The 109,205-nt window shown below is 40.4% G+C and overlaps 1 protein-coding gene across 1 annotated transcript; it reads right to left on the reverse strand.

The window, feature by feature from the left end:
* Nucleotides 1–1,152: 1,152 nt before the first annotated feature.
* ZCCHC24 (zinc finger CCHC-type containing 24) lies at nt 1,153–108,537 on the reverse strand. Its single transcript, XM_054637395.2, has 4 exons — nt 107,979–108,537; nt 91,732–91,932; nt 16,060–16,224; nt 1,153–7,599 (listed from the first exon to the last, which is right to left on the reverse strand). Exons 1-4 carry the CDS (start codon nt 108,216–108,218, stop codon nt 7,486–7,488), a joined length of 720 nt encoding a protein of 239 aa, XP_054493370.1. The 5' UTR covers nt 108,219–108,537; the 3' UTR covers nt 1,153–7,485.
* Nucleotides 108,538–109,205: the final 668 nt, after the last annotated feature.

A 109,205-nucleotide genomic window follows, 5' to 3' on the forward strand; every position in this document is an offset into this window, starting at 1 on the left:
TCTACTCAGCATGTTTTCTTGTCTCAGTTGAGTGCTAAATCTGAGGTGTTTGTGGGTTTTTTGGGAAGCCCCAGGTCTTCTGTAAAAAGAAAGATGTATTTCAGTTCTGAGCTTGGCTTTGTGGCTTGTGTTTGCTATGGGAAAGTGCTGTAGCCAAATTTTAAGTGAAGAAGTGAAGTATGCTTTATTTTTCAAAAATAATTTTACCAACAAGTTCTGAATATGTGCTTTCCCTTTCCATGGGGCTCAGCTGGGGATGTCTTTCACCATTTGATGAAATAGTCACTGTTTTCAAGGCTTCAGAACTGTAAAATTCCTTGTCAACCTCTTCTTCCTCCATTGCCTGACAGTGCACAAATGTGGACGTGTTTTTGCTCTCTCTCATGTGGACTGAATGAGGACTCAAATCCATAAATCAGATTTGCTATGTGATAGAAATGGTGTCAATGTGGTGAAGATCTCCAAGTGGCAAATACACAGTGTGTTTTTTAGCAATGATCAGGCATAAAAAAAATGTGTGCTGGTGTGTCTAATAAATTTTTTCTGCTTGTTTTAAATGAAGGCAATCTCTTGTGTTAGAGGCAGGATACCTAAAATCCAAAGTTAATTTCTTGACACCCTTATTTTGGCTTCCAATCACTACAGTATTGTCAGTCTTGGGAGAAAAGAACTTGCCACTGAACTTTGGCTGGGAGTGTGAGAAGAGCATTGCTAATATACAAGCATTTAGTTGGACTAGTTCTTGCTAACTTCTTGTGTTTGCAAAGAATGATGAATGTTATTTTTCACTACAGCAGCTTGCTGGCACATATACTTTCCTATCCAACCAAAGGCTACAAGTGTACTTTGATTATAGAACGTTTTCCTTGAGAAGGAATAGGCTGTTAGAAACAGGACCTGGCACCATTAACCCGAGGTGTCCCTCTAGCAGTGAAGAGCTGTCACCCTGATATGACCAGGCTCCTTGCAGCAGAGGCACTCACTGCAGTGGAGAAAGTCTTCTTCCCATGGTCTGGGTCATGGCTGTGGTAGGGCAGGTTTGCTCCTCAGGCGCCAGACTGTGACTGGCCAGGCCTTAGCCAGGAACCCACTGCAGCTGGGAGTAAATTGTCAAAGGAAGGAATGTTCAAGAAAACCATGCCACACTCTTGCTGGTTTTTTTGCAATACTTTAATACAGCATTAAAATGCTAGAATACTAGAGGAAAGCTGTATACTATCCAGCAAATAAGGCACATGTCGGAATGCCATTTTATGGACAATCCACAACAGAGGTGTTACAGTCTCGGTAGCAACACAGTCACCAGATGAGCAAGCTGTCATCTTGATTGCTGAAACAGAACTGGTACCTCTGAGGCCTTTGTCCATAGGTTTTGTTTGTTTTAGCTGTACAAGTTTATTAACAGTTACAGAAAAAGAAATTACACAATTTGCCAACTGAATCTCACAAGGTCAGTGGGTACAGTTAAACAAATGTAATAATCATTAGGTTAATTTTTTTTAAAGCTGAAGAAATTCATAAAATAGTGTTAGTTTTAGCACTATTACACAATGCAGTGAGTGCTGTACTAAATAACCTTTTAAAGGAAACAAGAATCCAGTATAGGGCTGGGCTGACCTCCCATTTTAGCATGGTAAAATATCAAACTAAAAACTCAATCCTTCATAATATAATCAAACTACATGAAATGTAAAGTGTAAAATGCTTCGAATACGTGCACATGCATATTCTATATTGCTATCAGTTCTAATTAAAATAAACGTAAACCCCTACAATAATCTACTTCAATCCTTTTCTCTTACATCCTTTGATTGATATTATTGCTATAGATGATACTGCATAGCTGAGCTCACAGTCTGCAAAGAGTTGTGAAAGTCAAGTTAAACAGTGTCCCAACCAACTTTCTTCCCCTCTAGTTCTGGGGAAGGAAAGAGCCACCATTTGAAACCCACCACTTGTGCTTCGGAGTTCCTGAAAGCTGAGTCTCCACGGTGCTCTCAACACCGGTGTGTCTCTCACAAGGCCATAAAGTGACAGTATACTGATATTTGCTCCTCACTTGCTACATGTCTAGTGATAGCTTTTCTAGCACTCGTTCCCCAAATACACATAAATAAACCGTATAAGCATTTTCATATAAGTCTAAGCACTTGAATAATACACTGGTTACTTAATACTGATATTTTCATCCAAGGATAACAAAAACAATATGGCTTAAAGAATTGCAAGGTTTTTTGTCAGAATTATGTACCAACTTTCATATAATATTTTATGTAGACAATATTTCCTTCTTAATGTAGTTCTGTTGCATACTTTATACAGACAAAAGCATTGTAAAAAAAACGTAAATTATTTCCATAAATATTTTCTTGAGGATACATCCTTAGTTCTGCAAAATACTGCAAAATACTTAAGAAAACTCTTACCTCCGTTAGTATCCTAGTTGAGAGGAAGGCCCTTCTGAAAGCTTCCCAATTGTAAAAACTTTGCCCAAAAAACAAACAATACTTTTTAAAAAGGCCCTCAAATATATACAAAAAGTTACTGCAAAGAGTTTCCAGATAACAATTCAGTATTATAAGAAATATTTGTAACCATTCAAAAATTTTAACATCTAAAAAGGTTTCCAAAATACACACATAGTATTAAAAAAAAAATTGAAAGAAACTCTATGTCAAGTATAACTCAAGATAAATACACATCTGCAAGTAAAACTGTAAAATACTTCATACAGGGGTAAACATTTATATCAATCATCTATAGCTAGTAACTGCACACGATTGTCCCTTTGAAATTCATCCTAGAAACACAATCCATCATCCCTATATCTAAGATCTCAAACAGCCCTCTGAGCACTTGAGCGATATAGCAACCTCAATGGACAGCACTGGTTTTGCAGATAAGAAAGAGATATGGGTGGAAGCCCACTTGGGAGTGGAGTGATATCTGAAAGAATGGTTTTTCTATGGGGATAGTTCAATCACATTTTAAAGTATGTTGGCAAAGGCAAGTGGAAAATATATGTCTATCTACTTAACTTGAAAAACACGTGTTGATGATTTATTGCTTACTGTTCAGTGGAAAACTCTTAGGATCCAGAATAGGACAAAAAAAAAATCTTCTGTGTGACTGCAGGACAAAGACCACTAGTCTATGGAGTCTGACATTTCCAAAAGCTCTAAACTTTTAATGTTTTAAGTAGGTTTCGGGTTTTTTTAAAAAATGCTAGAGTGTCACAGGTATACAATCCATGTATAATCTAAATTTCTTGTTATATAAAAAGGTAAAATGTAGATAATACTTTTAGGTATAAGGCTTCTCTCAGACATATGTAACTTCACATTTTTAGTTTAAAAACTAAGTCCCATATAATGGGGAACTTCAAAATACACCTCTTTTCAGAAAGAATATATACTCTTGTGTATTTATCTGAAATTAAATAGCAACTTTGAGACAAAAATGTCTCAAACATTGCTTGTGTGGCATCATTTTACATCTGTTGTAGCAGCAGTAGGAACTGGCTAAAATGGGGCCATCCTTTAAATGACTAGGATATTTCTTCATCACCTTTAAATGAAGTATTTGTAATAACTTCATTGTAGCCTCATTAGGTTAAAGCAGCTAAAAACCCATGACACACATTTCAAATTCCTCAAACATTTTTCCGGAGGTGTGCCAATGCCAAATTTGATATGAAATGTTTATGACCAACTCATTAAAGAAATTGCAGGGTGTTTATTTGTTTGATTGGTTTTTGTTGCTGGTTTTAAAGAAATAAATGGAAGTTTAAAAAAAAATCTAAAAAAAGGTGAAAATTTTAAAAAAATAGAATAGGACAATGTATTGGTGGGCTGTCAACAGCAAGCATCTGAGGTTGAAAATCCAGTTTGCCAAATAAATGCAGAGAGCCAAACTGCTCTCAGGTATGCCTCTAAAGAATACTCAGTTTAGGGAGGCCTGTATTGATTAAAAACTCTTTTTGCTGATGCTTGCTTCACTCTTGCTAATACTGTCTACTAATGCCTTCAATAATTGCTAGCTGATGCTCTCAGTGCAGAGAGAGAACATCCGAAAGCAGTCACTAAAATTTAAAAGATAAATCAATTCCTCATTTTTCCCATCAAAACTCTGCACCTTTACCCTTTGTTTTCTAATTTGAAGAGAGCTGGTTACATGTATAGGTGAATTCCCTTTGTGTGGGGAGGGAGGGAGTAGAAGTAATCTATATTTTGTAATCAATCATCCTTTCTTTCCTTCGAAATAAAAATTCAGAAATGTCCCTTCTCTGCCACTAACTAAAACCCAATGGTCCTAAGCTGTTACACACAATTATGTGATGTGTTTTCCAGCCGCTCCCACTGCACAGGCTCAGTGCGGAGCGAACGCTCGGGCCCCGGGCTGCAGTGCCAGCAGCCGGGCCATGCAGGCAGGGACGGGGGTCCGAGCTCGGCGCTCCTGCCCTGCCCGGGCCGGCCCGGGGGAGCGGGGTCCGGCCTGCGCAGGGAGGAGGTTCCCGCTGCCCCGGCACCGCCGGATTGCTGCCTCGCCTTGGGCAGTAAAACCACGGCAGTGTCACTCCGTGCTTTCCCACACCTTGCGTTCTTCGTCTGCTTCCCCCCAGCGCCAGGGCAGGGGGAGATCCGCTCTCCTCTTTGTTACAGATAGGCTAAGTATCACTTAAATACTCTATATGTCTCCTGCCTAGGAACACATCAATAATATAAATACTGAACTCTCATAAGTATGCTCTCAAGAATTGTTATGCTGCACCTATAGACGTTGTGTTAAAGTAGATCATGTGTATTTTTAGTATAATCTAAAAATCCATAAGCTAAAGGCGTTGCCTTGCCGTGTTGAATATGGATAAACAATTCTTAATAGGGCACTGTCATGAAAATACCAATGCTTATAATGGCATCTTTTAGTCAGGTTTTTGTCAGAACCTGCTGGTGTGTGATCTAGTGATACAGCTATATCAAGAGTTGTGGTATTTTACTGGTTTTAGTGGTTATCATAACAGGGAGATAATTTCAGTACTGAACAAAATGTTTGATAGCAACATCCTAGTTTCAGGGAGAAAATAAAATAACGTTTTCTCTTCTTTTCATCTAAGAGGGTTTTTCTACAAGTTGTTTAGCTAGATGTGAACCATCTAGGTGATTTTTTTTGTTCCTGTACTATTAAGTGCTCAAGAGGAAAAAATAGATCTGGTCTAAAATGCTCCTCTTTCAAAATTACTCATGCTTGAAACAAACTATTGAGATTAATCCTAGAGGTCAAGCTTAGAAAATCCACCCCTAGATTTGCTTGTGTATTTTCTTACTTGTATAGACAGATTAGTATCTTTGTTGAGAGAATTTGTCTCTAAGTTAATTTGTGAATCTGTGCAAAAGAATGTGTTTGCATTTGAAAATGCTAAAACTGCATATCTTCACTAAGGCAACTGAATTGTTTATTAGTGTTACTTTCAATAATATTATTTTCAGCTATTTTAGTTGGAGTTGCTAACTGGGCAATAGTAGTTTCCAAGTGATTAATTTAGTTAATTCTATTTTAGCATTACACAGCACTTTTCATCCAGTGATGCCAAAACACTTAAGAGATATTAAGTAAACCTCACAACTCTCCTGTGAGGTAGGTATGCTAAAGTATTATTACCCCCTTTTTGCAGTTGGGGAAACTGAGGTCCAGAAGGATCTTGTGACTTGCCCAAAATCAGGGAGCTATGGGAGAGCTGTGGTCAGAAGCTGGGAGTCAGGATGCTTATCCATTGCTGTGAGGAGCAGGCTGGGTCTCTCAGGCTGCCCATAAATAATAGAGTTTTCAAGACATGTACCTGCCACTCCCACCAAACAAGCAGATGCAATTTTGCCCTGCTTATAGCAAAGCAGGGAAATGGCAAGAGCTGGACCCTGCAGCAGATTTGTCAGGAGCTACATGTTCTCTAGGTGAATACTCATAATAAGTTCTCTACTTTCTTTATAGAAGCTTGTCTTGACATACTGGTAACATCCTGCTATCACTTGGCATAAACCCCCCACTTTCTTTGCATTACAGAGCTAGTCCTCAGAACACATTTATTTCACATCAAGTTATTTAGGATTTAAAGTATTTTCTCTAAGTATCATTCACACAAATCAATCTCCCTAAAGGAAACTTCATAAAAATGTAAATTGCTGATGTAACCCCCCCCCAACCTCTAACATTATTCCTCTAATTTTTTTAGTGAATACTACAAATTAATTGCTTGTTGTGTCCTTTTGCCAATGTACTCTCATGTAGACGTACAATCAGGATACTGTCTCGAGGTACTTTCAGTTTGCCAATCCCTGACAAGATGTTCTTTGCAGCAGGCTGTCCCTGTGCAAAGTTCTACCTGAAATGGGACAATGAAATATAATTCCTAAATTTCTCCCCAGGTATGTAGGTCTTCAGGAAGACATAAAGAAAGAGGGTTATATAGAGTGTTCTCCATGCCTTAAAACACCCCTATGGCTAACGTGTTTCATATCATAACAAATTTCTATAGTAGAAAACAGGACATAAAAATATTTCCAGAAAGTGGCTTTTAAACTACTATAAATAGTAAGTTTGGCTAATCTTTTAGTTAAGGATATTGGGGTCAGTTTTAAGTATTCTTATCCCCTTATTCATAGTAAATTTAATGTGCTTATAGCCTAATGAACATGTCATGCACATAGAAGGGGCCATGTCAGTGGGATTATATGACAAGAGAAGGATCTGGTAGTTGCATAAGCAAGCCAATTTTGTCTCCTACAAAAACCTCTTGGAATCTTATGGCATTCCCTTCCTACCCAACCCACACCCCTCAAACAATTATTCACCTTTTTTTTCATGTCCTGCAAAAATTATTTTGCCTAAGCCCTGCCCAAGAGATGGTAACAAATAGAAAAAAGTCCAAGAAATCAGCAGCACAAACCTCTTAAGACTTTCTAAAACTGGGAAAGCAGTAATTCTCCTTTTATGCTGTGGCTTGTTTTATCTTCCTTTGTCTTGTCATATAATAAGAACAGTGTTCATGTTGTGGGTGAGTGCTTACAATTAGTGGCCCCACAGTTACTGAACCTCTGCAAAAGCCATACATGTAACAAATATTCCTTGTGAACATTATTCCTTGCCTTTTGAAAAGTACTTCATTTCACCTGGCTGTGATATAGGGTCTGTGTAAACAATCAGCAGAACCTGTAACTGCAGTTCTGTTGTGAACATCATCAGTAACACCTTATGTGTGTACATATATAAATTTACATATATATGTATACAAATCATAGTCCTGTAAATACCTATTGCATGCATGCACATGCACAGGAGAAATGTTACATTCTATTAATGGTAAGGCATATTATTAGATAGGCAATATTGGCAATTATTTTAGCTTTTATCTTGATCTGATGTGCTGCTGTTGATGGCATGCTGCCAGAGAATCTCAGGATGATGGGGATGGGAAGAGGCCACGTTGAAGGTTTATTGCACACGGCGGCAGTAGTAGCCCAAGACTTTGCACTTCTCACACAGATGCTGAGGGTGTTCTTTGCTCTGGTCTGACACATCCAGGCCGTCTGGCTTTTCCAGAGGTCTCTGCAGTGGTGGGAAGGAAATCAGGTTAGATCCAAGGTTTTGTCCTTGGTACTCTTTATTCAGCATGTGAAATCTACTGCTATGCCCTAACTGAGCTTTCTACTGGTAATTAAGAAGGTACCATGTTCCTTTCCTGAAGGTATGGAGTGATTTTTTCAGCCATTCAGCTCTACATTGGTTCAGAGTGACCTCACAATTTAATGTCGTTCTTCAAAAAGGTGCTGTTAACTTTGTTGCAGACAAATTACAAAAATACTGAATTGAGGACTTCATTTCTAAAAAGCAGTAACAAAAGAGTTTATTTGCTTAGCTCCAGTAACTTAGATGTCCCAAAGGCACTAACACCTAAAGCCTGGGAATCCCATAACCCAGCAATGCAGAGCAAGGATTATCAATGTTAGGACTAGCTGCTACATGAAGAAAACAGTCATACTATGCACAGATATTACATAGCTAAATGGTGCTTTCCCAATAGGTAGTCCCATGGTTTTGATGCTGAAAGTTTTGAAGCAGAGCAGCTGCAAAGCTTTTAATAAAATTTAAAAAAAATTCCGAACTTATACAAAAACAAACCAAAATCCAACATCATGACACAATCCTTTGCACTGAATCTGAGTAATAAATGATGTACTTTAAATAATATTCATGAAATCAGCATGTTGGAGGAAATTAGGCTGATTCATTGTTATTAGGTATTTGGGCTTTCACTTTTCATGGCATGTAAAAGGCCTCACAGTCATTCTGGAAATAAAATACCCATGTTAAATATTGTGACGAAGTCAAAGGCTTGGGAAGTCTAATAGGTAGGGAAGTGATAGAGATGGGAGGTAGAAGTTAATAAAGTGCACCATTTGCTTGGAAAACACTCCCAAATTCCCTAACCCATAATTGATCTGTTTTCATGAAATGTATCTGAAAGGCTGTTTCATTGCACTGTGCCATGAAGGCAGCAGTTCTTCATGGGACTGTGGTAGACACAGCATGTGGTGTGAAATCTGAAAACTAGCCACAAGCTTCTCACTGTTTTTACAGGGATATTAGACCCTTACTTATATCTTCAAAGTGTGATTCTTGGAGCAGTGGATGGGTAAATAAAAATTACACCATCTTGGCCATTTATGTCTTAACACCTTTCTTAATCTTAAAGACTTTTCTTTATCTGTAAGGTCTTAAAGTACACCTGATCATCAAAGATTTCATTTTTAAGTTCTTTGTCAAGCCACCTACCTGAAACTGTGGACAGGAACAGAGATATTTAAAGCTCTTTTTTTGGCTACGTAATACTGCAAGAACTGCTCATAAATCAGGGAGTAGAAGGGTTTCTCTCTCTGAATAGCTAAAATGACACAAAACATATTCTATCGTCTTGAACAAGGCATGTCAGTGAGTTCTTGCTTGCTTGTACTGGATTTTAGGTGCAACACTCTTATTGTGTTGCACAGCTAGGCAAAACAATATATAGGAGTGATTCAGTAGTGATTGTCAATGATTTGTTTCTGATTCGGTGTTTTGAACTATGAGATTGTCCTGCTCCGCGTAGGTCTTTGAGTCTAACTTCATGTACATTTCAGCTGCAAAGTGGATTTCCTGTGTCAGATGAGGAAGGTAGATGCACTCTTCATCTCTGAATGCCCTGCAACCCTACTGAGCTTTAAATGTTTCATGTCACTATGTTGAGATTTCAGATCAGAACCAGCAAGTCTGTTTCTAGGCTTGCAGTCCAAGCAGTGGTCCAGATACTACTTATTCCACAAGACTGGCCAGTTGAATAAGTGTGTTTGGTCAGAAAACTGCCTACCTCATCTACCACTTATTCCACCAATATCTGCCACAAATATTCTTCAAGAATTTGCATTACATCAATATACAAAGATGAAGCACAGGTTCTGGACTCTCAGGAGTTAATTTACACTCTTCAACAGCGAATGAGAGTTTTGAAATGCTACACTTGAAACAGGCTATTTGACTCAGCTCTGATTGCTTCTACATGCTAGCTGTGCTCTGATTAAAGAGAAAAATACAGCAGTTATCATGTTTATTGATATAAGCCAGATTTTTTTTTTAATATGCAAGGCCTTGGGAATCATTTTTCCTGGAAATAGTGCAAAGGACATTGGGAATGCCTTGAAGCGCCAAGAGTTTTTGGATGGTTTTCAGAAACAATAGCTCTCCGTAGTTTGCTTTCCCCCAGCGTTGATTGAGCTCAGCTTTTTGGCCTGCAAAGCATTTTGATTTCAGAACTGTTATTGTTACCAGTATGTTACGACACAGGCTGGGGAGAGAGGGGTTACAAATGCAGGAAAGCAGGTTGCCAAGGGCCAGCTGGAAGGCACGAAGCCATGCAGAGCCCAGACTGCATTTCTGGTGAGGTGGTGGAGGGCTGAGGCTTTGAAATTGGTAGTGTACTTGTGTGGTTTGTGTCTCAAAACCATTTAAACCCAACTTCTGCATGAAATGAAATCCCAGCTTATCTCCATTTGCCATTTGCTCTTCATGGGTTTCTTGTAAAGGCAGAAAAGAACCCTTTAATCACCCTGAGAGCAAGTGCTCTTGTCCTGCTGCTGTCTGTTACTAATTGAGGAGAACCTAAAAATAATAACCTTATACTCTTGGAACCTTTCTTACACCATGCTAAAAGTGTAGGATATTAGTCACAGAGCTGTGTGTCCATTGGGGCTGGGCTAATCCCCAGCTCTGGTGTGGTGGGAGCAGAGGGGAAGGAGAGGGCGCTGGCACAGCAGTGTGCAGCAGGGCCTGGCTGTTGCACACTGTCAGCTCTGGGGCTGCCTGAGTTCTGCAGGAGACACCAGTAACTGAGGAGGCTGCAAGAGCCTGCACTGCTGCTGAGGGCTCAGCCATGTACTTGGACAGGGTGTGGAGAAGGGGACAGGCTGTTCGGCTGAAAAATTAACTCTTTTCCTTAGAAGGCAGTGAAATGGGACTTGTAGAACAACAGTAAATCCTGCTATGTTCCTCAGGGGAGAGGTATCCTTTTTTCCATTAAATGGAGAGTTTAACTGTAAAAGTTAAGTTTTGTTGTTTTTTTGGCTTTTTTTATGCAAGCATCCACAGTTGTATTCTTCTGGACTTCACTTTTGTGCATCTTTGTTTAATTTTCTCCTGGTAGTTGCAGGGTGGAAATAATCTTGTGCAGCTCCACCAGGAAAGCATTTGGTGGTGGTGAATAAAAATATTGCCACAGGGGAATGAAGCTGACAGAAATTCAAATTTATATATCAATTCCTGACCTGCAAATTAACTTTTGACTATGAGTTATTGCTGTTGCAGTCTAGATATACTGCATGACCTGTGCATTCCCCAACAGTGAGCTGAAATCCCAAAGCTCTCAAACAAAAAAGAAGTGTTAGCTGTTAAAGAAAGCATCACTAGGACATCTTGAGGGAAATGGCTTCCACTAAGGTGTAGAATGGAATAATGTGCCTGCTTCTGTTTTTATTTTCTGCTGTGGAATGGAACAATTTAATTGCACCACTGATGGATAGAGGATCACATCAGAATTCAAATGAGAGAAAACACTTAAAAATTATTTTCTGGACTCATTTACATCCAATCTTAATGCAGCAAATGAGATGATTAGATGTCATATTGGGAGTGTGAATAGAAAGATTCTGCAGCTATTGCTGGCAGGATAATTGTTAGGTTAACAGTCTTAAGGAGCCATGCTTCCCTCAAGAAACACATGCTATCGTGAATTTGTAAATTTTTAGACCAATAAAAAAAAATTGGGCACTGGGGAAGAAAAGATTAAATGCAATGTCCATTCTTGAGCAGCAGGCCCTCTGCTTTTCTATCTGCCTGGGGGAAGAGGGACATGACCAAGGCCCTGGGCTGTCGCCGTGAATCCAAGAGACAGTGATAAGAAGGCAGCAGATCAGAGGCAGGATGCTTAAGGAGAGCAAGCAGGCTCTGTCAGCAGCATGCCTCTGGGACAGGCCAGCTAGGAATGGATGATAACAGCATGAGGGAAATGGTGAAAATCTCTTTTTTAAGAGTTCAGAAAAGCAGCAGTCTGAGGTGAAGTGTATTCCCGTAGCTGGAGTACACAAGTGTGGGCATGCTGGGGAGGGTTTATTAAATCTAAAGAGTCAAAAGATCATACTTGTAGGCTTCAAACTGTTGAAAAGTTTATTGGGCTTGAGTGATTATACCCACCCCTCCCCATACTGAGGGAAGCAAGGTGGCTGTGGTTGCACTCAGATATGGGAATTATGATGAGACCACTGAATTGCCCATGAAAGTAATAACTTGAGCATCATGAGGTATGTATTTACATACCAAATTATTTCCAGTCCAACAGTAAATTCCTGACAGCTGGAAGAAAATAGTGTCCAAGAGGACAAGTCAGTCACCAGATGGCTGGTTCTGCACCAGTGCAACAGCTGTCATCACAAACACCACTGGCCTTAGCCACAAAGTCGGAGAAGAAGCCTTGATAAGAGGCCAGCCAGGAAATAACCACGGGCGCAGATGTTGCTGCTATAGTAGGCAGGGGAAGAAAATGAGAATTCAGAGCTTGGCATCTGGGCTGTTACACTGCCAAGAATGCTGGTGAATGACTATAAGGACTGCCTCTGTTGCTGAAGCAGGGTAAGAAGGAGCATGAACAACCACAAAATCCAAATTCCTTGGAAGAACAGGAGAGGTTTAAGTCTTGTCTGAGATTCCTGTTTATGTTTAGAGTAGCTAAAGTAACTACCTGGGAAACAACTTTTGAAATTGCCATAGAGCAAATTTGTGTGGGTAGTTCTTTAGCTTCCAGTAAGGCTTGAGCTCAATGGGCCTATGGTTTTTGCCCCATGTTCTGTGCATTCCTGTAAGCATTCCCATGGGAAGGTTTGTCACTCGAGGGAGTGGTGAAAATGCAGAAGGGGGAACACAGTGGAATAATTTAGCAAAGCTTGCTTGAGGAGCCGTTTTGCAGCTCAGGTGTGACAATCACCTGATTCCCTACCTGGTGCATGAGTTGGGGAATGAATGGCAGCAGCCCTCCTGTCAGGCCCTTGTGTTACTTCTTGGAATACATGCTCCACCATCTCTTTTAAATACAGAGATTTAGAGCTGTATTTATAGAGCATTCTAAAGTATATACACAGCTGTAAAAGTGCTGAGAAGATTTTTCCTGCCCTAGAGATCAAAAACTCATTCTCACAGCTAGGCCATGTGGACTAAGAGCATAGAGCTGAATTGAGCCATTCCTTGTGGGGAACTGGCCCAGGATAGTTTCCTGGAGTGAATGAGCCTCCAGGAACAATGAGCAGGTGGCAGGAAAGTGTGGCTGCTCTCCTCTCCAGGGACTCACTACTAATGAAAAGTATGCATAGGAAATCAAGATTTGAGCATAGCTGCACAAGCCATTCACAGAGCCAACATATGTGCTTGAATGGCTACCCCAGAGCTATCCAGAGTGGAGATTATTTTCTTCAGTACTCTGATATTATTGCCAGTTACATGGGAGTACTTCAGCACCCCAAACCATTCTTTGTGAGACATGGACAAACCTTACCGTACCGGGAAGTCCATGGATTTGGGGAAGTGGCTGGGGAAGATGAAATACAGCTATGGAGATGAGGATGGGAGAAAAGGGCAAGCCTGGCAATTGAGAAGAAACTCCTAATCCACTACAATGAATATTGAGCAATCCTGAAATAAGATTTTCAAATTTTTGTCCTAAATTGGGCACATGCATCCTACTTTCCTATAGTGACAGTGATGCAGCAAGGCTTGGTGGCCTGTGATTGGATTTCAGCTATTTAATAGGCTCTGAAAGGTTTGATCTGTTTGGTGACAAACTGGGACAATGCAGAGATAGTCACCTGGTGTGGGCTTTCCTGATGAATATACTGAATGGAAACTTTCTGTCATATGCCCTCACCAGGGAACTGTGGTCCTTGACTGTTTTAGATATAGGCTGAGATGTTTATAGTTTTTATAGTTTTGGAAGTTCTTGTAACTTGACAAAAGGTTACTGCATGTTGAGGGAGCAGCAGTCATTTTCATCTGCTAATAAAATGACCATTACTTTTTAAAATTATGTTCCAAGATTTATATTTTTTTTTGTTAGGTTACAAAAATGTTTACAAAATGGTAGGGCAAAGAGTAAGAATAGGAGATGATGAATTCCAGCACATTGCTGAAGAGAAATATTGACAAGATTGCTTGAAAGGAGAAATAATTTATATCAATAGAAGTAAATACTGTCTGATCTTGAAAGGAGGTCAGACTGCTACAGTTCATCTGTTTTTTGTTAAACTGAAGAAAAAACTCAATTTATTGATTATTTGTACTATGATCAATCACATCACATATTGTGGACATTGCTGTTTTGTAGCATCTGTCTGCTGTTTTCTTTAACTGCACCACTTTATTTTTTCAAATGGAGTTAAAATGACACGAGAGAATCATGGTGTGTAGGGGGAGGCAAGATATTTTCTCAGGTGGATTATTTAAGTTGGAAAACCTGTTCAGTGGAAGAGTCAGATGAGAATGCAAATACTCTGATCCGATATAATAAACACAGATGGCACACATAATTAACTGAGAACATCCACCGAGAGGGAAGTGAGGGCTTAAAAACCTCTAGAAATGTATAAGAAATCAAACATGAATGAGGCCTCTGCCATGGTAGACACCAAAAAGATAATGAAAATCTAAAGAATAAATAGGAAACATATCTAGAAAATGTTAAGGTGGTGTAGCAGTGCTATTTAAAAAAACAAAGCAAACCATATTAAGTGAGCAAGACTTTTTTGTGCTTTAATTCTCAAACTAGAAATACTGAAATCTAATGAAATTGTTCACTGTGTTTTTACAAAATACAGTTTTTGGTATAAGAGTACCAGTGACTAGATATATTTTCCAAAATGGGGCAGAATAGCTCCCCACTGATAAATGTTGATAAATGTTTAGAGAGCCTGGTGTGGCACTGGATGCATGTCCAAACACCATGTATGGGATAGCAGACAGGAAGCTGTGCCAAGCAGCAGCACAGACCTCCTGCAGCCTGGCAGCTCTCTGCTGCTGCTGGCTCTGTGCATGAATTGATGCTGCTCCCTTCACTGCCTGCCTGTTGCTGTTATGGTTAATCAGAAGCAGCACAGGACCCCTCTGGAAGAATGAAAAGGACTAGAAAGGCTGACAATGGTAACACTGACAAATAGAAGCAGATGGAGGTGAGGCATTGACAAAAGTATGTAGAATCTTTCAGCTTGAGGTTCAAAGTTCACGTTTTGGTGAAGAGCACTAGTGACTGGTTACAAGTTATTTATATTGGGAAGCCTAGCTGAAATGCACTCTTGTCTTGAAAATCTCAGATAACTGCAATACCTGCTGCTGGGACAGGAACACATAGATAGACACGTGCTCTTCCACATCCATGAGTTATGGTGTGCTTAGTGAATAGCATGGAAACAGTGAGGGGGTTAACTGTGGAGAGCTGCACTGCACATGCTGGGATGGTTCCCCAGAAAAGTGCATTGTATGTGGCTTGGTGGCAAGCACAGCTTATGGAAGCATTGCAGATTGCAACCCTCCCCCAGTGTGTGTCTGACTTTAGTACTGCTGTGCAGACTGGACTCCTCCAGCCCTGCCACGAGGGGCAGCTCTGCACAGTGGACTACTTGCAAAACTTTACTACAAAAATGTACACTTCTAAGTCTATAATGCCTCTGTACAGTGTGGATGGGATACCTCTTGAATGATTTCTGGACCCTTTGAACATCAGCATAAATGATGAAAAGAATTTTGAAGAACAAGTCAAATATTGATAAACTTGTGCTATAAATGGTCTTGTGCTATCAATGGTCCTGTAATTTCTCTCACCTCAAGACCTTACTTCCATGCATGTGGTAAGTGACTCAGCCTGGATTTTGGATTTTTTAGATAAGCTGTCTAAACAGAGGTAAGGAACAAGAGGCACTGGAAGCTCTGAGATTCTTATGTTAAATTAGTGTCATTAACCAATGAGTTTTGTAGGCAAGAGTCATCTTAATATTGTTCTCCTTTATCACTACTCTTTGATAAGTAGAGATAGCCCCTTGAGAAAATCCAACAAATGAAAAAAGCAGTACCCATGCTGAAACCAGTGGAATGAAACAATAAATTGGTGTAAATATGAAGAGAATCAGAAGAACTAGAAGGCCAATTGCTATTGCTGAACTTTTTTTACTCTTAAGATTAAAAAGCTCCCCAGTCTCTTTCTATAAGAAAGGCAGGTAAAGATTTTGGGTTTGAGGTATTTGTACTGAAAGAAAGAACATTCGAATTTGGCAACTCTGATGACACCTGTCCAGATTTCCAGGACTGAGACAACTCATCTGGGAAACATTGTCTGTGGTGTGTTGTGGCCCATGTCAAGTTCTTTTTAAGTCTTACCCACGCTTTACAAAGTCAACAGCATTCCTAGCTCCAAGCCTGTTGCCATCAGGTCTGCATTTCTCCTACCTGTTTGTGAGGATAGACATTAATGTGGCACTTGATACATTCTTGTCCCATGTTAGCCCAGGAGTTTCCACTCATCCATTTTCTCTTGCATTTGGGGCACTTATATTCACCAAAGCAGCGTTTCTTGCCCTGGTATGGTGTCAGGCCTTCTCCTTTTGGACGAGCCTACAAAACAAAGGGAAGTAGCAATGAATGACTGAAAATGGGTGGGTGTGGATGTGTGTAGTAGAAAAATAAAGATTTTTTTTTTAATTAAGAAACTTTGGGCAGAAGATACTGGAGGCAGGTATGAAGGATATGTCCCTTGAATGAAGAGTTCATATCTTGAAGCCAGAGTTTAACAGTTCTGAAAGTAGTTTCTGTAAGAAGTATTCAAAAATTCAAGAAAACATAATACTTGTTAGTGACACTGAGTGTTTGGAAATATACCCTTTCACTCTTTGAGTAAATAGTTTTACTATTAGTTTCATTATGATAAAATCATCTCTATTGAGTATCTATCACTAGCAATATATATGTCATCAGGGGGAGTAGCTCATTAGTAATAAAGTACTACTTTTTTACTAGAAATTCCAGTTTAGAAATCTAGTCTATTTTCCCCTAAAAACCTGTAGTTAAGAAGACTTTTAATGGTTCTGCTTGTCACAGCCTATATGTCATCATATGGGAGTGCACAAACTGGGATTGAGTATGAAGGAAAGACATTCTGACTATTGGAAATAATAACTTTTATTAACTTTATCTGGTTTCTGGCTCTTGGTAAATGGTTTCACTATGTCTGCCTTTTGAAGGAAACAGGAAAGGATTCTCAAATGGTGTGTTGTGATGTCTGAATGTTAAATGTCCCTTAAAGAAAGCCTTTTTATCTAGGGAAGTCAGTCGAGTTGACAATGACTGTATGCAAATACCAGGTTTATTTCTTGTACATGCATTCACTCACTAAAACTGTGTATTGTGCTTAACAAAATATGTTGAGGTATGTGAAGATGAGGGTGTTGCATCCAGCTGTGCTAGGATAGCTGTAAAGATGAGGCTGTTTTCCCAGAGTCCCTAGCAGGTGTCAAAACACTGTCCATGTCACTGTGTTCAGTTTGTTGCTGCCTAGAGGGAGATACTTTGCCTGTATAGTGGCAGTGTACTATGATCACCTAGCAAAGGGTTCTTTGTCACTTACTTACATGTCAGGCCTAAGCAGCTTTTCTTTTTTAAGGCTTCCAGATAAAGTTTACAAAAGTGAAATGAGCCATCATGCTGGGAAGGCATTTGTTTTTGTTTGGGGAGTCTGTACGATTTCTCAGTGTGTAGGTCCAAATTGCTTTCTATGAGAAAACACGTGTTGCACAAGCAGGTGGTTGGCAGAAGACCTGAACTTGGCAGGAGCTCTGGGACTCAGGCTCCAGTGGCTGATGGAGATGATGAGCACTGTTACCTCCTGGGTCGCGTGTGGGAGCAAGAAGGGAAAGGAACATTGAGTGCACTCTCCCCTGCATGCTGTGGGTGGAAGAGCAGGGGACACCAAACCTACTCCAGCCTTTTTTTCTTCCTGTAGTGTCAATAAACAACATTCTCTGGTTGTTATGTTTATTCCTCAGCATAGCAATATTCTTTAGAAGACTGGATCAGTAGCAACTTCCATTACAAACGGGCAAACTTGTATAGTAATTTGCTTCTGACAAGCCACTGTAAATATTCTGTCTGACAACAAAGATAAAGCTGACCAGGGCACACATATGTACAGCAGTATAGCACAGAAGAAAAAATAGTGCATTGATATAGTGATAAACATTCAGACTTCCATAACTAAGTGAGTGCTGGCAGGCACTTAGAGTGTAGCTCTCCAACCCATGGTGTCCCTTGATAAGAATGAGAGATTGCAACTGAATGTAGTGCAGGAAAATGTCAATTTATGGAGACATCCTTATTCTGGATACTTAATTTGGTTCTGCCTCTGAGAAGCTCATAGCACAACTCAGTATAGGAAGCCACATGCTCTCTTCATTTAGAAATTCTTATGGAACTGAACAGAAACCCTGTGTCTAAAGAGCTCCTGTGTTTAAGACCTGCCCTCTCCTCCTGAGGCGTAACAAATTGTTCTATTTGCAGTTTCTCTTGGGGGGGGAGGTGTTATTGAATGGAAGGCACATTATTTTTGATTCTCTGATTAAGTCACCCTCTATGTAAACTCCTCCGGCAGCCAGACTTGAAAATGCAGCTCAGTGCCCCTACCAAGCAGTGGTCCCTTCAGAAAATGTGCAGTTCACAGGGTTCATTATTTCCAAAAGAAATAGCACTGACTTTGGAGACAGAGTGCATCTTGGAAGTCTTGTAAATGTTTACAAAGAGTATTTGAACATAACACTCCCACAGCAATATGTTATGTCAGTCATGAAGAGCGTTTAAACATCAGACTCCCACAGCAATATGCTGTGCCAGCCACAATTCCCAGATGGGAAACTTTCAGAGACGGCCACTTGGGCGGGCCAATGACTGTGGGTTTGTCCAGGTCACATTCGTGACTTCAGAGACACCAGTGCCCTGAAACTCTGCCCTCACAAACGCACAGGGAGCACTGAAGATACTGATCTGTGGAGTCCTCTGTGTGTACAGCTAGGCATCAGAAATGGAGGCTTTCCAGATTAAAAGCTACTTCTAAAATCTGGCTTCTCCAACTTTCTTGGTAAATCGGAAGCAGAACCAGGAAAAGAATGTAGGAGGCCTGACTCTGTTGGTTATTTCCTGTTATAGTTGTTAGACTAAACTTTTGATTTGTTTTTATTTTGACTTTTTGACTGTCACAGCTCCCTCCTCAGTCAGTGACTCTAATTAGTTTGTTGGCAAAGTTACAACACTCTCTGTAGGTGCTTTGCCATTGTGCTTTATGGATGTTTACATGTTGCCCTAATAGATATTATTTTCCTTCCCATATCTTCAGTTTCCCAAGCTGTGCCCCACAGGGAATTTAGGCTTACAAACAAGCAAGCTCATTTTCTCTAGTGGGAAACATCATTAGGAATCACTGACAGCAGTGAAGGCAACCCTCCAAATCCCTCCACCCTGCAGAACCAGGCAAAACAGGTATTTGACAGTATTTGGTAGAAGGCAAAATCTGAGTGAGGTACACTAATGGCCTGGGAGATCTGAGGCTGGGTATTCTGGTTTGTTTGTTGTTGGGGTTTTTTTGTAGCTGTTGGGTTGGGATTTTTTTGTTGTTGTTTTTTTTTTTTTTTAATTTAAACTGTCTGGCTCCAGCAGGAGCACAGCTGAATTGCATAAACATTTCCAAGAAACAGCCTGCTCCTTGGCACAGAAGCAGCCAGCCCTGCCCACAGGGTGCTCGAGCACCCGGTCACTCTGCAACTGAGGTATCTCAGTGCCCATTCAGCTGGAGGGCAAGAACTATTTTTACCAGAGGTTTTTCCTTAATTAAATGCCAAAAGAGAGCAAGAGGACACATTTTGTCATTTGGTATTAACCTAAAAATCCTTACTTTCCAGAATGTGGGATTTACCTTGTTTAAACCATTAGCCTCCTATTCTCTCTCCACTGCAGCTCCATTTGAATGGTGGTTAATAATAAGCTTTGGTTGGTGTTTAGGTCCTGCAATTCCTGTACTGAGCATTCTCTTCTTACTCTGTTTGCAGATAGGGATTTATTTATTTATGTGCAAAGTTAATCTGGCAAAGTTATGCTCCTGTTCATAATGGTACAATATTTTGTTGTTACCATATTAAAATACACTGTCCCATTGCCTGTAGGCCCAGGTAAGTCTTTGCCCTGGCTTTTGTCCTTGGCTGCAAAAACTTTGTGTTTCTGCATTTGGATGTTTCAAGGATTTACTGCATCCTAGACAGATGGGCCTTTGGAGAGGATCAAAAGCAAACAGATTTTGCTACGAGGTCCAGAAACTAGCCATTGCCCGAAGTATGTCTCAATGTCAAGATCTAGGTATTAGGGAGTTGTGTGATGTTTTGACTTTGGACAAGCACTGACACAACTGCCATCACCTTTGCAGGTGTATCTAGTCAGTGTGTGTGTTTGCCTTGGCTGGAAATAACCAGTGTACAAAGCCAGTGAATTTTGTGTGGCACAGTAACAAAAATTACCTCAATATTCCATCCCTCACTGACACCCAGCTGTCTCTATTTTTCATCTTCTTTCTTTCTCGAGCCAAAACCACAAATTGGCCATCATAAGATTTTAAAAGTGTTTAAGTTGAGCTTTTCTGCTGGTAACTGGCCAGTCCAGCTCTCTGTCAACCTATCAGAGAGTGCATCTCATGAGGGATCTGCCAAATCACTTGGCAATGACGTACATAATAAAGGACTCTCTGCTTTCCCTAAACAATTCCCTCAAAGTATGAGTTTGCAGAGTCAGCAAAAACAAAACATGCCCCCCTCCCCCAACATGCCCTGCTTAAAACTAGATTCATTATAAACAACATGATGCTGAGTTTTCTCAAAGCAAAATGCAGAGACACAATTTAATGCTTTTCTTCCCCTCATCTCTCCCCAAGTTTGTTTTACACAGCTGAAAGGGCTCTGTACAGCACAGGAAAAGACGAAATCAGCCTAACATTGGTAGGTGGATCCCCTTCATAGGAGAACTCTGAGGGTCTTCTTGTAAGCATGCTTTATCAAATAAAGAGAAAAGGGTAACAGCAAGCAACAGCTTGATGCACTGACTGGCTCCCGAGTGGTTTGTGGGAGTGGGAGGGTCAGAGCTGTATTTTGAAATGTGAACGCTCCAACACTCGCAACTGAAAGTCAGCACAATTGGGAGATGGCATTAAAAATGCCCTATTACTCTTATTGTGTACTGCTGTATGTGCCTATCATAGCTTTTAATAAAGAGATGATAATGCATCCACAAGAGGTTCAATTAGAAAATGAAAAGTATAAGGACTGATTCAGTGTACTGGGTGTTGTGGCATTCTAGTCCTGAGGCTGCAGCAAGTTGCAGAGTGTTGGGAAATTCACAGAAGTGCTCTCACCTGTCTCAGCTCTGTGCATACTGTGTAAAGAATGAGGACACACTTTCACACTTATGCTGAAATGGCACATAAAAGGGAATCTTTGGATTGGTCAACTTTTTTTTTTTTCCCCTTTTTCCTGCCTCACTTTTGTGCTCATCTAAATCTTGAGTGTCAACAGAATACAGAGGCAGATAGGCAATGTGTTTAGGAATGACACTGCTGATGTCTGACACCAAAGACTTCTGAGGTATTGATTTAAACCAAGAGGCACTACATCTTTAATTTGTATGTGAAATATAGAAAGACCATCTAGGGGATACAGAAACCAAACTAATGCTTTTTTGGCTTTGTCTCTAGTTTAATTTGTGTATTAGTGATATAATGAGAAGTCTTGATACAGGTCTGTTAAGGGAAAAAATGCATAATGGTCAGAAAGGCTCTTCACTACAGCATTACTATTTAAATAGAAAATTCTACTTGTTTTGCTGAACAATAGGAATTATGGAACTTGTAGTTGTATTGGATATTTCAGATTAAAGATTTATGATAGGTAAAATTATATCTGAGCAAGACATGGCTGAAAAGTAAGGAAAGTTTAAGCTTGTTTGTGTAGCTTAAAAGAGGAGGCCAGTATGTGTTTTATTGGACTGGGATGTTCTTAGGAGACTTGTCTATGGCATGGCTTAGGGCTACTTCAGCCTCTGACAGGGAGTCTACGGTATGGTTTTCCCAGCTCTGCATCCATACAAACTGACATTTCATTGAGTTGAGTTGAAGCTCATTGGTTGTTGCTGATCTGAAACCTTTTGTCACACGTGTGCCACTGAGGTCCCAAATAATGAAGCTGTTACAGTCAGGTAAAGTGTACTTTACTCAATTTCCCAGGAGCAGAATGTTAAACAAAACATGCAAGTTTGTGCAGTGTGCAGTAAAAAACAGCATTATTTCTTTTATTTTTCTTGAAGAAATACCCTGTTTCTGCTGTTACAAACATTTTCATTCCCCAGGTCCTAATTTTTGGGAAGATGTAAAAGCATATTGATTAGGCTGTGTCAATGAAATTTTACAGGTAAATTTTTATATGACAGAAGCCTAATGTATGGCTTGAGTATGTACTTCTGGGTTACTTTGAAAAACCAGTGTTGTCAACAGTGTTGTGTATGTTAACTGTGATTTTGGTGTAGTTTCCACAAAGGTAAACCAAGAGAAAGGTTTAGCAGTTTGTTACTAATAACACACGTTTAGTTTCTGATGATGATTAAATCAATAGGCATAGTTGTCATGGACATGTTGATCAGTCTAGAAATCCAAGAATCTGGCTTGGCAAACATTCCAACAGTTAAATCAATATCTGGTTTCACAGCGTTTTCAGCGTCCTAGCCATGCTGTCAGGAGCAAAGATATGATATCATTACTATGCTAAGTTAGTTTGAAGCTGAATAGTTGCTAATTGGCAATTCTGCAATTATCTGATCTGTCAATTACCCTACAGTGAATGGTCTGAGAGGTTGATAGTATGGGTTTTCTTTGCCAGTCCTACTCATCATTCCACAGCTAATATAGATATAGGAAACATGTAAACACTCAGTACCATCCAGTCTGAGTAAACAAATCTGTTCATGAATAGCATGCTGCTTTCACAGGCCTCTGTCCAGATAAAAAAGGACACATTGATACAAGCAAACAGTAGAAGACAGAAGTATTTGGTAGAATGGTAACATGGTGATGGGACAGGTGTTGGACTTCCAGCACCTGGATTGAGTATAGAGCCTTAAGAGATTTTCTCTCTGTGTTCAAAGCTCTTCATCTGCAGTGGGGAAAGGTCCTTTTGCTGTTTCCTGCCACTTCTGCAGTTCTTGTGGCATTGAATAAATCACTTTGGGCTACCTATGGTAATGTAGCTTGTGTAGCATAATGGAACCTTGACCTTCATCTCACTTAGATAAGTGCTATTATGAAAAAAACAAGCCAATAACATTCAATTTTTTTCAGTCAGTCCTTTTCAGAGAAGAACATTTGAGTGCATGCTGTATTGCACAGAAACCTGTTGTCCCTATAGTGGAGCCTTAATAGAAGGGTAAACTCCCCTTGCATTCACAATTCTAAATAATCTCAGATATACTTCTGCATTTCCTATATGTTCACATGAATGTTCTAGGTATGCTTATATATTTAGTCTATCATGTGTCATATACAGGGCAACTGGCAGCAATCAAACATTTGATGTGTTTGGTAGATTTTCAGAGCCACAGAACCCCTCCAACCCTACCCAAATCTTCTGTTAAGGAAAGCAGCAAATAATTATCTTGGTTGACTGTATTTCCAGGATTTATTTTACCTGCACATGCTATTCTGTGTTTCTTGAATGACCATGAAAGAGCTCCCACATGGGCTATCTATGCTTGTGGCCAATCACAGCTTGAATATGCTTGTTCCTGTAGGACCTTGAAGACAATGAAATTATTTGGGCATATAAATAGCTGCCCAGTGAATCTTCTTTTGAAAGTATTGCATAACTCTGTCAAACCCAGAACCTAAAGTTTCAAGAACAGGTCCTTAGGCATGCGAAGGTAACCATTAAAATTTGAACCAAATGTTAAATTGTGCAACAAAGCAAGCAAACTGAAAAAAAATTGCTTAGGGAATTGCATAGTGAAAATTGTTTCCAAGGTAATGTTTAATGTAGTACAAAGTAAAAAAGGGGTTGGGGCTGGAAAGTGGGGATGGAATGTGCCTAAGCAAACCTGGGTCTTTACTGTGTAATTTAATAACTGTATGACTTACAGAAAATATGGATTTGCATATCAAATTAGGCATGTGGAAGAGTTAAAATTGCACTCGCCTGCTAGGATACAGTGAGGCACTTCTTTTCAGCATTTAGATCATATTCTTCCAAACAGCTTGAGATAAAAGGAAGTGGTCGAAATCTTTCCTTTCCCTTCTCTGATACAAAATTGGACATGCTGAATTAATTATGAAGAAACTAGGAATGTATTCATTTTAATGGTTTCCTGATGTTTGGACTCTTTTGTTCCTCTTCATCCGTTGCTTAGAACATACAATAGCAATACTCTCCTCCTCTCCCTCCCCCTCTGGTGGCACACTATATTTAATATGTTCATATTTATTTAGTAGTTGGAATCAGGGTTTTGGAGAAGGAAGAGTCAAACCCTTGATATAATCAAGCATTACCTCTTCCAGGCTGAGGTCAAGACTCATATTTTTGGACTTGTTTAACTGGTTCACCTCAGATGCCTTCATGTGGATTTCACAATTCTCCTAGGGCTAATGTGGCACAGCTGGGGCACTGATCTAGTGAGAAACTGACAGGTCTAAGGATTGTGATCTGTCCTTTACAAAGCAGTGGAGTAGTTCTGATAGACCCCTTGACTCCCCATAGGTCCTGAGATGGTTCAGAACAGGTGGGAAGGCAGATAGATGTCATTGAAGGCAATCATATTCCAAATCTAAGTGAGTTGCAGGTACTTTTGGAGACAAATTCAACAAGTGGGATGCTGCTTTCTGCTTCATTGCTGTTCTGAGATGTGTTTATGCCAAGTTTCTGCCTGAAGAAAAAATGTGGCTTAAATTATGTTGATGAAATAAAGCTACAGATCTCCAGTTGATTCTGTGGTGGTATTTCTTTCCTTATTAAGTGTCCAGGTAAAGAAGCTGCATGGGAGGACTAGGGTCCAGATATGGACATAGAAATGTCCAGGCTAGACTGGGTACACCCCTATTTGGTCAAAGCATATTTTCAAGAGCATTTGGATCAGAGAATTTTCCATTTCATGGGGTGACCATAAAGCTTATGTTGTTTTTTTGGTGTGCTACAGCTAAGAATTTGAGCCTTTTCTCTCTTCTAACTATATGCAAAATAATAGTGTTGTCCTTACTATTTGAACTATTTGAAAGACACACTGGAAATTTAATTGCAGACATGGCAATTTCCAAAACATTGAGTATTTGCTCTTCATGAATTACTGTACCTTAATCTTATACTGGCTGCAGCTTGATATAACTTTGGTGTCAATTTACAGAGGGGAGTAGAGGAAACACCTGTATTGAAGAGCTCTGTAGATGATGAGAGGACAGAGGTTTCTCTGCTGCTGGAGTGGCACTGTAAAATCCTGCTGTATGACAAACCATAGCTTTTGGTGCCTTTATCCTTTTGTAAATCTAGACCTGTTGTTGCTTTCCTCCAAGCCAAATATCTGCTGTGCTACACCTGCTGAAAGTACTTGGGGGAGGGACTTTAATGTACCAGTGATCTTAAGAAGAAATGTCAACTTGGGAATCTGCTACTATCACTTGTTCTTGAGAAACACAGTGTGTTGATGTCCTGGGATGTCAGGGGAGATGACTGTTTCATGTTAAGGTACTTCTTCATTGGAGGTGTAGTTTTTTTAGGACTTGGGTGACATTAACAATGATATTACAATGAATAAGAATTTTATTCCCATTAGTATCTTTGATGTTCATATATGTTAAAATAACATTAATTTATTCTTGGTTTTTAAATGAAACTGCATCATCCCCAAATATTGTTATTCCCATACTCACAGTTTATAGCCCACAAATTTAAACCCATACAACAGATACTTTAATATTATTACTTAAGTAATTTTATTACTTAATGAAAAAAAAATTAAGAACTATATCTAGTTTGTATGCAGTTTCCTGCATAGTAATTTTCCTCAGCTGACAGTGACCAAAGGATGAGTGCCTTGTACTCTACAGGCTGGGCAAAGGGTGTGCAGGGGAAAGCACTGCACTGGGAGGTGGGGAGGAGAAGGAGGTGGCAAAGCTCAGAACATTTTAATTGAATGCAATATGAAATGCAGCCTCAGCAACTTACCACTCAGGAAATGGCTTATTTTGCTCTAATTCTTTTATGTTGTTTGTTGCCCCCTCTGGACTGCCACACTTTTTTTTGTTTTGTTCCATTCATATGTGTATGAATTATTATAATGCTGGATTTCTTTTAGCCTGATTATAAATGCTTTTGCTCATGTAAAGGTTTTATCTCTTCAAAACAACTCTTGGAAAGTAAAGGAAATATTGTTAAGATGATAAGGCAAGTTTCAGAGGAAAGGACATTTCTAGGAGAACTCAGCCTTCTTCCTTCCTTCTGTTCTGAAAGGGACAGGATCTCTTTCAGTTACCCACTAAATCCTTAAGGCTTCAAGACCTGGTTCATGGCATATCCCACACACTGCATGAGAATAGGTACAACTAGAGTAAGAAAATTCCAGCAGGACAGTGCAGGAATGTGATCTTGTGGTTAAGGCACAGGACTGGGCCTCTGCAAGCCCAGGGTTTCATTCCTGGCTTGACTACAGGCTCTTTCTCTTGGTTTGTGCCCAAGTTACTTGATCTCTCCATGTTTGAATTTTCATCTGACATATGGGCAGTGCTAGTGTACCTCTTATTCTGAGAATTTAATCAGTCCTTGTTACTACAAAAGTGAGCAGTATGCATGACTCTTGTTATACAATTCTTAGGCAGGAGTTTTGAACAAGGACTACTACAGGTCTGTCACTGGTAATGCTGGCCTCACCCCTTTGAGCCATTTTTTAAATAAAGTCTCTGCTTTAGGATGTTTTTGTTCAGTTTGTTTTCTCTACAATCTGACTGGTCAAAGCAGTCAAAACTGTCCTTTTCCATTATCTGCTTGTGGCATCTACACTGATACATTATTTTAAAAAAAACAAGCAACATAAGGTAAGACAAGTACCTACAGAGTTGTAAGGATTTCCTAGGAAATTGTTTATGCAAAAGATGAAGCTTGGGCCCTCTTAGAAAGCTTCTCCCCCGTTACAAATGCAGCATAAGGACCACCTGCCCCTGTAGCCTCTCCCACCCCACAGCAGCACAGTGGTGCAGGCTCCCAGGACACCAGACTCCCAGCACACAGGGCAAGCTGTGGCCTGTCCTCCTCCAAGATAAAATACCACAGCAGGAGTGTCATTGCTTCTGGCTGGAATGAGCCCTTTGCTTGAATATTAAGAAACAGGGAAAGGAAATAAAGACCAGATGAGCAACCGCCCTCCTTTTCTCCACCTCAGCCTCCTTCCCTCCACCTTCCTTCCCCCCTGCCATGCTGCCTACGAGATGACATACAAAAACACCAATTGAGTCAGCCTGCTTTAAATTACAGCATTCTTTCTGAGCCTGGAAAAAGACATGCTATGCATAGCCCAAAAATGAAACATGACTTCAGATGCTGATATGTAAACTGCATAAGCATGAAGGGGACTTTTTTCTTGTCCTAGCATTCTTTCCTCTAGAAATAGTGTGCCAGGCCATACATGACTATATTGAATCGAAGAAATTCTTAGAAACCCACCCTTTCTGCCCAGAGCAGCCATGTGTTTGTTCATCTACCTCAAAAGCCACCAAATCCCAGCTACCTGACTTGGTTCATGTCCATGACACTGCTTGAGTGCTCCTTGCTTGCTCTGGCCAGCTGTGCATGTACAGGTGCCTGGGAGGAACTCCCAGATAGCTTTCTTCTACAGTAAGCTTGTTCTCCCCATGGTGAAAGGGCAAGCTTTTAACATCTTAACTGAAGTGCATCAGAAAGTCTCAGTGTTTTAAATGTAGCCATGAGATTGCAGTGAAAGCTCATAGGCATATTCACCCATACTTTTGGATGACCCAAAGGCAACCATCCTTTGCTGTGCATTAGGTGACAATATAGTAGGAATCTGTACCTCTAATCTCTTCCATCCTTCCCTTCTCAGTGCCTCCTCTTCCTGCAGTTGTGTTTGCATTTTCCACTGGGCTTCCTGACTTTTTTTTCCACTCTGTGCAAATCTAACTTGAATCATCTAAAGAATCACTTGTCATTCCCCAAGAACAGCATTAGCAGCTGTCAGACTTCATCAACCATTCTGTAAGATTCATAGTTCATGTTTGTAGTGTTACAAGAACTTGGAAGATTTTACTGAAATTCTCATGAAAACAAGCTGAAGCAAACCAGTTCCCTCTGTAATGACTTTCTTAATCACATGCAGAAAGATGTAGTACCTTGAGGGTGAGGAAGGATGGAGTGCAACCAGTAAGTACAGAGTGAGAATACTAATAGGCATGTGAAGGGTAAGAGGACAACATTGGTAGTGTTGGGTGAAAAGCACTTCTCACATCAGGGAACAAAGAACAGGGAAAGTTGCATCTAGGAGGTGACTGTTACACAACAATAAGGAATAAAATTTATAGCCTTTTCAACTGTTCAGATTTTGCCTTCTTTTATTTAACTGACACTTTGTCTTTTCATAACTAATGATTTTGTTGTTCTATTCAGTCAAAAAATAAGCCAGAAGGATGTTTATCTGAAACTTCCGGGGAAACAAAAAGGTCATAGGTTAACTCAGGCCATGGATGTGTGAGTTTTTGAGAGAAATAAAATCTTTTCTGTGTTGAAATAGGAAACTCATATCTGACTCATCAGGCTGCCTGCCTATACCATAAGTCTGTCTTTTGAACAGTGATGTTTTAGGCCCATTGTGTATAAGATAGTCATTGCTGTTAAACATTTTGAATGAAATTTTTTTTGACCAGAATATATAAGAAAACTGAGACAAAATGGGAGCTATCTAAACAAGTGAGCTGTAAGCACCATTTTCTTTCATGCAAGTAGATGACATTTCTATTCCACATTTTTTTATTACTGCTTTGCCTGGTCCTTCTTCAAAAAGCAAAATCATCAACCATTTGCAGTCTTCACGATATGTTTGTCCAGTGGCACCAATGGCATTTCCTACATTTTAGAATTTATTGTCAAAGACACTCACAGCATTTCCTTATCATGGATACCTAAAGTCTCACTTCCTGAAAGGCAACATTTTCTTGCCTGTGTACACAGCAGTAGCTGTCACCATAGGACAAATTTCACCATAATCTCACACAGGACAGCTTGGAGCATATGATGCTGGCAGTACCCCAGACCTGTTGCTAGCAGCTGAACCAAACTAGAGAGAGGGGCCTGAGGCCAGCTGGTAGTTCAATATTCTTCAACATGGATTGGCTTATTAACATGCCTTACACAGTAAATCTTTCTACCCAAAGGAAGAATTTTTTTCAGGAAAAAACAAGCCAGCACCAGACCCTACTACCAAGTTAGGTATCTCTTTTACTAATGAATAACACAGTGCACCACAAAGAACCAAGGACAGCTGTTCAGCTACTCTACATGACTAGGAACAGTTTTTTCCTGAGGTTCTAGCTCTATTTTAGAAATTCATCACCCTGTTCAAAATATCTGATCCCACTTTTCTACTTTTATAGCAGATAGTTTCAATATCCACAGGCCAGTGAAGTGAAAAGCTCATTATTAAACAATAGAAAGGAAGAACACAAGTTCTAATTGAAATCTCATGGGACCAGAAGATCCACCAAAGGGCTGTAGGGCACAGAAGGCATGGCAAGGTTTTGTGCTGTATTCAGTTCTTCTCATGGGAACACATTTGTGACCAAGGCCATCTTCAGTGTTTCTTAAATCTAAGGCAGTCTTCTTGACACAGTGAATAGCCCACAGGAAAATATCTTTACAGTGCTGTCTCACTTTTGTTTGCTAAGAAACTATTCATTTTTAAAAAGGTATTGTGCAAGAAGCATCTGGTGTTAAATGCTTGTCATGCTGTTTGCTGCAGAAGATGATTGGAGAGGTTGGATGAAGATTTGGGGAAGGGAGATGTGCAGTTCTTTATGCCTTTTGCTACTGCCTTCCCTTTCCTATTTTGTCCTGATGCTCTTTCAACTGACAGATGTTAGTCTAAGGATAGATTCATGCCTGCTCTGCTTCCAGGGATGTAGTACAAGTGAATTTGCCTTGATCTTGAAGGGGAAAAAAAATTTAAACCATTGAGAAAACCTTATCAGGAGTCCTTGATTTAGTATTTCTTATTAAGGTACTTCTCTCTGTTATGTGGGATAATCTCACACTGGACAGCTTCAGCAGTATTACTGATTTAAGAAAAAGAAATATCAACAACAAGTGATAAACTAGAACGCAAACAAAAACAAGTCAGCAACACCTGATGTATGATAGGGTCTCTGAGTGTCATTTTTCTGAATCAAGGAGTATTGTTTAAGGGGGTGCTCTTCTAAGCTGTGGATTCAGACTCTTGTGAGGAGATTGGCACAACAGCAAAAGTCTTCTAGCCCCTTGATTTATTTTTTTCAGTCTTTCCAAGGACCAGTTAATTTTATCCGCTCTGCATTTTGGGGGGATGTGCAGTTCAGTGTGTGCCTGGTGAGAGGCTCATTATCCTCCTCAGGCTCAAAACAAACCCTCGATTTTGGAAAGGCAACAAAAGAGGTGGCTGCTCCTGGTTTCCGGCGGCCCCGGCGCAGCTGGCTCTTTGTGTGCCCGCTCGCTCGCTGGGGCATAATGAGGAGGGCTTGGGAGGAGGAAGCCGCCACAGGTGTGCCACCAGGCCGGGGACTTGGCTGGGGACAGTGGCCCGGCTGTGCGCGCACGTCTCCCCACACACAGCTCCTGTGTTCAGCCTCGGCCGCGGCCTTCAAGGGCCTCCTTGTCGCGGCACAAACAACGGCGTCGCGCAGCCTCCCTCGTGCGCTGCATCCTGGCCCGAGCTGCCCAGAATAATCCCCTTTCTCAGCCCTAATGCCACAGCAGAAATGTCATCCTTATTCTGCAGTGCTGGCATTTGTCAACTTGGTGGGTACAAAGACAGCATTCATGGAGCAGGAGACAGGCACAGGGCCCCAGGAAAAGCCCTTCGAGGGGACAGAAAATGGGCTTCTGTCAAACTTTGAACTCTACAGGAGCTGCTGTTTGTCTTCAGGTCTGGCAGAACTGGAGAAGGGGCTGGCTTGTGTTGACCATGTCTTCTGCTGGGGTTGTGGGACAAGTTCAGGTTTAGTTTTTAGGACAGCTAACTAGTAACAAATGGCCTTTCTCCTGGGGCAGCGCCATCTTTAGCAATTGTACAATTTACTCTGCTCAGCTCTGTTCACTCTTGGACAAAATTAAACCTACAAGAAATGGATTTCTCTTCACACTTTACACATAGATGCAGCTATTTTCATATCAGATTCTTTTGTCTCCTGTGCAACACTTAGAATTAAAAGGTTCTTGCCAGCCCTAGGGGACAGCTTGAGCTCTCCAAAAGGTGCCAGTGAGAAGCAGCAATACAAAGGAGCTCTTTGTATTGCTGCTCTTCCTTGGACATCCTAGTAAACCCTGAAGTATGCCGAGGGACAGTAGCCATTTCCACTGGTGACAAATACATCAACAACAAGCAACAGAAGAGATAGAGCCCTTCAGTTTGCTCAATGAGACAGTAGACTCCTCACAAACAGCATTGGTTCCTCTTGCCCTTGCTGTGGAGTTAAAGTACATGGCTCAGGATAGCATGATGTAACCAAGAATATTCCACTTTATTGGAAACAGATCCACTGGTTTTGTAAATATCATATTACCCACTATCTGAACACAAGCACTGAGCTCACTTAAAACTCTCTGTACTTGGGGCGATGAACAGAGGTTATTAACCCTGGAGTATTTTTGTTATGAAGACAGCTGCAGTGCAGGTCTTGGAAGGCTTGATTTCAGGCAATCTTAGTTTTCTATTTTGACTTGTCCTCTAATGAGACTGTTAAAACATACCTCACTGAAGAAGTTGCTGTGTTTTAGTGAAAAGTTAAACTAATTTTGTTGGCCATTAAAAATATGTCCTGAGCTATTTCCCACTTGCTCCCATTGCAGAGCACTCTAAAATTATACAGTACATCTGCTGCTATGGAAATGCACCTTTGGGGTGGAGACCACTTCCAGCCTGTGCTTTGCCTTTAGCTACCTCTCCACAGTAATAAATCTGTGTGAAAGTCGTGGGGTACACTCAGCAGGTCTTCAGGAAGAAAAGCTACCAAATAGCTTCCAATATGTGAAGTATTGGAAAAGACAATGAGGTTTGAATCAGTTTTGAGAGACTGAAACAATTTCATCATAATACATAATTACTTTAAATGTGGAGTTAATGGCAGCAGCAACAGGAAAAGGACACAGAAAGAGAAGAATAATTATTAGGCATTTAACTTCCATGGGTAAACAGAAACAAGAGTATGTGTTATGTATATTTAGCATCAGGCATACAATTCACTCAGCAAATATAGGTAATTTCCTTTATAATGGTGAATGTTACAGTTCACTTGGATATAATGTTGCTAGAGGACTCATCTGTAAAGCTCCATGCCAAATATTGAGAGCTAATGGAAATGGACAGAGAGACTAGGACAGTAGGCTAGTGCCTCAGGTGATCCCTTCATAAATGTTGGAGTAGTCAAGGCCGCTCGTAGGAGGAATTGTGTTCTAAGGCATTCCAATTACTCCTTGAAAATAAAAGGAAGAAATAGATGTCAAGCATGTCACTGTTAATCCCTTCTGATGGCTGTGGGGGGTGCTTAGGTTGTACAACAAGATGCTACAGCTGTTGGACAGGGCTGTGGGCAGCACGTTCTGTGCTGCCAGGATGCAATCAGGGAAATATGTGCAAAAAATCACTTTAGAGACTGCCCACCACCCACTTCTTTTTAAGGATGTGGTTCTGCACATGAAATTGGGATATAAACAGGAAAGGCCTCCTCATTCTTCTTCTTATCTGAATAAGCAGTATAAAAGGAATTGCTCTAAATTATCTGTGGATAAGTGCCTTATTCCTAAATCATCTCTTGGGGCTTGAGCTTAAACAGCATAAACTAAAGTCATGCTTTTACCATCAGCTAAAGGAGTATTTAAAAATCCCTTACCTTGCCTGTCCTTTATTCCCCACCATGTATAAAACAGTGGAACAGACACATGTCTGCTTAGAAATGTGTCAAGAATGGGTAAAGAGAACTCTTCAGAGTGTGTGGACAGACAATTTAAAGACTATAAAAATAATCTGTATTAAACATAATCTGTTGTGAACAGAGACAGTGAACTAAAATAGAAACATAGCAGGAGAAGCTATGAAGGAGAGGGATACAAGAATACAGCATGGAATTACACATTCACTGTAATTTGCAGTATAGCAAGGAAGTTTAGAGTTAATAACAATAAACCTTACAGACACAGATGTGCCCAGTAGTCAGAAATTCATATCTGTGCTATCTCAGCAGCTTCTCCAACAGTCAACATTGTTTTCTGCTCTTGCACTATTTTTTTTAATATTCTTAAAGCATTACATATCAAAATAGTAATCTTCTCTAGAAGGCAGATGGGACCATATTGTTTTAAAGTTAAAATGGTAGTTGAGATGTTGTTTCAATGCTCTGCTTTTTTTTTGATTTGTGAAATGGCAAAAAATTTGTGGTGTTGTATCATGTGACATTAGTAAACTTAAACACATTAATACTTCTGAGAAAAACTTTAAGAACAGCCTTCAGAATTTATTTATTTGCCATCACTGATCACACAGTGTTATTCAGTTTAGGTTAATGATCTAGTAGCTGGTTCAAAATATCAGGGTTGACGCATGTGAAATGGAATGTAGCTCATCTTTTACTATGCCTATCCTGTCCTTTTGTTGTTTTCCTCAGGCTTTATCAAATTATTCATCACAGTGCTATTTGATATTAAAGCTTAAAACATGTAGCTATTTCCTGTAAGTAGGGGTAGGTAGGGAAATACAAAAGAACTTACCTGAACTTCTTATTTTAAAAAATTGAGTCTCTAAATTGGGATTACCTCCCAATTAATTTCTCTCTGACATCTTGCAGTTTGTGGCAGTTAAATGATCTGTTATGAGTCAATCTGTCAAACCAGAGGTGTTAAAAAAAGCTCTTGATATCAAGAAACTGTAACCACACAGGGACTATCTTTCAGTCCTCTCATGAGACTGCTGTTTAATTGCTTCACTTAGAGGAAATGAAGGTCAGCTGATTTACCTCACAGGTTGGCCTGAGACTGAGCATGTTGCTCCCCATGAATATGAGAAATGTTTTAGAAATGCATGGTTTGACTTGGGAAAAGGGCAGCAGAGAATAACCAGCTTGGAGTGGTACTTGGCAAGAAGGCTGTGATGACAGTATATTTTTGAAGGCACCGTGGAACAAAGAAATGTTCCCAAAAAGGACATATGCACAACAAATTCCAGGGCAGAACAACAGCTGCAAAAATCTTTTCTGTATTTGAACTCTGTTTTTAAACTGAGCTGCTTTGTTTCACAGTGCCTCCAAACAACTGGAGCACTTCCAATGTCAGTATTCATACCTGTTAGTAGAAAAGTTGCAGCTATTTGCAGCCATCTTGGGGTGTAGATGGATCTGCATTTAACAGCACTTTTTTAACCAGGGAGGAGAGCTATTTAAAGTTATTGGTTCAGATTTTACAAGTGTGATTTCTGCAGGCTGCACTGGCAGTGGGCAGCACTGCTCTGCAGGCAGAAGGGCTCCCCAGGGCTGGCTTGGTGCAGAAGGGTAGTGTGGAGGACACAAGATTGGGGGGCTGCTGTTAGGTGTCTGTACGCATCTATCACTGGGTAACTTGCAGGTATCTGTCTGCCTAGACTGCAGGTCCTGACCTGTTCCTGGATATGCCCCCATGTCCCCTGGGGAGCACTGTTTGCTGGGTGCTGCTGTCCTGCAGGCAGCCAGGCAGAAGCACACGCTGCAGCTTCTGCTCAGGTGACCGCTGTGGGCCGTGGCAGTCTTCAAGTGATCTCATAAAAGCTGGGTGGTCTCCCCCAGCTAACACAACCATAACTTTGCAGATTTTTGCTTAGGATGTTGCTTTGGAAAACATTTTCACTGTCTGTATTCACTGGAAGCTGTTTTGGGATTCTGTTCAAGCATACATTTAACACTGCATGTGGAGAGCTATGCTGAAAATGTAAGGCAGCGCTGTTACAGCAGAGTCAGGTTTGTAAACTTGCAGAAGAAATTGCTTTCAAGCACAACTTAGCAAGAGTCTGCTGAAGTGTGTAGGGCCAGTTTAGGATTTGCATTTCCCTCTTTCAGGCAACTAATTCTAAAAGTAGATTATACTACAAGAGAAAACATGTAATGGCTCTTCTGTTAACCAGCACTATGGATGAACAAAGAACAGAAGTAGAATTGCACATGAGACTCCTGCTTGGCAGTCAGTTTTTCAAACTACAGTTCAAAACTTCTCCCTAGAAAAGCAGTGATCAAGAGTGCCTGGATTTGATCCTGCAGTGCCTGTGTTGTGCACAATAACAGCTGTTCTGTCCTGGCAGGGGGAAGGGGACAGTGTGGGTCTTCCAACAGCTGGGAGCAGGTTGTTTTAGTATTTGCACTAGTAAATAGGAAGGACAAAAGGAAAAAGTTGAATCTTGCCAGTAAAAGGGCATATAAATAATGGAGAACTTTTATTTTGTCCAAGAGATAGAGACTATTCACAAACCTGTTTGCTGCAATAAATAAATAAAAGCCTTAGAGCACTGAGTTTTGCACTTATTTGAATATGGTAATTCTTTTCAGACCATTCAGAGACTAACAGCCCCACAAGCAAAGGATATTTTCATTTCCTTAGATGGAGAGAGCCAAACAGCCCCTCAGACTGAAAACAAGGTAGAGTTTGAAGAACAGAGTAAGAACCCAAGTCATACTGATGTCCTGTGGCTGGCTTGGTATTCCTGGACTAATGGTGTACTACCATAGAAAGATTTAGAGTAGGAGGAAAGGGCCTGTGACCATGCTGACCAGTGTGAAAATGAACTTCCCTTTGCAGCATCTGTACTGTCTGCACATTTGCTTTCCCTAAGCCAAGTGCTCAGTCATGTAAACAGGTATTTGAAAAAAAAGCTCAGGTGTTAGCTGAACCAGAGTTACCAGGTGGGCACTGTCTAAACCTAGAGCCAAAATCCCAGTATGCTGTGGTACCTGACTACAGAAGCAGCAAACTGAATGCCATTTCCTCCCATATTACATACAATGTGTTCTTTGCTCCCTTCCTAGTAGAAATTTCAGTGTGCAGCAGCAGATTTTGAAAGGAGTACTCTGAAAACTTGTGTTGCAGACCTCATGTCACAAAGTAGACACCACACTTGTTGTAGATGGTTGGAAATTTGGTGAGTTAAATGGAAGTAAAAAAGTTTGTGTATTACATCTGAATGCGAATCAGCTTCTGAAATGCTGACTAGTGCTGAAGGCAGTTAGGACTTTGGTGCCCTGTTTCCCCTCAACAGAAATGGTGTGAGCAGTACAATCAGTTCTTCCAGCCTTGTCTACATGAACATCCTTCTGATGATCAGCAGCCTAAAGTCAGTTCTCTTTCTGAACCCAGGAGACTAAGTGAGATGAAATGACCATCATAGAGTCTGAATTCACTGGTAGTTGATGAACAGAATTCTCTCTTTTCATGGTTTTTTCTTTTCAGTTGTAACTTTCATGCTCTTCTGTATTATTTTCTTCTTTTCATCTTCATTTCTTTTAGGATCAGTGTTAATGTTTAAAAACTTCAACAGTGGAGGAAAAACAGGATGTGTAAAATCTCTAAGTCATTCATCCCTGTAGAAAAGCAGTGCTCTGTCATCTACAAATGAAGCTTTCTTTCCAGTTACACCTCTCCCTCCTCAGCACTCTTCTCCACCCTGACTACTTGCTCTTTTTAGTCACATTATGATAAACAGACTCATCTCTGTGGAGCTCAGTGGTTAGTAATAACTCAGCCCCATGAGGCAGAAATAAAACTTTATAGTCTGTGATCTGTCAGAAGTGGTGATATGTAGGATTGTACTGTAAGGAGTTGCAGGAAATGCGGCTTATGGACCTATTTATTAAAATCTATTGTAGAAACAGATGCACAAGCTGTAGCAATTAATGAAAAAAGTCACAGAAATCTGACTGTATACAACTTCCAAATTATTTTTAAACAAAAATTGCACTAGTAAACTGTTTTCAATTAATGATTTACCAGTTCCATTTAAAAATGAGCAGGAGATCACAACAGAGTGTAGAAACTGCAAGAGATGGAACAATATTGCACATTGGCTTGGGCTTTTGTGTCTTTCAAACCAAAAAAATGGCATAGATCATGTTTTTAGTTTTACTTCTAACAACTTTCTGGGAACCTGAAATTTGCTTTTTTATCTCTTGTACAACATCAGAATTGCATTTGCTTTTCCACACTTGACTGGAAATAAAAATGCTCTTGACCGGTGGAAAAAGAGGTTCCTTTAAGTAGAGAGCAACCACAGACAAACATTAACTCATTTTAAACATGCTACTTAATACATTGAAAGAGATTACAAGAGCTGAAATGTTCTGCATGCTGTGCTGATTCAAGGCTGGCAATAAGATATGCATCCTTTCGATTCACAGAAAGATGGAAGAAAGTATCCCACAAAGTTTGTTTTTCCAGTATAATCAGCTTAAAGACTGAAGCACTTCATCTCTCTCCCTTTCCTTTAGTGCAGGGGAAATCTTGTTCTAAACAGGACTTCTAGTTTTTAGATATATTGTAAACATATATATTTCAGTACATGTTTACTTGAACATAAGCTTAAAATGTGCACACCGTGTACTTGAGGAGGCTTGTGGGAATCCTCAGTTCCTGAGTTGCCCTTGTTCCTAAATATAAAGGAAACTTTCCATTGAAAAGGTTTTTGCCCTGTGGTGACAAGTGCTCATCAAATTCTTGGTGATACAAATAGGTGGGTACCCTCAGATAACATGGCCCACCCAGTTCATGAAACAACTTGAGGATGAGGATTTTGTGGACCAAATCATCAAAGCTGTTTAGAATCTCTCATGAACTTCGTACCACTTGTTCTGTAGGATCACAGCATGTGATTCAGCCTGTACTTCTGTTCTCTGGAAAGCTCCAGAACACAAGCTGACTCCTGAATTGCTGGAGATGCATGCTGCACTATACTTGAATGCCTTCAGCTTCCTAGGAGGTGTAGGCATCGCAGTCAGGTACACAGGACTGCACTCAAGCAGTAAAGCAGCCTCAGCAAAGAGGGGATAACTGCAGCATTTCAGAGAGATAGAAAAATGTTCCTGGAGAATTGGGACAAGTTAGATTTGGGGAGTAATACCAAAACAGCCATAAAAGGGTGACTAAATTTGATCAATCTTCAGATTGCACTAGTCCTAAAACATTTCCAAAAGCTCTGTCCTTTGGCTGCCAGTGTCAGCTCTTCCTCTCGTTCACCTTCAAGCAGCTGTTTTACATCCCCGAATTCAATTCACCCCACTGAACACAGGCTCACTACGTAGGAGTGACAGTTAGAGCAGTGAAAACCAGCTTGTGCTCTGTGTGTCACATATAGACATATGGCTGGCATTTAAATGCAACTTTTCTACCTAGTAAATGCAAACACACAAATTCTGTAAGAGACCAGAGGGAAACTGATTCTTGTGGTATGTCACAACACTGAGCTGGGAAAGGGGAACACATATTCGAAGTGCTGTTCTTGTTGAAAAAGACTGAAACCCTCCTAACACATCACTCTGGCTGTCTGGCACCTCTTCCTGGTGGAACAGCTCTATCTCATGGACAGTTATGTCAAATACTAAAGAGGTGCAGGATGAAGACAATGGATGTGTTGTTTCCTCATTACTGGAACGAGGTCATCCATCAGTGCCATTATAGTGGTTTCATTTGTGTCCTGGCTTGCAGCCGAGCTGTACTGGGACTCCTTCAGTTAGTTAAGGTAGGCTCCCTTAACTCTTGTATGACACAGATTTGCTACAGGCAGACCCTTCCTTAAAGAACTGTATCTATACCCCTGTGAATGAACTGTATCTATACTTCAGCCAGACAAGAAGCTGTCCAAGATGCTCACATAGGGAAGTCGTAAATTGATTTGAACTTTTGCCATACATTTAACCAACTCTTCCATAAATATTAAAAGATTAAGCATGTACTGTGCTGTTTAAGTTGCTACTGCATAGTCCTAACTTTGCCCTTCCCCCTACCACTTCTGCCCTTTCAGTATCACGGTAATCAATTCTGCAGACATCTGGGATCAAAAAGTACTGGCAGAAAAGGGAAAAAAAGTTTCCCTAGTATTACTACTGAGCTATAGGCTGGACCTGGGATTAAAAAAAATCACATATTAATACTATTGGCTACAAAAATGGCTAAATTCTTAGATCCTGCAGTAGAAATTCCTTCAGCAAATCCATTTAATGATTCATCTTCATCTCTTTTAAAAGAAATATAACTTGAAAGTGTATACAAAATATATATTCCACGTTATGGAAAGGGGAGGAACAAGATTCTACCAATTCCAGGCATCCGTCTTGTTAGTTTTGGGCTCAGCAGCATATCTTTAACAAGCTTGCAGGTAAGGTTTTCAAGCACTGTTTGCTTATTCAGCCTATCCAAGCTGTTTCCTAGTTTGTCTGTCTTTTAAGCTTAAAATTGTCAGCTTTCATGATTATTGTTGGTCTCTGCAGCTCACAGCAGAGATATATTATTATTCATTTTGTTTCTGTTAATTCGGTTGTGTTTTGATGTGAGGCTATTAGAGTGAAAATTTTTTATACATAAATCCATAGAGGCTGAAAAAAAATTGTAAAGGAACTCCACTGCTTGTTCTAAATGGAAATAAACTGACAGGGTCCAAAGTTTCTACAGATTTCTGTGACCTTAATGAAAATGAGGCAGTACAGTTCCACACAGCAACCTAGAAATGAGTGAGTAGTGCTCAGTGTATAAGCAGGATGTCAGGATTGACCAGTGAAGCCCTGGAAAAGCCCTCCTGTATCCAGAGGCAAGGCCAGCTTCACTAAGCAGACTTGTGGCCGAAGGCTGGACCAGGTCAGTGAGCCAGCCCTGTCCCTCTGGGATACAGATCTGCTGGAAATAGCTGCCACTGTGAGTCTGGTTATCCTGCACAGGGCTCCTGACTCCACTGGTGCCAGCTCCCTGCCCTTTACAGACTAACAGAGCTGCCTTTGCACAGCAGATAAGCAATCACCTGTTTGAGGTCAGAGGTGCTGAAGCTGAGTCCCAGCCACATCTCTGAGTGGATTTCCAGCTGTGAGGATCCAACTGCATGGCACATCCTTGTTTCTTCCTGTCTTTTAGGCATAGCATTGAACATGTACCAGAAATCAAACTGCCAGTCTAGGAGCACATGTGATTGATAATTTATACTAGAAATGTCAGCTGCTTTTCTTTAGTGTGTGCTAGGGATATTCAGCAACTTTAACGGTGACTTAAAGGTGAAGTCCTAAATCTCTTGCACAAGTCCATTGCATTCATTGAAGAAAGTTAATGAAAGTTAACCACACATATAAATTGATGCATTTAAATACAGTATAGGAGTCTTGGCTTGTGTGTAGTCAGTAACACTGCACTGTTCCCCACAATTCAAAGGTTATCTTTTGTAACAGAAGGCTGGGAATAACAAGAACCCATCAGCCTCTGCTTTGTGACACCAGCTTTAGTGCTGGAGCAAGTATGGCTAATCCAGAGCAAAGTTTATTTCCCAGCATTAGAAGGGGGTGGCCCCCTCAACAGCCTTTGGCTTTGAGATGACTTTAGCTCTTTGCAATTGCCAATACAGCACCTGCACTAGGAACAAATTTTAAAAAGTAGGTCACAACTGCACATGCAATTACTGATTGCACAAAACAGGCAGGCTATAAAAGTGTCCTGGTGTATCTGCTTTAAGTCCTGGCATGCAATGTCAGGAAACCCAGAAAACACAGGACCACCTGTGGAGTCCCCACTGCAGTATGATCCTGTTAAGTTAATACTCTCAAGCCTCTCTGCTGACTAATACAGGCAAACATTAGAGCCAGCCAGGATTTTAATAAGCAGGACACTTCTACCTAGGGTACATGCCAGCCCTAGGCTTGCTGCAGAAAGCAAGCACAAAAGTAAGCAAGAGGTTAAAAAAGAAAACGTCTGGCTTTTTCAACAGCTGGGTTCCATTGTGAAAGGGTCATGTGGTGCCAAGGAAAACAGAAAATAGGAAGGCACACAGATTTGTTAGTTTGAAGTAATTGACCACATGGTGTCCAATGGTTTGTGTTCTCATGTTCTCCAGAGTGAAGTCCCACGGGAGCTGAGGCAGGGGTTCCAGTTCCTAGCACTCTATTGTTTACCCTGATGGTTTCCAGATGCTGGAGACAAGGACAGTGAAATCTTTGGGATGCTGCCAAAGAATGAAAAAGACTAAAGAAAACACTGAGGGTATTTTTTTAAATTTTATTTTTAAAGAGACAGTACTCAGTGAAAAGACCACCTTCTTTTACAGTTCCTTGCTCTCTTAAATACACATGCCCACACTGCTTCTCTCTTTTTCTGCCCCTCTGCCGCTTCCCTCATTTTTCTTTTCTTTTTTTTTTTCTTTGTCCTTTTTTTCCATTTAAACAGCTCTGTGACTAACCAAGGGAAAGCAATGTCGGGTTTTGGATTTTTTTTTTCCCTTGCCATCCATATCTCATTTAGCTCTTCCATGGTGGATGTGCAGAAATGGTCAGAAAACCCCAGCAAAAACTTCACAGCAGGCAGATCACCAAGAGAGTGTCAGCTATGATGGGAAAGCCTCAGAAGGCTGTGAGTTCAAGTTTGCTTTGGCATAGCTGGAAGAAGCTTGCAGAATTCTACAAAGTGTTTTCAAACATCTGAACCATGGAAATCAGGGAAGGGGAGCAAGAGTGGGGGAGCAGTAAACAATTTCACCAGAAAGCAGAGAAGAGCAAGAGAATGTAAAATAAGGGAAAAAAGTCCCAAACCCCTCCTAGTAATTAATTCTTCCAGAAGGATGAGGTCCAACAGCAGTGTTTGGAGGCCTATATTTTAGTGGAGTTTGGCTGCCAGCATTCTGAGTTAGAGCGAGTTTCTACATTGCACCTACGTGTATGCATGTACTTGGGCTTAGGCAGAGACTGGGGAAATCTATAAAAGAGTCAAGAGTTCCTGTTGTTGCCATCAAAAGGTGGTATGGAGAAATCAAAAGGAGAAATACCAGGTTGTGCCTTGCCTTTCCTTTTATTGAGGGGTATCTGCTGAAGTAATTTCTTTGCTACAGTCTTCATGTCTCCTGAGAGGGGTGAATGGGTGCTTTGCAGACAAAAATCCTCCTCTAAAGTAGTCCTGGTTGAGTTTAATCTGCTACAATAAAACTTTGGCAAAATCTGCTGTTCAAGAAAAAGCAAACAACAAGTTTGATTCTAGATTTACTACAAAGTGTAAAATCTACTCATATCATAGTTCAAATTTCATCTATACTCAGAACCTTAGGTAACCTGCGGGCCAAATTTCATACCCTCTGATATGGCCTTCTTCTGCTTATTCACTGCCTTTGAAGGAGCCTCTTACCAAACCCAGTGATGCTAAAACCTGGTGTTCTAAGGAATGATAAAAGGGCACTAGTGCCTTTGCTTTTTTTCCTTCCTGTCTCCTGGACAGCCTCAAAGAGCCCTCATGTCTCTTCGCTTTGTGATTTAGTAGTCTGTGTGCATAGGAGTGATAAAAATGCACCATTCAGAGATGAGCATTGGTTTGTTTGTACTGTACATTTAAAAGATTTTTAATGCTAAATTACTCCTGTATTTTTCTTACTGTATATATTAACATTAACACAGAAGAGCTGAATTTAGACAGAACGGAAATGAAAAAGAGCTTAAGAATGACTTATCAGATGCTGTAAGCAGGACTTTCAGCATGAGCCTATACTTCAGAAAGTGGGTGCAGGGTGTGTTTGTACATTGACCTGTACATGCCCAGATGTTCTGTGTGTTGGATGGTGCTGACACGCAGCTCAAAGCACACACCTGGTAAATCCAGTCAGAAACAAAGTGAGGCACTTGATGTTTAAATTTATGTATCTGTTTGATGACATGCTAAAGATGTTATTTTGACACAAAATTGTGCTGCTTTCCAACTCCAAAACCAGATCAGACCATGCTGAATGTTAAAACAATGCAACATTTTTATCACTTTTGAAGTGATGAAGCACAGACTCAACCTTAATTTTTTGCCTCTTTAAAAAAACCTATAAAATCTAATCTGTATTTGAAAATAAAATTCCCTATGATTTTCTAATTCACCTTTTTCCTTGTTCCCAAAGAATATGTAATAAATTAGTTGAAATCCTATTTCCCTCTCCACAAACTGAAAAGAATTTCTAAGGTTATTACTACCTAGTACTTGAATCACATCCTGAATGGTGCCTGACATCAGCAGTCAGGTGGTTCTATGTCAAGATTTGGTTTTACTGTATAGCATGCCTAATACTTGAAGTCTTTGTAAATGAAGATTTAATATTAGCTATGGTAACTGTATTGCTGTCTCTGAAGTTGGGCCTTTTTCATTTTTATTGTAACTAAAGGTTACGATAAGAGTTATTTCCTTCATTGAGCACTATCATTTCATATAGGCACATGCATGCCAGAATGGTCCAGCCATGGATGTCAGAGAGACTACAAAACCAAGCTAAGTATAAAATAGTTTTACCTCAGTAAGCTCCTCCAGACCCCACCAACTTGCAACTGAGGGATCCCCTGAGCCAGTGATGGTATCTTTACCCAAACTCTGTTCTGATCTTGCTGCTCAGAAGTTTAATCCAAGAGTACTGTATCTGATAGAGCACAGCTGATTAAAGAATGAGTTAATAACCCTGTCATGAATGTGCTAAGCAAGTGGCAGTGCTGGATCATAATTCACTTCCACTGAAGAAATCACAAGAGATGAAATGTTCCATATTTCCTATTTCGAATGGAGATGATGAACAATGATACTGTCAAATGCTCTATGTTCCCCATACTTTGCTTCTAACTTGAAAGACACAGAATCAAAATTACTTACTTACTTTCAGCATATGAAAGATATGTTTTCTTTCAAACTGGTACTTTTTGGAGGCTCAAATGGTATCAAGTAGATTAGCAAGAATGTTTTTATAAAAGGCTCTGCTTTCCCTGTTCAAGTGTCTTGGTTCAAACGCGGTGCTTGTTTTGGACTTACCAAGACATGTTTTTCAGTCTAGTTCTGAAAGACAAACTCCTGCAGACCAAAGCCATTACCCCATGCTCTTCCTGTGTGCTGATCTTACAAGGGCAGAGAGAGGACTGCAGACAAGGCTGACAGTTTGCACTGTCTTCCCTGCACCTGCACTCAGCAGGGATTGCATGGTCTCTGCAGGCCAGCAGAAGAGCTTCCCCAGGGGCTGTCCAATGAGAATTTAAACCTCAACCAATTTCTGATCTTTGTACTATGATGTAAACAGATAAAATATGGGGGAAATACTTTGAGATGGAAAATATAACTATTATTGCACTACTTTTGTTCATTGCAGTATTCTTACTTTTCTTGCAAGACTCCATTTACTGCAAAAGACACAGACTTTAGAGAGTCCTGTAGAGAGCCTGCATCAATCTCTGAATATACATTGCCTCCCTGATGTTTTCTGTCAGCAGACTTGAAAAGAATAGGTGCAAAACTGAAATTAGTTCTTGGTACACATGAAAAGAATAAAATGCATTGCATGAAAGAGGGTAAAGTGGACAGAGCTTTCAAGAGCCCTTAATAGATACTGATTTTTCCTTATTTCCATAACACTAGATGTGGTGGAGATGAGCAGGGACTTGAACCTTAGCTAAACAGATATCAATATATGGGTAAATGTGCTTGGTGGCTTTATAGTGGCTATGAATCCAGCTCCTAGCAATTCCCTCCTAAAGTCTGTTAGAGATGAGCTGTATAGAGGGATTTTTACTGCAATTCCCTAGATACAGGTCCTGCAAATTTGACTGGCTTTTAGGTACTCCCTGAGGGGTATGTTACCAATTTCCTTGTACTTTCTGCTTTTCCAGGCACCTGAATGAGAGTTTCAAAAGCTTTGTAGAAATTAGTACACTTGGGGGCTGCAGGTCTGTGCCACAGCACTGTGAATATCTAACATGCTGTGTTAAAGCTTAGCAGTGAGATGGAAACCTTTCAATTCCATTGCACTTTCAACTGCTGCCAAGCTGGCACTCCAGTGTGCAAGTTTTGAATCAAGCCTGGTGTATTTTTTTTCCAGGCAGATTTTTTTCCGTACTGTAAACTGGCTGTTCTATTTCCGAGTAACACTTCATTTAGGGCAGAAAAGGTGGCTTGAAGGATCTCTAGGACAAGCCTTTGCTGACTTAAAAAGAAGAAATAATTCCTTACTAACTACATTTTCCCTGTATGTACATTTTTGATATCAGAGAGATGAACACAAATACTGGATATTTAGCTGCCTTTTTGTTACATCTGTTACTGAAATAATTGAAATGTTTTAAATAATGAATATAAGAAAGGGCACCAAGTGCTTCCTAAGGAGCAAATGCTTTAGAGAGCCTCTGGATTTGAGTGCTGAGTTTCAGCCATCAAGAGGAGTTTTGTTTTCACAAAGTATGGTTCATCAATCTGTTTTTCAGGTATCCAACACAGTAAATTAGGGGATTTTTTGTATCTTCTGTGATTTTTCAGAAAGTTAGGAGTACCGTACAGGGCAAACTCAATCCCTAGCACCAGAAGTGAAGAGAGTCTTTTGTTTTGTAATTTTTTTTCTGTAATTATTCTAGCTGATTATTTCAACATTCAAGAGCTCAAACTCTCTATTTAATGCTCCGTATTGGCATTGGAGATAGATCTATGATCAAGACAAGAAAATTTAAATGCAATATGTGGATACATGTGATTCTGTGTTTGTTAGAGAGATGGAAAAAGAGAGAGAGACCCTCAGCATTTGTCTGGGACTCAGTGTGCTAATAATGTGCTGGCTGCAAACAGCTGATTCTCTTCAAGTACGTCTGGCCTAGCAGATGTCTTGAAGTTAGGGAGCTATGACCTCAAGCACTGGCTCATGGAGAGGTTGGCTCCCAAAAAGGAGCTCCCAATGAGGCAGTCAGAGAGAGAAAATAAGGAAAAAAAAAAACTATTTTATTTGTTGCATCCGGTTAACCGGTAACAAAACAAGCAGAAAAACATACACAATTATACCCTGAGTTTCAAGAGCTTCAGCTCCAAACTTTGTTTGACCTGGTTACTCTGGGCTGGCTTTAGAAAATTAAATGCTGTCTTTCCTCCTTAGACTTGAAGACTGTTTCCTGCCTGGGATTTATGGCTAGTGGTGGACCTCAGAGCACTGCATAATGTTCAGTATCAGAGGAAGTGAAGTAGATTTAGCTGTGAACACAAACTGAAAAGGGGATTATCAGCAGATTTCTGCAGCACTTGTGTGCATTACGTGTAGCAGGCGCCAAGGAGTTTTCTCTCTTCTTCTTCTGGCTTGTTTATACTCAGTAAATTGAATATCTGGGACTGTATGCTGTGGTCAAAATGCCATCAGTTAAAATCTGAGTGGTTTTAAGCTGGTTATATTGCTCTAAAATATTCCACACTGATACTATCTTTTTCCACTACAAAATACAGACACTGGCTATTTCTGCTGCAACTGTTTAATGTTTTGGGGGTTTTGCTCTTTTGGTTTGGTTTAGGTTTTTTTCTTAGCTTTGGGATGAAAGTAGTGCTTTCTGTTATAGGCATTTTGAGTTTGCATTTTCTTGTCAAAATGTGTGAACCAATTATGGTACAGGCAAAACCTACTGCTCCTAATCCACAGGGAAATGAGATAACAGAGTACTGAAAGACCCATGGGGTCTCAAACTGGGCTTAACCAATGGCAGCACAAATTGTGCTGGAGAAGTCACTGGGAATAAGACCCTGCCAGTGGGATTAACGTAAATAGAGGAGTGCTAACATTTTTTCTTGCAATTGGTGTCTGATTTGAGAATTGAATATGAAGTGCTAAAAGACTATGGGTTTTAGAGTTTCTTTTAGTGAGAGCCTCATAACTGGTGCAGAACTTATGACAACCAGTAATAGTTTACATTTGTTGTTATTCTTGTTGTGCTTTCCTTGAAGTACTATATGGATATGACTTTGAATTCCCAATTCTCCTGTGCACACTGGAATAAGCCTGCATGCCAGTGGATGGATCCTTCCATCCCAGGCATCCTGTTTTCACTCCCCAAAAAGCCTGATTATTTTTTGAAAATCACTGAGTATCCTTCCCCAGGCCACCTTAAATCTGTATACAGCAGGTCATTTGCAATAATCACTGGGAAATTTTGGTGCCTGTACATTTTTAAGATGCTAGCTGCTGCCAGGAGGGAGAATACACAGCTGGGGCACTGCAGTTGCTTGGGCAGAACCCCACAGAGGAGTTCAAGCCTTTTAGACCCTCCAGAAAAATTGTGCCTATGGTCTTGTTGTATCTTGAGCATTTTGGTTGCCTCTTTCTTTCATTTTTGTATATTCCATAGGAGTAGGAAGCCACTATTCCTCAGGTTATATCACAAAACAAAAGCCAAACTTCTAGTAAGGAAATATTTACACAAAATGCTGAGTAGGCATAATTTTCTGGTTCCCACAGTAAGCCTCTGCCTACTGTAGTGTTTGGATATAAAGCACAAAATATGGCTGAAGGGGAACCTGTGTTATGGGGGAAAAAACTTTTCCAGATCTAGAACAGGAGCTCAAGGGGAAGAAGGTTTACTTCCAAATGCCACCTAGGTCATTCCATTGCCCTTCTTATTCCTCACACTTCCCCATGGATTACTGGATACTCTTGCCTTATAAGGAACGTGACAAGGCAAAGTGAATCATTTTAGACTCTTCTTATTATAGCAATGTGGGCCAAACAGAATAAAAAGGGTGCAAGAAAAAAATTGATCAAGTTTTATTACTGATGATGAAAAGCTCTCTTTGAACCTTAAGATGGCACATAAAATGTATACTGAAATCAGGTACATTTTTCTGGATTGTGGTCCTATTATTCCAATAACAAACTTAATTTGAAGGCACCTGAACTTGGGTTTTTCCTTAGAGAAGAAAAAAAAAAGTAGTCTTATCTCAACCCACTTTCATTCCTCTATGTGAGTAATATATGTGGGGAAAAATTCAGTGCTTGTTACTCTTCCTAACACTCAGACTATTTTAGAGCAGACAAAAAAAGAAAAGAACCATTGCTGAATGAGACTCTGTGTCTGTTGCTTAGCATGGATCTCCACTTGCTGTGGAAATACGTGTGAAAGCAAAAGAGACATCTGCACCAAAGAACCCAGTAACCCAGAAATTTCCTGTCCCATTCTTTCCTATGGAGAATGCAGGGATTTGGGAGCTCTCACAACAAACATGCATCTATATTCCCCTGTAAGACAACTGTACAGCTGGCAGGATTGCAAGGTGCCACAGAGTGCAATTTTTTTTTTTTTTTGGTCAAACTATGCTAGGGATGGATAATCCTGTCTTTTATTTATACATTAAAATACATTTAAAAAAAAAATCCATTGGGATAGCTATTAAAGTCAGATAGATGTAAACAAACATGTAGTAAATAAACATATAAATGGCTATCTCCTAGGCTTTATGATTGTTTCATTGAAACAAAGAATTCGTGACAGTTTTTGCTGTAGTGCTTTATAATGCCTGCTCACATGCACCAGAAAGACTGAGAAAAGACTGACTGGTGAGGGTGGGGTGTTGTCTTTTTCTTCTGGTGATGATATAAGGTTACATAAAACTGGAAGAAAGCAGTTGTCTTTCACCCGGGACAAAGATATTTTTCTGCTGAGTTAACTTCAGATGCAATTAAAACCAGAGCTGTGATACAGACTGGGATGAATGGTGGTAGGAGACCTATGGAATTACTGATGTAACACAGACTTTCCTGGCAGCTGTGGAAGTTAGAGACTGTATACCTATGGCTTTGCTCCCATTCCCTTTGAGAACTGGCAGACATCCCATTTTTGTCCTGCACAGCACCCTGATGCCAGCTGTGGGTTGTCCTCTAGTGCAGCCACTGCTTTGCCTTGGGAGCATTGCTCTCTGGAACTGCCTGTGCAAAAACTGACCAATTTACTTTTCTACTTTATCTTATTTCTTCAGCTGTGAAGAAGTAGCAGCAAGTACAGAAAGGCTGTACCAAGTGACATTTACCCTTTTACTGGGAGCACTGGGACATTCTTTCTGGATCCCAGCTAGAGGTGGAACCTTGTATGCAAGGTTTGCCAGAAGAACTCTTAGAATGCACTCCTCCTTTTTCTTTTCTTCCTCCTTCCCCTGCACCTCTTTCATTGTATGGCAATGGTGGAAGGAAGGAAAGTAAAAGACAGGAATAAAAATACAAGATCAAGGAAGTTGATATGATCAGACGAAGCAACTCACTATTCCCATTGTATTTTAAATAATGTTGAAAGTGTAGGTGTGCAAACACTCTATGGGCTGCATCGATGTTAACTGAATTACTCTGCTGTGACCTGCTGCCAGTCTCTGCATGAGAACACTCCATCACTAGGAACAGATCAGTAATGAGTTCTGAGAAAACAGTGTTTTAAATAGCACCTTATTAATACCTTGTGCTTATCTTCATAGTTTGGTCTTTGCTTGGCAATAGAGCTGCACATATTTTTTGTTAAAGACTACTTAGATTATCTGATGCAACTGTACCTTCTTACAGAAGTTAGTCAGTCATCTAGAGTTTTTGTGTGGAAAAAATAATAATCTTAGGTTCCAGTCTTGCAACTGGATTCATGCAGGATGACCTGTGGCACAGTTGGAAATTCACAAAAGCTTAAGGAAGATCTTTATGCAAATAAGTATCTGACTGAAAATTTAAGACCTTGTATGTTTTATCACTTACTCTAAGACCAGAGTTGTGCTCAAATGTCTTGCTATTTGAAAAGCAGCATATTAAAAATTCAGTCATTTATCCTTAATGGTATATCTATTTTTTTTTAAATTAGAATTAAGTATCGGCCTTTCCTCATGTAAATACTGAAGCAAACACATATGTTCAGAAAGACCAAAATAGGATAAAGAAATTTGCTGTATATAGGCTTGGGATCATTTGTATCAGTTCAAGTAGAAGTAAAAAGATTCCTTCTGCCGTGTCTCCAAGAAGCAAGCATGAGTCTGATAGAAACATCTGTGCCTGGAAAATGTGCTATGCTCTGGCCAAGCTGTCAGTGCAGAGTGAAATATGGGGTAAGTGAAAGTACTGCCCGGAAAAGCGAGTAGTAGTAAAGCTATACAGATGTGAGAGAGAGGCTTCTCTGCTGCTCAGTGATCCCTCCTGCCAGGGCAGGCCAGGGAAAGAGAGGAAAGGACAAGAAATGCTCAGGGCTGAGTGAAAATAAGGAGAAAAGAGAAGGAAATCAAGTGGCAAGTGAGGGACTGCAAAAAACACTGGAAAAAAAATTTGTTTTGTCAGCATTCAGGTTTTTTTCTTACATTTCTCACAACATGTTGCAAACTCACCCTGATATGTCAGCCAGCCAGCTGGCACCCTGTCCTGCAGTATGCTAGCCGACAAAATGAGGAGAGCAATGCATTTTAGGAATGGCTGAACCAAGCATGGTGTCTGCATGCAAAACTGTACAGTCACCTCCAAGAGCCCATTTAGTCTACAAGCTAAACAAATGAAACTGATGTTCCTTCAGATGTATGACTGTTTGAGTTGTCCAGCACAGATTTCCCTCTAATCTGACAATATATTTCTGACCAGTTCATTGTGAGAGGGCTAAAAGCTGCATTTGTTATTCTTGCTGCATTGGTTATTGCTTGTGTAGATAAGATCCTGCAAAGACTCTGCTACCTGTTTAGATTTGGGCTGTGAGAAGGTCAAAAGGGTGATCTGTGAAAATAAAGGCTGGTCAACCTCTCTTAACAAAATTCCCCGGTTTTTACACAGTAAGTGAATGAGCACATGGTAGAAGTGCAGAGTGGGTAAACTGGAAGTTTTCCTGGCTCTCACACAGATTAAGATATGAAACTGAATTAGAAAATAACACACTGAAAATATATGCTTTATACAATGCATAATTCCAATCTTTGGCACTCACTGAGATTGGGGACCAAACTGCATTCAAAACTAGAATCAAGGATTTATAAAGAGTGAGAATAATGAGTTAGGCATGGTAAAAACTCATCTGCAATTAATAAAAAACCAGTGTTCAGCAGGACATGTGGCAACTGCAACTCATAAAACAATGTGACAAAGATACACTTCAATATTTTACATCCATTTTTTAAAATTTCTTGAAGTATCTGTTTAGTCATTGTTCTTTACTAAGAGTGATCTCTCTTTTGAGGCTGTTTCTGTACAATAGCCTGAGAAAAGGTCCTGGGTGTCTCCAGACTTACACAGGCAGTGTTACTGTAATGTGCTAGATGATGACTCTATGGAGAGGGCTGGAAACATGAATCAAGAGTGCAGGATTCTATGGGAGCATAGTAGCAGGCAAAGATGAGCTAGAGAAGGGCTTGGTGAAAACCAAGATGCTCACAGGAAGAGGACACTGACAATTATGCTAGTGTTGGGGGAGAGACAGAAGAGGATGGAACCAGAATAAGGGAGAGATCTGAACTTCAGTGGCATTGTGCTGCAGGCGTGCTGCTATTTTAGTCAATCTCCTGGAACTGCAGGGTTATTTACTGGAAATCTAGCCTGAAAATGCATTCTTTGTGTAATGCTCTGAGTAGGAAGCCACCCCAAGGGATGTGAATTACCAAATACTGTGACATGATGGTGTAGAAGATAAACCCAAACAAACCATTACTCTCAAAGGCATATAGCTAAATATTTATTTCAGAGTCAATTGGAAAAAAAAAAGGATTTTCATCCAGCAAGAGTCCAGAGTATAACTGCAGGTCTAACTTGGCTCTGCTGTCTGCTCATGCTTTATTCCCAGACAGGACAGAATCAATCTTCATAGACTTGGGGTCTGCAGTGGGGTCAGTCCTGCCTGAGTCAGGTAACAGAAAGGGCACTTTCCACAGCACTAAAAGTGCAACACCTATTCAACACATAGTATGGAAATCATAACCCAAGTTTATTAAAAAATTATGTGGAACAGACAGGATTTGTAATTTGCACTAGATTTACACAGATTTAATAATTTAAATACCATTTAATTCTTCAACCAGTCTCAAATTAAGGTTCCCTGGAATTCATCCAGTAGTTATGTGGCAAACTTGCCTTTCATGAATTTGAGTGTTTCCACAAGTCAATCTGTTACTGACAAGCAAATTTTTGAACATTTGGATTTCTTCAGGGAAGTTTTGTGAACATTTATTCCTCTCACTGAATATTTTCATTCATGAATAACCACAAAGATGCAAATGCAGTTATTTTTTGAGCATGTGGTCCTCCTGAATGAATAAATGTCTCAGCATTTATCTTCATCTGTGAACACCTAGATAACTGATCTCTCCATTTTATTTTTTTATATGTCACAGAAATTTTGTGTGTTAGATAACAGGCTATGATAGTCTAATAGATCAATTAAAATTCTTTGCTACCAAAGGAACAGTAATGCAAACTTCTATTTGTATAACTTGCAATTTACACATGTAGAATTCTTGCTATAAAAGACTGATTTATTTTTTTTTCTTTTGGCATAGCAGTTCAAAGATGAGCAGATTTTATGAATTTAACCATGGAAGTCTGTTACCAGTTTTCTACACAAAAATTAAAAGAGATACTAGGATCAGAGTCAGTTCCTCAACACTGTCTAGGAGTTTTTGGTCACAAGCTTAATCTGTTTAACTGTCTGTCAAGGCAAGTCAGCTGTAAGTAGCAGTTAGCAAGTTTCAGTAATTTTGATTCTGAAGAAAAGCTTTAGAAAGGTATAGCTGAGAGGGTGGTGCATGGAAGAGGTTTTTTTTTCATAATTGGTGTTATGAGTTCACAGAGACCCCCAGGCTTTAGACTGGTGAATGTCATGATCCTCACTTTACAGATGAGAAACAAGTTGCAGCTTTTGCATATGTTGTCATTATTAATGCAACCCTGAGGCATGACAGTTTAGTGCAAAAAGGGTGTTTCTCCAAGTGTCCTAGGTCTGGGGACTGATTCATTTGCTGTGAAGCAATCACTTGTGTCTTCCTGTTAGGAGTGCTGCCATAGGGCCCCTGATGCTGCTGAATCATCCTGTCATGCTCATACACACTGGTAATATTTATTAAATGAAACACTATGTCAACAATCATTGCTTGGCAGTGGAGAATGCATGGCAGGAGATATCTTTAATATCAAAAGGGTTGTTACCCAGCAGGATACATCACTGCTTGAAAACAGAAGTTTATGGTTGTTGAGCTGGATGTTTACTGATTGGCTTCTAGGGAAAAAAAACGGATTACTGATAAGGGGCCAATTGGTGTGTTAACATCCCACTCTATCCTACTTCTTTCAAGTCCTGCAGTTTGTTGCAATACTATCTAGAACTACAAGGCTCTGATACAAAATCAGAAGCAACTGCAAAACTACATGTACTGTTTTGGTTACTAATAAGACTGGGGCAGTACTAGGAAATGAAGAGGTATTGGTGAACACAGAGAATAAGACACAGATATGGTGTGCCTGTAAAGCAAACGAACTGCAAGCTGAAAGCAAGACAGCTTTGTCAGAAACAGTGGGACTCGAGTGTCCAGTTTCCTAAGGCTCCTTTGAATTGTAGCAAAGAATGGAAAGTTTATTGCAATCACTCACTCTTTCTGAGACCCAGCATCCCTTGGAGACCTGTGGGGAATAAGGAGTGCTCAGGTGTCTAAAAACCAAGAGCTATGGGATTTGGATCAGGATCTGTTTTTCAGTCTTGTCTAGGGAAAAAGAAAGGGCCAGAAACCACATCACTATCAACATTATAAATGGCTGTAGGTGAAGTTTCCTCTGGAAGCTCTGCCCTGTGCCATGAACCAACATGACTTCCTGCTCAAAATTCCTTCTTTTCAAGAAGCCAAGAAGCAGAGACTGACTGGAGAGAGAGAAAAGGCTATTTTAGCTACTTTAGGGCTTGGGTTTCCATGAGGGAATTGGACTTGACTAGAAAAGAAATGCTTTGTTTGAAGGGAGAAAAAATCCCCACAACTCTCTTGGAATCTCACTCCTTGAACATGAAGCTTTTCTGTTCCTGTCATAATAAGCTTCAGTTTCTGTTTTGCAGTCCTTGAGTCACCAAGTGACCAGAGACCAAGCTCTTCCACACACGCTCACACTCTTCTGCTCTGTTTGCCTCCCACTTTGTTCTGCTGGGATAAAGAACTGCTATTTTGCTGGGAGGGAAGAATGTCATTGATTATGTGCAAGATGAATTCAGAAGTTGCTTTCCTGGAGGTGCATGCTTTAAATATAAGCATTCTATAATTATAAGTCCCAGAACTGCTTTTGTTGTTTTTTTTTTTTAGTGTGCACTTGGAATTTGTGGAGGGCATCTCTGGGTACTCTAATCCAGGCTCACTACTCAGAGCTTTGCTTAGTAAGCATTACAAATATTTAATAGCATCTTGGCATTATAAGTAAGTGCATGTGAGGAAAAAAAACCCAACCAAACTAACCAAAAGACTCAGAGGTGTCTTGCATAAATAACTAGGAGAGAGTTCAGGATGAAAAAAAAACAAACCCACAAAAAAAAAAAAAAAAAAACCAAACCAAAAATACAGAATGTTCAGGAGCTTATGAGCATCCAGGTCCATGGTTTGGATTTGCCTGTTTCATAGCTGCAAATCCAGTGTTGGGCTGGGCTCAGACACGGAGCAGTTTGCTCAGGCAGGTTCAAAGGTTCTCTGGTCTGGAGCTGGGATCCAAATTACTTCCAAGAATAACTTACGTTTACATTTTTTCCCCTTGTCCTCCAAGGCCCTAACTATTTTCCTCTTGGCTTATGGAATGTGAATGGACATCAAAGGGGATCTTCTATATTAAGACAATGTGTATCAGACCCTACATAAAAACAGAGAAGAAAAAAGTCCTTTGTATGTTTTACAATTATCTAAACTTTAGAGAAAATTCTCTGGATGTCACAGGCTGGTGCTGCTTACTGCTCCATGTAGCAATGAGAAATGAATGACTATGGTGTTATGTTTTCTCTGTCCTTATGTACCATAATTCATGGTTTCAAATGCTATTTCCTGGAGCTAGAAACCTAGCAGAATACATGGGAAAAAATCCAGAAACAACATATCAGCCATTATGAGCCATAGCTTTCTCTCAACATACCAACATTTCTTTGGTCTTTCTTCTAATTTTTAGCTTAGCCAGGCTGAGGTGATAGTGGTGAAGTGTTGTGAGACCACAGAATTATTTTTCTTAGCTGCTAAGATATGGTGGATATGTGTTAGGCAGAACATATATTCTTCCAGGCTTGTCTCCAAGGGCCTGCTCGTAGAAGTGTTTACGTGGAAACCACTACTCCCTGAGGAAAACAAAATTAGGGAGGAAAATTTCTGTCCACTTGCTAGAATTTACTATAACCTCTGGCACCAGCTTATGTTCCAGAGGGAGCTTGAGGCTTGATTTTTTTTTTTTTATGATATATTACAAGCTACAGAGAGGTGTGCATTGAAATAATAATAATCCTGGGCTAACCAGGGTTTCAGATAGCCTGCAGAAGGAGTGTTCTTGTGTTGGAATATATCCAATAGATCTGTACTTCTTTGGAGTATAACTAACTAAAAGAAGATACATAATGAAGGCAGCAAAAAAAAAAAAAAAAAAAAAAACTCCAGTGAAGATGGATTTTAGCTGAAGATGCCAGAATCCTGCTGATGTAAGTCAGAGCTATGCAGCTGCTCATAGGATGGTTGGGTTAGGTGTCTTTGCACAAGGGAGGCCTCAAAACTTAGCCATCCCAGTTAGTATTTTCCATGCTGTGGAAAGAAAGGAAGAGGGAAGAAATCTCTTTCCTTCTCTCTCTGGATGATGCGTGTGGGATGAAACAATTCTCTGTGGAACTGGTAGGAAAGCAGGCAGGAGCAGATGTTCCTGAGAAGGTCCTGGATTTTAGGAAAGAGAATGGTGAAATGTAGTTCAGGTACATCTAATGGCTCCCCATCCCAACAGAAGAAGAAATGAAAAGATTAAGCCAAGCTGTGTACTGGTAGAACAACAATGGAACAACAGCAGTGACAGCATTTCAAACAGTGAGCAGCAAGGAGCTCGACTGCAGTTACAGGAGGGTGACACACCTTCAGTTTCACTCGGGCATTTTGGGTGTCCTGTACCCATGGCACATTGTTTGCTGTCTCCCATTTTCCTCTGTGCCACAAAAAGAGAGCCCAATTCAGTTCACCTTTGTAATAAATTTACATACTTCCACATCCAAAGTGATGGGAAAAGGCTCAAAGCCTACTACAAACAAAGGACTAAAGTGAGATTCCTCTCCCAAGAGCCCAAAGACCATGCTGTGAACAGCAGATCAGCTTAGGCTGCTGATCTTCCAGGGCTCTGAAACCTGAGCCTGGGTGAGCTACAGCGAATTTACAGCCTGTGTGCTGAGCAAGGACCTGCTCTCCTGAAGCTCTTTCTTTTTCTCCTGGTTTTAATACATTTTCAGTTCTAGTTACAATTTGAGCCCTCTTTTTCTCCCTGTCAATACACACAGATTGGTTTTACTTCTTAATGCCTTGGAATGCACAGGTATCTGTAATTTTGGATAGACAGGAAAGAAAACATCCAAAAAATAAAGTCCAGATTTTGGTTGAAAGCTCAATTTCAACCAAATTACTGGTTTAGCCATTAATAATGAGATCCTTATGTTAGAAAATTTATATCAAGGTGAGAGCCATTGTTTTTCTTTTATATGAAATCATATGAATAATTTGAGTGGAGGTTCCATGCTTACAGAGAGTTTTAAAAAAATTCAGGACAGTATATTTCCTCATGACATGGTATAAAAGGTAAGGTTTTCTAACTAAAATATCAACAGGAGAGAAATCTTTAGAGGGGAAGGTATAAACTTTATCTCAACATGCAGAGCTCTGGGTTCCAAGTCTTTATCTGAGTGCTATAATCATAATGATAAAATAAAACCCAGAAAGTCCTCATTATATGAAATAAACATTGTAGAATGCTGTTTCCTGGAGCTGGCTTTAAACCAGAATCTCTTGTGTGGGTGAGACTATAAGGATTCCTTTAAACATGACTTGGACTGCAAGGCATCTGCAGAGCATTACTGCTCAGATCCCTGGACCACCACTTCTGCATATGGATAGCTTCAATGCATCTATTGACTTTTTGAGGGTTTTCTTTTCCACTGATTTAATGTTGCACCATCTTCTCTTCACCAAGGGAGTGGTTTCCTCATTTGTGATGTGGTAGCTTTTGCTAGTTTTGGAATTCCATCTTGGAAAAAAACCACATCAGCATCTACAACATGTTGTTATAATTATGTCTGAACCAAAAATCATTTGCATTATCTAGTCAGAGGGGAGTTACTACTCTGATCTGTCACTGAACTTTACAGTTTAGTCTGTAAAGGGAGTTACTACTCTGATCTGTCACTGAACTTTACAACTTGACTGGCCTGCTTTTTTATGCTGCTTTCTTATGCTAAGATCTTCTAGGAGAACTAAAAGTTACCTGACATGGGATAAATGTTGATAGAGCTGACTGTATGTAAACTGGTATTAGCAATTTATTTAAGTGCACTTTTGGTCTTGACTTGGCCCCAGAAAAATGAGGCATCAAGCTGCCCACACCACCCTGTTCAGCTGCACATTTGCAAGCAGGCTGCCTTTCCTAGGGTGTCTGTACAAGCTATGGAAAGAATTCCCTGGCTGGCAGCAGCAGAACACAGGCCAGAGGAGCTCTCAGCTGCACAGCCCATGCAAGGGCTGGCTGCTCATCACAGAGTTAAAGTTCAGAGCCACGAGGTTTCGCAACTGGGTTCACAGTGGGGACTGCTGCTGTTTACTTTAGGGGAAGATGGAGGCCTGCAAGGGAGGAGGGAGTCCCTCCCCCATGTGCTCCCAAGTGCTTGACACCCCGCTGCAGCCTGTTCCCAGTGATTTATGCAGCTGCTGCATGGGGTCTGATTTCAGGGGATGTGAGCTGCAGGAGCAGGTGGGACTCCCAGACTCCAGACCCGGGACAAAACAGAAAGAAAAATCTGTCCTCTTCCCAGGGTGGTGAGGGATCTGACAAGGAAGTACTTTGTGAGCTTAACTTTCCCCTATGACAGCAGCCCCAAGGATCCCTGAAAAGCCACCTGCCACTTCCAAGGTAATTGGAGCCTCTGTAAAAATTCAGGACAACTAATCCAAAGTATAAGAGCAAATGTTGCTGCACTGCTCAACATCAACAGACTCGAAGTGCAGTAATTTTTCTGTGTGTTAGAAGTTCTTTGTTTGGGTCTGTGTACTTGTACATCCTTTCAACTCATCAACTCTGACATGCAGCACTTGCCAAGCTAGGATTTTAAACTACCTCCCACATTAGCTGTGGCATAAAGAGGGACAGGATGCTCTTTATTTACTGCCATTCTGGGGATTCTTCTCCAGGGCTTGCTATGGATGGTTTTACAATTTAAAGTAATTTGTAATTTAAAGCCACAATACCCAGGCCAACGATAACAACAGTTTTTCTTTTGAGCTCTGTAGAAGTTCACATCCTCTGCTTTGTATTCCCCTTCTCCCTTGCCTGCACTTGATGTGTTCTGCCAGTAGGCTGACATCAGATGTAATTTTCAAAGAACAGAAACTTCTGAGATATTAATTTCAAATGCTGTTTTTCTACACTGAAGTGTGTACACAGGGAGATCATTCTGGGGCAAAAAGCTGTGTGGTTGAGGACAGGTCTGGGAAGAGCTGCCTGGATCTGAATCTAGCTTTTCTCAGTTCATGCCTTACTCCTCTGTGTGCCATTTAATAGTCTGTGGCAGGGATGATGTGCTGCCCATCTCAGGCAGGGGCTGTGATGAAGGTCAGCACAGATGGAAAGCCCTGTGCCTCAGCTTGGCTGGGGTTAGTGGGACCCTCACACACATTCTAGGCTTATAAAAAGATCTCTTGATATCAGTTCAACCTCTTTAGAAGAAATATGTCATTATTCATTTTTCAATTGGGTTATAACCTTTATGTATGATATATTCCTTTAAAGATGGAGGTTGTGACTGTTTCCCTTGGAAGATGAAAGGTTATTGGAAGGAAGTCATGACTCAGAAGAGGAGAAAGAGGCGGGGGGGGGGGGGAAGGTTTCAGACCACATTTTCAAAGTGATCTCATTAGCCCCTCTAAGTGAGCAGCTCTCCAAGTCATGGCAGTGACAGACCATAAGACACTACTACACGTCAGGCCTGCCTAGCTGTCTGCATGCTTGGATATGTTTTTCCCATGGCCTTCTTTGCACTCTTGCCAGGCCAAGAGTGTCTGTGAAAAGTTCTCGGGACAGTTGGAGTCTCCTTTAGTCCAGCTCTGAGCTCCTCTCTGCTCTGTTTGTTTAGCTGATGCAGATGCTGGAGAAAAGCTGGTGTCAAGTTACTGCATGAACCTTGTGAAAGGAGAGGGTGACACTGAGCAATCTGTGCATGAACAGAAGGTGAAGCTCCTTCAGCTGCACTTTATACTGAGGACATACAGAAAGCTGTCAGCTTTATATATTCATTTTTTCAGCTGTGTGCACAGGTACAGGTTGTTTTCTCACTCTAAACCGCTGAAAAAGAACTGAAATTCTTTTTTTCTCATGGGTGATGCATACTTGCTAACTGGTCTCTATCAGTGTTTAAGAACTGTAACAGAGCTTTGAAAACTCTGTTTTGAAAACCATGTGTACCTGTTATTCTGTTTTGTCACTCCCTGCATGCTGCTCTCTAGCAAAAGGAATATGTTTGTAGCAGAGCCTGCAAAGCTGTGCTCATCCCTGAGCTGTCTGCAGGAATCTACAGACCTCCATGCCCATATTTCTCTGTTCAAATGGGGAAAAACTGGCATATGGAGGACACAAAATCTCTGCCTCCAAAGAGCCCACATTCACATCGTATCAGCTCTTGAAAAATAAAAATCTACTCTGTTATTATCATATTATATAGCTATTTTCAAGACTGCAACCTAAAGGATGGGATCTCCACTTCCTTTTTTGTACAAGTGAACTAACTCCTGTCTCTTCTTGACAATAACTCAAAGAACCTAGTGCCAAAGCAGACCTGAAGGGGATGTGTCTGGGCTTTGTTTTCCAATATAAGAAACACCTTCTGGAAACTTAAGTTTGTGTTTGCGTGCTGTCCACATTATGACTTGTTGCCCTTTGTCATCCTCCCAAAATAAGGCAATTCCACAAAAGGTAGAAGTGCAGGCATCTCTGTGGGATAGGTGATTGGGTTGAAATAGTTCTTTGCATGCATCTGGATTTCCTAGAATGCTAATTTTCAGGTTGTGTATTTTGGGAAGGGAATATATAGCAACAGTCAATTAATAGTTATTCCAATGAACTAAGCACCTACCTTAAATTTTCAGTACTTAGTCACATCATGTGTATGTAAACAGTTTTGAGATGATATTTCTAAACAGTGTATAAGCCTGGTTGCTGAAACTGTTCTTAGCTCAGTTCCATGACCCTCAACAGCAGTTTTTGTTATTCTGGTCTGTATGGTGATTATATTTTTCCTACTAAATTTGGAGTCCTTAGCATTCAGTTTGAAGAGGATAGAAATGTCTGTTTAAAGGAGTTTCATCAAAAACAGATGAAGGAAAATAGGAAAGAGTGGTGATTATCTAAAGACTTTACATACTTGAGCCTTTGTCGTGCTATGTCTGATTCCCATTCCTGTATATACACTGGCAGAAACACCATTTGAAAATTTATAAATCTTACTGCGTGGGAATTTAAGGATAATATCTTCATTGAGCCCCCTAGAAAATGAGGGCTTGCTTTACAGCTTAATTCTGTTTTCATTTTCCTGGCAAGAAACACACAGATCTGTTTTGCCTGTTTGCCAGGAAGAAAACAAAAGTCTATAACATCACCTTTATAGAAAATCCATTACTCCTCATCTCCTTCCATGGAACATAAGCCATTTGAACTCCTCTGCTCAGTAATATAAAAATAATGCTAGATTCATCCCCAAAGCATCTTTCCCTGGATTAATTCTTACTTTTCCCTTAGTGCCCATCCACCTGCTGGCCAGAGCTGCTGCTCCCTATCTGCTCTGAACAACAAATGGTGCAGAGCCCCATGGGTTGCTGGCTGGTGTCAGCTTGGCATGGCACTGACCTGGACAGGCAGGGAGGACACTATTGATGGAGGACAAAGCTATCTGTCTTCTTATAAATTGCTTTTTAGTACACTGAAAGCTAGGATTAATAATGGTTTAATTTCCCCCCTTTCTATATTCTGCATATTGCCAGTGATCTTGTACCTTGCTGGTGATTTTTGCTATCTCTTGACATATACATGGTCTCTGCAATCATCTTCACATCTTCTCTTGAGGCCTCATCATGCTAACTCTGTATTTTAGGATTTTCTTCAAGAAAAACACAAAAAGCAGGTCTTATCTCTTGCTACCTCCATGTATTTTAGTTCTGCTGATAAACTTGTTCTCACCGTTACTTGCTTAGACCAAGATGAACAGCACCACCCATACTTTCTGCTGTAGCTGAAGCCAAAGTATAAACAGAATGAATATTTCCAAGGTTCCTAAGATTATAGGACAAACAATATGACCAATCAGGTCATTTCCAAATGAGCTATTTCCTATTTTTATTGCTTTTCAGAATTTTCCTTCCTTAACAACAGAAATCTTGCTCTTGTTAGCTAGGCCAAGCTTCAAAAAAATGCAGAGGTACAGATTAATCTAAATGTTTTTAAACCAACTCTTGTTAGTGTTAGCAGAGAAGTCCAGGCATGATGAACAGACTGTGCTCCAGTGCTAGCAGGAGGAGCACAGCAGCAGTGTTTAAAGGCAGGTGCTCATCAGCTTTAGCTGGCAACCAGCACCAGAGCTCTACTTAGAGTTTGCTTTGAAATTCAGAGATCAGGTGTGCTGAGACACAAACAGCATGAACATGAGTAATACTGATAGCAGTAAACACAAAGCATTTCAGCTGAGGACACGTGCCAAACACAGCCTCAGAAGCATAGCCCAGGGTAACAGTAATAATAGCTCAGCCTGTATAAAACAGCTCTTCGTTCAGATCCAATTCTGAATTGAAAACATTTAGGTCTGATACTTATCCATGAGCCATGCAGCTAACACAAGTCAAGAGAAAGAGCTGGTAAGGTTGCTCTTCAGTATGCTGCCAAAAGAGTATTTAATTCTGGATCACTGAGACTCACAGTCTTCCAGAAGTGGTTCTAGGAAATGTGGACTGTGGACCTTTCATCTCACCAGAAATGCACAAGCAGTTTAGTGAGCAATTAGGGGGAGAAAGGGTAGTGAGGCATACCTGGAGAATCACTGTTACAAAGGCAGCTTCCACTTTATTGCAGCATTTTTGTTTTATGCTAATTGACTTTATTTGAATAAAATCTAATGTTAGACTCAGGGATGATATCATAATCATGCCATTCAAAGACAAAATACTTCTAACCCTCATCAAGCTCCTTAAGTTCTCTTGACAACAGCAGCATAACCTTATATTTATCTAGCATCATTTAGACAGTATAGCTTTTAAATAATCCTTAACATAACATTAGGAGGTAAACTCTTTCTAAATTTTTGTGTTGAAGATGACACACTTTATTTATAGGAAGGTAATTTCTCACACTTTTTTTTTTTAGTGGTTTATCTATGACACCTGATCTGAGCCCTTGTAGCATCCAAGACTTAAGAATTTTGCTTGTTTTTTCATGTGGCTAAAACAATAGATTTGTGAGGACAAACATGATGAATAGAAGTGATTTATTTTATGTACTGAGCTTAGAGTATTTGAACATAGTATTTTACATCTTGCAACACTGTTCATTGAAGTATGACTGTATTATAACAAACACACATGCAAGAATTCTGTATGTCTGACTCAGGCTTATTTCAAAGCTTAGTGGAAGACAATGGAATTTCCATTGCCCTCAGTTAGACTTGGGCTTATTCATTACTGGTCATTTGGTGGAGTATGTGACTGTGTTTGTACACATGGTAAGAAGTGAACTCCATGGGTGCTGCTTTATAATGACAAACCAACACATTTTGGATAACAGGGATTTGGATTACATCCTTTCTGGTAAATCAACAATACTGGTCCTGATTTATGTGTTCCCTTTGAGTGGGTCTTTAGCTAAACACACAGTCTCAATCCTTCTAGGTGGCACAAGCTATTTAAGTGAAATTTTCCTTTCTTCTAAGATAGCCTGATGGTTAACTCTTTCCTGTCTAATCTCAAATTGACTATTGTATTCCTGAGCTCCAAATGGGGCTGCTGCATAGCTGACAACCTGTGCAATGCTATCAGGGTCAGCTGGGATGGTTTCTGCAGACATGGCCTGTAATAAACCCTGAGTGTCTGTCCTGTAGCAGTGTCTCCCCATATGGGCATCTCCTGATGGTCTCTTGCCCACACTGAGCCAGCAAAGCCTGCTGGTCAGCCAGACCTCTTCTGTTTGTAGCAAAAGAAAAAGGGGAAGCCTCTACATGTGCTTTCCTGTTATGCTTTTATAACTTGCCAGATGAATATTAGCAGCTGAGGAAACAGTGTCAGACGCATTACCCAGGGAGGGATCTTGTACACTACTAAAACACACCTTGAAGCAGGATTACAGCTAAAGCAGAGACAAACATGCTCCAAAATGCTGTGCCATCTTGAAACTGCAGGTTTCTCACAGACTCTGGTTTTCACTTGTAGTTTGCTCTTTACACAAATGAATGAAGAAATATCTGTACACGATGCTGAGGCTTGCAGTGTCTGCATTCAAGATCCAAGGACTTGTTTGCCGGATCATCCCTAAGAGAGGAAGCTCTCTCACACTCCCAGCTTTGATGTCACAAGTCACATCACTACATTTAGAAGACAGTCTGTTGAGCTATATGCAGGAAAGGACTATGATAGAAGAACACAAGTGGCTGCTTTGTGCTTCATGGTTTTGGGGACTCTGCAGTTTTGTGTGACAGTGCTAGGGAGCCTGTTCAGTTTGCTGACAGCAGTGCTCTCATTAGAAGTAGCTGCTCCCCAGACCTCTGCAAATTGAAAGGCCAGACTTAGCCATGCTGTTTCTTAAAAGTGACATAGCCACAGGAATGGATTTGTGACAAGATGGCAAAAGAACAAATCCCACCATAAAAGAACAACAATGAAAGGCCATAAGGGGGGAAAAAATTAATTCCAGAGTGGGCTGATGTGCTTACGCAAGACAATTTACACAATCACAGCATTGTACAAAGAAACAAAGATATGGCCTTGGGGAAGCCACTGCCATTTTGTAAGTAATAGTTAAAAAATGCTTGCACTGACTGTACCAAGAAATGCCTGTAGAGGCAGGGGCCCTAATAAGGAGCAGCAGGCAGCACCCCAGTGGGTAGACAAAAAGACATGGCTCCCTGAGCAAGGGACTGGCCCCTTGCAAACACAAAGGGCTTTATGCTGAGTTGCATGCACTGGCTGTACCTCTGAGCTGGGCAGCCTCACTCCCATCTTCATGTAAATTCTTCTGGGCTGGACATATTCTTAGAGATGCAGGAGAACAAGGGGTTTCACAGCAAGAGCTTCCATCCTCACTTTACATTATTGTTTGCGTCTCTGGTGCATTGGGAACTCAGCATGCTCAGCTGTGTTTTTAGAACAAGTTCCTCCAGCATGGCTTCTTTGTTCCTGTTCTGCTCCAGTCTGCTTGCATCTAGGCTTCCCAGGCAGGGTGGGAAAACTCCGCAAGTGTCAGTAAAAATTAGGTTTTGTTTTTGTCTTTTGAGCTAAGAATCTAGCAAACGCTAAAAAGTGCTTCGGCTATCAAGTGTTGAGGGACAAAGGTGCTTGTGCAGCTATAAATATAAATTATTGGTGACTGATTTGGAAATTTGGTAGCTGACATTTAAAACAAGTAGTACCTCCCCAAGGTCATCAAAGCACAGTGCCGAACTGGATGAGGTGGTTTTAAAATTCTGACCAAGTTTCCAACATGTTGGAGATGAGAATTTCAGATCGTGGGAATTCTAGTTTGCTGAGGTGACTTATGTTTGTGTAAGCATAGATTAAGATGTAAGCAGAAAGTTATTTTTATAAAGTAACAAGTAAAACTTAGGAAAATAATCCATAAGGAAAAAACCAAATGTATCGGGTTTTCTAAAGGAGCCTTAATGTATCGAGTACACAGCTTCATAAAACTGCAGTAAGATTTGGTGTCAAAATCCCAATCTAGATGATGTTTTGCTAGTAAATAAGTAAATGTCCTATAGATTTCAGAAGCAGAATGACACTTCTGTAGATAGATCAATTCCAAGGGAGTAAAGAATTACTGTGAGCAGTTTTAAGTGAATATTGTCAGGCTGTTATAAAGTAAGTGGTGGGAGGTGTTGCTACTTATCTTCTTCCTAGTATTAGATGTGAGACCTCAGTTTAAATGTCTAAGAAGAAAATTCCTAGCAGTAAGGTATAGCTGTAAGGTATAGCTGCCAGGAAAATTAGGAATTTGCAGACATGCCACTTTTTCAGCTGTTTGAAATCCGACTGCAGAGAAAGAACACTTGAGAATATACAGACTGAAGCGCAGCAGCATGAGCTGAGGAAATGGCAAGGCTAATTCAACAGACTGTTCCATTTTGGGCAGCGATTTTGCTTCCTCCAAGCTTCCAACACTATCCCCTTCCTCTCCATTCTGCTCAGATTTTCACTTGTAGCTAGAACTGTGTAAATATCTACTACAGCCAACTACTGTGTCATTTCATGTGTCCCTGCCTTCTGATTTCTTAATTTTCTAGTCAGAATGGACTAAGAATTGCCAAAGATGGCACAACAATCCCTTTCATGTCCTAGCTGGACAGGCTGTACAGCTGTGCTTCAGTTTCCAAGTCAGTAGGTTCAGCATCAGAGAGGAGCAAACCATGTTGGCACAGATGTGCAGGTTAGGTGGGATTTAGGTCTGTGGCAATGTAAAAGGGATCATTACTTTAACACTACCTACAGCATTTCAGATAGGTATACTCACAGATTTTTAGGTCTCTGTGCAGTTTTCCAACAGCTCTCAATTTAGCAAGTGTCTAAATTTAAGCCACCACTTTGCCACAGTGTCATCTCCAGCAAAGAATTTGCTGGCACTACATGAGGAAGAGCATTGCTCTCCTGGTGCTTTGATGTCACTATCTTTAGATTCTTCTGTACTAACAGGATAACACACTCTTTCAAATAGATTTAGCCAAAACTTGGAAAGTTTCTTTCTCCTCCACTGCGTTTTTTTAAAATAATGTGGTAGACAGATATTCCTGTATGTGTGTCTGTGAGGTTATGCCAATTTGTTATTAGCTTGCCTGATAAGATACTCCAAATTGTACCAGTGACCAGTGATTGCAAATGGTTGTTTTGTCTCAGTTTTTGTTTCAGTTGAATGTAAATCTTCTAGGATCAAAGGGCTCTATAATCAGAAAGATGTTATGAAAGAAATGTTTCCATCTCCTCCTGCCACGTGCCTTAAGGCTACAAAAGCAGCTCTCTTTCAACCCTGAAAAGAAATAGCAATAAAAAAGCAAACCATCAATTAGAATGTGGAATTGTCTTCAGTGTCAAACTCCATTGCTGAGTCACATAAAATGGGACAGCAGGAGTGGGAAAACACTGCTCTAGGGAAAGACTGTGCTAATCTAGATGACTGAGGTGTTCTCTGGCAGAATTTCTAGGGGTCTGCTGCACAGCAGACCAGCAGCAAATCCAAGAGGCTGTTGCAGCAGCTGAACCATGAAAATGTTGAAACAGATTATGTCCCCTGAAATGAATGTTTTTGGGGGATTGCAGTTGTTTATAATTCCGCAATGAGAATTTCAGGTTTGTGTATAAACAGTGGGAAAAGTGAACTAAGCAATGTAAACCAGTATTTCACTTATTTTTGAGAATTCTTTTGTAAAACTCGATGTTTACATGAAAGTTAGCACTGTCCTCCTGCCAGAAGATATTGAAAAGGGAGGAAATGAACTGTGCAGTCATTTACACCCCATGAAAAGACATTTGATAGCTTAGAAAGATTTCTTGGTTTCTCTAGTGACTTGTTTCTAATGTAAGCTTGCTGTCTTTATATTCTGGTCATGTACAGAATCAAGCAAAAGCAGCACTGGGGAAAAAATTGTAGGGCCAAATCCATTCTAATGTAGCTTCACCACAGTTGGTGGAGTTAAGCCAGGAGATAATTTGTCCCAAAGATTTTGGAGCAACAAAGTATTAAACCGAAGCTTAATAGAGCATTACAGCTGACAGGAGTAGCAAGAATTTATTTGCAATTAATTTTTACTCAGAGTCTGGTAAAATGGTAAAAGGAAAATTTTCCAAAGCTGTAATGAGCATGCACAACCTCTGCCTTTTCTGGAAAGGAAGCTGGCCTTTCCCATAGGTTTCCATAAACATATCTCCCTATAAAAATACACTGTTATCTCCTGGTTTTGATCTGCTCACTTGTCCAGTCAGGTCCATGCAACTGCTAACTTTTAAAGCTTGCCAAAGCTGTCTGTGCTCTCAAAGTAAAACAAAACATTGCACATAGAAAGAAAAAAAAAGCGTGTTGCTGATGAAGACAAGGATAGGAATGACCTACTAGGACAGATGCACACCACATCACATAATAAATACATTGTTACTGCATATGGTATGACATCACAGATGTGCCTGGACACACTTGATGATTTAGCACCTTTTGCTGTGAGATAAAGCTGTGCCAGATTATGGCAGAAAACAATCCAGGCAGCTGAAGTATGAAACGCTTTCCCAAAGACCATGAGTGAATAATTTGATAAAGTGTTCAGCTCTTTTCAATATTGCTTGTTTGGTTCTAAAGGACAACAGGTGTTCCATGATCAAAGATCTCCAATTACAAAGATGTGTAGGACAGAGAAAAAACACTCTGGGGTGGTGGGACTTGTATGGTTTTTTTTCTCTGATTTTCTTTTTTCTGTAGTACTCTATCAAGGGGCTCTGGGTATTTAGTATCATTCCTTTCCACACAATCCAAACCATTTTCTTTTCTAGAGTAAGGATACAAGAAATGTTTGGTTAAGCCCATTCAAGGCTAGTAGTTAACCTGATATTCTTCACTTTGATCTGGCGCTTTTCTAATCCTCGTTGATAAAGGCAGAATTCTCAAAGTTTCAGATAAACTTTGCCAGGTTTGGATTCCTATCAAAAATATTCTAGACCTGCTAAAGTGAATTGAATATATCTAGACTGAAGACGACTCCAATGCCCTCTAAAAGGAGTAACAACTGTATTAGCTAGAGATACTTGAGATCAAGTATAGTACTGCTAGTGTAACTAAAAATCACCTGAAATCTTAATTTCAACATCTTTTAAAGGTATTAATAATGCAAGATTTCTAAAACAGTATAAAAAGGTTTGTAAGGATACTTTTTGAGTAAAGAAAATTCATCAGTACTGAACTAGGAGGGCACTATGGAAGAGTGTCTCTGCTCTGAGGGTAGATGATGTTATGTGCCCTTTAGGCTGGGTTCATCACCATCTGTCCAGACTCAACACTCTTGTTATAGTGCAGTACCAAACTATGGAATTTCTCTCCATCCTATCACTTTCCAGTTCTGTCTATTATGAACTTGGCTCTGAATGCGTGGAAGTTCTTTTGCTCTTGCTTGGTACAATAATTTGAGATAAATACAGACTTTGAGTACACCACCAACAGCATCAATGAAAGGGACTGCTTTGGTGAATCCACCTGAAGTGAAACACAGTGATCACTTTTCTGGTCACTGCTGCCCAGATCTGATTCCAGTCCTCAATTCCTCCTTTGGCATGCTGACAGAGATAAGAACTATGCAGTGCTATTTTGTGATTGTCACAGAAACAAGCAAGGATCAACTGCTGGCTTCACCTGGGGTAATGGTTTAATCATGGCAAGTACCTTTCTTCTACTACTATGTATGCAACTAACTGAGGTGCTAAGAAAGCTGCAGTGTTGAGTTCTTACCCAGTGCAATTTGCAAACTCTAGGAAAGGCTCTAAAAAGACCTAAATGGGAATTGTCTGTTTCTTGCTTGTTCCTTTTCCTCTCCCTTTAACCAAAACTTTGCTAGAAAGAAAACTTTGTTTCACCCTTCCCTTATTCTGGATCATATGGATCAGAACAGGATCTTGTTGCACATCTTGTTTTAATCAAAATAGGCAGCGATAGCACTGGCACAGGAGCCTATTTTTATCATCTGAGAAACAGCTGTAGATGAATCAAGAAATAAATTCCAGCCTACATGAAATTTCAGTGGTCCAGAGTATGGTTATCACCTGTCCCCAGAACACAGTTCAAGAACACATGCAATGGGTCCTAATACACATACATGTCTGGGGGAAGATTGATTAGGTGAGGACAATGCTCTGAGCCACACTGAAAGGCTGAAAGGCTCAGTTCATCCACCTCCTATTCCCTCCTATTCCCCACTCTAGAAAAAAAACACAGGGCGTGTTCCTACAAATCCCCCAAATTTCAGCTTTTGGTTTTGGCAGGTGGTTGCATTGAAAAAGTGTTTGCAGATAAAGAGGGTGAGAGAGAAACCAGGCAGGCATGCAGGCACCTGTGTTTAGAGTAATGCTGCAAATGGCCATGAACAGGTTAGCTAAGAAGTTCATTGGAATAGTGCAATCTGAAAAATTGAGGGGCGGGGCAAGTGTGAATTTAATTTCTTTTCTGATTGCTGTCCATAGTCAAAATCATCTCCTTTGTAAAATGGAGGCTGCAGAGACCTTCTGTTCATTTGAGTAGAAGAAAAGCTTCTTAGCAAGAGGGCTAGAGAGATCCTTTCCTATTGACCCTTGTGTAGTCTATGATTCACTAGTTTACATGGAGGATAAATGCTCCAAAGAAGAAAAGGCTAGTACTAATAGTATCATTTGCTATTTGTGGGAAGTTGTCTGTCCAACAGACCTGGTAGAAACTCATGGATAGGGTCAGTCTCTGCCCCAATAAGTTCGTTCTTTAGATGATGACATCAACTGATGGGAAAGTGACAGAGGATTGCTTTTGGGTTGAGGGTAGGTGGAGTACATTCTGTGAGCTTTTTTAGTCTTGTCAATGACTACAGTGAATACATCAAGTCTCCACTCAAGTGAGCCGCAATGTTCTGACATTAAGGGGGGAAGTTTGGGGTAAAGTTGACAGTGGCGTTAAGGTAGTTTGAAGGCTGGCTTCAAGGACAGCACCTTCTTCTCCTTAATTCAAAGTCATCTCTTTTAAGAATGAGACTTCATTTTATGCTTTCAGTTTCTTCTAGTGATGAAGGATTAAGCTGTATGTAAGGCTGCAAGTTTACAGCAGCAAAATAAGGAGGTATGAGTTAAAAAACATTTAAACCTGAAAGTAACAGCTGGACATAGATAAAGTATGAGAACATGAATCTTTCAGGCTTTAGCTGAAGATCAAACACACTGAGAAAAGTTGTTTTTTCCCTCAGTATTTTCACATGGTTCTGCCTCCAGGCTTCAGGCAAGACCAGAAGCAAAAGTGCCAAAATATCATGAGAAAAGCTGCTCTTGCAAAATTTCTGGCCTGACCAGAAGTAGGAAAATCTCATGAAACACTGCTCTCATTTGCTTTCCAGCCCTGCTTGGCACGTCCAGGAGGCTAAACCAGGTTTCCCTTGGTTTTGAACCATATTTTAATTCTTCTTTGGTTTCTCATGTCTTTTGTAAATAGTACTCTGTAAACCTGTGGTATGTCAGCTGTGCTGACTTGACACATTGATCCCCAGACCAGTGCAGACCAGCAGTGATTAAGTGTTTTTCAACCTTGTCTAAAAATTATTTATCATTTACTACTATGTGGAGATCCTAAGTCTATTGCAATAGGAGCTAAACAAAATGACAGAAAAAATTCTTTGGCCAAAAGAGCTGACTCTAGTGGGTAAGATGGGATTTTGCCACAGTTCCTTATCCATAAAACATGGACATATAGTATTGCTAATATCACTAATACAAGTGTTTATAACTAGTCAGCATCCAACCTACATGTTTTTGAATCTTAGTCCACGTCTTAAACCACAAGACCATTCTCTCACTTCTAAGGTAGTGTGTTACACATTACAAGAAGTCTAAATGCAAACAAAAATATCTGAAAAGCATGTTGTGCAGGAAACTGGCTGGGATTCAGTGAGTTCAGCCTGACTATAACCATGTAAACTTGGATGTTCTGTTGCTGTGCCTGTAGACAGTAAGCAGAACTGAATTTAAGGTCAATATGCACAACATCTGTGCTTACTGAAAGAAAAAAAAATCTAACTCCCACATTCTGAAACTAGTAAAACTAATGATGACCTACAGAAGAAAAAGATATATTTTTAAAATACATGATTTAGAGAATACATTACTGTAAAGTTGAGTACTTTAACCACCAAACCAAGGAAAGAAAGTTTGGAGAGCTTGCTGACTCAGCAAGCTTCTGTGGAATCAAGTTCTCTAGGAATTTTTCCATTAATTTAGTGTCAGCTGCTAAAAGCCATATACTTTTGCTCACTTGAGAGAATGCTGTTTTAGTTGCTACAATGTAATTGAAGTAAGAATGTACTTCTCATTAAACAATCCACTTCCCCCATGAAATAAGCAATATGGTTGATTTCAATGAACTACAGGCACACAGTCCAGTTTCTCTTTATATTAATGAAATGAGACAAAACTCCCATGCTGTTTTCAACCTGTGTTTTACAGTTATGACATGTAGCCAACAGCAACATGCTGCACTGAAGGTCCAGGGAGACACATTTACCAAAGAGGACCTGGCTAGGCTTTCGAAAAGCATGAATTCCCTGGGCAGAATCTGTGGGGTACTGCAGTGCCTCAGGGCAAACTGGTACAGCCAAAAAATATATTTCTGACTGTGCTAGAAAGATGCCCCATGCAAAGTCCATTAGGCAGAACAAACACAGTTCTGTTTTCCATGATACCAATGGATTCTAAGGGCACATTACCGCCTTCTTGTAAAAAAGGATCTTCTTTGTGATTGAAATTCCTGAGCACAGTGCACACTGCAGCTAAACTGGGGAGGTCTGCACACAATCTCTCTGTTGTATTTCTGTCATGAGTATGTGGTACTGAGAAGACAATAACAGATGGGACAGTTCAGTCCTCACTGAACAATGCCTGGGGTTATATTTTGACTTATAATGTTTTTATAATTTTGCAGAATTGAACTGTCTAGGATTTAATACATGAAGCAGTATCAAAGAGCAGCTTCTGGACCAAAAGTGTTTAGAAGTAGTCCATTATTTGAGCCAGAGATGCTGTGATGCAGAGCTCCACACTGATACAGTACAAAGACAAAGCATTACTAGTGGATGTTGTATGCAAGATGCTGTAAGAAAGACCGCAGTCTGTTACAGAAAACCTGATAAATTTTAGGAAGGTATTTTTGTATTTTCTGTATTTATTTTGTATAAAGTAGTTGTCTCTCCCATATTAATATTAGTTAGTAAATAGTAGTTGAGAAAACTCACTTTCCAGTTTTCCCATCCCTGTGGGAGCAGGCCCCTTTGTGACTATGTAGAAGAACAATGCCTAGCAGAGTGAATCCAAGACAAGTGACCATACTATAAATGACTAATAGTGTTGCTCCACTTCTAGATAAAAGAGGACAGTGGCTGCAACTTGTTAAAAAAAAAAATAGATTCTGTTGACTGACCAATGCATTCCTCAGGGTACCACTATGTTTTTCATTTTATCTTGTGCCTGACAATTACAACTTTCCTCCAAAGAAGTAACAAGTTAAGATTTAACTTTGATTGCAAAATAACAAACCATTGCCTCCCAGAATCTCTCTTCTCTGTTGGTTAACCATCCCCAAGTGCTTTAAGCACATATTCTCTGAGCTAGCAGAGTTTTGATTGAGGAATATTTTCCATAGACCCATCATGGTTATCTGCCAGCTGTGCTGGTTTTCCTTCCAGAACTACACCATTAACTAAAACTACATGATCACTGCTGAAACAAATTACTGTTTGCTATATGTTTAATTTCTCTTTCTTGAGTAACCTTCTGCAGAGTGAAACAGTGTCAGTTGAAGGTCAGAAAATGATAAAGACATAAATACTCTCATAAATGGCTCTAGAAGGAATCACCACCATGATACAGCTCTCTCACTGAAATGATGAGCCAAAAGCATGGATGTACAGTGCTCTTATTCTTTTCTAGTCCTTAGTTCCTATCTTGACTAGTTTAAGCCAGAGCTCTGAAAATACAAAGTTGAAAGGGAAATCAATGCTGGGTTGATTTGACAGAAATTAGAACAGTGACAACAACTTAGGCTGGCATTTAGGAACCATTAGTTTGAGTGGTGATGTATATTTGTGCATGTAGGAGGTGCTCAGGATTGATTTGTAGGCCTTAGAGCAAGCCCATAAAGTGCGATTGAAGGTGTAAGAAGCAAATGGGGAGGAAGAAAAAATATTTCAGAGAAACTTCCATACCTGAATAGCAAAATGACTAGCATCACAAATTCAAGCATCATTGGGCAATCATGAAAGCCAGTTAGATAACTTTTCTCCAAAATTTTATGAATAAAAAAAGTTCAGAAAATAATATTTGAGTTTATTTCTATGTTTCTATCAGTCTGATAAAACAAAAGCTAGGTTGTTTCCACTGGAGTTTTTTTAATGTTTTGTGATTTTCATCAGAGCACAAAATATTTTTAATTTTTCATCTAATATAACTTTGAAGTGCTGTTGTTCCAAAACCTTTTCTGCAGAGGTTTTCTAGGATTTTTATCTATTACTCTTTATAGATAAACATTTAAGATGTGATATTACCTGCTTGTAATTATACAATATTTCTAATGGGCAAGGTACCATAAGTAGAATTATAATTACATCAATACAAACAATTATATAGATAGGGTCAAAGCCAAACATTCAAAATTAGAATTGCTTTTATATTTTGGAAAAATATTAGAACAGTATTGACTCTTACTCATAGTGACGACTTAGTAATCCAGTGTCACAAATTTACCATTCCCTGAATCAGCCCCATAGTTGAATTGGTTGTAATGAGTGTTTTTCAGTATCAAAAGCAGTTTAGGAGTGAGTTGAATCTGAAAATAAAAATTCATTATTCTTAATATGTGGATGCTAAAGCAAACCAGTCTTTTGTTTCACTTTGACATTACATGAAGATGTAGCCAGAAAGAAGATTATAGGTAATAAGGAATAATCAAGTCTGCAAAGTGCCTGGGATGTGATAAATAATGAAGAGATCAGCTAACTGATGCAGTGATCTCACTCACTGCAAAAGTGGCACAGCACCGTGTTTTGCCATAGGTAAATGTAAAACTCAAGGGCTACAACTTGTTACTATAAGTAGAAGTTTTTTCTCAGGAGAATGATTCAGAATCAGCTAAACTTGAGTTTCCAGTATGACACTATGAAAAAAGTAACCTTTTTCTTCATCACAGATGATCTTGTGCACTACAGCACTGGGGTTTTTTTGGGTTTTTGGTGGTTTTTTTTTTGGTTTGGTTTGGTTTGGTTTTTTGTGGTTTTTTTCATTGTTTTTAATCAAAGCTAGTCATTAAAAAGAAAAAGAAAAGCCTACTCTAATTTAGTTCTCTGAGCAATTAGGTCAGCTGTGCAAAAACAAGCAGAAAGATTACTACTTGCAAGGATCTGAGTGGGTAGTAAAATGCTGGGAACAGAGCATGGATCTGCCACAGGCCAGCTCTGCAGCACTGCCCCACAACTGAGCCAAGGGTCTTGGAGTCAGCTGAGATGAAGGTATTCAAAACTTCTATCACCAGCCTTGGATCAGAAAGAAGCAGACAGGTTTCTAGGGAGTGCCATTGGACAAAAGGAGAAATGACTGGTTTATAAGGAAATGCATGGGAAAATAAAAGGTACAGTAATTGTTCAAGGAGTTGCCTTGCCCCTCCTGATAACTCAAGATTGGCATAATCATTGTGATTTTCAGTTCTTTCCATCACATGAACGTGCCAGCTATATCAAGTCAGAGTGCCATGCCAACTGAAACTCTCAGCTAAAAGCATCTTCCAGCTTTTCCTGTTTGATACTGTGGACCAGATAATCCAATATGACAAACAGATCCATCCTAGCAGACTTGAAGAGAATCATGCTCATTTGTCTTTGAGGGCTTGCCTGCCTTGACCTTTAAAGCCTAACACACAAAACACTGCTGCAAGTTCAGGAGAGGTGGTGAGGTAAAACCCAGCAAAGATGAAGAAGAAAGAGTGAAGGTCTTGAAAATCCTGGTCCTGTAGTTATGTTTAAAGTAGAGAACTAATAGCAAACTGTCTCACTGCCACACAAAATCTGCAGTGCAAAGAATATTCTCTGTCAAAAAGTTGATGAAAATACTCAAGCTAATGCAGATATTCTGATTTAAAATGAAGTTCTGCTTTTATTTCTCTTTCTTTCCATTCTCTCTCATTAAATTGGAACAGAGAAAATGGTATTTGAGGCAGTCAAAATGTGTACTCTATATAATTGATTCTGCATGTGTTAATCCAATGCACTGAGAGATTCATTGCCCCCAGCATCTGAAATGCACTGCCTGCCTCAAGAGAAGTTTCCATGTCAACTACTTAGATGGGCAAAAGTCTCTCAATTCATTGACTTGACTGGTTTTTTTCCCCAGAGTGCATTTGAGGGACAAAAAGCTGCTTTTCATAGGCATGATTATCTGTCATGACTATACCTCTTAGTTTCTATTTTATAGGACTGGTAGGATGGTAGCTCTGAAGAAGCTACTTCCAGAAGTGGAAATTGCATGGTGCAATGCATGCAACCCTAATTCTCTCCATGACAGTGCACTGGGGCATGGAAAGTGCAACTGTTTTAAGCACAGACAGAGTTTAGGTCCAAGTGACTTCTAACATCCTACGAATCACATATTTTAGCATCCACCTTGTTACACTTTGCATCTCAGATGGCAAAAAGGTGGCCACCCCATCTTCCCTCACAGTGAAAACCTGTTCAGTGTGACTAATATTTAATTCAAAAGGCTCCTCAGATTTTGTGTTGTGTAGCTGATATGTAGCACAGGAGAGATTAAAGAAGACAGGATTAGACGCTTTTCACTGGTATCCAGTGGCAGAGAAGACATCTGGTCCAAAAGACAATGAGCACAAATTGAAATACCAGAAATTCCTTTTAAATATAAGAAGAGCTGTTTTAGGGTGAGCACTGACACGGGATGTCCAAGGGGGTTGTGGTGCCTTTATCCTTGGAAATACTGAACACCTGAGCATTGGGCAGGGGGTTGGATTAGCTGATCTCCCCAGATCCCTGCCAGCCTCAGCAGGTTTGCTGGTTTTGTGATTTAATATTCTGGAGTCATGTGGAAGGTCTCCTGTAAAGCACCTGTGTTTTGAAGAGTAACAGGGAGAATAAAAGTGGTATTTAGTATGAAAAGTGTGGGGAGGTTTGCAAACACCAGGGGGTTTTCAGCTTTAGAAGTTTAATATGGATGTGCTGAGCACCTCATTTCTTGATTTATATATGAATGCAAAAGTACATTAGACTAGATTTTGAAGGGGACTGAGTGCATGACAATTTCTTCTTTAAATATCTATGGATCTTTAGTGGATTGTTTTCAGCTGTCTTCACTTTTTGAAAAAAATTGAGCAAACATATTTCCCAGTCCCATACTTCTGGAAAACAAAAAATGCTATTTTTGCTGTAAACAACAGTATCACAGGAATTTAGTAACCACCCATAGTTAAGCAAAAAAACCTGAATATTAGAATACTATTAACCCAACTGCAGGTTAGAACTGTACCAGACTGTTCAGATCCAACTGAAACTAGACTCCTTTCCCACAAATGGATCATAAATGAAATGAAAATAGAGTATTTTGTTCTATAGGCTAGATGTTTAGTTCTACCTCTATGAAGTGACACTGCATTAGCAGAAAAGGCTCAGCTTATATGTGGTGGAACATATTTTATATGTTCCAACCAGTTCTTCCAGTTCTGTATTCTGTTGGATGTTTATCTGATCAGTGCACATAATTTTCTCCAACAGTAAATCAAGGAGTCAGGGAGGGCTTAAAAGAAAAATCAGCTGACAGATGATCTGTCTTATGGACATGTACAGTATGGTACTTTCTACAGTGTCCAAATTCAGTTATTTATCTCTACCTTAAGTAAGAAGGAATCAGGATTTTAATTTTTTTTAAGAATCAGTATGGAATAAATCAACTCCACAAGGAGGCAGAGAATATTTACTGCTAGTTATTCAACTGCTAGCTAAGTCTGACATGGAGTCCTACTAAAATGTAATCTGGCCTTTTTCAAGAACTTTAAATTGCTTTTTCACAGATCTGAATCTATACATTTAACTAGTTATGCTCACTGCACTTTGGCTGTGTTCCTTGCTGTAACATAACCACCCAAGGTATGTTAAAATATCCAGAGAAGAAACCACTGTGTCTTAACTTGCAAGATGTGCTAAGCAGATAAACAACATCTTTTCTAGAGTGATTAATAAAATGGCAGTGATGAATGACATAAGAGACACTGGAGATGAAAAGAGAAAATTATGGAAAAAGGTTGAGTTTGGAAAAGCTAGATAAGGCTTGTGTATCTGGGAACTGTGTACGAGGAATACGAGAGCTGTGCTTTCCATTCCCCATCTGTTTTGGTGTGCTAAACATCCAGTCTTCAGCCTTAATTCTCTCACACCAATGGAAGGCACCTTGGAAAGAAGTCTGAATGGGTCAAAATATTGATCTTAGATACTCTGGAAAATAAATGAGGGATTTACCTTTAGCAGCTGGATAAGGAGACTAATTGATTGGGAAAGAATCTCAAGAATGGAGGTGAGATAAAGAGAAGGTATGACATGATGCAGAATGTGGAGTCAGCAGGGTCAGACCCTCTGTATGTGCTCCAATAATTCTGCTGGAGTGAGACAACAGCCTATTTCTGAAGCCTGACCATCCAAGGTTGCTTCTGTCTATCTTCAGTTCCTACTGAAACAAGAAGGTTTTTTGCACAAACAGAGATCAGAGCTAAAGTCTTTATTTAATTTACCTTAGGGTGATGCTCTATAGTGCCCCCTGATTGTTTTTCAACAGCTGGTAGTCTTCAGGCAACAGCTGTCTTCTCACTTCTCTCACTTCCCTGGCTCTTATCTCTATAGCTTCTGCTTTTGGCCCTTATCAGACATCAAATGTATCAGGGGCTTGTAAGAGAGATGACTATGAGGCAGAAAGAAAAGATGTGATAAGAAATGTTTATGTAGAGCGATGCTTTCATAAGATATTGCTCTTCCTCATGTAAAAGAATGGCAAGGTCCAAGGGATGGCACTGAGATGGTTTGTATCCCTCATGAAAGGATCATTTGGCCTGCCCCCCTCAGGAGCAGAGACTCTGCCACTGGTCCCCACTGTGGTTTCTGTGCACATTCATCCTGTTGAATCCCTGTGCACAACTACCAGAGGAACTGGTTAAAACAACACAGGCTCTAATGCAAAGTCTGCACACTGGACCCAGCTCTTAACCATCCATCATCACAAGTTATGACCATTGTGACCACAGTTCAGATAAGAGTAGCTCATGAATAATGAACAGCTTGATAACCTGGGCCAAATCCATAGTAGTGAATGCATGCTGCTTTGAAGGGCCTGTAGTTACAGAGCATCTCCCTTTCTAGGAGGCACAGATTTCAACAGCTCTATTCAGTCAGACAGCAGAGAGCTCTGGAGCTTGTGCAGATATTAAACTACTGCTGAGCAGCATCCATGAGTAACTGTGCCATTGGACAGCTGCAAGATTTGCCTCTATCATAACAGGTTTAATCACAGTGTTCTACAGAAAAGAGTGCAAAACTGTGGCATTTAAAAATCCTAAATCTACAGATTTACATCCCAACAAGGAGGGTTTCAGGACTTTTGCATCAGAAGTAGCCTGGCCAGTGGCCTGCAGCAGAGGCAGAATGTGCCCAGGTCTGCAAGCACCACAGCCAGAGAGATCTGAGAGTGGTGTGGCCACTGAGAGGAGGCCACTGCTGTCAACCACTCTGCTTTCAGTCACAAAGGAAACTTCCTGCAGCAAAGCAGCACTTTGTGACTTGGCTTAAGTCACATGTAGCTGAAATGAGGAAAGCTTGCAATGCCATACATGTGCCTAGGGATAGGCGCCTCTCAGAGTCAAAATAAACCCTGATGCATCTTACTGTTATTGAAAGTACACAAGACACCACTTTTAATTATTTGTTATTAATGAATTATTTTATTATTCAGTAATTCTTCAGTAGTAGCACTGACTTTGGGATTTACTAGATTTGTTTAGGGCTCAGAGTAACTGATAACATAATCACTCAATTTCTTCTCACGTTTGCACCAAGAATATTGACTTGCTATCAATTTTTACCTTCAAACCATCCCCCTGCTGCCCTCTGCTCTCTGAACACACAGTGAAATCTAAAGTTTCAGACATTCTAGGAATCTTTCCTGATTCTTTTTTTTTCCATTCTCTGAGAAACCTGATCCACCAGAAGGGTGGGAGAGCTTATTGTTTTTTCGTCTGACATCTGGATTTCATTAGCAGACTCATGCGTGCTGAATCAGGAATGGGAGCTCAGAAGAAAGCAGATGAGAGTTAAAATTACGTTAATGTTGAAAAAAAATGCCCCTTCTCCAACTTTGCAAACAAACACAACATGTGAGTCACACTGTGAGCTCAGCACAAGCACTACAGCCATATTAGCTGCACCCGCTAATATTGGGTCTATTCTACCTCAAGCACCTATAGAGGAGAGCATTGTATTATTTACTTATGTATGTCAGTATGTAAAAAGACCCCAACCAAACCCTTCCAGTAGTTTCATGTTAATACCACTACTTGGTAATTTTGTAGTGTCTCCTATCTTCTATTTAAAGAAATTCAATAGAGTATGAAAAGAAATTTATCACAAACCAACCCTAAAATTACAGTTAAGACTTGCTGCTTAGGACACTTCTGTAAACAATGGCAGCAAGTGAGACCACTATTTTTAAAGCTTAACAGGAGTGTTAGCAGTGGCTGAAAAGTCAGACTGTTATTAATAAGCCTAGCTTTCACTGCAGAACAGCAGAAATAGCAATAGAAGCAGTAACTCTGTCAGTGCTGTATATGGTGCTATGCCAACAACTTCTGGATGACTGAAAGAGCTCATCATATTTGCTAAGGCTGATAGTTGCTGGCATAAAATATCCACTTAACCTGCTCTATCCTTCTTCTCCCTGCCAGTGCAAGACATCTGGCTCCCAGACCTCGAGTGCCACACTCTCTAGTCAGACAGCCCTGTTTTCCATGGGCTCTAAGAAAATGAGGAGACTCTTAAGTATTTGTGCCTGGGTCACACAGAGGAAGGGGGATTGACAAGAAGCTTTTGGTCATGTTTTAGAAGATCAGGTGAGTCTAGGATAAGGAACCTAGAAAAATTACAAGATGGTAAAATGCTGAGAGGGCAGTGTGATTCTAGATACTGGAGAAAAGCTGAAAGAAAAAAAAAGCTGCAGAAAAACATGGAGGTCAGGCTTTGACACTCCCCTGTAAGTCACCTCAAGAAAACTTCATATAGCATTGAGACAGGTCTCTATCCCCTCTTGAGGGCTTCACCTACACATTTGAAGACCACATGACATCACATAGGATACAACAGTGTACTTAAGTGAGCTAAAAATTGATAGAAATTTTGAGTCACTAGTGCAAAAATGACTAGCATGCTGTAAAACCACAGTATGGTTAGTTTCATATGTGAAACAGCACTCTATGCTGCCTCAGGAGATAGAGATACCACCTTTCCTGAGAAAGGAGATATGCAGGTAAATATGTACTTCCCATCACACACCTCAGGATAGGGATGAGGCCTTTATTTATACAAGAAATTCTTTTCAAGGAAACTGGACAATTCATGGGCTTGATTTGATTTTCCTCCTTCTCATGTTTTGTGCAAACACTTTGACCAGTGGCAAGTGCAGCACAAAAGCCACTGCAACCATTTGGGTGCTGCTTTATTCTCACATAAAGGGTGCAGATAATCTGGCCTTGAGACAGCTGACATAACAGGAGGATTTTTTTCATGAATTTTAAGAAAACTTATGAAGACAGCAGTGAGGTTTGTCTTTATATTCTAATCTATTGAATCTCCTTAGCTAGAGTTTACAGAAGTCTGTTTTAAGTAGCAAAGCTCCAACTTGCTATAGAAGAAATAGAAAATAGAGGAAATACAAAATGCAGGTCTGAAATGACTAGTATTACATTTTGTTTTTTAAAACTATTTAAATCCAAGCCACCCTTCTACTTAAATGATGACTCCTCTTTGATCTTCTAGGAAAGTTGTCTTGTTTGCCATTTATTTGGAAAAAGCCTTTCTCTTCCCCACTTTTTGCTCTTCTAAATTTTTCAACTGTGTAATCAGGAATAAGAGAAACATGACTTCTACATAAAATCATCTCAGAAGCTGTCTCTGCTCTCATGAAGCCTTCTGAGGGTCTCCTTTCCTTACACTGAGACTGACAGGGCAGTGTTTGGGAGGGCTGAGTGTGCACCTGGGCTGGGTGTTCCTGGCTGCCAGGTGGTGTGGGCAGCCTGGTTCAGGTGCAAGCATTCATTTGCCTGGGCTGTTGCAGAGTTTTAACTGTAGTTGCACACCTGCAATGTGGTTTAAAATTAGAAATTGACTTGAAAGCGGTATTTTGTATGTGAAACCTTTGAGCCTGGGAAATGTTCAGGGTTACTCTGAACTTATTTCCAAGATTATAGCTTGAGATTGTGTTGAAAACTACTTGAAATGTGTTATTTCTCTCCAAAATGAAAAAAAAAAATATTTACAGGGTTCAATAATACAAAAGATCTCAGAAGGTGCTGCTGTACTCCTATGCACATTTCTACACAGGGAATGAGTTAGAAGCGAATAGCAAGTTTCTTGTGGAAAATCAGCCAGAAATCTAAGGATAAACTAGTTATCAAATTATGTCATTTCCAAAATGTCTGCTGTTGCTGCTAAAATCCCCAAATGTTTCAGTTTACGTGTCTGTATATAGGCTTTATTGCTTTAGCTAATAATTTGGCACTGACCAGGCTCTGAAATAAAGGCTTATTCATTGTTTTCTCCAATTACTATACAAACATTTTAGGTTTCCTGCCAAATGAAGGACATTTGGAAAAAATATCTTAAAACCTTTTTCCTCTTTTTTTTGGTCTTAAAAAAAAGCTTCTACAAACCTGAGAAATGCCTCTTTAAATAACAATGTTCTATCAGAAACATGACTGATAGGTTATAGTATAAAATATAAAATGTTAAGGAATGAAGTCTACATTAAGTTTACCCCAAGCCTCATGCCTATGAAGCTGCCATTTCCTGTATCAGCACAGCAGAGTCCTGTGTTCCTGGTCCATGCAGTGCTGCCTTCTCTCCTGCTTCTATCTCTCCCTCTCTCAGGCAGTCTGAAGGATATCTACAATCCTACCAGGCACAGGTGACAATATTTACCTGAGAAACTCTGTTCACATCTCCTGGTGGACCTTTTTATAGCTATGAAAGGAGACATATCCGAATATGTAAGGCTCCTTCTACATTTATTGCTAAAAGCCAGATACAGTAGAATACCACCAGTATTTTTGCTATAGCAGGGAAATGGAATAGGGATTAACTTCCATTTAGTATCTTGATTTCTTGAGGGAAGTGATACAATGGGAGGGACAGGCAGAACTGTGTGGTCCATGCTGACAGCAGGACAATGAGAGGAGGCCCCTGGGCTGGATTTGTGCCCTCACAATCTACTGACTGTCCTGGGACAAGCAGGAAAGCAAGGAGGGGCTGAGCTGCACCCTTGGCTGCTGCCAGCAGAAACTGCTGATCTGCCTTCAGCCGCTTGCTCTTGTTCATGGCTTTTGCTGTGTGCCAGCTTCCTCCTCTGGACAGGAACTTCCAAGGAAAAGGGAGGGAGAGACACAGCAGTTGACACCCCTGACAGTCACTTTCTCCTCAAGAGCCAGAGAATTTCCCATTTCCATGACACCATCCCAGCCTCTGCTCTGACCTTGAAGGCCTTCTCTAATTGGGCATGTAGCTTATCAGAAAACACATTTTCATCTTTGAGAAACAGGAAGACAAGATTCTGTTAAAACTGGGAAAGGGAGTTGAAATTTATACATTTGGCAGATGTGAAAATTTTTGGAATTTCAAACCAGAAACACCGAGACATAATTTTTCATTTTGAGTAAATTGGGCTTTTGAAACATTGCCAAAAAAATTCTTGCAAAACAAATTCAAGCCATTGCAAAGTGAAAAGCTTCTACTTCAGGTGTTTGCTTCAACTTTTGCTTTTTCAGCTGAACAACTTGTTGAAGCATATTTTCCTGGAGAGAATTCCTTTGAAAAAAAAAAAGTTATTTGATTAATTTTTAAAATATAGATGAAATGAAGCTACCATTTTACAGAAAGTGTTTGTGCAGAGACATTTTGACAGGTGGTAAGTTTAGGGGGGCCTTTTTATGTATTTGATGTTGTAATAAATGCCTGTTTGCTTCTACTTTTATGCTTTTATTTAAAAGCATTGTGAGGAAGGATTATGGTAGATATTAGAGCTGGGAGGCAGAGATCTTGAAGAACAGTGATCATTTATTGCAGAGCATGAAAACAGAGGTAATTTTCATAAATAACCCTATAATTAAATTTCATGGGGACATTGGGAAGTCACCAAGTCTAACTCCTGCTCAAAGAAGGAGCAACACTGAGGTCAGGTCAGGTTTACTGCAACTTTGTCCAGTCAGATCTCAAACACTTCCAAGCATGAATGGAAATTCCAAAACCTATATTTCACACTAAACCAAAATACTTTTATGAAGTGAGAAAAAATGGTTCACTTAATTTTCCATTATTCACTTCTTATCAGTGCAAATGAGGAATTGATAAACGAGTGTGGTTTGACCTGGTAGCTCTCTCTTTGCCTTACCTATAAATCAGCTGGTGAGGGGCTGGAAACCAGACCTTACTTTCCTCCTCAAAAAGAATGCTGTCAGTACTAATTTCAAAGCTAATCACCTAATTATGGTTTATCAGGATTTTTACTGCAAACTAAGCAAATATTAAATTGTTAGTAAACAGAGTTCATATTTAGACCAGTGTAATAGCTATGTTCAGTCTACTTCAAATGAGTTTATAAAAGTCTCTCAGTGACTTGCACAGGATTTGGACCCAGTTTATTGTGCATGGATTTTAAATATAAATTATGCATGTTTAAGATAGTGAATTGTAATATTAGCATGCAGATATGCAGTAGCAGAAACACAAGGCTGGGAGGTGCTTTGGGATGTTCTCCTCACTTGTCCCTGGGCAGGATCACCAGTGCAAATCTTGGTTTATGTTCACCTACACTGTTCTGAAAGTTCTCCAATGATCAGGAGCAGTTTACTTCAAGGCCTTGCAGTTAGAGCAGCTTAGCTGAAGGCCACTACTGGACTCGTTAGCTTTGGCTGTGGAAAAAAAACTGTGCCCTTTATGTGAGGCTTTCCACATATTTGCAAGGTTTTAATGTGACTTTTTGTGGGAACAAACAACACTGGTTGTTCAGCCTTTCAACACAAGTCAAGTTTCAGAGACCTCAAACTGATTTTTCTCCTCTCCACTTTACCCTGAATTTCTGTGCCCAACCTGGAGCCAGAGGAGGCTTTATCAGTGCCAAAACCTTGTTCAGTTTAAATGCTGGGTATCCTTATCATTTTGCATTTAAACAGTATTCTTTTCCTGATATCCTGATATTCTTTTCCTGATAGTTGCTAGTTGGCTTGAAATTATCTAGATAGTGAATATGCAAATGAGATTCAAAGGTGAAGAAAAGCTAGTGGGAAAACCTCAATGAAATGCAATCCAATCTGTGGTGGATGATCCAACTGTCACACTGCCCATTGGTAACTGTCACCAGGACCTGGGACTCCAAGGCCACTGCGAAGACCAAGCAAGCATTATTCTCTAGGAGTATTTTCCTTTATCACCTCTGTCTGCATTGCAGACATCCCACAGGGATGAAAAAACCCATTTGAACTTGTATTAGTATATAAAGACTGAAGCACAGTAATAACAGCTTAGTCATGGGCCTGAAGGAGGAGCTTGGGTTTGGCTGGACTTCCAGACTTTTGGGAATGTAATGTCAAGTAGTGTGCTAGACAGGAAAGGAGCACAGACACAGTTTACTAGGTGTTTTCTGTTTTCTTTTTCACTACGCAACTGTTCTTACTTAGGTATGTTAGGGTTCAGTATCTTCTTTTTAAGCACACAGTTTATCAAAAAACTGGGCATAAATGCCACATACTCTAGACACAGCTTTGAAACAAGAACTTTGGGAACATGCTCTCAAAACAGGGCTCTTTGGATCCCCTCTACACATTTACAGCTGTCTGAGTCATTTTCCTCTGATAAATGGTTTGAATCCATGACATGCACAACTTATTGAGAATTTCCAAAAGAGTGCACAATGGGTATTTTTTGATCTTTCAGACACTTAAATAGCTTACATTTTCAGAGGTAAGATGGATGTGGCCAATTTATAGCCCACTATACTTTGGTTGCAAGATTTCTGCAAGTCTTTTTAATAAAAGTAGAAATTATCTGAAAAAATATATTCAGCTAATCTCAGAAATGCTAAGAAAACTTGGCACAGCTAAGTTCTAGAATATGAGAACAAAAAATAACAGCCTGCAATAAATTTTGTAGTATATTTAATATCACGGAGTTGTCAAAGTGGCTCCATGTGACAAAAAAAAAAATTAAAAAATCTAAGCCAAGTCCAAGTTATCTACAATAGTTTAATGCAGCTTCTCAATGAAAAAATAGGAATAAATTAAATCAGCATGTTGTGCAAAAAGAGTACTCCTCAGAGCCTCACATTCATCCAGTATCTTGTAATGTGGAATTTTAGTATGTGAATAAGTATTTGCAGAATGAACACCTAAAAGCTACAATTCTTTATAGAACTATGTGTAGGTGAAGAAATGTGCATAACTAAATGTGTTTAAAAGCTAGAGAATGAAGGTGCTAGACATACAGACTTTTTTTCTGGAGTGCCACACATGGTTTGAAAGCAATTACATATAGGAGAGATTTAACACCTTTTCCCTCCTTGTAACACAGGCTGACAGGTTCTGTTCTGATCTCACTAACACCACTAACTCACCAGATGTAAAATTGTTGTTTTCTTTTCTTATGTGTCCCATATTTTCATCTTTACCTCTGCAAGAAGAATACTCATTCTGGTGATTCAAATACTGCTTTGTTTGTATCAGGGATATTTCAGTAACTCGCTAGGCCAACAGAATTGGAGAGGCCTAAATAAATAGGAGAGGCCTGTACAGCACTAGATTAAATGCCACCAAGTATACTCTGATGAAAAACTATGGTGGAACCTGAAAAATGGAGCCCATACAGGGTGTCAGATTCCTCCAAGAATGGAGAGATTAACCTCTCATCCTGTAACTGAGTAATAATAATATCTCAGTTCAATAGAGAAAAGACTTTTATTTACATGCTGTCTCACAATATCCAATAACCTACTACAAAATGCAAAATGTAGCAACTGTCAAAAACATTTTCAGAGTGAATGTTAGGATTTTCTAAGGTCTGTGATCTCCTTTAATTCCAGAGCACTTTGAAATCTCACCTTTATTTTAAAGGGAAGATAAATTCCAAGAAGTTTGTGTTTGTTTTGCCTTTTTTAAAAAATTAAGATTTTAGAGCTAAAACCAGACAGATTTTTTCCAGCTTTGTAGAGATGCTAGTTTGATCCTCACTGCCATCTTAGTCAGCCTTTGGTACCTGGAGAAATCGCAGCTGTGAATTCCTTAAATGTTCTCCACCTTTGAGATCCTTGCATAACCATAAGGCACAAGTCAAATCAGATGAATGTTTGAGGCATGAGAGTTGCTCCAGTCTTGCAGCCAAAGAGCTGCCAAAGCTGCAGTGTATCTGACCACAGGGAGGGACAGCTTCAGGGCAGCGTGATCTGGCAGCCCAAGCTATGCACTAAGAAGAAAGGACTAAACTCAGCTTGACACTGATTTCTTCCACATCCTGCATGAAACCACAGAAGCAAATCTATGCAAACTCAAGCAGCCACAGCAATTACCTACTGCTCCTATTGACTTGAAGCTGTGCTCTCAAGGCACTTGAGTTTTACAGGATCTGCTTCAAAGATCCCTGTTGGCAGTGCAAAGACTCCCACTGTTGGCCCCATTAACAAGGACCATGCCACGCATTTCAGCCACAGGTTTAAACATGCAGTGCAGAAAGAGACTGAGTTTCCCACTACATATATGTCTGTACTCCTGTGAGCATGCACATGGCATTTTCCTCTGTAAGTACAGTGTAAAATTGGGAAACACGCTCTGCAACATTCCTCTGTCTCAGAAACTGGGATAAATAGTGGCAGTGAATGGGAATTTGACTGCAGAACAGTGATATTTGCCCATTTTCTTTCCCCAGCACATCACCATGAGGTAAGGGTTCCTTGCCTGTGCAGAAATTCACAGGAGTTGTCAGAGAGGTTTTTTCAATGAGCTTGGCACTGGCACAGTATTTGAATACAGTTAGGGCAGAGACACCAGTGGAACCAGTGCTTGGCAGAAAGACCAGGTAGAGCAGTTTGAAAATTCTGAATACAGAGATGCTTTGCTGGAGCTCTGAACTTGGGCTTCTGTTGCTCCTTATTAAATTAACAACTGGAATAGCATAGGCAATAAATGAGGTCCAGGTTTTGTGTGTTTACTTTCCTAAGTAGATTTTGGAAAAATGGCAAAGGTTCCTTCTCTCAGCAACATCTTAGAATGTGAACTAGGTGCTTTATTTACAAATGTCTACATAGACTGTATCTAGACATAGACACCATACCCCATTATTCTATACTTTTTGCAAATTAAACTTCTATGATAGGTCTGAGTTTAGGCTGATGACATCATGGAAGAGAATTCATGTCAATAACATTCTTAACAATTTAAAGGACCAAGATTCATTTTGTATAGGCCACACTTGGTACAAAGCAACTCACTGTTTATATTTTATAGGATTTAAAAATAAAGATATAGTGATAATGGGTTTAAAGAGACAATGTAACCTTTTTTTAAAAGATCTTCTAATAATTTCTATACCTGCTATATAAAAAAATGTCATATAGAATCATACATCTTTAATATTACTGGTCCAGAACTCATTGGATTTTTTTTTCCTGGTAGGGGAAAAAAGCCCCTATGGTCATGAGGCATAGGTACAGTACCTTCAGGTACACAAATAATTATACAAAGCTTTGACAGATATATATTTATATTTATATATCATGCAATCAACCACTTGTAAACCAGATAGAAGAAGTACTCTCATTCCTTACCTTCCTTGCTATTTAAAGATCTTGTTTATTTTTTATGGCACTGTCAATGATAATTTAAGAGCAGGGCTATATTAAGAACAGTGCTTTTAACCTTTATTCTCTAAACATTTTTCACTTCATTCAAGTCAATGAGAATTCTGTATGTGCAAGAACATCAGGGAGGTATGAGTAAGATGTTACTGTCTAAGCCACTGAAACTCACAAACTAGTTTTGTAAGAAATGTAGGTATGCTAGAAAGGTGATACTAAAGATTAGTGCTGGGTTTTTTATGGACATAATTATTGCAGCAAACAGCTTTTAGCAAATGCAGGCAAATTGGAAATGATGAATTGGAATCATAACATTGCTCTTATTTCTGGTAGTTTCCTAAACAGAAAAGAACATGTTCTATCACCATGTATGACACAAACTACATGGTAAAATAGAAGTCTGCTAAATCCCATTTCAATTTTAAAACAGATAGTTGTGGACACAATATTAGAGAAATTGCAGATACAAGAGGTACTTAAAAACTAAAGCTGGCGCTTTTTGTTTATAATTATTTAACCCCCTGTAATATGATCATCACTTAAGATATAAATCTGAATTGATACATGCATTTTCATCAACTTTTACAGCAACAGAAAAAAACCATATATTTTCAGTGGTGATAACAGGTAGAATTAAGGGAGGATATTAAGTCCTAAAGCTGTTACACAATTTCTTTGCTATGCAGAAAAAACTTCATAGAACACCCCATTTCAAAATGTGTTTCTAATTAGGCAATTTCATAAAAACAAAAGAAAAATACTGTATGATTTACTGATACACATTTTGTCCAGATCAGATTAGTTTATCTCTTCTCTCTATGCAGGTTTAAGGACTTTAAAAACACACAACTACAGCCCTTTTTGTGGTAGGGTTTGCTAAACAACTTATTTTTGACATCACTAGCAAAACTAAGCATCAAAACCTTAAGATATTAAGCAATGCATATAATGTTCAAATTAAGAAATTAATTCTTGTCAAAAGCAGTGGTAACAAATGGGGACTTTATGACAAAAGCCTGATCCTGCCATTGCTGCTCCCTTCTTGTGCACAATGTTTTCAATGTTTTGAACATAACTTGTGTACACAGGGTCATCCTCTTTAGAACTGTCCTCAAACTCAGATAACATAAGCAAAGTGTGTATGTTTCTGTGAATGCTTAACTCTGCTTTTCCTCAAGAAAGCACTTGCCTGTGGTAGAAGAAATCTTCAGTTAAAGAGAATCAATTTGATATCACCTGTCCCTTAACTAACACAAACAGCACCGTGCACACAGAGCAGAAGGCACTGACAAGCTCTGCTCTGGGATGCCACATGTACGTGTAGCCAGGCACGTGCAAGGAGATGAAAAGCACGAAAGAACAGCCTTGAGAAGGACAGGGGAATAGAGGCAAAGTATACATGCTTTGTGTGAAGAAACTGAGAAAACCAGACTTGGTTAGTTAGTCCTACAGAATGAAAGCTGAGAGAGGATGTGATTGAATGCTGAGAGAGGATATGATTGCAGTCTATTAATACATCCTGAGATAAACACCAGGGAGGGATAAGAGCTATTTCAGTGGAGGACAATGTTGGCAGGAGAACAAATGACTATAAAGTGGCCATGAGTTACACTCATCCTAGAAACTGGAAGATTTCTAGTTAGGAGAGGATTGAGGTTCTGGAGCAGCTTCCCACAGCAGCAGTAGCAAAGGCAAAATACTGAAATGCTTCCCAAGTAAAACCTGATCTGTTTTCAAAAGGGGCTATATGATATGGCTGCCTGGAACCATAGACTGCATGTGGTGAGTGAGCAGATGTTTCCCTGTCCTGGGTTCCTTTACTCATTCCTCCCAAACTCACAGGATAGTCACAGAGTATGCCAGTAGGAAGTCTTTCCACTTCCTGGTTCACAGAGAAATTGAAGACTTTGCAAATTAAGTCTGAAAAAAAATATATACAGCATGTGCAATTTAAGAGAATTAGTGTTCCTACACAATCCTAAATTGTTTGTATCTCCTGGATTTCTGTGTGCATGTCCTCAATTTTCACTAACATGTTTAATCCCTAGTGCCTCAAACTATAAAAATACCTATGAAATAAATAATGCATTACTGCTCCAACACTGACACATTCACTTGGTCTGTGTGAGCTGATTGTCAAGAGACCTGTAGCATTATTTGGTTTCTCAGACAGCATGGCAAAGCACAACCATACACCCCCAGTCCAGAGTTTCTCACTCTGCCACATATATAGGAGTTGGAGTTTCAATCCTCTTGTTAAGTAATGTATGCTATGGCATGGTTCTATCTTTACATTCTTCTCTAACATGCTAAATTAACTAGATTAAACACTAAAGAAACCAGAGTATTTTTGATCTCCTAGAAGCAAAGAAAATGTCATAGTTTTTTCATAAAGAAAATTCTTACTCAACCTAGATCAAAATAAGGAGTAGAAGTATTTTCAAGTGCCACACCCAAGACTGCAAACATACTTTAATTCCATAGCTTTCATTAGAATTAATGAAAGATATACAGAGAAAGTGATAAAGTTAGTCTATGCATAACAACAAGAGGAATACGCTCAAAGCTCATCTGATGTTAGCCTTGATTTCATGCTCTCCTTCCTCTGCTGGCAGATGTTTTTCTGCCTGTATTTGGTTTATAAATGTCTGACATCCTCAACAACAAATTAATTGTAGTTATTTTTTATGCAGATCAATTCTGCTGAAAGTCACACAATAAGAGGCTAGGAGGTTAAAGTCATAATGAAGTGGATGCTGGTAATGTCCACATCTGTGTTTTTAGTGTATTGGCAGCATTTTAATCTCCTTGGGATTTTACACAGACATAGGATGTTGTTGAAATTGTGAAAGTTTAAGCCAGCAACACAACTGCATCCAGCTGAAACCAGAAAATTAAGAAACCTGGTTCACTGTGCTTGGGAGCCTCAGGGAAAGAAAAAATGTAGATTGGCATGTGCTTTTAGTGCACACTGGTTTATACCTCTTTTTGAAGGAAATAAATATTGCCAGCTTTGCCACTACAGAGAAGTTCTAGGAGTCAAAGACCATCACATTTTGCGAAGTACAGCAAACCTCTTCCATAGGACAAAAAAGACTTTGCACCTGGAGCCTGTGTTACTGCAACACTGACTCAAAGTTTCCTCTGAATGTAACAATTTCTTCTCCTTTAGCATATGTAACTTGTTGTATTAAGTGCCGTTGCCAAACTGATAGCACAGAGTTCAGCCCGATAGAAAATTACAGAGTAGCCATTTTTAAAGTTACCAGAATCTACTTAGCTGCGTGCCTAGATTAATGTCTTCTGTAATACTTACAAGGCAAATAGTGTACTTTGTCCATCAGCATTGTGATAAAGAATAGATTAAAGGAACACATGGCTAGCTTGGCACTTTGTCAAGATACTTCTTCAGTGTTACTCACTCTAAAGTATTTCAGTCAAATTCTGCGTTGCTAAATCAAGGACTAAAGAAAATCTTGATGCATATTTTTTCAGAATATTATATATTACTTACCTGGGGGCAGTCTTTGATGTAGTGTCCCTTGTTAAAGCAGAGGTGGCACAGGTAGTTAGGAGGTGGCCTCTTGCTGGGTTTTCTGGCTTCTGAAGAAAGGGACAGGTCAGAGAAATGCTCGGTGAGGGAGCTTAACCCATCCACAATGTTGTTAAGCGAGCCATAAGGTGATGCACTCTTGTAGAGACTGCTGCTCAGAGCCTGCAAAAGAAAACAAGTCACATGCAACACAGTATTGTATTAAGGATTGTTCTGGGGGAGATTTGAATGGGGGATAGATAAAAATAGCAGGAAAAACAAAGTGATTGTTTTTTTCTTAGGAACATGGCTACACATTTGAGGGAAGCAATATACAGGCTTCACAATGGCAATGCAATGGAGCTGGTCACCCCACTGTTGAGGAAATTTTGAGCTTGCCATGGTTCTCTTAGTGCAACCTTTCCTTAAGCAATGATTGCTTTCTTGTGCTTGGCCATAATGCATTCATAGTACAGTTAGATTATGCAGGCAAAAAGCTGAAAGAACAACTCACAAAACAGAATCCTTTTGTGTCCCAAACTACTTAGGCAAAGAATACTGAAGTCAGGGAAAGGAAAGAACACCAAGAAAAATGCAAAGTAACTTCCAATTTCCAATCTGGTTAATCAGACAGTCAACACAGAGTCCCATGTTCAAATAATAACAAGCATTGAGAGCTACATCTGGTTTGGATTTTCTAAGGGGGAACCTGCTGTGGTTTAAATATTTCCTGATAAACAGTAAATACCTAGGTTTTGTACTTCACCTCAATAGGATCTTCACTCTCTCAATCTGCAAATCAAAATCAGTAGCTCCTAATTTGCCATTCAGTAGTTTTAGAACAGCAGGAAACCCATCAACACCTAAATAGGTATTCTCCCTAATGGAGATAAGAAGGATTAATTCACTTTAACCACTTAAGGACCAAAAGAAACCTTAGTGGAGTTCAAAAAGAAAATTCAAACTCTTTTAAAAATTAACATCATAATTAATCACTGTAGAAATAGGACCAACTGTTCAGTGTCCTTTCCATCCTCACATGATGGGACACATTTCACATGGTGTTTCCACCTTAGGTCTGCAATGCTGTGCTCATGTAATTCTCCTGCCATCAGAGAATTACTGCTGGCTTATGGGAAGGTGACATAAGAAGAGGTCCAATCTGTGACTGTGCTTTAATTCTACTGAATTCAAATATTTCAATGGGGTCTTTATATGTGTTTTCATGTGTTTATACATGTTATATATATTTTGAAGACATGCACTGAAATTTATTTAGAGTTTGTGAAATTAATCTGAAATTGAAATTAAATTAATTTCAGAGATCTCAAACATTCAGGGTGCCTGCACAGTGAGTGTTTTCTGGGTGACAGCTGCATACCAAAAACTAATATTAAAGCTCTAGGCACAAATACCTGGGTGAGCCCCCAACTATCCCTGAATTCCATCCCTCCACAGATGGTGTACAGAAGAATTCAGCCTAGTAATCTGCTTCACCCACTTGCACTGTAGTCAAACACAACATGCTGAACTCCACTGACTCCTCTTGCTGAAGCTGGTACACAGCAGCAGGATCAATTTAAGAGGCCCAGAGTGGAATCTAATGTCACCTGAGACTTCACATATGCCCTGGGGCTAAAACATCCTGTGTAGCATAATTCTGTGCTGTGCAAGATGATGTGGCTGAGAGGAGAATCAGCCACTTTGTTTCAGGAGTTAAAGCCACAGATTTTAAAAAGAAAAGGTATTTCAAAAATGAAAAAAAGCTTTTAGCTGCTTTAGCCATCAAGCAACCAGAGACCTCCAATGGTCACTGGAATTTAGTTCTAGGATTTATTGGATGCTATTGGAATGAGAAATTCTTGGCATCAAATTTTGAAAAGGAAGGGGAAGTGCTGTGAATGCCAAAATAATATTAATTAAGGGTCTTCAAGAAGTTCTTGTCTCCCTAGGAGCCACTTTCTCTTATATACTCTTGGAAAAATATAAAATCCTTCTTTTTAAGAGATCCTCTTGCCAAGAGATTGTTAAAGTACTTCACCTGCATTGCACCCATTAGTAGCTTTGCAAATTCCTTATTATCTGATTTTATAGAAGGGTGAAAGTATGAACACAGAATGTATGAAGTCACAAATTCTTTACCTATTGCCAAAATCCGGAATATCTTCTGGGGATGCAGAATAACTCCTGCCCATCAGGAGGTTGCTATTTTTTCCCCCAGGGCCAACTCAGTAAAAAACCAAAACATATCCATCTGCTGCCTACAGTGGGCTTTGAATTGGACACATGGCATGCAGTGATGACTGTTTTCTTTCCTACATATCTTTTACACTGAGCTATTGCCCTCATTAAAAGGGAGCAATTTGGAACCACAGCTGGGTATTTTGTACCTCACTCCTCCACCAACCCTTCCTGGCACATTTCGGGCCAATACTTGAAAACAAGGTGCAGTTTGGCACCTTGGCAGCAAACCTTCACAAACTTTTGTTTCCACCGTGGCAGCCAGGAGCTGTGCCAGAGGCTAGGATCCCATGGGACCATGGGCTGCACTGACACTAAAACATACCCCTAGCAGCCACCAAGGGTTCTGTGGCCAAAGAGTGGCACACTGCTCTAAAAGTGGCCACCTGGTTCAGCTGGCAGGGCACTTGCTCAATGCATGCCACAGCTGGACATGGCAAAACATTCAGTGCACACACAGCACTGTGAAACACTTCCCTACAATCATCCTGAGGCCCAGTGGTAAAAAAGAAGAAACAAATATAACATTCCAGAACATGACAGTAAAGGAGAAGATGGACATTGCTGATGACACTGGTACTTTAAAGAACAATGCATTCCTTTGGAAAATGCCTAGATGATCCCAAGATGCAGCCCATCCCTCTGGGTATAGTCAGGCAAAGGATTCAGCAGTTCCTGCCAATCTGACCTGGAAAATAGCCTTAAATCTGTTTGACTCCAAGTCAATGTGAAAAACACATCAATCTGGCGCTTGAAAGTTGCTATAAAGAGCACCAGCACAAATGGTGCTACATCCTGTTTCTGGCTCTGGAAATCTCCAGTTCTTCAGAAAGAGATGAGGAAATAAACCATTCCCAAAAGCCAAGTTATATAATAAGGGTGGCAATGGGAAAGTTCATCCCAGCCCCTGGAATCAAATAGTGAAAGCTTAGGGCTTGTAACAAATGTGATGAAATGGTGATTGACTCCATTTTGTCATTGTAAAAGACAAAGGGTGAATGAATATTGCTGAGATACATAAAACAGTTTTGGTTTGGTTTTTTTTTTTCTTTCTAGGGCACTCAATTGAGCAGAACAGGCAATTCAGCCCTTACTAAGTATTTGCACTGCTGCAAAGAGGATTTTTAAGAAGGGTTTTGAATAAAAACTTTGAATTAGCTTCACACCAAAAGGGGATGTCCAGGGGGTGATTAGAGTGCCAGAGAGAGTGTTGATGGCCTCAGACAGAAAACAGAGATGAAGAAACAAATGCATTCTGACTCACTCTGGTCTCAAGTGTATTAGTACTCATCTGGGAGGTGGCAGGGAGATTGCTCCCCTCATGAATTCCACCAAAAGCAATGACTTGCTCTGTGTTCACAATGCAACACTAGCAAAGCTAGTCTATTTCTTTAAATGGTAGACAATAGTACCTCTCAAATAGAGTCTCATTTTGAGCTTGAACAGGCAAAAAGGATTTGGCAGTGAAAGGGTTAGTGCTCTCAAGGCGCCTGAAAGACCACACTGCATGTCCTAATTACAAGGCTCATCAGCCCAGCTGCAATGAATTCAGGATTTCCTTATCTTGCCATACTGGGGGGATGGGGAACCTGGTGGTAAAACTTAGAAACCGCCTTGGTGGGAGGTTCGAGCTGATAACGTAAGTTTGTCTATTTGTTTGTTTTTTCCTTCCTATGAAACTTATTGATTTAATTAAATATGAACCAAACTGAAGATCTTGTATTGTATTTTCCAAAGGTAACCTCACTGCTGGGCAGATCTTTAAACTGTATCTGTTGGTGGTGTTGGGAAGCAAATTTCCCTTTGTTATTTGTTTGCTCAGTGTTTCCAGTTAAAGGGCACATAACCTGTGGGGTTGCAGTGTGGTCCTTTGTGAAAGGCAGCTATTGTCTTCTTCGGCTTCCTCACCCTGATTTCCAGTTGGGTAACATAAGTGAGTGACTCAGGAGTTCCAGTATCTAATTCACCTCTAAGATATTCCTCATTACATGAATGATTGGCTCATGCTCCTGATTCCCTTGGCTGGGTCCCTGCCTTTCAGAAACATCTTTTGGGATTGATGTGTCAAGAGGTAGAAAAAGAATCCCTGAAACTCTGGCTTTATCTCTTTAGTTTCTTTTTTAGCAATGGTATAATATTGAGAAGACAACTGTTGTGAATATGCAATGAAATATTGAAAGATAAATAAGAGGCAAGTCTTACTTTCCAAATTTCCCTTTGGTATGTATAGCTACTGCTTTACCTATAAAGGTATGTTTTTAAAAGGGACTAGAAAGCACAGAGAGCACAACAGCCTCTCAATAATGACATATATGCCTGAGCATCTACCAGACCAGCTGGTATTAATAAGCAATGGCAACTTGTTCATGTGGGAATGCTATCTTCTTATTAGGCATGGACTGGAAAAGTAGAGGTATCTCTGGAAAAAACAGTTTCTGCCCCAAGTTGTGTTTGTGGTTGCTGGACCCTTAAGGAAGTGATAAAGATGAACATATCCACATTACATAAAGCTAGAATGACTTCTGGTGGGTGATGAGGGCTGTATCTGGCCAGTGCATGTCTGATGCTCTAGAAGTTAGTGTGATTTGTGCCTATGGTTCTCGCTATAATTGTAGTAATTGCACATACTGATATCCTGTAGCACTCCAATGGTCCTACGATCTAGTCCAGTCATCAATGTTTCCACAAAATGAAATAGTCTATAATTGAAAAGCAAAGAGCAAAGAATTTTTGATGACTTATTTTTGCTGCTGACCAAATAAAGCAGTCTTAATGGACAGTTAAGTTTAAATCAACAGATGCCATGGCTATTTGAAGTTTGTAGGAAAAGAGAGTTAGATTGCCCTGTCATCAGTATGGAAAAAGCAAGGTTTTCATCCCCTGTAAATTGTAAATATTTTCCAGCCTGTATGACAGTAACCAGACTAGCCATGCTACTCATTAGCCCTGCACTGAAATATCGAAAGGTGCTAAAGTTATCAGCTTGGATTTTCACTTAGATAAGAGCTGAGTGGTCCCTGTGCTGTGTCATGGATAAAACAGTGGGATGGACAAGTCATTGCCCTCAGTTGTTACTTTCATGTTGGAGGAGAGGGAAATCTGTGCTACCCAAACAGTAATTCAGTGGCTTGTATGTGTAATATACAAAACTTAACCCAAGGGCCTATAGCTGGTTTATTTCCTAGTGCCCTAAGGCTTGGTTGTGATGTGGGCTTTACCCACAGGGCCATGCAATAGGTGTGAAAGCACAACAGTTGCACCAGAAGACAATCATGTTTGGAGAAGAGCATTTCAAATCTGACTTCTCTGTGCTTCAGCTCTTCACAAGTGGTTAAAACAGCTCCCTGGTTTTGTCCCCAAAGAAAACATCCAATGCAGAATCACAGAATAGAATCATGGAATTGTTTAGACTGGAAAAGACCTTTAAGATCATCATCAATGTTTATGGCCAACCTCAAAGCCTTCTGAAAACAGAGGGATTAAATGAAAATACTGTAATAAATTTAGTTGTATTAATTTGAGCCAGAAGAAATAGAGAAGTTTAATTACCAAGGCTGAACTGGAAAACCTCAAAAACTGCTCCTGTATGGCTTGTGTCTGCTTTAGCTCGTCTGATAAATTGGATACTTTTACAAAAAAACAGTTTAAGAGTTTGTTCAGTAACATTTTATCATTGGAAAACTGAAAGCCAAGCTCATCAGTCAGTAAAGAAAATGTTTGCCTGGAGCAAGAAAAAAACGACTCAGGTTTCTGTTTTCTTCTGAAGTCAACTTTTAAGTCAGCTGTCAAAAAAATCTGGTCTTTGGCCTGACTTTTAGTAAAATCTGAATTACTCAAGTTCTCATATAAAACCACAGATAAATGTAGATTAGCCAAGAAACCTTAATGCATTCCTGGTTAGTTAGACTAGCCAAGTATACCTTAATTCATCTTTCTTCTGCAGGGGGTTTTAGACAAATACATGTTTATGTTAAACTGCTAACACTAATGTCTACTTCTAAATATTTTCAGATAGATGGCACTAGGCCTTTCCTTCTGCAGAAACAGTAACTTAAGGAGACAGCTACAAACACAGTGTGACCTGCCAGAGGTTGTGAAGCGAGTCATTGAGGAGCAATGAATCTTTAATCCAGCATATAGATCTCTCTAATCTAGTTATTCCAAATCTGACAGCTCAGCTGGCTGTGGCTTCTCAGGCTGCAATTGCTGAGACTCTGCAGAACAGCAAGGGGGTGCAACAGCCTCCTCTGAGCAGGACTGGTGTGTCCCTTCAATCACTGCAAGGCTGGAGAGCAACACATGCCACCACCTTGCCTTGCTTTAGATCTGCTGGTCTTTAATACTTGGATCCAAAGCTTTCAATGAGTTACTCAGGTCTTAAAAAAATCCTGCTCCCTCTGTGCTGTACAGTGGTAAAGTCATGCTGACAGTTCAGGACTTGCTCAGTCACCATCAGGCTTGCTGGAGCTCAGGCAGGCCTTTTGGCTTTCTGCTAGTAGTGTGATCCTCCTTATTTCAGCATCAGGGAAGGGTTTGATGTGGATATCAGCGAGGACACTCATTTTCCACAATGTACAGGGTCCTCACAAAAGGCCTTTAAAAGCAGATATGGGAGAGGACAGAGATTTGCTCTGGTCAGAGGCATAAAGTCTTGAAGGAACTTTCTAAATCTTGCACCAAGTTCTGCAGGGTTCCTTTTCATCTGCTGAATGCCCAAAAACTGCCCACTTATGCTGAAGAGAAGCTCTAATACATGAGCATTATTTTAGGGACACCAGAGACCATTCATGTTGCAAATTGCTTTAACACATCCCCCCAGGAGCCCTGGATTCCCAGGCTGTCCCCTGCCTGCCTGAGCTGGGTCTCCCCTGGCCACCAACCTCCTTGACCTTTGGGGAGATGCCACGGGGAGGGTCCCTGGCAGGCCCCTCTGTCCCCCTGCCCAAACAAGTCCTTGTGCTTGAGACAGGGCTCTCTGGTGAGGAGCAGGTCATGAAGGCTGTATAGCATGAAGTGAGGGGAGAAACGGATGGACATGTTTTGATCCCTGCACTTTCTGTTAACATCTCTGCTTCCTGCAGGAAATCTTGTCTCAATCTGACCTGCAGTCTGAAAAACAAGAGTCGAGTTTCCTCTCATTTGGTAGGTCTTTTGACACTCCAAATGCAAGAAAAATAACACCCGGAAATAGATATGTGCCTGTTCAAGGCACACTTAGGAAAGCATTCACCTCCTGTGCAGCTCTTGCATGATGAAAGGTTTTGCTAAGAAATGTCCATTTTGGGTTAAACAGAACTCTAAGTCTGAGACAGTTTTGTTTATATCATTCACATCCAGTAATGCCTTCTTGGCACAGAAACCTCAGTGACGGCTGCCAAGGTTTAGAAGAGGCGAAGCTGAGGTCGCTGTCAGAGGTAGGAACAATACATCATCTGCCCAGAGCGGGCCCCTCACAGGGCCAGGGCCCCAGCTCCTGCACTCATGGGAAGACAAAAACTTTTATTAAATTGAATATAGTGAGGAAAATAAATTATTTCTATTACTAAATGACAGGCTGGAATTTCATTTTGTGACTCCAGCTTTTAGATAGTTTTATCTACGTTTAAAGTTACCCTCTTAATCAACTGTGATACAGCACAGCTTGAAGTGTGATCTCAGCAAGCAAACCTAAAACATCACAATCTGCTTCAGATAAATTATAAAATAGCAACTGAAAAATCTGGTTTCAAAGTAGATTTGAGGTTTTTTTCCCTTCCCATGCTGTGACTGTTAGAGGAATGAATCTATTATTCTACTAATTTCAGTTGCAATGTATGATGATTATATAAGAAAGATGATTATATAAGAACACCTCTGTATTTCAAGGATCACTGATGCCCAAACCCTCTTAAAAACTCTTGCTAGTCCTCTATTTTCAGGGTGCAATGACTGTACAATAGATACTTTGCTCTCTTTTCAACCACAAGTATCCACAGCCTTAATGACTATTTACAAAATAGTTGCCTAGCAGGCTCCCTTAGTGTGATGAAATACAGGCTGCAACTCTCCTGCAAAGATCCCTGAGATACCTGGAACTCCTAGAAGCAAGAGAAATCTGTGAGACCAAGCTGATGCCCTAAAGTGTTTGCTTGGTTAGAATTTAGCTGGATGAGATGCAAACACAGATTTCCAGCTACCCACAATCCTTCTATGTAGGGTATTGCACTTGTGTTCATTGAAAAGAGACACCAAATCCTGCCACATGCAGGGAGTAGGTGTGGGTGGCCAGTTAATACAGCAGGAATTTATCTCTGCTTTGCATATGAGCTCAAGTCCTGGATCATGAGAGCATTTGCTAATCTTCAAACTAAATTTGTCAAACACAAAATGTGTTTCTTAACAAAGAGGTTTGGAAGACCAGGCAGCAGTTCTCCAATCAGCAGCAGTTGAAAGAGCTAAGAAAAAGTGTCTCCATGAGGCTCCTTAAAACTCCTCCTATTCAAAGTATTGAATTTGTTACTAGTTCCTTACACCAAAACATATGACAGAAAGTAAGGGGCTAGGCTTGTGATATGTTAAAATTGAAAAGCCACCAAAACTCCCCACAGCTGTGCTGGCCTGGCCAGACAATGAGGGACAGGGAGAAAGGACTTGTAACCCTGCATTTATTCTGCTTTCCTCAAGTGAATCTGTCTATAATTTTAGATTCTACTTTTAGCAGGTCACAAATGGTTTGCTATGGTTCTGAGAGTAAGAACCAACCTGCAGGAAAAATGAAGTGATCCAGGCTTTTACACTTATGAAATACTGTCTGTCTGAATTATGTCAGCATTACTGTAAGATTTTAATAGCTTTGTAAAATTTAATTAGTTGCTTTGATCTATTATAATTACTCTGGAACCCACACAGAACCTAAGTAAACCATGAGGAAAAGACTTATATTCTCTCCATTTAATTTAGTAATTTCATTGTGGCTTTCTAAAAGAGGAAGAGCAATTCCAGAGTTAGCAAAATGGGCATCAGGCTGTTGGCAATTTTTCTGAGGAGGACAAACTGGGGAGAGGTATGGGTATTAATTGTAACACTTCATTAATCTGTTCAGAAAACGGAAGGTTATACCCAGTATCACTTTTTAGGTAGCATTTTATGCATGCATCTAATTTGGGTAACAGGATACAGCTGCTTTTGTTCCTATGCAAATACGTATTATCAGAATTGTATGATTTGGCTTTGTAATATCTGTGCCTGCACTTTTTGGCAAGTGCACTATGTCATTATTTTTCATACTTCTTAAAGATGAGAAGATTCTCTGATCTTAGATTTAAATTTCACTTAAATTGTGTTTCAAAGTCCTTTTATGGTGCACTTAAACTCTGATCTAGAAAGCTCTCCTTGGCGTTAATCCTCACCTAGCATCTGTCAGTAAAATGCGATCTTTTCTTCTAGTTGTCAATTACCAAGTAGTAGGACCATCTCTACAAGTTCTATCTTGTACAGAAAATCCCCCAAATGTAACCAAAAACGCCTGGGTGGGGGGGGAAGAGTGGCATTGGCTTTGGGACCAAAGCAGTTTGCTACACCTCTTGGTTATCTAATTCATTCCATGCACTTCATAAATTAATATATTGGTTCAAGTCAGACTCGGTTGTCTGATCATTTGTGCAGTTCACTGGAGAAGGATCTTCCCTTTCTCTTCTGAATAACTGAGTCTGTGTCTGCAGAGCAAAAGAGGAGTGGATGAAAAATCATTACCCAACACACAGTTACATCACCCCTTTGTTTGGATGCTTTGGCATGGAAGACACTGTAAACGCATAAAATAACTGTAAATGAAAGCTCTGTGTATAAAATATAATTGTAACAAGAATTCTACATCCTTTTGCCTCCAATTATAGGTTAGTGTGTTTTTCTTTTCTATAAACTGCCTGACAGGTTTTTTCCAAGATGTGAATGTATTTGTGAGGCAGAAAAAGCATGCCAGTGCTTCTCTCAATGATGAATTTGCATAGATACAAAGTCCCAAGTGATTTAAAAGAATTGGCAATGATTTTCAGCTAATCCAGAATAAAAAATATAACTGCAAAAAGAAATATAACTATAATAATTTAATATTTCTTGATTTTATTTTTCTTTCCAAGCTATCAAAAAGAAATCAATAGTAAAGTAGAAAGTGCATATTCTTCTTCTTGAAGACTTGATTTACTTTCAGCAATTAATATTTTAGTTCTTGCAGCTTTCCAAGTGTGGTTCTAATTGTGATGTGAAAGCAAGTAGCTGCAGATTACTATGGTGGATAATACTTTCACTGTAAATAAAGTAAAGCCCAGGTGTAAGTCATCTTTGAATTAGTTAAAGCTGGACGTAGGGCAGGTGTGCTGCAGAGCTACAGCAGCATTTGCTGGGGGCAGGGGCAGTTTGTAGCTAAGGACACAACACAAGAGGCTCTGGCTGTTGGAGTAAATTCAACACATTTTCTTCTTACTTCTGGGAACTTTCTGCTGTCCTTAGTCAGGTAAGGAAGCCAGAGTAAAAGCAACATAATTGTATTTAGAACACTTTCTTTGGTGAATCAAATTTGGCTCTTGTGCATTTCTTCCTGCAATCAAATTGCTATTAGGTAATTCAGCCTAAGTGTCAAGAGTAAGGAGAGTATCTGCTACATGCAGGACTGCCCACTTACAAAAAAACACACAAACAAAACACTTAATCCTGGACAATAGAGAAGCCTAAAGCCACAGCAAGGTGATACAAATGGAAGAGAGTAATTTGGATAATAATTTGAGTTTCACACTTTTTATACAAGATATAGATCTTATTTTTGACTCCACTTCCTATAGTACATTCACATGTGGGGTTTTTATTTCCCTGGCAAACGTGGGTGTTTTCCAAAGGCTACAGAAGTAGCAAAGCAGGAGGCCATGGCTGCAGAGATAAGAACAGGGTGCAAAAGAGAATGCTCATAGACATAAACCCCTGAATTTTTGTATTTTAAAGCATATGTCCAATTGGAATTAGGAACAGAATAGTTATTAGCTCAAATACCTGCAACGGGATCTAAGATTTTGAGAGCAGTGTACAGTGGGCTGTGAAAGCTGCACTTTGTGTGCTGAGGCAGCACCATCAAAAGGGCTCTGGAGCTGGCTGTGTCAGGAGGACAGAGGCTGGTCCTGCCAAGATCTCCAAATGCACGTTGTCCTCTGATTAATGTAAGAGATTCAGCTCCCTGGAATCTCTTAGGAGGTCTGATGTGAGAATTGGCATTTAACTTCCTGAAAAGCATTTTGGAATTACTTGTCTGGCACTTTGAGTAGCCACAAAATATTGGTAGTGTACAATCATCCTGAGGCAGAGAGCACCAGTTCCTGCAACACAGGAATTGTTATGCTAGTGCCCTTTCAATAAAATTTGGGGAAGGTTAAGAGCACTCCAATGTTGCTACTTACACAAAGAATATTGAGAAAAAATTAAAATCAGGAAATAAATAGTAATCATTCTTATTAAAGGACATATTCAGGTACCATAGACTGCTACTCTGTCAGTCTGTAGCTGAGAAAGCAAGAAGTCCTCACTCGAATGCCTAGCACATTAAGCACCTTGTGAATCAAAAGCATGCTGTGTGTTACAATTACTAACAATGTTACACAAAATTAAACAAATTGGACACATTTTGGAACATATGGCAATTTCTGCTAACCTGCCTCTCTGTTGAGTCTGCCTTCAGACCATACTGGTTGTGAGCAGCCTCTTAAAATGCATTTGGTTTTCCCTTTAAAATCTTTTAATCATGGCTGTTCTCAAAGATACTGCACTTAATTCAGGGAACCAATGGCCTCATGTGGTATGGCAATCATTGTATTCTTCTGATGCTAACAGAATTGAAATTTTTTTAAATCTTATCATTATCCTTCAAATTACTTCATCTAGGCCAAATAACAGATATTTCTTCATCAAGTATCAGCCTAGTATGTAGCCCCCTAATTCTATGAAAGACAGACGGACAAGTTTGATAAAATACGTTTTCTGTAGAACTGCCAATTTCCTTCCCTATGTTTTTGTTCTTCCAGTGTTTCATCAGTTTCTGTTGTTAGCTTGTGAATGTCACTATCTTCTTTGGGAAGTTACCTAATCTATCCCAGTGCTTTAGACTTGTTTGTTTCACAGGGATTTGGAATGTAATTTTCCACAGCATTCTGTGAACTTTTTTTAACTCCACGCATTTTTTTTTTTCCAAACAAGTGATCCATACATTATTGAAGCAAACTGAACTAGTTGGTGTGCTCTCATTCCCAGTTAGTTCCCCTCTTGCCTATAAGGACTGAATCTGGAAGTCTCCAATTCATAAACATGAAAATGGTGATTATTTTCTCATCTAGTATGTGCAGTTATTTGTGCTTAAATCAAATCTGGTTTAGATCCAGAAAGTGGCTGCCATAGAGGCTTCTAGAAGGAATTTTGCTCTTGAAAGACACAGAGCAGAGAAAAAATTTAACTATTATATTATGATAATTTCTAGTTACTGCTTGCTGTCTCTGCTTGACCAAAGACAGCATTGACCCGGTAGGATGCTTCCTATTAGTGTAGAAAAATACCTTATGGGTCTCTTGCCCCCTTAGTCTAGGTTGTTCAACTATAACCCTCAATGACAAAGCCACAGATACCTGGCTGTGTCTCAAAGGCATTAAATTCCCTGTAACCAGCCTCACACCAAAACCTCAAATACTGGGCTCTGATGGATGGTGTTATAATGAGGGTGGAGCTCTGTTCAATGGCCAATTTATTGCATCTTAATGGTCTAACATGCTTTTATTTCATATCTAAGACAACAAATGCTGCCATAAAGTTTGGTTTAAAGCAGGTCTGTTTTGCAAAACGAGTCTTGCATACAGAACAAAACACTCATTGTTGCTTTACTGTTTAAACCTTTATTATTGTTTTTTTTTCTTGGTACAATGGGCTTTTATGCACCAAACAGCTGTGTTCATCATGTTTATTTAGAAGGCATCCATTGTAGTGGAAAAAGTCTGGAGGACAAAAATCTTGAAGTACAAGACTACTCTGTGGGTGCTGGCACTTTTATTTTTTTTCTGTCCTGTTCCTTTGGTCAGTATGCAAGTCACATACACAGGCAGTGCCATGCAGACTTGCAAACCCTGTATAATAGCAACTTTTCACAAGTGCTGTCTCTTATTCCAAGTGTTCTTCTCCAGAAAGTTTCAATTGCAAGGCAACATACAGGACACACAACTATTTTACAGCCTATGATCCTATCATTTTTCAATCTGTTGCTATTTTGGACCCTCATTAGGTCACTTTCCAAATATTGTGTACAGCTATGTGTCAATCATTGTCACAGCTCGGCTCCAGGCTAAGCCAACCCAGGACAAAACCGTGAGGGGGAAAAAAATGCCAACCAAAGCAAGCACTTTGTAGAAAACAGTCAACAGTTTGACTGTGGAAAGCTATGTGTTGTTCCAAAGATAGCATAAGCCCACTTGCTGCAGAAACAGCATACAGTACTAATGCTCTCCAAAATAATTTTATGTGGTTGAAATGTGTAGTGCATACCCAATGGCATCTGCAAATAAACAGATGTTAGAATCTCAAGAATTAGGGGCATGACATTGTCGGAAACTCTTGGGTGACTCCTGCCAAAAAGCAGTCCAAGTTTCCCGTTTCTGGAAAGAACAGAGCATCTAACATATTGGCAGAACTTCTTTTGAGCAACAGTATCTCTAGCACCTTCTAAAGCCTTGAATGAAAGCTGCTGTATAAGCAGGCAGTGCTAGCCTGGGAAATTAGAGGGTTCCCTACTTCCAGAAGGGCAGATGCATTCCAGTGCCATAGGAGATAGCTGTGCTCCGTGCCCTCTTTTCAGGTTACCATGTATTAAGACACAGTTGAGGTGAATACTGGAAACATAGAAGTGTCTCCATCAGCCACATAGTCAAAGCTATCGTCACAGGCTGGAAAATGAATGGCAACAAACTAACATGCTTCATCTTTTAAAAATAATAAAACAGCTGCATAGAATGAAATGGCTTCTTATTTTCTGAATGGTGAATGCTCTTGGCTTTCTACAGAGATGGAATTCTCAGTTGCTGCTGCTGTTCTTGTGCCTCAGGAAACTGTAATGATGTTAAGAAGAGCAGAATAAAGCTTGTGGATGATAGGAATCCACACAGAAGGTGACTTCTGGGATCTGAAAACAGCACAGCTCTGGGGAGGCTGCACAGGGACTGACTGCTTCGAGCTGGGGCAGAGACAAGGGCCTGAGGAAGGCCTGGCATAGCAGGCAAATTATTTTCCAGAAGAAAGGTTAGGGGAGAAAATGGAAAGAACTATGAGCCAAGTGGAAAGGGAGTGTGACAAAAGGATTAGCCCCATACTTGCAGAGAGTATAGTAGAAGCCGAAAATGAACTTGGGGAACTGTCAGGAAGAGAAAACTGTTTCTCAGAGACTGTTTCAAAGACTTCCTGAATGCAGACTTGTTTCTTCCTTTTTCTCCCAAAAAATAAAGGACCTGCTGTGAGCAGAATGTATCCCAATTTCAACAAACACGGGGCCTGAAGTCCCAATCTGGAATCCATGCTGGCTGAACTCCTGGAGGCTTGCTGCTACCTGGGTAACATCAAGCTTGAAAGCCAAGCAGGAAGGGGTAAAATCTACAATTTGTCATCAACAGGTAGGTAGCTAATAGTTTAAATCGCACTGCCTGCTAATCTTTTTGTAAAATCAATGTGCTTGTTACATCTATATGTTGTTGAACTGCCCATGTCATGTCATGCTTAATAAGACTTAATCAGGTTGAATGGGTTTTGAGCCACATAGTCTCAAAAATAGTATCTATTTTGAGATTGGATGTGCTTTGTTAAATTCTTAAAGAAGAAAAAATGTCTAATTAAAGGAAAACGTGTCTATATAACTCTGGTTCTCAACTGTTAGCAGCTCTATTATGAGAGCACTTGGGGAATTTGATTTAGTTTTAATTAATAACTCCATAACTTTTCTGACAGAACAGAAGGGTGTACTTTGACTGAGAATACATTTAAAGTCGATGTTTAACATAAAAGGTGCTGGAAGGACTTTGAAATGTCATTCTGTGGGAAGTGCCAGAGCAGGTTGGGATGTATAGTCCATCTGACCATATCAAAGAAAGCCGCTGTTGAATGCCTCCGGCAAGAGTCCCACAGTGGGGTGCCAAAGTGTAGCTGGGTCTTTTCTGGAGAGGCTGGGAGCTGTGGTGTGTGAGGTGCCACCTTGCAGTATCTCCACACATGTGAAACCCCTCCAATGCAGAAGTGCTTGACCTCAACAACTTCCTGCGACAGGGAGTTCCACAGCGAATTGTCTTTGCATATCCCAGTTTTTTAGCTTCCTTCCCTTTGGTTACATTTAGACTTGTTTTGCGTTACAAAACGTGCACAAAACTTTTTTGCTGTTTGTATCACGTTCCTGTTTATATTTCTTCCTTTCAAATAGTGCCTGCCTTTGATCTCTCATAAGCCATATGTAGTCTCGTATCAAGTTTTTTAAGTAACGCTTTCGGAAAAAAAAAAAAACTAAAAGGGGGGGTGGCGGCGGTGGTGGTGGCACTTTTGCACGTTATGACGGATGTAGCACTTTTTGCGCGTCCTGCCCCCCGTCCCTCCGGCTGCGCACGGGAAATCCGTGTAACCATTGACCAGACTGTCAACACGGGCGCCCCGCGCCGCTGGCGGGCGGCGGGAGGAGGCGGCGGCCGCGCCAATGCCGCGGCGGCGGCGGCGCCTCGCCCCGGCCCGTTAGCGGGACGGGCAGCGAGGGAGCGCCGGGCGGGAAGGGGCCGGCCGGGACAAGGAGCCTGCGCGGGTGGCCGAGCCGCCCCGGCGTGCGCGGCGGGGAGCGGGGCTGCCCCGCTTGGAGCGGCTCGGTGCCGGCCCGGGGAAGGGGCAGGAGGCTGCCGAGGCATCATGGCGGTTGTGGCCCGGGGGGGCCGGGGGCTCCGCGCCGGGCGGCGCGGCGGACTCACCTCGCTCCGCTGGAGCTGGAAGAAGCTGTTGAGATAGCTGGAGCTGAGTGAGGAGCCTAGCTCCGGGGTGCTCTTGGTGTAGCCGAGGTCGGGGTGCTGGGACGAGGAGGGCTCGGGTCTGAAGGCATCGAAGGCGCTGGCCTGGTGCGTGTCTTGCAGCGAGAGATAGACCCAGTTGAGGAGCTGGGCGGGCTGGTACACGGGCGCGGCGCTGGTGTCGATGGTTGACAACAAGCTCATCTTTCCCCCCGGCTCCGCCGGCGCGGCTGGCCCCGCGGTGCCGGTCCCCCTCCCCGCGCTCCGGCAGTGCCGCTCTCCCGTCCCTGCCCGGGGCGCTTCCTCCTGGCCGTCCGGAGGAGAGGACGGGCCGGGGGCTCGCTGCCGCGCCCCGCGCCGCTCTCGCTCCCCTAAGGCCGGCGGCGCCCGCGCAGCCCCAGCGCTCCGCGCAGCACGGGCATCGCTGCTGCCGCCGCCCGCGGGCTCCGCAGGAAACTTTGTGCGCGCTCCGTCCCGCCCGCCCGGCCGGTGCCTGCCCCGCTATCTGTCTTTATTCCCACTCCCGCAGGCAGCGGCGGGGAGGGGCTGCCGGCGCTCCGGCGGCGGCGCCGCGCCCCCATAGGCCTCCCGGCCGCCGCGGGGGTGCAGGGGCGTCCCGGCGCCGCTCCGCCCCCGCCCTGCCCGCCCGAGCGCGGCCGGAGGAGCGTGTGCGGCCGCGGTGCCCGCGGTGCCGGCCGCAGCTGTCCCCGCTCCACCGGCCCCTCGCCCGCCGGGGTCGGACCGGCTCCCTCGCTCGCTCCCCGGCCTTCCTTTTCCTCCTTCCTTAACATTTTTACGCCGAACAGGCGCAAAGCCCTCCCGAGGGCTCCTCGCTGGGCCCTTTTGGGCTTGTTTTTAACTCGACAACTTTCGCTCGGCTCTTGTCAGCCCGCCCTCTCTTTTTATTCTCATTTCTGTTTCTTGCTGGTGCTGGGAGTTCATTGCAATGTGAGGTTCCTTCTCGTTAAATCTCTGTCAGAGCTCCAGGTTTGCGAAGCCCTGCGCGGCCGCTGAGGTTGTGCCAAGCCGTGCAGAGTTGGGGTTTTCCAAATAAGGCAGGCGAGCGGCGCGATGTTCCCTTTGAAATCCATCTAGGTAGCCCTGGCGTGGGCTCTGGGGGAGCCTGGCTGTGGTGGGATACCCGGGAGTTAAAGCTCAGTAGGCCTTTTAAGGAGTCGGTAGCACAAAAGA

Source organism: Agelaius phoeniceus, chromosome 9 (assembly GCF_051311805.1).
Source record: "Agelaius phoeniceus isolate bAgePho1 chromosome 9, bAgePho1.hap1, whole genome shotgun sequence".
Lineage (NCBI taxonomy): Eukaryota > Metazoa > Chordata > Aves > Passeriformes > Icteridae > Agelaius > Agelaius phoeniceus.

Bases quoted from the DNA above. Each gene is read 5' to 3' on its own strand.
- ZCCHC24 (XM_054637395.2), bottom strand. From the start codon at position 108,218: ATGAGCTTGTTGTCAACCATCGACACCAGCGCCGCGCCCGTGTACCAG. The intron at 91,933-107,978 runs GTGAGTCCGCCG...TTTCTTTTGCAG, and splicing joins TCCAGCTCCAGCGGAGCGAG to GCTCTGAGCAGCAGTCTCTA. The intron at 7,600-16,059 runs GTAGGAGAAATG...CCACCACTGCAG, and splicing joins ATGTCTATCCTCACAAACAG to AGACCTCTGGAAAAGCCAGA.